Source organism: Meles meles, chromosome 1 (assembly GCF_922984935.1).
Source record: "Meles meles chromosome 1, mMelMel3.1 paternal haplotype, whole genome shotgun sequence".
NCBI lineage: Eukaryota > Metazoa > Chordata > Mammalia > Carnivora > Mustelidae > Meles > Meles meles.
In genome coordinates this window covers 53,899,142-54,043,320 of record NC_060066.1, presented here as the reverse complement: position 1 = coordinate 54,043,320, position 144,179 = coordinate 53,899,142, and the positions used below count along the sequence as shown (strand labels likewise).

Below are 144,179 nucleotides of genomic sequence, written 5' to 3'. Positions count from 1 at the left end.
AAAAAGAAGAAGAAGAAGAAGAAGAAGAAGAAAGGAAAGAAAGAAGAAAGGAAGGAAGGAAGAAAAGAAAGAAAAAGAGTGAAACTGTTCCATTAAAGATTTTTAAGGAACGTACTTGAAGTATGAAAATATTTTCCAAAATAGGACCATCGCTATCTTTGTCCTCTATAATCAGCTCAATCGTGGTTCCTGAGCGTAATATTTTTGTGGTCGCATTGATGCTTCCTGTGCCATATTTTATAAGGTGGTCCTTTTCTCATTTATAGATATCAGAGGAGAAACAAAGTTCTCAGAGATCCCGGGGCTCCAGGTCCTTCTCCAATCAACAGCAAAACTCTGCTTTCAGTTAGGAAGCAAAGGTCAGTCAGAGATAACAAGGAGCAGAGTGGTGGCTGACTTGGGTAGAATTCCAATGAAATGAGTTGAAGTAGATGAACAGACGATGGTGGGTCAGCTCTATCTGCAAAAAAACAAAAAAACAAAAAACTTGGAAGATAGGGACCCAGAGACAAGTTTTTCAGTCAAGAGGCAAATCCATAACATAGTTTTTTGGGTGGAGAAGTAAATGGAATCTGATGCAAATGCAAACTTCCAAAAGAACAAAGGGGGACAAGGATCCTACCTGGTTTAAGAATGGGCTGGGATTAAACTTTGTCTGATAGGGCAGATAAACTTGGACTTTGAATCCAAAATAATAGTAATAATAATAACTGAGCTTTCTTTTTATTGCAGTATGCATTTTCATGAATCATTCTACATTATCTTACTAATCTTTCCTATTTCATGATATAAGAACTAAACTTATTCTTACATTATAGCCAAGGAAATAAAGATTTAGGAAATCCAAGGTGCTTGAATGATGGAGCCAGGACCCAGGCTATGCCCTGCCTGACTCTAACACTCATGATCTATATAGTTCTCAAAGACGTAATGTGGTTTGGGATATATACTCAATTTGGAAAAATAGAGAAGCACATACAAAGAAATTAAAATTCACGATAATTTTACCATGTAAAAATAATGGAATGTATTTCTTCAGATCATCACTATTCCCAAAAGTCAGTTCTGTTAACGCTTTAGTTTATATGGTTCCTATATACATGTGTATGTATATATGTATGTGTACATATATGTGTATATATGTGTATAGATACGATATGTGTGTTTATGTATATTTTTTCATTGATACTGCCAATAAGAAGGGGTACCAATTTATATTTTTACCAGTGTACCATGTAAGATCTCCCCTCTTTTTACATCTTTGTGAAAACTAATTGTTATTAATTTTTAAAATTTTTATGATTCCAATAGTGGAGAAATATCTCTTGTCTTTGCTTATTTTTTAATTTGTTTTGAAGATTTTATGTATTTATTCATGAGAAACAGAGAGAGAGAGAGGCAGAAGGAGAAGCAGGCTCCCCACTGAGCAGGGAGCCCGATGCAGACTCGATCCTAGGACCCCAGGATCATGACCTGAGCTGAAGGCAGATGCTTAACCATCTCAGCCACCCAGGTGCCCTGCTTTTTCTAAAATTTTTTATTCAAGAGGAACATTTTTCACATATGTAATAACCTTAACATAAATAGGTTTCTTTAAAATATATTAATGTAGATATATTTTCTCTTAACTACTAAACTGTTCTGTATATCTGTAGTTTTACATATGGGCATAATATATAGTCTGGGAAGTAGGGATGGACAGTATCAAGAAAGAATGAATATTGGGGTTGGGACAGTGGTTAAGTGGACATTGAGATAGGATTATTTTAAATAGCTATCCCAGAAATATTTGATAGAAGGTAATGAAAAAATGTTTCAAAACACTGCTTCTGATCTTTGATCATTTAACTCTCTTATGAGGGCCTTTTCACACTGAGATCTAATTTCTAATTTGTAAAACGAGGAAAAAATTCTCTTTCCTTTTAAAAGGATATTTTGAGTATTGGAAAAGAAGACATGAAAACACTTTGAAATTAGTATTCGATAGCATGATAACTATCTTTATTTTCCTTTGTTTTATCAATGACATCCTCTCAAGTTTGATCTAAGCCATTTCAAATCCACCCACACACTGTTTTTTACCCTTCTTATAAAAACACTTACTTTTACAATAGTGAAAATAACACGCCTTTGCCATTTCCTTGGATTTCCATTCATTTGTCTTTCAGGCTTAAAGAAGGAGGTCTTATTCTAAAGTCAAGATGGAATTATCTGGGGTGCCTGGGTGGCTCAATGGGTTAAGCCTCTGCCTTCGGCTCAGGTCATGATCTCAGGGTCCTGGGATTGAGTCCTGCATCAGGCTCTCTGAGCCTGCTTCCTCCTCTCTCTCTCTGCCTGCCTCTCTGCCTACTTGTGATCTCTCTCTGTCAAATAAATAAATAAAATCTTAAAAAAAAATCTATTTAAAAAAAAAAAGATGGAATTATCTGAGTTGTCCTTTAGTTAAGCATGAGAGCAGGAGAGTTTTATGAAGAAATATAAGACTCTGGAATTTTGCTTTCCTTTGATTCAGAAAAAAAACTAAACCTATTGTCCTTTGGGGCATTACGCAAAATCCATCTGTTAAATCAGGATTTTCCTGATGAAATGGACACGGGCTCTCTTGAAAATTTGACCTATTTGTATTCTGTTGGGCAGCTATACATATGCCCGGACGGCCCACCAAAGAGTGGGCGTTATAAATTGAAATTAAAAAATCCCACTTGGCTGTATTAGAACCATGATCCATTAGAGACGATCCCCCGAATCTTCATCTAATCAAATGTGGTTTTATTAACAGCTATCCATTTTTAATAGGCAGCTTGCTCTATTCATTGTAATTCAAGGTTGTGCCTTTGCCACCATCGTAAATCACTTGTTATGCTCTCCTGCTTTATAATACCACTGTAACCTTTTGCTATATCTTGCTGTCAAAACATTCCAATCTGATCTGATGCAATTTCATTCCACATGCATCCTTCTCTAACCTACGGGACAGCAGAAAAAATTGAGCACAACTGAGAAATTTTTTTTTCTCCAAATACCTATCATAATTAGAATTCTAAATAAATGGGAAATTCTTGACAATAGGGTTTATCATTAAGAACTTCTTTTCAGAGGCATAGCAAACAAGATGTGGACTGTGTACAGTAGCTGGTCAAAGATGGATGGATAATAGAAGCTTTATTTGCTGAGCATTCCAAAGGGTCCCATTTATGAGACAGCGAAACATGATTCATTGGATCCATTAGTGGTTCCCACACTAGCGGCAGACTGGCAAGAAAGACCCCCATTTCCAGGCCTGAGGATATGGTAGTCCTTATATTGCCTCAAACAAAAATGGTTTCATACTACTGTCTGTATAGCTTCCAGAATTGCATTAGATTTTTTCCTACAAGTTTTGCAACTTCCCCAGATGCCTGGATCACACTTGCCAAATAGGTGTTCGGTCCAGCAGGTCTCTGGCATTCTGCACCAAGAGCTGTTAGGGAGACACTCTGAGGGCCATAAAAACTGAATGTGTAACAGAGATTTAACTAAGGGTATAGTCTTTTTTTCTCCTACCTCACACTTGAAACACAATATGATATATTTTTGGCTGAGAAGTGTTTTCTTCTTGTTTTCTATTTTTATGCACGTACTATCAGAGAGGGGCACAGGAAATCTATGACAGCCCAGCCCAAGCTGTTCTGAGATGAGACCAGGAATTAAGTTTCTAGCAGGAAACCACATGTATTTTGAAATCCGGTATAATATGCAACAAAATCATCTCTTCCTCTCTCTATCCCATAACAATAGTCATTATATTCTTTTACCAGAGAAACTGGCCCTTTGTTTCTTCTCTTGTCTGTGGGGGTACTTAAGGTATCTTTAGAATGACATGAACCTCTTGGCTGGTCCTCAAGTATGTGCTCTCTCGATGTACTTTCTCACTATTCAGGTTCTTTGAGAAAATCTTAATTTTCTTTTTAATATCCCTTCTATTAATATAGAGTCAGATTTCATTATTTTCCTTATCTATAGTTTCCTTAGCCATATCAAAAATGGCACCCGGTAACCAATTCTTTAAAAATAAGGAAGGGCTTAAAGTCTTTTATTGCTTCTCATATTGAAAAAAAACAAAACCAAACCACTAGAAGCACTGAAGAAGAAAGAGGTGTTGCTTTTGCTGATCTAGGAAAGCAGTGTAATGTCCCTGAAGAGAGCGACCTCCAATGCATCACCGTATTTCTGCAGAAAAATTGGACTTACCCCTGATGCGTGTGGCTGGGTACCAAGGAGGAAGATTAGAAATACCAAGTACACGATTTCTGGATCCATCCTACAGAGTGAGGAGGGAAGTGCTTGCTAGGGAGGCCAGAGAAGGCCCTATGGAGGTGACTCTGAAGCAATCGTGAGATCCTGAGAAGCAGGAAGCCAAGTGGAGAAGATGCAGGCAAAGAGAACCGCAAAGGCCAGGGAAGAGCAGGTCCCAGGCCCTGAGAAGGGAATGAGCTGGGCGTTTCTCAAGAGCTGGACAGGCCAGTGTGCCCAGAATGGATGGACAGAGCAAGAGGCGAAGGGGTGGGAGGTATCAGCTCACTCAGGACCCTGCGGGCCAAGGTAGGAAGTTGGCGTTTCGTCATGGTCTCAGGTGAAAAGGCACCTGAACATTTTAAGCCCGGGAATGACATGATGTGACTTGGGTTTTCGAAAGAACATCTGCAAAAGTTGTCTGTGGTCACCGTGCAGGAGGCTCAGGGAGGCTCAGGGAGGCTCAGGGAGGCTCCTGGTCCGGGAGTCTGTTACAAAGGCTAGGAAAGATGTGTTGGCAGGCAGGGTGAAGTTGTAGCAGTGATGTTGGCAAGAAGTGGTTGACGCTGGGGTATACGATGGAGTGGGGGGTGGGTGGGACTGGTTGAAGGGTTTAAGGAGGAGACTGAACAATGGAGTAAGTGAGTGGACAGCAGAAGATGACAAACAGATTGGTTTTAGTTAAGTGGAAAGTATAACCAGAACATTATAGGAGATAAGGTTGGATGGTGAGCTTCCTGATGTCTGTTCTTTGGAAGGCTGAGTCAGTGAACTAGGAAATAGGACTGATCTGGAGGTCACACAGCTAAAGGAGATTGGAATTTGATTATGAGGCTGAGATGGGCAGAGCAGAAAGGAGGAGGAGAAACTAGAACAAGAAGATAGGAGTCTTGCACTTGGGGGTGATAGAAAGATTCTGGAAAGAACGAAGGTGAGCGATGTGACAGGAAATTGGTAGCCCACCAGTTGTGTCCAGACACTTCCAAAACAGCTGCTCCATTTATCAGTGCAGAGAAAAATCCCTGGAACCTGACGGAGTATTGTGGAGACAGACAGCCAACAGACTGACTGCATTTCCCACACATTAGCTACTTGTTTTTATACTTCGGACATGAAACTTTTTTCAAGGATTGGATGGAATGGATGAAGTAAGGGAAAAAAAATCTGAATTTGATTTCAAACTTGGTTTCAAATTAGTGGGGACACAAATGCAAGGCTGCCTTCTATGACCACAAGAAACCTTGGAGAGAAAAAGAAAAGTGGAAGGTTGTCATTTCATCTAATAGTTAATGAAAACTTTTACCTTTGACTTTGGAAAGGTTTTTCTGTTTGCATTTAAAGCCAAGAAGTGCAGTTTTCTGGAAGTTAATTTAAATATAATAAGTAAGTGGAGCCCAAACCAGACTCAGGAGATGCTGGGAAGCTACTTCATTTCTCAGTATCAGCTCTGTCCTGAGAATAGATCACTCTCTCTTCTGGAAAGATGATCTTTCTTGAGCCTTCCCAGGAAGATTATGGGAAGAAGTTATGTGTTGTGTTAAATATGAAAAATGAGTTGAGAGGTCAACAAGCTATAATTAAACCCATTCATTTAGTCATTTGATGTTTATGAATTACAGTCAAATCCAAAAGTATGTGATAAATATTCAAACCTCTTTAAGGTCAGGAGCCATACCTGATGCATCTTCGTATCTCTCACAGCCCTTGGCAGCAGTTGGTGAGCTAAATGAATTAGACTGGCAAAAGGAAAAGTGACCGTGGTTGGACTGTTCAGAGGAGCCTCATGGACAAAGTAGAATTTTATCTTGTCCTTTAGCAGAGGGAGAGTCTACAGAGAAATTAAAAGAGGTAAGGAGCTAAAGCAATTAATTAATCTGTACGGAAGATTTGTCTCCTAATCCAAATGTGAGCGACTCACTTAAAATCATTCATTCATTCCTTCAACAATTCACTTTGTACCAACTCTGTTTTAGGCATTGTGTTATGTCCTAAGCAGGCACTAGAAAATAAAATAGTCACAGTCTATGCCCTAATGAGACTTAGAATAGATAAGAAACAAATTAGTAATTGAATTGAAAACAAAAACAAGCAAAAGAAATCCAATTTTTTCCTTGTGATGAAAACTAAGATCTACTCTCCTTGCAACTAGTGAATATACAATGCAATTATAAATATATTATACAGTGGTATTAACTATAGTCATCATGCTATACATGACATCACAAGGACTTCTTACTTTTATAACTGGAAGTTTGTGCCTTTTGTTACAAAAACTTTGTAACTAATATGGGGTGATGAATGTTAACTAGACTTACCATCGTTTTCGTTTCACAGTATGTGCAAATATTGAATCATCATGCTGTGCATCTGAAATTAATATGTTATATGAAAAAAGAAAAGAAAATCTATATTGTTCTGGTAGAAAATAACGAGGGATTGATTGACTGGGGTGATGAGGGGAGTCCTTTCCGGGGAATGACATTGCATTCAGATGAGAAGCAGCTAGCCAGCATAATGGCAAAGAATGTGGCAGGAGAAGGAGGGAGTTGAGATGGTTGATGTTCTAGACAGAGGAAACACCACGCAAAAGCTGTCAGATAGGCTATATCTTGGTTCTTTTAGGAAGCAAAAGGAGGGTTTGTAGCTCAATTTTTGACATTCAGTTTTGAATAAAAATGGAATATCAAAGCAGAGATCTCCTAGAATAAGGAGGAAATGAACAGCCTAAAAGGGGATAAAATGTCACTGATAATAGTCACTCATTTCATTACTATACACTGAGCCAAATCTGGGCATTGGGGAGATAGCAGTAAGAAGCTTGCACTCTAGAAGGGGATGACAAATCAGAAAACAAGTAACTCAATAAATAATTTAATTTCAGATCATGATAAGGTGTCATGAAGTTGACACCATGTCATGAAAGTGGTAACAACTGCTTTATTTTATTTTTGTTTTAAAGATTTTATTATTTATTTGACAGAGAGAGACACAGAGAGAGAGGGAACACAAGTAGGGTGAGTGGGAAAGGGAGAAGTAGGCTTCCTGCTGAGCAGGGAGTCCGATGCAGGGCTCGATGTGGGCCTTGATCCCAGGACCCTGGGACCATGGCCTGAGCTGAAGGCAGACACTTAACGACTGAGCCACCTAGGAGCCCCAGTAACGACTGCTTTAAATAGAAAAGTCAGAGAGGCTTTGGAGAAGACACCAGCTGCCTAGCCTGGAGTGAGAACATTTCAAAAGCGCATGTGCAAAGGTCCTGAGATGTGCAGGTCTGTGGGACTGTTTCCAGTGTCACAAAGGTTAGGCATGTTCTCATAGCATGTGCGTGCACCCCACTCCATTGTGTTCAGAGGAAGCCCCTCACCTCAGGGAAGCCTAGGTTGTCCCGGTGCACTGCACCTCCTCTCTCTCCTTGACTGTTGTCTCTCTTTCTGTCGCCCTGTGCAATGTATCTTCCCATTCCAGCTACACTTCCAGCAACACCATCTCCTTCTTGAATTGGGCACAGTGAAGTGCTGTGGGCTTGACGCTGGAAGGAGCTCCATGCAACCAAGAACAAGAACCCTGTGTGACCAAAGAGGCTGGAGCAGGAAATAAATGTGGGTAAATGTAATCACGGGCAGGCTCACTGACAACATGTCCCCGAGTTCCCACTGTGGGGGCTTGTGTTTCTTCTTCCTAACATATGTATGCACTTCTGGCTGAGAATGTGAGGTCTAAATGTGGAAGCAGATGCTTTGGTGTCTATGTGCGAGATAAGAGTAAAGTAGAAAATTATGTTCTCAAAGACATACTAAGACTTTATTAAGTCGCAGTTAAAGATGAACTGAGATGTTATCAAGCTGCTGTTTAATGAGAAGCTATATAAAATAGACTCATGTATTTTCCTGACAGAATTAAGCCACACGAGAGTCAGACTCAACAAACATTAATTGAGCACCTATTATATACCAAGTACTCTGCTTAGAAAATGGATTTGATTCTATCCTTTGCAGTAAGTCTAATTTCCCCATTTTATCAATCAGGGACAAGGAACAGCCTGACACACGGGTCATGTACTAAAAAGAGGCAGAACATCCTAGGATCACAGGTCTTCCGACGCCAGATTCTGGGGTCATCTGATGGGGTATCAACTGCCTGCTCAGTGTAATGACGGCAGACTGGGAGGGAGCCTGGGGAGAAGTGGAGAGTGATGGTGGGTATGCCTGAATTAGAACATGAGATAGAGTCTGTGTTACTTCTTTCTAGACATGTAAGACGGGGCCAGGAACGTTACCTTCCTAGGCCTCAGTCTCCTGATGGCTAACATGGGAATAATAATGAAATGATCTTGCAGGTTTGTTGAAAGATTAGTATCCAGAATCATGCCTGGGGCAGTTGGAACTCAATAAATGGCAGTTACCTATCACATCGGAGGAGAGAATTTAGCCCTTAGGGTGCTCTTTTTAAGCTGGATGATGTTTACCAGCTCACTGTGTCCTCCCAGAGTGGAGAGGGGGGCTCAAATGGAGCCCACTGATGGAGGGAGGGGACTCTAACTAACACTGTCCCGAAGACAGGTGCTCATGCTCTCCAGGGTTCTTCATGAAGGGTGAGCAGCCCAGTTGCCCTCATGAAAGCCTACACTTCCCACCACCCAGCCTCAGGGGGACAGATCCCTCCCAGAGACACGAATGGCAGGCATCTGTAACCTTCAGAGTCTCCGGGGCTATCTACAACCTGAACTCTGAGAACACTGAAGTTTCCAACAACTGAAAGGCTTCATGTTTGAATCAAAGCGCTGCTTTTCTAACATAATCACTGCTCCCCTGTACCTTTTAGATGTCTGAGAAGGATGATTTACATAAGTATCCCGTATACCACGTCAGAACATTTGAATGTGAGTTTTGAATCAGACTATTATGAAGAAGAAATTCATTGCTAATTTAACTTAATTTTTTTTGCATGTTAGGCCCATCAAATAGGCTGCCTGTTAAATTATGTAATAAAGAAGTTAAAAATAAGCGAGTCACGTGACCTTTGCAGTGAGAAAATAAATCAGAGGAGAAAAAAAGGGAAGTGAATTGTTCTAAGTATACCAGAAAGGCCTCATGTATTCAGAAACTCATTTACGCCAAATCAATATGCAGTGCTCAGCACAGAGACTATCAGAGAACTACTGAATATAAAGCACACAAGATAACAGCGGTGACTACAACACGCAATTGTGCAGCTGTGATACTAGCCCCTCCCCCCAAGGACGGTCCCCCTCCATCAGATCGGTTGCTATGTTAATATTTTAGGCTTAAAGGACCAGAATTAATGAATTCAGTTTTATCACTGATGTGTTGGTTTTCTGTCAAAAATTCCTGACAGAATTAACAGCTAATGAATCAGGATAATTAGACGGAGAGATGTACCCCATCCTGTAGTCCTTGGAATCACTGGGCACAGCATCATCTCCTGCCTGGTCACAGAGCCTTGGCACAAGATGATAGCCTCTCCCCATTTTTCTACAGGGCAACAATTTTCGGCTATAAATAGGCCACCATCTTTTATAATGAACATGGAGGATAATCTTCCTCTGTTTTGATGAACAACAGCAACTACAAAATCAGATGAAATCTGGGGAGGAAACTGGAAGAGGTGTTACGAAGTCCCTCACGCTAATGAAATTTAAATTAAGGAAAGTATATATAGTTTAAGGAGAATACATAAAAAGCCTGATCATTTTACTGCCATTTTTTAAAAAATGGTGATGAAGTCGTTGTCTATTAAGACAGATCCTGTGAAGTAGGCAAAGATCCTCCAGAGAATGTTCCAGTTCATTCAGCCTGACAGTAAAAATAGGGAAGTTTGTAGGGGACCACAACAGAAGCACAGGAAGCTGACAGGGGCAGACAATGTGAAACTCTAGCATTTTCACCCAGAGCGCTGGCCTCTGCCCCCCTCCCCGACTCCGTCTCCTTTTCTCTGGTGCCTTGGCCCTTGAACAGAAGTGTGGAGGAAGAAAGAAGGAGAAAGAATTATATAAGTATCTGGCGGCCAATGAAATGAACACCTACTTTATGGTCAGAAATGACTAATCTTTACGACCTTTCTTTTCACCATTTACTCAAGAAGAGTTGAGAATTCAGAGTTCGGCTGTTGTCAGTGGCTAAAATCTTCCCAGTGCAGACCTGCTTTTGGTTTCTGATCTCCAGTTGGTTTCTCCAAACCAGCTTTCTTTACTTCCCTCTGGGAAAGGCACTCAAATCCTGAAAAGACTTTCAGAGGGAGAACGAAGTACCACGGATCATTGCGTGTCTGAGTTTTGCGAACACTGTGTAGAGGAAGGTGTTTTTGAAGCTTGGTAGGGGAAGGTCAAGACCCCAGCGGCCTCAGACCGGCACCTCCAAGCGCATTAGGCTTTGCCAGGGACAGTTGGCTGAGGTTGCCTGCGGAAGTCAGCAGTGAGGTGCCTGCAAACAGCAGTCTTCGAACAGGAAGTAAGCTGGGGGAGCAAGAATCAGCTGAAACCCAGGAATGGAGATTGCCCTCTTGATCATCTCTTCTTAAATCGGCAGAGATGACTGAGCAACAAGGAAGGGAGATACTTCGTCCTTTAGAAACAAAGTTGGTGTAATAATTAGAAAACTAGCTGTACCAAGGGTCTGATGAAACAGACCATCCATGCTTAGAAAGATGGTTTCCCTTCCCCCCTGGCATGTTGCTTACCATAAGCAGTTGGGTAACACCTATGCTCTAAAGTGACCCATTCCAGATTTCCAAATGCTGGGTCACTGTCACAAAGCACCAGGCCCTATCTACTCTGATTTACAGCCCTAGGAGCCGCGATGGACATCAATAAATAAATAATTAAGGACCCACATAAATCTTTTCGCCAATCCCTCCTCTAAAATTTTCACTTTCTTTAAGAGTGGAGAAGATTAATTTTTAATGTTATTAAATTAGTTAGAATAAAACCTAAGAATAGGAACATTTGAACATTTGATAGAATGTACTTTCTTCCTCTCATTATGAGAGTAGCAGCTAAGGAAGGCCTCATCCTCATTTGGCTGTGGCTAAAACTTGAGAGGGAAGAGAATCCGTTAAATAAAAGGGGCTAAGCATTGAAAAATATTAATTGAATTGTCCTTAAGTATGACCAAATAAACTTAATCAGAAATATGGTCAAAAATAGAATACACCCCCGCTTTGTGCTATCCACAGAAAGCAAAGCAAATCTCATATGTGAATCACATTGTAATGACTCCCTGTTTCTAAAAGTTTTCATTTGATTTTTAAATATATTCATATAAATTTTCATTGCAGGAGTAGAGAGTACATCGTTGGACCATGTTTTGGGTTAAATCATATGTGACTGGAAGATCTCATTTCAATCTTCTGTACTTCCCAAGTTTACTCTGAACTGTAGGACCACCAAACTACTACAGGCTCTTAGGCTCTGGGAAAAAAGTCATGGGTGGTGTGTGTGTATATAGGTGTGTGTGTGTGTGTGTGTGTTGTGTGTTGTGTGTGTGTGTGTCTGAGATTACTCAGAATCATTTTGAAATATAATTTTCCCCATACCATTTCTTATTGTGGTAACAATATAACATCTATTTATTTAAACATTTTTCAGTGAATTTATTTTATTAAGCATAGTTTAAAGTATTTTAAATGACAACAACAACAACAAAAAGGTAGGAGGTTTCCAATTCTGGTCATTCTTAATCTCCATCTTAAAGAGTATTTTGGGAACTAGACACCAGTATCAATACCCTGGTGAGTCCTTTGATCTTTTTGTTTATTTAAAAAATCTAAAAGAAAGCGAAACTGGTAAGAATGAAAACAGATATTCCCAAGTATACCTTACTAAAGCAATATTGTGACCCAAATTTCTGAATAAAGAAATTTAAGTGTATAAAAATAGACCTCTCATTTTATATTAAAAAAAAATCTACAAAGTTTTTATCAGGAGAATTTGATTAACCCACTAAATTTCATTCAAATTGAATTTGACTAGATAGTAGTAGGAAAAACTGATCTCTACTGAGATAAAATTGCTGCAAACTGCATCATAATATGTTCAAAGTATAGAATCTCCCAGATGGGGCTCAGGGTAGCAACATAGGCATCTAAAAGCAATTTATGAAGTGATGAAAGCCCGAGGACATAGTGAAAACAGTAACAAATAATAAAGCAATGGCTGAATGGGATGTGTTATTCTTAAGTCCATCAAAGATAATTATAAAAAATGTCCTCGAAACAGAGTTAATTATCTCTTCATAAGATCAAATACTTTCATTAGAACATCTTTAAATTATCTATTTCTTAAATAAATGTTTTAATATAGATCAACTGGAGACATGCTCACTTTTTTTAAAAACTGATGGGAGACACAAAATATTTGCAGGCAAACTTTCCAAAAGAATTTAATATTAAAATTATTTAAACTGATGAGACATTTAAAAGCATACTTTTTCCTCTCAGAGCAGTAAACTCTGGAAGAAAAAAAATGCAGTTCCTAAAGAACAAATAAGACCATTAAAGCAAAAAATATTTTGGGGAAAATTTGGTTTATAATGTCATTTACTATCGTCTTGTGACTCCTGGAAACTATTTTTAAAATGCACAAGAATTTAGGTATTTTATTTTATTTTATTTTATTTTTTTAAAGATTTTATTTATTTATTTGACAGAGAGAGATCACAAGTAGACAGAGAGGCAGGCAGAGAGAGAGAGAGAGAGGGAAGCAGGCTCCTTGCTGAGCAGAGAGCCAGATGCGGAACTCGATCCCAGAACCCCGAGATCATGACCTGAGCCGAAGGCAGCGGCTTAACCCACTGAGCCACCCAGGCGCCCTGAAGTATTTTATTTTTTTAATTTATATCAGCTTTACATATCATTTTAAAACTGTTAGGTCTGGGGAATAAAGAGTAAGTCTATGGGGAAAAAATTGTTTTGCAGGTCACTTAGCTTACTACAACAAAATAATTTCATTTTATATCCCAAGTCTGACTCAAAGAAAGTCAGTGCATTCTTTTCAAGTTCCCAGAATAGAATTCCAAGTAAGCAAGGGGGATCTTAACTACAGTTTTAACTACGAGTACTCAAAAGTCCCCAGTGATATTGATTTGCTTTCCTTTCACCTTTCTTTTTTCTGTTCTGTGTTTTCTATGGTAAATTCCTTTATCGCAGGTAGACTAATCCCATCTTCCTTTGACTTAGTTCCAGAGCTGATGCATCTCAGTAGTCTCTGGGAAATCCAATCCCAGCAGGGAGAAATCCAGTTTTGGGGGGAAAAAAAAATCTAGTCCCAGAAAATAGATACACTTCCAATAATTAAAAAAGAAAATCAGGTTAAAAGATTTAATGAGGTTTTGTTCTCGAAATTAGTCAAGTTGTTTTATTAAAAGAAAAAAAAAACTCTGATGAGCCTTCTGTGCTCGGATTTGCATGTTGCTTTGCAGCTTACAAAGGTTTTTCACAGATTATTTTATTTTAGTTTATGTGGTGCTTGTTTATTTTTCTATCAGATTTTAGAACTCTGCTGTGATCAGTCATAATATGGAGTTCTTTAGCAGTTGAGTTGTCTTGGATAAAATACAACACAGACGGTAACAGGAGCCCCAGAAGGCACTCGTTCATATACCGTTCCATCTCTAACATGATCTCAGAGCCACGACTTTAGAGATAACGTCATCGTGAGACTCTACTATACTTAATTTGATTGTTTTATTATTCAAAATCATTTCTTGGGAGACCGTATTCTTACTTACATTCAGTTTTTAAAAACATTTCATCTTCACCACTATTTCTCTTAAGCTTTCCAGATTGAATTCTTACAGGAAAGCCTCTTTGTAGTCATCATCGAGAGAGATGCTTGACATACCGATAGATGAAGGCAAAGTCAAATGCTCCGTGTTGTGAAAAAGCTATCATTTTTATTTGTAAAATTCAAATAAGTATTTCCTAATCATTTGTGTAGATCCAGTTTCGATTCATAATTTCCAGACTGCCACCTGGATGCATTCAAGCTGTTCTGTGACACAGTTGAGCTAATTTTGCAGGTTCCTCCTTTGTCTCTGGGCTCCTTCTCTTTTATCCCCCTAAGACTCTCTGCTTCAAATTATTTTATCTGAAGCTATGTCTGAACATGAATAGACAAATGGAGGACTGAGGCAATTATACTACTAATTCAAGCAGAAAAAGGAACACACTTTGCCTGAGTTATCTGGAAATTCCTGGCAAACGTCTTTTTCTGTTTCATTGATCTGGAAGATTGCCTGACTTCTTTGGGTGGGGGTGGTGGTGGTAGTGGTGGTGTAGATCTGGTCTATGTCACATGGCTCGACCATTCAGTGTCTACACATGATTGCTTCATTTCCTGCTGCCACAGACCATATCTATTCTAGGAAGGCTAAGCCATGATAGAAAGGTTCAGTGGTTCCGAGGTACAGTTCTCATGAAGACATCCCTGTGAATTTTAAATTCTTAACTATCTTAGGGTCTGTTACACCAGTCATGGTGAGCTGGACTAACGGACATTTTTATTCATTCATTCACTCATTCGTCATTTATGAGTGTTCTGTGCCAGGTCCTAAGGATACATAAATGATGATGTCTTGCCACAAGCACTTGAAACCCTTCAAAGACATATTAAAAAGCAGGTATGATACAATGTAATAAGTTTGAACAATGAGTCCACTGTGAGGGAAAGCACACACCCTCTGCAAGTTTCAAAGAGACAGAAACAGAAGGCACAAAAGCAATTTCCCATGAAGATAATTTTCATGCTTATCTTGTTTTATTTTTCTCCTATAATCCCTTAAGAATGAGATAAACCAGTCTCCCTGGAGATTCGTTTGCTACTTCTCAATATTCAGTCTCCGAGAGTTCTGGGGGTAGATATTCTCAACACATGAGGGCTTGGCAGAAGCTTGTTAAGTATCTTTGCCAAGGGCTCTCCCTGGCAGATGGCAACAGCTGTTTGTGATCGAGTTAAAGAAAGTACAGGAGGAACCCCTGCAAAACGTCCTTTTTATTACACTAATGACTTCTTCCCTGAGAGTGGTCTTTCATTGTATCTGTGCATAATTGTTTTTGCTGATGCATTTGCTCCGATCACACAAAAATCTAATAACTCTGTGTAATGAATCATTAACAATTTCCTTAAATTCATTTCAGTGTTTGCATGCCGGTATTCAGTTTATGCTAATAAACCTAAAATATTCATGCCTTGAAGTCTGAGATTGCAGACTGTGTTGAAAAAATTTGTTTTAGTAAATGTACATTTTAAATCTGCATTTGGTAGAATAATGAAGTGTAAACTCTGCGGGATTATTCTTGAATACAATATTCTCATTTTCTATTCACTTTCTAAGCTGAGTTCTTTTATTTCCTTCACACCCAGTGATCACTTAGCTACAACAAAATGACACGTGGTCATGTTTAACTTCAGAGCATTAATTGGTGTTTGGTAATGGAAGAAGATCAAAAGTGTTTGATGCTGACCTTTTCTCTGATTTATTCACATCGAGACTCAGCCTCTGATTTATTTGCTGAAACAGATATTGGAATAAGTACCTTATTATCATTATTTTTCATCAAAAAAGGGGAAAATAAACTTTGAATTCTAGCCTTAAAAAGATACGACTCTGCAGTGCAGAGGTTTTCTACGTTATTATTATTATTCAACATAAACGATGTGCCAGGTACTCTGCTTAGTGCCATGGTTCCCCATCTCATTTCCTCCTCCCCCAAAGCCCATGAGGCCAGTGTTGTATTATCCTCCACTTACAGATAAGAGACTGAGATTTAGAGAAGTGAAGCAACTTGCCCAAGTTTGCAGTGTTGCGCACTGGTTCTCAACTGAAGACGGTGTTGCTTGCCTTCCTGAGGACATTTGGCAATGTCTGCAGGTGTTTTTTATTGTCACAACTGGACAGGGGTGCAACTGGCATTTCACGAGAAAAAGCCAGGGATACTAGAGAACATTCTACAGAGCACACGGCAGCCGCCATGATAAGCAATTATCTGGTCCAAAATGTCAACACTGCTGTGGCTGAGAACCCCTGGGCTAGCAGCTGTGTGATGACATGCAATGCCCAGGTCACAGCCATGCGAGCGGCTGGTTTCTGAGCAGCTGTGTGGGACAGCTGGGATGGACACAGCGCTCGACTGCCAGAATCTCGCCACTGCGTGAAGTAGCGGCTCCTTGCTTTTCTGCCTCAGGGCTTTCTCTGAAACACCTGTGTAGGCGCTGCTGTGGCTTATTCAGGCATTGACAGCTGGAGACAACTCTCCATCAGTATGCAACCTCCCTGTTCACGGCTGGGACAATTCTGGGGGTCTTCTCTACAGTTCCTCGGCATGTCCCCAGACGGACTCAGTCTTAACTTGTCTGCAGTGGTAACCCCTGGTACAGCAGGCCCTTGCCGACCCAGTGCCATCTCCCGCTGGTGGAGGTTTCCCCAGGGTTGTCAGCCCCGCTGCCAATTCCAGGCTGTGTCTGTTGCTAAACTGCAGAGAAAGCTCTGGGGCATGGGGACCCAGACAGCACCACCTGAGCCTGAAGTGGAACACTGATAAGGATGCTGAAGTGTTTGCCGTAGCTGGCTGAAATCAGGAGCATACACGTGATGGCTTTTATCACCTACCTATCTCACTTCCCATGCTCTTCTTCCTAAATGTGCCCTCACCCTCCAATAAACTACCTGTACCCCAGTCCTTATTTTAAAACTCTGCTTTCAAGGGAGCTCAGACTAAGACACAAAGCTAGTGAGTCTGCTATGTTATATCGCAGATCCAATCAAAACAGAGCCAAAAGCTGGCCGTCCCCGGAGAAGTAAGGCTGTTAGCAGCCTTTGGCTTACAAGTCCTTCTTCACTTTAAATTTCCTAGTTGGCAACTGAATATTGCACGGTACTTTATCTTTTCCCAAACCCAGTAACACATCCTCAGTGACAGAACCAATCTTTTTGTTGTTGTTGTCTGTGCAGAGGTCATATTAGCTTGAGGGAGGAAGCCAGAGACTTGATGGTTTGCAGGTTTATGCAGAAAACTTGCAGTGGGCCTTTGGTACTGTTTGGCAACCTTTCATGAATCTTTGAATAACTTTGTTGCAAACTTCTCCTTCCTTTTTAGGCCCTAACTTTTGTTAGCTCCTTTGTCCATGAGCTCTTGTACCATTTGACACCTTCTTCGTGAATTTTTTTTTCAACTGCTATTATTATACTATGTTTACTAGTCCTTGGATCTCTCTGACAGCTCTCTCTCTCTTTTTTCAATTCACTAGGTTCTTTTTTCACTCCTTCCTCCAAGCTGAACATAAGATTTATCATCTGCCTTTTTCTACACTCACTCTCTGGGTGAGCTCATTCACTTCTGGATGGGTGATTTCTAAATAGTTGTTTCCAGCTCTGATATTTCCCCCTAGGTCCCAGGGTCATTTCTCCTGTCCATTTGATTAACCTGTCAGCTCATCTTCACCTAGGTAGCCCATATGATTCAGAAGAGGTTAAATCCTCTCCCAAATTCAGGAATGTTCCAGAATAGTCTAAGGAGAAACTCCTTCTCTTGTCCTATTGGTTCAGCAATTGTCATGCAAACCAGTTCAGTTCCCTGAGATTCAAGGGAAGAATTATTGGAGGTTCTGGGAAAATTCTTCTTTTATCTTCTGAGAGAGATTTTAGAAGCAATTCTTCTTCCCTTGCTTTTCCTCAGGATATATTCCCACGTGGCTGGGACATCTGGAAGGAAGGTCATTATATTAATACCCCGTTGGGGTGAAGCCAACAAATGGAGGAGTGCTAAGTCAAATAAATCTCAAGAAAATGGAGCTCAGAAAACTGGATTAAGTCTGTCCCAAGGGGTGCACTACCTTTGTATATCCAGCAATGGGAGACAATATCTTTCCTGATTGTATAAATCAGTTTCTGTTACTTGAAGCCAGAGGCTCTTAGTGAGAAAATAGGTCTGCTGTGTTCTCTTTAGAAGTATCCTCACCTCTGTCCATTCTTCCCCATTATAATCGTCATCCGTTCAGTGCACATCCAATAATTGGCATTGTCCTAATGAATCTACATACTTTCATTCTCTCCTCTTTCTGATTCATCTTTCATATTGCTGCCAGGCCAGTTTTCCTACAAAACAGTTTTTAACATGTTACTTCCATTCTGTAAATTCCTGTAATGATTCCTTTTTGTTTTCAGCTTTTAGTCCAAACTCCCAAGATTTGTTTTTAAGGTTTTTCATAATCAAACATTTTTATATACTCAGCAAGGTTTCTCTGTGTTACCCAGTATTCAATGATAATCTTTTTTCCTTATATTCCCCCAACTGAGAAGTATTTCCCCAGTGAAATTCAATGTGTACTTTCAGTCTCTCTTCAAGTTCTAGATTCTTGATAAACTCATTTTGAATAGAGAGAGCCTCTATTTATTCGAACAGTCTTTATCAGGTACATACTTAATGTTCTAAGTACTCAATAAGGCAGTGGAGCTATAAAGACAAGTATTTGAAAATTCTTTCTAGGGGAGGGGAACAACAGTGGGAAAAAAAAGTTGAGAAGCACTGTTCTAGATACTGGGTAAATAGTACTGAATAACAAGAAAAAGAAATCTCTGGGTTATGGAGCTTATATACTGGAGGAGGACACACAGAAAACAACATGAATAAGTAAAATGCATAATACAGCAAAAAAAAAAAAAAGCAATAAGCAACAAGGCAAAAAGTAAAGGAAGGGGATAGGAAGTAGATGTATGGAAGGAAAGGACATTGACACTTGAGCAAAGGTGGCCAAGAACATTTGAGTCAAGGCCTTCTTGATAGAGGGAGTGAGTGAGAATGTCCCTCTGTAAATGGAACAGCAAAGGCCCTGAGGCATGAACAAAGCTGGCATATTGGAGGAGAGCCAAGCCAGTGTGGTGGGAGAGAAGTGGGGAAAGGGTATTAAAAAGCCTGTTCAAAGTGTTCGCAGGGCCCAAGACATGAAGGGCCAAGTGAGGACCTTGTTTTTAACTTTAATGACAAAAGAAGTCCTTAGAGTGTGCTGAAGAGGAAATGATAAAACCGATTTACACTTTTATTGGCTCACTGTCATTTCTGTGCTGAGAATGGACTGAAAAGGCAAACAGGGCACCAAGGAGATCAGTTGGGAGGTATCTCAGCCTACTACGCTGCTGTAACAAAATACCATGGGCTGGGTGGCTTCAACAACAGAAATTTATTTCTCACAGTTCTGGAAACTGGAAATCCAAAATCAGAGTGCTGGCAAGATTTTTATTCTGAGGCCTCTTCTCTTGGCTTGTAGACGACTGCCATCTTGCTGAGTGCTCATGTGGCCTTCCCTCAGTGTGTGCACACTGACAAAGAGAGTGCAGGCTCTTCCTTGAGACTTCCTACAAGGGCATGAATCGTCCTCGGGCTCCACCATCATGACCTTACCCAATCCTAATCACCCCCTTCCCAAAGGCCCCATCACCACATACCATCTCAACGGGGTTAGGGATTCAAAATATGAATGTTGGGGGGACACAAACACTCAGTCCCTAACAGGAGGTTACTGCAGTAACTCGATGAGAGATGGTGGGGAGCTCGTATGACATAGTGTGGTAGTGAAGGATAGAAGTGAATATAGTTTTAAAGGGAGAGCAGACACAATGTGTTGATTGATCTCATGTGGGAGGTGAGAGAAAGAGTAGTCAAAGATGCCGAAGGGTTTTGGAAATTCATGGTATTATTTCTTACTGAAGTTTTCAATATTAATAAGTTGAATAACACAAATCAAAGCAACTAAGACTCTTTGGAACACTGGAATTTGAAAACATTTGGTCTAATGAATCTCAATTTGTAAGTAAATGTGTGGAAACATTTTAAACTAAATTAAAGTAAATTTTTTTGACACAATAGTTGGGTAAAACTAGCATTTAGAAGACAGGGGCCAGTGATTTAAACCATCTTGCAATGCATGGGGCAGTCCTATATTACTGAAGAACTATTCTGCCACGAATCCCAACTTTGCTGTTAAGAAACACTGAGGCAGTTTCTTTTCTGTGTTTATTTTATTATTTTTAAAAATCTCCTATTGAAGTTCAAGCAACAGAAAAAGAGTATTTTACTGCCAATTATTTAGGCCCATTCTCTTCCCTCCCCACTAATAGAGCTTCTCAGTGCCTTGAGGGGGAGATGTGATGCCCTGTATTTCTGTCACATCCTCCTAGAGAGAATGGCATACAATGCCTTTATTTTGGTGTCTCCCTCTCTCTCTCTCTCTGTCTCTTCCTGCCTTCCTCTCTCTGTCTCTGTAGTTCCTTCTCTCTCTCTTCCCATATGCAGTATATACTCTTATTTTATCCATTTCTTACTGGAGTGCAAGGAATGATCTATTCCAAACTGATCCTAACCATGGTTAAGGACTGCCTTTTGCTCTAAGGACTTAGCACATAGCAGATGATAAAGAAAGATTAGCTCTTATTAGTGATAATAACAGGAGGCATCTAAGATGTCTTGACTGAAACAAACAAATGGCTTAGTTAAAAAGTCTTCTAGCTGCTATCACTTCACCTATTTTCTTAAATTCATATCTTAAAAACAGGATTTTAAAATTACTGTAAAGTTTAAGAAGTTTATTTTCTTAATCTTTTCATAATCTTAACATAGTCTCAACTCTTTAATATTTATTTCTTCATACCCTCTCACAAATTTTGTCCATGTGGAGTTGATTTTTTATGTTTTCTTTCTTTCTTTTTTTAAAAGATTTTATTTATTTATTTGTCAGACAGAGATCACAAGTAGGCAGAGAGGCAGGCAGAGAGAGAGGGGGAAGCAGGCTCCCTGCTGAGTAGAGAGCCCGATGCGGGGCTCAATCCCAGGACCCTGGGATCATGACCTGAGCCAAAGGCAGAGGCTTTAACCCACTGAGCCACCCAAGTGCCTGATATTTTCTTAGAAATAATAATATTGAACATGTATTCACTGAGAATCATTTTTTTCGTGGAATTTTTTTCTTTTCAGCATAACGGAATTCATTGTTTATGCACCACACCCAGTGCTCCACGCAATACGTGCCCTCCGTAATATCCACCACCTGGCTCCCCCAACCTCCCACCCGCCACCCCTTCAAAACCCTCAGATTGTTTTTCAGAGTCCATAGTCTCTCATGGTTCATCTCCCCTTCCAACTTCCCTCAACTCCCTTCTCCTCTCCATTTCCCTATGTCCTCCATGTTATTTGTTATGCTCCACAAATAAGTGAAACCATATGATAATTAACTCTCTCTGCTTGATTTATTTCACTCAGCATAATCTCTTCCAGTCCTGTCCATGTTGATACAAAAGTTGGGTATTCATCCTTTCTGAGGGAGGCATAATACTCCATAGTGTATATGGACCACATCTTCCTTATCCATTCGTCCGTTGAAGGGCATTTTGGTTCTTTACACAGTTTGGCGACCGTGGCCATTGCTGCTATAAACATTGGGGTACAGATGGCCCCTTTTTTCACTACATCTGTATCTTTGGGGTAAATACCCAGTAGTGCAATTGCAGGGTCATAGGGAAGCTCTATTTTTAACTTCTTAAGGAATCTCCACACTGTTCTCCAAAGTGGCTGCACAAACTTGCATTCTCACCAACAGTGCAAGAGGGTTCCCCTTTCTCCACATCAATGAAGACGTACAAATGGCTATCAGACACTTGAAAAAATGTTCATCATCACTAGCCATCAGGGAGATTAAAATTAAAACCACATTGAGATACCACCTGACACCAGTTAGAATGGCCAAAATTAGCAAGACAGTAAACACTGAGAATCATTTTGTAAATATATTTTAATGTTTCTACCTGATTATCACAGTTATCATTTTAACAGCTGCATTATAGCCCATCACATTTATTGATGGTTCCTTCCTTCTATGTTGGATAATTTGTTTCTCATCTTTAATGCGTTTTATCTGATGTTTCTGCCTAGTCTTTTTGTCATTGATTTTTCTTATCCTCTATTACATTCAACCCCTCCTCCATGGATTATTGTCTATTTGCTAGGTTTCTGACTATTGTGATTTATATGCGTACTAGCATCAGTTCACCTATCAGCTTTAGCTCTGATCAATGATAGTTGCTTGATCCTTCTAGCTTTTCTTCGATACTTATATCCCTGGCTCCCAATAGCTCGTGCTTCAGATCTCTGTGGCTCAGGAAGGATTTGTTATAGCTTGAGGCATGTGTGGGAAATCAGTTGGATGTTTCATGATAGGAGAGAACACATATCCCAGAATAATTCAAACTTTTTAAAGATAAAAGTCACACATTTTTTCTTTCAATATTATAAAATATATCTTTAGTAAATATTTATGTATTTACTAAATTAAAGCAAATATGTTCCCAGGGTACCCATGAATTATTTGATGATAACAAAAAATAACAGCTAAATATTTTTTCAATATTGAAGAAAAGTAAACAAATCCAAAGCAATCATAACATTACATCATATTTACATCATATGCCTTAATTAGGATGGAGTAACACTTTTGTAGAAGATGTGATCTGGGTTCAAATAACACTTATTGAATGCAAAGGATTTACTTCTGATTCAAGGCACATTAAATCCATCGAAGTTAAGATTCATTATAGGCACGATCAGATGTCATGACAAAAACTCAAAGAAACCTACCAAAGTAAGATAACTTCATAAGGTTCTAAGTAAAGAGTCCACCAAAGTCAATTTTATATATTTGATAAAAAGGAGGAAAACACTTTATTCAAGATGAAATATTTAGGAATAAGTGTGAGATCTATATAAGGATCTACATAAAGAACATTTTTACATGCTACTGAAACACACAAAGAAGATTAATATATAGAAGGATATTGCACTCCTTTAATAGGAAAAAATCTACATCATAAAGATGTGATTCTATAATAACAGCAGCAGCATTTTGGAATTATTTTGGAATCAGACAAGCTGGTATGTAAGGTCAAACGGAAAAATGAAAAACAAGAATAGTCAAGAAAAATCTGGAGCAATCGTGAGGAAGACTAGCATTTCCTCATATTTGAACATATTTTAAATCTTCAATAATGAAAACAATGGGGTACCTGAATAGAATGACAGATCAATGGAATTGAATAGAAAAAAAAATGAAAGGAGAATTTAGCATATTGAAAAAGGTGGAACCCCAAATCAGTAGGATGAAGGTAGATTTTTCAGTGAATGATGTTGGGTCCATTGGTGAGGTCTTAAGCAACGTGTAACTTGATAGCACATCTTTATATGAACCCTCCCTCCTGCTTCCCTTCTCCACCCCTCACTCATCCTCTAGACACACTCTTCAATAACATACTTGAACGAAAGCCTTTGTTACAGTTGTTTTCTAGGGAACATAGGCTAAGGCACTTACTTCTCTAACCTCTTCTTCCCTCTACCTACGTATACTCTTTTCTCATATCTTTTATAACTTTTCAGAGGTTATAATATTTCCCATTCATCACTCTATTGCCTGTCATTTTTTTAGTCTTGGTCTTAAAGTTATTTAGATGCAGTGCCCACTGTCAGTGGTTGACTGAAGTTTTTCCTCAAGTTGATTCCTTAGGAAGTATTTCTGGGAACAATATTCCCTGAATTCTTGAAGATTCTAAAGACAATTTGTCTATTGTCTTTACACCTGAAAATCAGCTAGACAGGGCATAAAATGTTTAAGTCACAATTTTTCTTTGAGGATTTTGTAGGTGTTTTTTTATTGTGTTTTGATGTTGGAAGGTTTAGAACAGTCTGAGAGCAATCTAAGGTCTTTTTTTTTGTCCTGAGTGCCTGAAGAGTTTTCTTTCTTTTAAAACTTTATTAACTTTATTAGAGTATTTCTTGATAAAGTACATTTTGGGTCATTCTGGGTCAGTTTACTCTGGGAAATGGTACATTGTCAGTATGTGTAAAGTCATTCATTTTGGAGAAGTTTTCTTGAATAAGCATTTTGTTTTCATTTTACTTATTTTTAAAATTTTTATCTCTGTGTCTGCTATGTTTAGTTCCCTCAAATCCCCTCCAAACTTTACCTTTAGTTCTGTTGTGATGATATTTTTCTACTTCATTCCTAAACTCCATTGGCTCATATTTCATCCTTTCTATTACCTTGCTGTCTCCCCCCCGCAGTTTATCTTCCTGTCACTTCAGATTCACTTCTCTGCACATCCCACTTCTATAAAGTGGTCACTTTTCTGTTCCTAGAATTGCTGCTCTTCTTTTTTTCTATCACCTGTTGAGTTTGTAGGTGTTCAGAATGGTTTGATTACTATCTAGCTGAATTCCTGGGATCTGATGATATTTCAGTCTCCCACTCCTCCATCTTATGCTGCCCCCTTCTTCCCTCCTTTTTAATTCGTTGCAAAATATTTGGTCTTTTTTTTTTTCTGTTCTACAGCAACTTATTTCTGGTGAGATTTTCATCTTTCATCTGTTTTCCTGCTTCTCTTATTTTTTTCTCCTCAGAAGAATTTTGGTGGGTGCCTGGGTGGCTTAGCCTGTGAAGCATCTGCCTTCACCTCAGGTCATGATCCTGGGGTCCTGTGATCAAACCTGCTTCTCCCTCTGCCCCTCCCCCATTCATGCTCTCTCTCTCTCTCTCTCTCACACAAAAATAAATTTATATATAAATAAATAAACAAATATAAATATAATATTTTATATATATATATATATATATATGTATATATATATATATATGAAACAATCCTAACAGTGTAGGAGGGTTCCCTTTTCTTCACATCCAAGTCATTTCCTGAATTGTTAATTTTAGCCATTCTGACTGGTGTGAGGTGGTATCTCACTGTGGTTTTGATTTGTATTTCCCTGATACTGAGAGATGTGGAACACTTTTTCATGTGTCTATTGGCCTTTTGGGTGTCTTTTTTGCAGAAATATCTGTTCATTATCTGTTCATGTCTTCTGTCCATTTCTTGATTGGATTATTTGTTCTTTGGGTGTTGAGTTTGGTAAGTTCTTTATAGATTTTGGATATTAGCCCTTTGCCTGATATGTTATTTGCAAATATCTTTTCCCATTCTGTTGGTTATCTTTTGGTTTTGTTGACTATTTCCTTTGCTGTGCAAAAACTTTTGATCTTGATGAAGTCCCAATAGTTCATTTTTGCCCTTGCTTCCCTTGCCTTTGGCGATGTTGGTGGGAATGCAAGCTGGTGCAGCCCACTCTGGAAAACAGGATGGAGCTTCCTCAAAAAGTTAAAAATAGAGCTACCCCACAACCCAACAATCTCACTCCTGGCTATTTACCCCAAAGATACAAATGTAGTGATCCAAAGGGGCACCTGTACCCCAATATTTACAGCAGCAATGTCCACAATAGCCAAACTATGGAAAGAACCTAGAAGTCCATCAACAGACGAATGGATAAAGAAGATGTGGTGTATATTTATATGCAATGAAATACTATGAGCCATCAAAAAAACCCCTGAAATCTTGCCATTTGCAATGACGTGGATGGAACTAGAGGATATTACACTAAGCGAAATAACTCAATCAGAGAAAGATAATAATCATATGATCTCTCTGATATGAGGAATTTGAGAGGCAGGGCAGGGGTTCATGGGGAAAGGGAAGGAAAAATGAAACAAGATGGGACCTGGGAGGGACACCAACCATAAGAGACTCTTAATCTTAGGAAACAGAGAGCTGCTGGGGAGGGGGTGGGGATAAGGATGAGGTGGATGGATGATGGACATTGGGGAAGGTATGTGCTATGATGAGTGCCGTGAATTGTGTAAGACTGATAATTCACAGACCTGTATACCTGAGACAGATAATAAATTATGTGTTAATAAAAAAATGAAAAATTAGAAAATAATTTTTAAAAACACTCCTAAAAAATGACTTTGTTATGGTTCCTGTTTTAGTGTCGTTTTAATTCCTCTTAAATAAAGTATGCAAATTTTCTCAGGTAAGTTATTTGTGGGAGTCTCATGATATGGATGAGTCAAGTTTGTGTATCCAGCTAGCTTGAATTTTTCTTGTGATCTAATACAATGAGGCCTTATTTCTCTCCAACTTGTGGAAATAAAGAACTATGGTATTTTTCTTTTTCTTTTTCTCTTTCTCTTTCCCTTCCTCTCTTCTTCATTCATTCAATACTTTCTTCCTTCCTTCCTTTCCATGAAAGATCTTTCTTTCCTTCTGCTGCCAAGGATATGGAATACTTCTTACAAACATGGCTAGCGTGTATGATTCCCCATTTTAATCTCATGTTCTCTGCCTCTTGGCTCTAAGGGAGGTCCAGGAAGCTCGTGCTGCCATTTGGTTGTACCTATTCTCATTACAGCGAAAGATTTACATTCAGTATCTCATCTAGTAACTCCCCACCTTCAGGACACTTATTTTGCCGGCTCTTTGAGAGATCTGCTGCTACCGTGCTCCTTCTGCCTCGTATTCTAAATCTGCTACTTCCTCCAGAGTCTCCTGCTTTGGGCAGTCTTCCCACTTCTACGGAGCCTCAAGTTTCAGCTCCTCTCCTTATTTTACTAAAAATGTCACAGAAATAGAATTTGAGGTGCTTTGCTTTCCTTCTCCTGTATTTCTTGTTGTCTTTTGGATAATTTTCAAAAAGAGAAGAGGTAAATGCTGACTTAACGTCACTGTGTTTCACAGGAAACCCTACATTTCTCTAGAAGTGATGGTGAATTTCCTCATTAATGCCATCAACAAATGTTTGATTCTACCTGAATGAAAATAAGCTCTGTTCAAGCATCAAAAGAGTTTCCTTTGCAAGATTCCATGATGACACTCTTTTATGCCACATGAGTACTATGTGCATAGACTATATGATCCACTCATGGCACGTTAACTCGGGTGATCCACTCACACATCCCAACCTTTGGTCTGTCCTGTTCTTTCACTTCATATTCCAACTAAAGTGTTCTTGCATCTAGCTGATATTCTTTTCCCTTCAACCTTAATTTTCTCCCAATTTATCACCACGCTCTTAGCTCACTTTCCTTCTGTATCCAGCCTAGATTCACATATGAAGTTCATTTTAACAATTTCTTGGTAGTATGTGATTTCTGTCACCATCTACTTTACCTACTATATCTACTACACCTGCCCAAGAAAAGCCCAATCCCAAATCAGTCTAAATGTCCATCTTCTCCAGTATTGAGTACTGATAGAAAACAAATACCACAGAACCAGTGAGATGTATTACCCGCACAGATAAATGGTTCCTAGTTTCAGTCAAGCAGTTTTATGGTGATAATAATCACTAACATTAATTTATTAGTTATTTCAAACTTCTGTTTAGGAAGGTGAGAGACTTTGGTGTCATTTTGCTTGTATTTGGTATCTGGCTCCCTAACTTACCAGCTCTATGACTTTAGATACTTTATTTAACCTCTTGATCTCAGTTTTCTCATCTATAAAAGGGGGGAAATAAGAGTACCTACCCCTTAGTGCTATTGGGAGGGTAGAATGAGATAATACGATTAAGGAGTAAGAATGGTGTCACACACATAGTTTACACTCACCAAGGGGTAGCTAGTGTCGGTATAATTGTCACACAGTTTTAAGATACATTTTCAGACAGACACTAAGTCATAGAATATATTCCAAGGACTATAAATTCCATAAAGGTGGTGTCTCTGTCTTCTTGGGCTGCTATAACAAAATACCGCAGACTGAGTAACTCATACACAGTAGCAATTTATCTCATAGTTCTGGAGGCTGGAATTCCAAAAAAGTGTGCCAGCAGGGACAAATTCTGATGAAGGATCTCTTCTGGCTTATAGACATGTCCCCTCACATGGCAGAAGGGTTTGGGGAGCTCTGTGGAATTTCTTCCATAACAGCACTAATTCCACTCATGAGGTTCTATCTTCATGACCTAAACATCCCCAACAGAGCCCTACCCCTAATACTATCACATTGGGCATTTGGATTTCAACATATAAATTGGGGGGGGGGGCATAAACATTCAAACCATAGTGGGCAGTGGCTATATTGCTACTTTTTGTCTTTCACCGCTGAATATAATATTTTGCATCATACCTGCCACATGTGAGAGTCTGTTATTCAACAAATAGTTGCTCAATGAAAAAATGAATGAATGAGCAAATACAATTCCCATGGGTCACACAGCTAAGAAGCAGCAGAGCCAGTATTTGAACTCAGATCTCTTAGACTTGCTGGTCACATTTACTTCAGCTGCATCTTATTGCTCAAAGCAAGTCATAAGACCAACTGGATTTCAATGGTTGGAGAAACAGACTCCAGGTCTTGTTAGGAACTACAAAGATTGTGTGGTCGTAAGTAAACAACCACAGATGTTCTCTCCCATCTTTACCACTCTCCTTGAGTCTCCTAGCTCTTCATATATGCTCACTTTTGGAAGGTACATGATCTCTAACTTTATGAAGAATATGGAGAATCTTAGGCAGAAATTACTTATGTTTCCTGCTCCTACCTGGCAATGAATTCACTATAGATTGTGCCTCCCCAGCACCCTATCTCCCCATCTCCCCTCTCCTTGGTCACATTCCCAGGAATTAGTCATTCTTATAGTTATAGTTATCTTTTTATTCTTAATTCCAGGATCAGAGTTATAAAAGTCTTTTTCCTGAAAAAGGCTTCTCTCTTTACCATTAGGTCTGTTCCCTATTCTATGTTTTCCTCAAGAAACTTCCATCATCACTAAAATCTTTTTAAGTTTCATGCCATTTTATAAACATGCAGATATCTGTTCCATCTTTTGGGGGAAAAAAAGCCCACTCCAACTTTACCTTATCTTTTGCTTTTAGTCACATGAATATATTGGCACAGAGATATCTTCACTTACCATCTCTTTTTCTTTACTTTTTCCTATCAAAGAGGCATCTTCACTTACTATCTCTTTTTCTGTACTTTCCATCACCAATAGGCTTTTACACCAACATGCCAAAAAACACAAGTTGTTTCCACCAAAGTTACCCATGACTTACTTCCTAGTTGCTTAATTTAATGGATCTGCTTGAATCATTACTGGATGTTTCTTTACAATTTTTTCACTAATTTCTTTTCTCTAATCATGTATTAAACATTGGTTTAAATTAAAAGTTTTAACACCTTTGCCCATGACTGAAACAATATGACCTCATGCGGGATGATCTCATACATTCCTTGGTATTGATCATCATAATGGTTATATTCTTTCTCCCGTGGGCTTGTAGACTCATATCTAACTCCCAAATGGATGTTTCCCCTTGGATATTCTATTAGCAGTAGATCAGTTCTCTATGGCTATATAGTAAATTATCCTAAAATATAGTATCTTTAAAAAAACAATAATTTCTTCACTCACGATTCTGGTAATTTGGTGCTTAGACAAGTTGTTCTTCTGTTGGTCTGGCCTGGGGTCTTGTAGGTGGCTGCAGTCAACGAATGAGTTGGCTGGGGATTGGTTGGTCCTGAAGGGCCCCTTCATCATGTATTTGGGAAATCAGCTCAAAATGCTGGAATGGCTGGAACAATCTTGCTCCACATTCTCTCTAGTCCTCAGAAGCGAGTTTCTTCTTCACAAGGTGATTACAACACTCCAAAAGAAAAAAATAGAAACTACAAGACGACTGTGGCTAAGAGTTGCCAGTCATGTGTTACTTCTGTCACATTCTCTAGGTCAAAGCAAATCATATGACCATATTTCAAAAGTGGGAAAATGGACTCCATGTCTTGTTAAAAAGACCTGCAAAGAATTTAGAACCCTATTTTAAACTATCACATACACCTGATGCCTAACATTTCCCTAACTGATATTTGTCATCTTCCTTAAATTTTCTGATACTCCTAAATTTTCTGTTTGAATTCACGTGGTCCCCCAGGCCAGAAATCTGAGAGCAGTTATTGACAACCCTCCTTTGTTTATCAAGTCCAATCACTCTCCAGGTTCTGTCAAATTTTTCACATCACTTTCTCTCAAATCCATTGTTTCTTTCCTTATCACCTTAGCTTCGAGTTGTATATGTGTCTTCAAACTCAAAGTTCAGCTTTGCCTCTGTAACCTACTCTCAATATCCCTGCTAGGGCTATTTATCTGAAGTGCAAAATGGTCAAAATGCATCAAAGTAGATGTATATCCACAAATAAGGTTATTTTTGTTGTCTGGCTTCTGAATCTCTTTCCTATGATTGGTTCGTTTTTACCTCTTCCTATGGAAACTGGAAAGAATGATCACTGTTTTCCCAGCCTCTGGCTGCTGGGGTGCATAACCATCACCCTGGCCAGCCCAATCAGACATGACTACTGCAGACTTTGAATCCAAAACAAAACATGGCAGCAACATCCAGTCTCCAGGGCGACAGTGCCAGGAGTAGCCTACAGAGTCTGGGGCTGAGGGAGCAATGGTGGTCATTCCAGTATCCAGTCATCAGATGTAGGGCATCAGTGTTTTTGTCCAAACAGTTTTATGTCATGGCCCTGCTGTCTTCTGTTGCTGCCTAGTTTCTGAGCCTGGTTCTCCAGTCTTCTACGTAAGGCTTTTCAATATTTTTTTTGTCTCTTAAAATTGGCCTGGGTTGATTTCAGTTGCTTGCAAATCAGAACTTTGTATGCTTCCTGTATTTTTGCTTCACATCTTTCAGTGAGGCATTCATGAACTAATTTTGAGTAAACATTTATTGAATGAATTATCGAACCTGTTTTTTTTTTTAAAGATTATATTTATTTATTTATTTGACAGACAGAGATCACAGAGAAACAGGCAGAGAGAGAGGAGGAAGCAGGCTCCCTGCTGAGCAGAGAGCCCGATGTGGGGCTTGATCCCAGGACCCTGGGATCATGACCTGGGCCGAAAGCAGAGGCTTTAACCCACTGAGCCACCCAGGCACCCCTCGAACCTGGTTTTTGACATCCAGAGGCAAGCTGTCTATGAAGGGAGAAGAGACTCAAAATCATGAAAAGTTCCACGATATTGTTGTCAGTATTTTGGAGTTGGAGAATTTATCAATGACTTTATGAAGTGCCTTCTGGGCTTTGGTAGATGTTCTTTTTGGTGCTATTAGAGAAAGACCATTATATGGGCTTGGCCCTTTAGGGCTAGAATTTAAGAGATTTTAAGGACATACAAAATTATTTTAATTTTAAGAGAACGAGAACAGTGCTCTTTTTTATTAATAAAGTATTGTGTAGAAAGTATAATTTAATCGATTAAGCATTACACTATTGCACAATGGTCAGAAAAACAAACAACCACACACAGTGCCACTTTCTTTCTGTTTTAAATTGTAACAAATTTACTCTGAGCCAATCATCTTGGCAAAATCTGGTTAATTAGTGACCAACATTCATTAATAATTCTAGATGGCATTATGAAAGGTCCAGAGATTTGAAGTCTGATTCCTGCTGAGCTAAATCTTCATTGGTAGGAAATACAAAGATACATGTTATTTGTCACTAAATAAATGCAACAAGTAGCAAGTATAATAGTAGTTCAGAGAACTTTTTATAAATAGTGTCATTCCCTTTTCATTCCAGGCTAATATTGCTTTTCTATTCATTGTGCTTTTGAATATATATGCTGGTAACGTTTTATGAACCAGAGAGATCAGAGAAAATCTATTAGAAATTCAAGACTTGAGCTGGGTTCTGACACATTACAAAGATTTAGGTATGGATAGGAGAGAGACAAAGGAGGTCGTTAGTGAGTGGGGAATGGACTGGGCAAGATATATGGAGGAGAATCTGTATTTGGCATGTGAGAGTGGAAATAAAATTCCAGCTCACTTGAGGAGTATTAAAATAATGCAGTATTTAGAGAAGGCAGTGAGGAAGGTAAAATTAAGGATAAGGAAGTGCCATCAACAATTTGTAAGTGGAAAAGGAATGGATGAAGTGTCTAGAAAGATTAATCTGGCAGTCTTGTGCATGATGGATGGAAGTGAAGAGATACTGGAGTCAAGAGTAGGTAAGGTGGTTAGTGAAATTATTACCTCATAGGGTTATTGTAATTATCAGCTCACAAAGATCTGGCAGTGAGTCACGTTATAGGAATGAAAAAAGCAGAGACTTTTAAAGATGTTATGAAGTATACATTTACAGAATTTAAAGATAGAACATTAGTCAAAGGACAAATGAATGAAGAGTTAGGGAATTAGTAGTTTGAGGGTTTCTCAATGTAGAGAAGCATGGCCCCACTAATTCAGGTGAACTCAGAAGAGGATAATTCTAAAGAAAAAAGACAAATCTGATTGTAGATACATTGGACTTTGAACATCTAGGTGGAAGTGTTCAAGTTCCATTTGCATATTGTAGTCTAGAAGAGGCACTGAAGGCTGTAAATTATCCTCATCGTAAAGATGGTTTGGTATGGGATGAATGAACTCATGAGAAAAGTATATCTCTGGGAAGTGGCCATGCAGTGGAGATAGGAGGAGAAAGAGGAAAGCAAAGAGGACTGAGAAGGAGCTATCTGAAAATCAACAAACAAATAAACAAACAGAAAATAATGTAAAAGTAAAAATGGAAGCTGGATTTGGAGGATTAAGCAAGAATGGAAACATTAATAGTGTCAAATGCTATTCCAGCATTTTCTAAACATCCTTGAAGTTATCACATTTATGCCTATATTAATTATCTATTGCTATATAACAACACTCCCTAAAACAAGAACAAACATTTGTTACATCAAATAATTTCTGTGGATTAGGAATTCAGGAGTAGCTTGGATGCAATGTTTTGGTTTGCGGTCTCTCATGAGGTTGCCAACAAGATGGCAGCTGAAGCTATAGTTTTGGAAGCCTGACCAGGGCTGGGAGGCTTTGCTTCTAAGATGGCTCACTCAAATGAGTAGAAAGTTGGCATCGGCTCTTGACAAGAAACCTCAGTTCTTCACATGGGTCTTTCCATAGGGTACTTGACTGTCCCTGAACCATGGCAGTGGCCTCCTCCTGAGTAAGTAATCCAAAAGAGAAAACAGGAGGAAAGCCACAACGTTATTTATGACAAAAGTTTATAAATCCCACTCCATCACTTTTTGCAATACCTTATGATTAGACATGTCAGCACTATTCAACACCAGCAAGAACTAGACAAAAGTATTAACAGCAGGAGGTGAGGATCATGGAGGGTGTCTTAGAGCTTGGCAACCACAACGTGCCGTGTCTTGTCACCAGTCAGAAACTTAGAAGTATTTGGTCTTTCCTATAAAACCACTGACTTCTAATGAATCAAGTTGATGAAAAAGTTCCTAAAATAATGAAAATATCATATCTTTTTACAATTAATTCTTTTCTTCTTTCTGATCCATTAAGTTTCATTTTCAATATATGCTCTGAACTTGTAACTTGGAATGCAGCATTATGAAATAGTTGGTGAGTCCATGGGGTCAGTAACCATAAGTGAACATTATCCTCCTTAATGAGACTTTTAATACAAAGCAGACGGATTAGTGATGTTTCCTGGCTCATTTGTTGATTATTAATGCTTGTGTTCCTCCTTGTCCTCCCAAAGCACGTAATCCATTTAAAGGCACGTTGATTTTTAAAATTTTATGTTTATTCTTTTATCATTTTAAAATGCTCTGCCAGTATGATAACTAAGCAAGGTCTCCATTAATTCATTAATCAATTAAATTAATATTTCTTAAAAACACAGATGGCATTTTCAAAATAGGCCATCCTTTTCAAATTTGAAGGTGTAGAAGAATCACCCAAGAAGCTTGTTGACAGATGCAGGTTTCAGGGCTTTACCAACAAAAATTAACTCATAAGGTCCGGAATAGGGCCCTGGAAAGAGAATTTTAAATGAGTAGCCAAGATGTTTCTGAAATAGATGGATGTATGAATGATAAAAACCTGTGTTCTTTTTTTTGAAGATTTTATTTATTTATTTGACAGACAGAGAAATCACAATAGGCAGAGAGGCAGGCAGAGAGAGAGGAGGAAGCACGCTCCCTCTTGAGCAGAGAGCCCGATGCGGGACTCGATCTCAAGACCCTGGGATCACGACCAGAGCCGAAGGCAGAGGCTTTAACCCACTGAGCCACCCAGGTGCCCCAAGACCTGTATTCTTATGAAAAACTTTCATTAGCTCATAACGTTTATATCCAGCATGTGGTAGGATAAGTTGCTGAGAAAAAGAGGCTTCTGAGAAAAGTTGCTACCAAACATCAGTTCTTAAAAGAATGTACTTTTGGCCCAATATCTAAGGGAAGAACATTCTATAGTTACCAGCCAAGGCCTGAAGAAAGAGGTACTGTGCAAAGCAGCAAGGTATGAAGCGAAAACCAGTGTTTCTCACCTAGGGTAATTGTGAGGATTAAATGATGTAACACGAGGTGCTTAGAACAGTAACTCACACAGTAAAACTTCCATAAAATGTTCTTGATGATGATGGTACTGTATATTTTATACATCTAGAAACAGTGGTTAAAGATGACTACCCAGGGCGCCTGGGTGGCTGAGTGGGTTAAGCCTCTGCCTTCAGCTCAGGTCATGATCTCAGGATCCTGGGATCGAGTCCTGTATCGGGCTCTCTGCTCGGCGGGGAGCCTGCTTCCTCCTCTCTCTCTCTCTGCCTGCCTCTCTGTCTACTTGTGATCTCTCTCTGTCAAATAAATAAATAAAATCTTAAAAAAAAATGACTACCCATTCATCAGTGAGTAGGAACTAAATATTGGTATCAGAGCCTTGTGTGAACATACTCTGAACAGTGTGCAACATAGAGATACGAGGAGTGAAGCATATGCAGTTCTTATCTCCATGAATTCAGACATCTTCAAAAAATACCTAGCTGCTTCAGGTTAAAAAACACAAAGAAGAAAAACAAACAGAAGAACTTCTGCATTAGTTTCCTAGGGCTGTTGTAACAAAACACCACAGACAGGATGGTCTGAAAAACAGAAATGGATCGCCTCACATTTCTGGAGACTATGAGTCTCAGGTCAGGGTGTCCGCAGTATGTATTCTTCCTGAGGGCCATGAGGAGAGGATCTGTTCCAGGCCTCTCTCCTTGGCTTGTAGAAGGCCGTCTACTCCCTGTGTGTGTCTGTGTTCAAATATCCTGTTCTTATAGAGCATCAATCATATTAGATATGGGTCCCCCCTAGTGACCTCATTTTTAACTTGATTACCTCTGTAAAAGTACTGGGGGTTAGGACTTCAACATATGAATTTTGGGAGGGACTTAATTCAACCCATAACAATCCCTCTCAACTCTCCTTGCAAAGCCTTATTTTATTTACAAGTTTTCAGATTGGGATTGAGGGTCCCTAATGAGTGGGCTTGGAATAGAACATACACACACACACACACACACACACATACACACACACACACACATAATGACAAAGATGGTCAAGGCCTGCTTTTCTCACATATTGCCTTAGTAATAAAGCTTTCTTTTTTTTTTTTTTTTTGAGTGGATGGGAGTGGTGACATTGGCAATATGGGCAATATAAAAGAGTAAATTATCTTGCCCTTACCCTAGAACCTTACCCTAGAAGGACTTATAATCACAGGGCACGCAAGGAATAAGTTGGGGGAGGGGAGAAAATAGTGTACAGAAATGTCCACTAGCTGAATTTAATTCAGCTTAGAGTGTGACTAAATTTAATGAGTAATGTTCTGGGTGTAGCACAGGGAAAGTGCTCAATAAATCATGCTCATTCCTATCTCACTGCTCCTAACCTGGCATCCTTCCAGAAAAGCTTCGTATGAAATAAGTAAGAATGGGCCACAAGTTGCGCCTGGGTGGCTCAGTGGGTTAAAGCCTCTGCCTTCGGCTCGGGTCATGATCTCAGGGTCCTGGGATCGAGCCCCACATCGGGTTCTCTGCTCAGCAGGGAGCCTGCTTCCCTTTCTCTCTCTGCCTGCCTCTCTGCCTACTTGTGACCTCTGTCAAATAAATAAATAAAATCTTAAAAAAAAAAAAAAGAATGGGCCACAAGCAGAGAGAACATCCAATAAAATAAAACTAATAGGACATATTTGTCTGGAGTCCGTTCTTTTGTTTATAATCTTAAATAATAGGTACAAAGTGGTCAATCATCTCCACTTTCATTAAGTCTTCCCTTTTGTTATTCTTATTTGCCTTGGCTCTTTTTGTCTTTTTTAATATTGTCATATAACTGTACATCATTTTGTAAGTCCTCTCAAATAGGGTTTGGAATATGATGAGATATAAATACAATAAAATGCTCTGAAGGAATTGTCTTGCTTTATTTTGTTCGCCGAAAGCAAAGTACTTTTACAAGTCAAGCCAGCTTTCAAAACCTTGAAACTATAAACAAGAAATATGAGCTAAGGAAAGGTCAAATAATGGATAAAACCAAATCATGTAATTTGGGTAAGATGTGTGTGCATGTGTGTGTTTGTGAGACAGTAGAATTGTGTCAATTGAGTCAACCGTACATTTAACAGGGGAAAAGGTCGCAGACCTAGAGCGGTATGCACTTCATGTAATAAACTGAGATACAGAAGAAAATAATAGTGATTTATGGGATTCTTCTTGATTCTGACATTTCATTATTTTTATACAGAAATAGCACTTCTAGTGCATGCTTTTGGCATTGTTTCCTCATCTTGCTCTGAAATAATATATACACTGCAATGAGCCATCTCATTTTACAGTATTCTGACTTCTATCAGGAAAATTGTATACTATTTTCAGCTGTGTTCCTGAAAGTATGGAAAGGAATGACATAAATATGAAATTTTAAGACTAAAAACTGACTTCTTACAAATTACCTACACACACGCACACACACAAATACACACAAACCATTTCCCTAATTGGTATGTGCAGTTTTAAAAGAAATAACAATATTAAAATGGTAAGGCTTTACTTTTCCTTTTTAGCTGATTTTTTAACATCAGACACTTAATTATGCTTTTGAACAGTATGATTACTCAAGAACTAGAGAACAGGGTTTCATTTGTAGAAAGATAATAATATGGTTCTCCTCATTACCTATCAATTTCTTGTTTAATATAGAACTTTGTCATAAGTGATATATGGCACAGAATTTAAGTAGGATGGAGAAAGTTTGTTGTATGTGGCAAAAGTCTGTGGCCAAAAATTATGATTTGGCTACAAACTCATCATATGGTTTTGGCTATGACTTCTAGCCTACCACTTCAGGATAGCAGTAGTGTAGTCATATTGGACCTGGGATTAAATCTTTACTTTGACACTCAATTGGAAGAGGTACTTTACCTTTCTAAGCCTCAGTCTCTCCATCTGTAAAATGAAGACGATGATACCCATTTTATAAGACCTTGAAGAGAAGAAAATGAGGTAATATATGTGACAAAAGTTAGGCCTTACCTCTCATAGTACTTCCCAAGAATAGCTCAAATGTTAATTGAATGAAATTATGGTGTTTAAAAATAAGAATTATTGAGGGGCGCCTGGGTGGCTCAGTGGGTTAAAGCCTCTCCCTTCGGCTCAGGTCATGATCCCAGGGTCCTGGGATCGAGCCCCGCATCGAACCCCGCATCGAGTCCCACATCGGGCTCTCTGCTCCGCAGGGAGTCTGCTTCCTCCTCTCTCTGCCTGCCTCTCTGCTTAGTTGTGATTTCTCTCTGTCAAATAAATAAAATATTAAAAAAAAAAGAATTATTGAAAATTAAACTTGGAGGGAAAAGTGGTGATTAGAATGGCCAATGTCTTCCCAAGTAAACATCTTTGACTTTAGGGCTTTTGCTTGAAGATTGTCAGTAAAGAAGTTTCACCATCTGCCAGTGTAGTTGGCTCTACACTGAACTGTTTTAATTACTACCACATTTGCTATGTCATTTTATGAATAAAATATTGACATGTTGCTTCTAAACTCATATTGGAAAAGGAGATCACGTTCTTGCAATACAAGGCTGTGGACTTTACACTTGCAATGACTATGGTTCACATGGCAGGGAAAATACGGCAACACCATGATATCTAAATGAAATATTGCATGCCTGGGAGTACATCCTTTATAAAACAGATGGTTCTTTGTTGAAAAACAAAATATGATTATGGTGTTTGCATGCAAGAAATTTTATGCTGTCTAATTATAGGAATCAAACTAGTTATAACTGTTTTAGAGTGCAAAGCTTCTTCCCATCGGAGGGAAATTTCCTACTCTTGAGTCTATACAATGGAGAAAAATGAGATAGAGGTAAAATAGCATTTTAATGAATACCATTAGGATGCCCAGGTCTATGAAACAAGACTGTGTGCAAGTTCAGACACATGATCCATTGTTAGTGTCGCCTGTTGATCTGGTTTCAATAAATACTGTTGAGCCAAAAAGTTAGCATGACTGATACTATGTTTACTAGGCCCTTCCTTTTTAAGAGCTCATCTTTACTAGTATTGCCTTGACACTGATCATTGCATTGTAACTGGACTTCAGTGCAGTGGAATGCTTCTTTAAACATTGACAGATATGAGGAAAGAATGACCATCTTGGTTTTAGAGAGGGTATGGAGATCAAGTAGATGAGTAAAATCATGGAGGAGAAAAGGGAAAATGGGGAAGTATCTGAGTGAGGTGTCTTTACTTGATAAATGAATATAAATATCCTATCTCTCAGTGACTTTCCACTGGGGTAATTTTGCAGAGGGGCATTTGGAAAGGTCTAGAGATACTTTGGGGTTGAAACAGCCTAGAGAGAGGAGAGATTGGCATGTAGTGAGTAGAGGCTAATGTTGCTTCTAAACATCCCACAATGCATGGTCAGCCTCTCACAGCAAAGAATTATCCGACCCAGAATATCAATAGTGTGGAAACTGGACACCCCCTGACTTGAAAGTCTGGTTTACATCCCCTTATATACATTTTATGAGTAGATGTATCTATAAAAGTTGGACTTGTAATAAACAATTTTTATATTGTATCGGCATCATTCCTATGGGATTCTACTCAGATTGTATAATTTTAAAAAATAGTTACTTTCTGAATGTTAAATGAAAATAAGATTTTCATGGTGGTAAAACCTATCCTCAACAAGTAGTAACCTCAGAACTGTCTTTCTCTAAATTTGGAACAAGAGCAAAATATGCAGACACCAAATTTGGAAATACCTTAAGCCTATTTACATCCCTGTGGACTCTATGACCGCTCTGAGCAATAGCAGAAAAACCCAATCAACGTGGGGCACAGAGGTAATGGTAATTTAAGTTGTAAATATTGGGACAGTAGTAAAGACAGCTAAACTGAGTGCAAAATTTGAGAAATGGCTGGGAGCTGGAACAAATCATCTTAGCCTAGGGGGATTAAAGCTCACGAGTTAAAAATAGAAAAAGTAACTCTGGAAACAGAACTGAAAGGAAATCAACCATCTTCAGCTCTTAGGTTATTGACCCCATAATTCTCATGTTTGCTGAGTTATTGCTATGCATATGCAACCATAAAATCCCAGTGCCATTCCACAATAAGGGCTTATTTTCCATGGGTCAGCTTGTTGGTGGCAGTTGGCTGATCTAGACCCTGCTGGATGGCTCTGTTTTAAACTTCAGTCTTGGCTGTGGTTGGCTCCACTTGTCTTTATGCTGAGCAAACAGATATGCTGAAGAATCTCTTTTCATGGCAATGGTGGAGACACAGGAAGGTAACCGCACAGGTGCATTTCAAGCTCTTGTCAATGGTCAAAGCAAATCCCATGGGCCCGCCCAAATTCTAAAGACAGGGAAGAATACTCCTATGGAGGTAGAAAGGGGAATGAATATTTTCAACAATTAATGTAGCTTTCTACGTCATCTATAAATGAGCCCATTGCTTTTTGGGAGCAATATAGCTTTTATTTATTCAACTGCACTATCCTGTTTTTAATTCTCAGAAGGAAAGGATGGTCCAGGTCATGAGTAATATAGTTGGATTCCCAGGTCTGAATATTATTCCCCCTTTCTACCACTGACTGAGAAGCTGAGCATATTGGTTTTTCTGCAGTCTCATCTCTCCCATCTGCTACATGTAGATAACATTTGCTGTTGATTTACTATTGTATGTCTTCCAGGAAACAAGGTAACTCAAATTCACTAGAACACCCTCAGTGGACGGTAGTAATAAAGGACTCATCCTTACTTAATAGTTTAGCCTTGATAGTTTTTCTGCATTTCCTTTGACATTATTTTGAATATTTTCAGGATGGAGAAAAAAATTTGTACAGACAAGCATTTGATGATTTCCTCATCTCTTCTCCAAAGGATACTATTGTGAATTTGTTTAGCATTTTAGTAAATCCATTAACTGTTCACCCTAGACTTAGCAAACAGGTCCAACCGTTTAATTCTGTTCCCTGCGAAATCTAAAACCACATCAGAAACTGCATCATGTTAGACCTTAATTATAATGTATTTTCACACCAAATTCAGAGTTCGGATGATGAAAGTATAGAAAATAGGTGCTGGAGAAAGCCAAAGAAATTTGTCAGTCTTGGCTCTTGCTAATTTTGGTGTAACTGGGTTAACTCCTGTTGATGGAAATGGTATATATCAACAAAGGGGCTAAAACAATAACTGGATTTTTAAAAAATATCCACTTAAAATAAGCTGGTTCTCTTTCCTGTGTGAGATTGCTGCCTATATTCTTTATTTAATCTGTGACAAGTCTTTGAAACTATTGGTTTCTCCGTATGCTATAATGTTCACAGCTTGGAATTAAAAGGAGTATCTCAGAAAGATGGATCTCCGTTTCTGGAAAAAAAAAACAAACAAAACTTGTTGTAAAAGTCAGTCTGCTTTTCTGATGCCTCGTTTCATTTCTTGAATCAATCCTGAAAAGCAAGAAACACATAAATGGCCTCAACAGGTTACTCTGAGGGGAGAAAAAAAAAGAGTTAGACTTTGTTTCTTTTACTCCCCATATAGGTGTGGTTATTGCTAGGAACGGGCATTACAAGAGAACAAGAGCTGCCTTGTGCCTGACTCTCTGTCTACCACCTGATAGCCTGCCTCACTTCCACACCTCCCACCACACACACCAAAGTGAAGATGGTGCCTACCTTGTGACTGACCTCATGTTCTGCCTGCTATCTACCTCCTGAACATCAAGGTCTTCTCAAGGGCTTTCATCGTCGTGAATATCCGTCTCACTGGAGATCCCAGTCACTTTGTTCTGTTACCTAACTGACCTTAGAAAGGTTTGCCTTACAACCAGGTCAATTTCCTCCATTTTCTTGTACTTGATCAAGGATTTCTTTCCAATTCAATATTTCTATCCAATTTCCAATATTGTTGAGGTAGCAGAGGTTAAGGCATTAAAGTTTCTGGTGAGCAATAATTTCAAGGAAAGGAAAAATGGAGATGCAAATCCCAACATTTCTCACAGTAGTTATTTGATGAAAACATCACTTTATTAGAAGTCTCAAATAAATCATGGACTAAGTGAGCCTTTATTATTTTGCGTGCTGGAAGTGAGGAGGGAACAGATAATGGGTAGTGATAATATGACATCCACTCTGTTGAATTACAGTGGCATGTCAATTGAAAGATATTACTTGGTATTTCTGTCTACTAAATGGGAGACCAGAAAAAGTTTGAGCAGAGAGCTATTAATTATATTTTCTAAAAAATTCTGAATTTCTGGTTTTCTATTTGAATTGGAGTAATGGTTTGTTATTTTACTAAACAATATTCACCAATAATATATTGTACATAGTACTCTCCTACTTTTCTAATTCCTTTAAGTATTTGTGGTTTTATTTTATTTTCATTTATAATGATATTTACTTCTGTTGACTGTCCACTTTTTCTTGATTTGACATACGGAGGGTTTCTCTTTTCATTCACTTCATTCTGTAAATATTTTGAGGACCTACATTAAGTGATTGATTCAAGAGTTTGTTGGTTTTCTAACTCATTAGTTTTTGCCTTTACCTTTATTCATCTTGCTTGCTGCTTTCCTTGAACTGCATCTCTTATTATTGTGTTTTGCTTTATATTACTTTGATTATGAATCCTTTTATGCTTTTTTTAATGAAAATGTTAATTTCTGTATTTCATTTTTTAAAAACAATAATAGCAGTTAATGTTATAAATTTATGTCTGAATATGTTTAAAGATGGAATCATCATATTGGTCACTTGGCCTTTATTACAGTTCCCCTTTTCTAATAGTGAGCCTGTACAACCTTTAATGAGTAGGAACTTAGAACCCTACAGTCCCAACTGATTAGACAAGAGTGGCCATCTTATTCGACTGGACCAATCATATTTTTTCTCACCTTGAAGGTCAGGTTTGGTAAAGTGACTCCAGTGAGTGTCTGCTAGACTCCAACTAGGATTTCAGAAAAACTCAGAATTGGAATGACCATGTTTAACCCATGAGCAACTGGAACAATAAAAGCTAGGCTGTTGGTAAGCCTATGCATGAAAACAGGAAGAACCAAGAGACTATGCAAGGTGAGACAGAGAAAGAGGTCACTTTGATTTTTGTATGATTTCCTTTTTCTTCTATAGTTTGGCTTCTCTTTTAGACTTTCATTTCCATTTTACTTAAGCTAGCCAATTAGTTTATTATCTTACAACAAAATGACTCTTAACACAGTAGTTCTTTCATTATATTTTAAAACAACATAGTCTTTTTTTTTTCATTACTTTAAACTTAAAAAAATTTCTTTAAATAGTGAGTTTGGTTCATGTTAACCTATGGGGAAATTAACTATCTGTGCCACAGTTCATCTGGTAACAGTAACTTGAGTTTTCAGTAAAGTTTCTGGATTTCTCAGTTCCTTTCAATAATATGATTATTTTAATGAAAAGAAGTAAGGTGTTTAGATGGAAAGAGTGTGTATTACTTTCCTATTGCCACTATAACAAGTTAATGTGACCCTCGTGGCTTAAAACAACATAAATTTATTGTCTTACATTTCTAGAAGTCAGAAATCTGAAATGGGTTTTATGAGCTAAAATCAAGATGATGGCAAAGTCTCATTTCTTCTGGAGGCTCTAGGGATAGTTACTTCCTTGCTTTTTCTAGCTTCCCAAGTCTACTTACATTTTTTGGTTGTGGTCCTTTCTTTCATCTTCAAAGCACATCTCTCTGAGCTTTGTTTTCATCAAATTGTCTCTTTTCCGCTTCTGAGCTGCCCTCTTTCTCTTACAAGGACCCTTGTGATTGCATTATACCCCCACAAATAACCAGAATAATCTCCTCATTTTATAATCCTTAACTTAATCACATCTGCAAAGTCTCTTTTAGTATTTAAGGTAACATATTCATAAATTCTAGAGATTATAATATGGATAGCTTAGGCCGTTACTCACCCTATCTAAGAGCATTAGATTAAGGGCAATTTATTCAATGTTAATGCTGTAACTTTAACTTATTAATCTTAAGCAAGTTAGTTAAATTCAGTGTGTTTCAGTTTCTATATCTGGAAAGCAAGGGACTTATATTAATCACTTTTTACAAAATCTCTTCTTAAGCTAGAATTCTTTTTCTAGGCTACCCTGAATAACACATAAAATAACACCAAATTGCCAGGATAATTTTGAAGATGTTTATTTTTTCTCAAGAATATTTTACTAACTTTAGCTACTAGGTTTCTTAATTTCAGGAAAGCATTTGAATATTCCTTCTCATTTAACAAGAACAGCATTCTCCTTCACTCTATATAATCATTTTGTGCTTTCTTAATGACAGTGCTCCTCATTCTTATTCAATACGTCCTTTCTTTTCTAATGCTTTTCCTGTTCCTTCCACTCATATTACCCCACCTCCTAATTCCTTTAGGGAAAGGGAAAAAAAAAAAAAAAACCAACCCAAAGCTTGTAAGACCAATTAATAGATGGCATCTTTTAAGGACGTTTATTTTAAATAAATATCCTATTGTTTTTTCCATTATCACCAGCTGTTCTCTAGTCTTACCCATCCATGGCACCAAGGGGACGTGAGTAAGATAATAACTTTTTATTTTTATTTTTTAAGTAATTAAAAATCCACTGGGTGAAAGCATAGATAGCAATGGTTAAAATGTAACATTAAGGAGTTCGTGTGCTAAGTTTTTATTAACGATTACAAGATTTTCTTATAGTGAGTCTACTAGTTTAGCCAGTCTACTTTCCAGTACGAAGGGATAAGGGAAATAGAAGCAGACGCATTTCAGTGTAGGCAGGTTGTAAAATATTCAGAGAAGCATCATTGAGAAAAAATGTTACAGTGGAAAAATTGAAGAGGGAGCTTTAGAATCAGAAGAGGGTCTGACTACCAAGAGGCTGATTGCGGTCTCTGAATAAATATCCTTCATTGTCCCATATTGCTTAGAGTTGCTAGGAACATTACATTTTCCATGGTTTCCCAGGGAATGTCTGTGAGAAAGGGCCATCATTTAAACCTTTGATTTTCCTACTTAAATTTTAAATATGAACTAGATAATCGCAACTAACAAATTAGATGACCTAGAAAAAAATGCATACATTTCTAGAAACACAAAATCTGCCAGGACTGAGTCATGAAGAAATAGAAAATCTGAGAAGACCAATTATTAGTAAGGAGATTGAGTCAGTAATCAAAAACATCCCAACAAACAAGGATCCAAAACTGAATAGTTTGTTAATTCTACCAAACACTTAAAAAATTAATATCAGTTCTTCTCAAACTCTTCAAAAAAAATTGAAAAGATCACTTCCAAACTAATTTTCCAAGACCAGTGTTATCCTGGCACTAAAATGAGACAAGGACATTATAAGAAAATAAAATTACAGGATGAAAATAGATACAAAAATTTTCAACAAAATATTACCAAATTAAATTCAACGGTACATTAAAGGAATAATATACCATGATCAAGGAATGCAAGGATGGTTTAACATCCACAAATTAATGTGATCCATTGTATTAACAAAACGAAAGATAAAAATCTGAACATCTAAATAGTTGCGGAAAAAGTATTTGACAAAATTCAACATTCTTTCAGGATAAAAACTCTCAACAAACTGCATATAAAGGCTCAACATAATAAAATCTATATACGACAAACCCACAGTTAACACCATATTCAATACTAAAAAACTGAAAGCCTTTCCTCTAAGATCAGCAATAAGACAAGGATGGCTACTCTCATAACTTTTATTTAATATACTACAGAAAGTCCTAACCAGAACCCTTAGGTAAGATAAAGAAATAAAAGTCATCCAACCTATTTCTATTTGCAGATGATGTGATATTGTATATAAGAAACTCTAAAAACTCCACCAAGGAAGTTTTAGAACTAATAAACTAAAACTAATAAATTCAATAAGTTGTAGGATAAAAAATCAATATATATTAAAAAGAAACCAATTGTACTTTTATATGCTAAAAACAAGCTATCAGAATGAGATACTAAGAAAACAATCCTATTTACAATTGTATCACAAAAAATAAATACCTAGGAGTAAGTTTACCCCAAGGAAGTGAAAGATCTGTGCACTAAAAACTATAAGACATTGATGAAAGAAATTAAAGAAGACACAAATCAATGGAAAGATACCCTATACTCATGGACCAGAAGAACTGATGTGAAAATATACTTACCATCCAAAGCAACGTACAGATTCAATGCAATTCCTGTCAAAATTCCAATGGCATTTTTCACAAAAATAGAAAAAATGATCCTAAAATTCGTGTGGAACCACAAAAGATCATGAATAGCCAAAGCAGTCTTGCAAAGAAGAACAAAGGTAGAGGTATCACACTTCCTAATTTCAAACTATATTTAGAAAGATATAGGGGCGCCTGGGTGGCTCAGTTGGTTAAGCATCTGCCTTCAGCTCAGGTCATGATCCTAGGGTCCTGGGATCGAGTCCCACACTGGGTTTCTTGCTCAGAGGGGAGCTTGCTTCTCCCTCTGTCTACTACTCCCCCTGCTTTTGCTCTCTCTCTTTCTTACAAATAAATAAATAAACTCTAAAAAAATTTAAAATGGCCACAGAAACTGAATAGACATTTTTTTCAAAGAAGACATAAAAATGCTGAAAAGATGTTCCACATCATTAATTATCAGGGAAATGAAAATCAAAACAACAATATTTACCTCACTCCTGTTAGAATGGCTATTATCAAAAGTCAAGAGATGACAAGAGTTAGAAAGATCTGCAGAAAAGGGAATCCTTGTATATTGTTGGTGGGAATGTAAGTTGGCACTGCCGCTATGGAAAACACTATAAAGGTTCCTGAAAAAGTTAACAAAATACAACTACCATATGATACAACAACCCCACCTCATATATCTAAAGGAAATGAAAATAGGATGTTGAAGAAATGGCTATACTCCCATATTCATTACAGCAGTATTTATAATAGCCAAGATATAGAAATAACCTAAATGCCCATCAATGGATGAATGAACAAAGAAAATAGTATATATACACATACACAAATAAGACGGCATATGTACATATTTATAGACCTAAAAAAGAAGGAAAGCCTACTGTTTTCAATAACTTGGATGAACTTTTAGGGCATACCGTGAAGTGGAATAAGCGAGACAGAAAAAGACTTATATGGTATCACATGTGGAATCCAAAAAAAAAATAAATAAAAGCCAAAAAAAAAAAAAAAAAGCAGTTAAACTCATAGACACAGCTTATAGAAAACTGTTTTCCAGGGTGGAGTGGAAATAGGGAGAGGTTGGTGAAAGTGTATAAACATTCAGCCATAAGATGAATAAAGTTTGAAGATTTAAGGTAAAACATGTTGACAATATTTGGTAACACTATACTGTATAAATGAAATTTGCCAACAGAGTAGAACCTAAATGTTCCTACTGTGGAAAAAAAAAGAGAATATGTGAGGGGATGGATTTATGAGTTAACTTGATTGGGGAATCCTTCCATAATGTATATGTATATCAAATCACTACAATGTATACTGTAAGTATCTTATAATTTTGTATGTCAGTTATTTTTCAATAAAGCTAAAATTAAAAAAAATATGAAGCTTATAAGAGTAGTTTGAACTTTTATGTATTTACTATTTTTGCTTAAGTGGTCTCTTAATTTAGCACTTTCCCAGCTCTGCCAAATCACAGTGACCTTTCATCAAAAGATATTACTTGGTAGAGCCAACATGTCTGGATACGTTATACCCTCTCAATCCTTTCTTTAGATTAGTCTTTTTTCCTTGCAAATCTTTGTTGAAAGTGACTGTCTTCAGCTGCTTGAAAATGTTACCATCATGAACATGTTAATATAGAATATATCATCTGGACTATGAACCAGGAAGGTTATATTTACTGTTGTTACTCAATATGGCTGCCCTGTTCACTGCTCTTTTAAAAAAAAGAGCACTGAGTGGTGCCTGGGTGGCTCAGTGGGTTAAAGCCTCTGCCTTCAGCTCAGGTCATGATCCTGGGACTGAGCCCCGCATCTGGCTTTCTGCTCAGCAAGGAGCCTGCTTCCCTTCCTCTTTCTGCCTGCCTCTCTGCTTATCTGTGATCTCTGTCTGTCAAATAAATAAATAAAATCTTAAAAAAAAAAAAAGAGCACGGAGAATATTCATCCTAAACCTCAAGAACTTATGGTTCAGTAAAAGGAAAGTATAATTAAGAAACTTAAGCATCAACATTCTGAAAATAAGCTAAAAAGTTTAAGTTAAATAGGCAGAGATATTTCAGCTGCTGTTTCTCCAGAAGTGTGTCTTTTCCTGAAAAGTGTCTGTAGCCCCCAAGAGACTGAGATGTTTGATCCTCATTGCCCAACTGCAGACAACTCACATGTGGCATTTTTGGGAAGAAACTCAAGCAATAATCCAGCTTGAGAAAACTATTCCCACTACTATCAAGATGCTACTTCACCGCTGTAATGGCCACAACTAATTCTTCCAAGGAAATTATGTTTTTGTGGAGAAATTAAGACAAAAAAAAAATTTTTTTTTAAGAAAATCATGAAGAACTTGACAGGATTTATGCAGCCAGTTAATTCTGAAATGTAGTTACAACCAGGTTCATTGTTCTCTCTCAACTACTTTTATGACCACAAGTTTCTACTGAGTCTAATTTTTAAGGCATGCAAATTACAGGAGCCTTCAGAATGCCAATAATAGCATGCTGGGGTTAATTATTGACTCAGAAGGGAGAATGTCAACTACTGAATCATCAACATATCTCTTGCCACACCTGGGGTTTTCTCTGGATGACTTCCATCCAAGTGTTGACAAAACTTGACCTTGGATAGTTACTAAGATTTGTTGGGACTATGGCCAAAGGTATTTACGTGCCAGTAGGACAGACTCCATATTCATTAGCCAGGTTATTCTGCTCCACATATGGCAAGAAAAGTACTTTCTGAGTTTTCCACATTAATGCTGATCGAAAGCTTCCAGACAAAAAGGCTCTTATTACCATAATCCCATGCAGTGACCTGGATTCCATCCTGGTGTAAACCTTAGTATGTAGCTAAGTCGAAAGACTGAAGCTCAATGATGGGTCACCTAGGAAGGATAAGCATGCTCATTTATTAAAGTTAGGATACAGGCCCACAACCGGGATACTACATTTATACCTTCTGAATGGTCCTGGCAGCAATTCTAGTGGGATGGGGGAGTGCGTTCTTTTCCAATTGAATTAAATGGAGCCAAAAGTACATTTCTGACCCCAGCTGTGCTCTTGATTTGTCTGGGGAAAGGCACTTAACCTAGAGTCTCCCAATTCTCCTTGGAACATAAAATCATTAAGTAACTGGTCTTGAAGGTTATTGTAAGGAATGATGACATTTTAAGAAGTCTTGTCATTGGGAGAAAGGTGCTTCATAGCCCTCTCAAAGGCCTTGGTGCTTCCACAAGGGGTGGTAAATAGAATGAAGAGAGTGGAATAACAGTCATAAAAAGGGCATTATAGAAAAAGACTAAATAATGTTGCCTAGCCTGTTAAAACCTTTTCTGCTGCTATTATCTATAATTTCCAGGTCAATTATGTTAATGTCAACTCAGGGCCTAACTGAGTTAAGGAAGGAATACAGGAAGATTTGTATTGACATGATGTCAAGAGAAGGGTGGGCATGGGATATGGAAATGGCTCATCATGCCTCCATTTGGATATAATAGCCTGTTTTGGTGCAAGCTTCTAATAGGGCCTGATGGTTAATCATATCCCTGTGGGGTGAAACTTGTGTCTCACTAGATCACAAATCCCAGAGACAACCAGTTTCACAAATGGTCAAGTTGATAGCAAACTTTGAACAATTTACTAGAAAGCATCCTTTGGAAGAATTTAGAAAATTGGTCAACAATAAAACAAAATTTATGCTTCCTGCAATGCCAAGTCAGGAGTAAGCTCTTTAGACTTAATCGTAAATTATTGTCAGGTCGTAAAGCAAATTCACCGAGATGAATAGAAAATTTCTAATATAAAATATGAGATGTATTAATTTTAAAAATTAACATATGAATAAATCATCCTGCCCCATTTTTCCTCCAGGAAGTCTTCATAACCCGGGAAAAAAGATTTACTCCTTAATTCTGCCCCTCCCTGACCCATGATGACACATTCTCTTAAACTCAGGTATAGAGGGTCTTGGTCCTGAGGTAAGCTCCCTAGCACAAATAAATTTCCCTCCATGTAGAAAACTATCTGGAGAGAGTAAAGAGTTTTTCCCCAATAACTGGAACTATGAGACTGGGATTGGACAATTAGGCCCTTCCTTTTGGAAGAGCTCTGTCTTCCTTTCTGTGGGGCCCAGCATTGGTAGAACTTTATCTGAGTAGATATAAGTCTTTGTTGAAACTTGTGTAAGGGAAGTGGGTGAGCAGCTTTCCTTGGTATGTCAGCACCATGTTGATTCAATTTTTTTTAAAGATTTTATTTATTTATTTGACAGAGAGAGAGATCACAAGTAGGCAGAGAAGCAGGCAGAGAGAGAGCGGGAAGTAGTCTCAAAATGTTAGTGGTATACTATAGAAAGTACACTGTACTGCAGAGTATACTATTCTACACAAAGTATATAATTATATTTCACTATTTGATAGCATATGGAAGTATACTATACCTTTAGAAAGTGTTCCAGGGTAAAAACAATTTAGAAAATGCTATGTTGCAGAAGCTACACATTTTTTAATTCAGGACTTCCTCATTATCTTTAATGTGATAATGAGATAATGAGCATTGTAGAACACAAGAGGAAATACAATATTCACTATTCACTATTTCCTAAACTATCTGATCAGAGAAAAAATTTTTTCATAGTATACATATTAACATCTCAGAGCAAAACTCTTCTTCTTAGGAGTTAGTTGGACAGTCAGGCAGTCAGGGTCACGGTCCCCAACAAGAAAATACAGAGTCAGGACAGTGAAAATAAAACAGCACTACATCCTGTTTTGCAGCTTCGACAGGAGTGCGCTAACATTCTGCTTTACAGCCTTTACAGAAATGACTTCTGCAAAATGTCCTAAAGCAAGGCAATTAACCACAAAGCATTTGTCCCTATCATGGGGAAGGGGGCAGTTAAGACATAAGCCTCCAGATGTCAGCAAAAAAGACCTTCAGCATGTTGACAGTAACCACAGAAGTAGACAGATAATGACCAAAGTCCTGACTGGCACGACTCAACATACTCTGATTCTTCAAGATAGTTCTGCAAAAGAGGTCATAAAAACCACTAAACTTAGGAACTCCAGGGGCAACCCACAACTCTGGTCCTACTCCCTCTCCTGGAGCTTTACACTATCACTCAATAAACTTTGCTTTGTTGCCCACCACTTTTAGTCTGTTATAGCTCTTCATTCTTGGAAGCAGTGTGACCAAGATGTATGGACACTAAAGGCAGAAAATTCCTTCAACATTCTGAGTAGTTTGGGAAACATAGAGCTGAGCATTCAATTTAAGAAGTGTTAAGAAAAAAGGAATAATAAGAGTAAAATAAATCAAAACCACAAACTGTTCAAATTAATAAATAAATTTGTAATCTGGTTCTCTAAAAACAAAATAAAATGAAATAAATTAAATTCAAAATAAAATAAAATAAAATGGGCTACACTTGACAAGCCTAAATGTAGAAAAATAACAAAACCATTTGATAATAAAATTAAAATACCAATGAAGCATTTTTGAGTAAGTTATACATTACTTAAATTAGCTTAAAAGGAACACAGGAAGTCAAGAAAATAAATATTGTGATAGAATTGAGGGGAAAATCACTTAAGTGCCTTTAATAAAAGCTCACAAATTACATGATTGGTTATTTTGGAACTGCAATGGATGTAAATGTTTCCAGAGAATAGAACATCATGGAAAACCCATCAGTTCTTTTCAAATATCTAGAGTAATATTTGTTCTGAAACAAAACCAGGATTGCACAAAATAGCAAAAAAAGTAAATTTGGGGGCAAACAGATCAAAAATTTCTAAATAGGGGCACCTGGGTGGCTCAGTAGGTTAAGTGTCCTTTTCTTACTTTCCGCTAAGGTCATGATCTCAGGGTTGTGAGATCAGACTGGGCTCTAGGTGTGGAGACTGCTTGAGATTCTCTCTGTCTCTCCCTCTACCCAACCCTCCCACCACTGCCACCTCTCTAAAAAACAAACAAAAAAAAAGTTTCTAAATAATTACCGATAACTAAATCTCTCATTTGAAATGGATATAAACATATATTCTATTTATATACTTATTTAAATATTTATTTTAGGGGCGCCTGGATGACTCAGTGGGTTAAAGCCTCTGCCTTGGGCTCGGGTCATGATCCCAGGGTCTTGGGATTGAGCCCCACATCGGGCTCTCTGCTCATCAGGGAAGCTGCTTCCTCCTCTCTCTCTGTCTGTCTCTCTGCCTACTTGTGATCTCTGCCTGTCAAATAAATAAATAAAATCTTTTCTAAAAAATAATAAATAAAATAATATTTATTTTATCAAACTATTTATATACTTTTATTAAGAAATGCAAGCATTATTGACAACTAGGGGATTATTAACATAATCCCTCAATATCAAAGACAAAAAAGGTGATAAATTTGATAGATGTTGAAAAGGCATTTGAAAGGGTTCAAAATCAATTTCTGACTAAAAGCATTTAGTTCTTTTAAAACAGAAGAATTCTTAACAGGACAAAGCATATTATCTCAAGTTCAGTGTAGAATTTTCTGATAGGCCAACTAGATATGCATGTAGAGAACTAAGTCATTCCATACTTAGTATTTGCAAAACATTCAGTGAAGTAGGCACCTTCAGAAGACAGAATTTCTCGACTGTAATTTACAAGTTAATGCTGGCCTGTTTATTTGTTTATTTATTTGAGAGAGAGAGAGAGGGAGATAGTGAGAGGGAGCATGAGCAGAGGGGAGAGGCAAAAGGAGAGGGAGAAGCAGAATCCCTGAGCAGGGAGCCTAAGGTGGGGCTCAATCCCAGGACCCTGAGATCATGGCCTGAGCCAAAGGCAGACGCTTAACCGACTGAGACACCTAGGCACCTCAGTTCTGGTTCTGTTTTGAACTGCATATTGAATCCAAATCTTTTCATACTTAAAGTGTCTATATGTCTTTAAAGGTTGTTTACTGCTTAAACAATTAGCATTCCTATTAAAGTAAATAACAAAACAATGATAGCCCTCAGCGTTTGTATTGAATAGGTCTGCCAGGATAGTAGGACAGGAATGATAAGATACAATTACAAGATTTAAGGAGGTAAGATTATCATTTTATGTTAACGATATGGCTGTTTACTTTACAAAGCAAGAAAGCAATAATAAAAAATTGTTAGATATAGTGAAAGACTTCATTAAGGTGATTGATTTTAAAATAAATGTACCAAGTCATTCAGTTTTCTATTTACCCATAAAAACAAGTTTGAAAATATAATGGGAATAAATCTCAATTACAATAACAAACAAAATTATAAAATCATCTTGGCATAAGTCTAATCAAAAGAAGGGCTTATCTAATTAAAATTATATATTTCCTTAGAAATGTAAAAGAAGATTGAATACATGAGGGTATATACCTTAATTTGGAGGGAATCTTCAAAATTTTATATATTGTCAATTATAACAAATTACTGGTACAAATTTCATGCTAATCAAATTAAAATATGGCTAATTCTTAGATGCATCTGAAAGAATAAAGTCTGTTTGGATTAAATATTTAAAATGATAAAAATTAAAATTGGGAGAAAATGAGAGGAGGTCTTTTTAAATAAGGTAAGAAATTGAGAAAAGCTATAAAGTAAGTATAAAACAGTTTGACTACACAAAAAAATTTTTTTTAATGTCTTATGGCAAATTATATATTAAAAACAACATGAAAGTTATAGAGAAAGGATATTTACAATGCATATTATTGATAAAGGGTTAACTATAATATACAAAGGGCTTCTATGCATTTATAAGGAGAAAAACCCAAATAATACAAATAGGTAAAACAAAGAAGTTTTAGGTGGACAATTCATAGAATTGTATTGTATTAGTATTAGGCACAAAATACTAATTCTTATGCATTATATTAGTAAAATTAAAGAAATAATAATACCTAATGCCTGCAAAGATGTGGACAAAACAATATCCCCAGACTTCTGGAAGAAAGGTGGATTATAACACCCTTTTTGGGAGGAAGCAATCTGGTAATATTTATTTCCAGATGTTACCCTTCAACCTAGAAATTCTATCCCTATGAACTTATCAACGTAGAAACAATGATTTGATACCTTAGAATATACGCTCAAAAAAATCCTTTTCTTATAGGATTGTTTGTAGAAGAAAAATGTCACCGGGGCGCCTGGGTGGCTCAGTGGTTTAAGCCGCTGCCTTCGGCTCAGGTCATGATCTCAGCGTCCTGGGATCGAGCCCTGCATCAGGCTCTCTGCTCGGCAGGGAGCCTGCTTCCCTCTCACTCTCTCTGCCTGCCTCTCTGCCTACTTGTGATCTCTCTCTGTCAACTAAATAAATAAAATCTTTAAAAAAAAATGTCACCAAGTTCAGTGATTGTCCATTCATGGGAAAGTAGTTGAATATATTGTGGCACATCCATGCATGGATTTTATGCAACCACAAGAAAAAATAACCGAAGTCTATACTGAACTAAATTTCTATTATTCAGTGAGAAAATCAAGATGCAGAAAAATGCTTAGAAGACTCTACTTGCATGGGACAGAATTTTTAAAAAGTCCTGTATGAGAGTGTGGGTACATACATATTTGCAACTTAAAGGAGCACAGATAAAGAGGAGGAAGGACATTCCTTCCTGTCCTGCTGGTGATCAAGGTGTAAGGGGAGGAAGAGAAGGAGAATGGTTTTAAAGAGTCTACAGTATACTGGAAAACACTTCTGTTTTAGAGCACATAAAATTCAATCTACATTTTTGGTTCACATTGTAAAAATTAAATCTATGCGTGAACTAGAAGATAACATGGGTGGATAAAACATTGATTTGCCCAGGACAGTTATTTCAAAATACTGAATTTTTAAATAAAGAAAGAAAAAAAATTCAGTGAAAACAGCCAGGAAAACTGAAATAGCAATAAAGAAGGGAAAATTGTCAGAGCCTGTGAATTAAAATAGGCTTAGGCTGGTTGGGCTTCTTCAGATGTTAGCTGATAGGGAAAGAAAGCAGAGGCCCAGGAAAGGAGAAAAGGAAATGATCCCTGAAGGCCTCATGAAGATCTAAAGTGTTGCTAACTGCTATTCAGGATAGAAAAGTGGCTTTGGCCCACTGAGAGCACAGAATCCTGGTGTCCTCCATGTAGAGCTACATCTCTACTCCTTTGTCCATTTTAGGGGAATACACCTTAGGGCTCATTTTCAGAGGTGGTAGGATCCATTATGCTTAGTGTATGGGTGGGAGCAAGCCAGAGGAAGAAGGAAATTCTTGTAGAAGTAGAGCCACACCCCCTGGAGATGCCAGGGACCAGCTGCTCTGCCTCCAACGTTTCCATAGCTGTCTATTCTTGATTCCAATTCATATGGTAACATAGAGGTTCTTGTACCCAGGCGAAGACCACCATGTGACTGCCTCTCTTGGAAGTATCCCTTGTCCCTTGCCATGTCCATATTCTTCTACCTTCATCTGCCTCAGAGTGCCCATTCATTGTACTATAGAAATAGGGCTGTGCCTTACAGTTGGTTTTAAGGCCTATTCTCTCACATTGTTTACAGGTTGTTTTCATCTGTTGCCCAGACAATGCAGTGACAGACATGGGCTCCCAAATCAGCTAGATCTTGAACTTTAGAGGGGCTCTGTAGACCATTAGGGATTGCTGGTCACTGATGACCATGTAGTTCTAGTATTTAGAGGTTCAGGATTTGGGGAGAAAAAAGAGGTAGGTGGTGAGTGTCTCTCTTTAGCTTAAACTTGAACCTGACCCACATAAATGAATGACTTGATAGATAGGTTGATAACATGTCTTCAAAAAACTCTTGTTCCTATAATTTATTATAGGAAAGTCTTCTCATAAGTAAAGCAGTATGTCTCAAATTTATCTTATTTCTGGAATTTCCTAAATGCTTTTACATATTTCATGCTTTGTGATATGCAGCTATGTCTTACAGGCGAATTTTATGCATTCCAAACTTTATACTCTTCATAAATATTTTAACTCAAATAAAGTAAATTTCAGAGTGTTATTTTTTCTAAGACCAAAAAATATAACTATTAATAATTTCTGACTTTATTAGTGTTCTCTAAATATCATAAACAAATTAATATTATAAATCTTGGGCTAGGTTGTTAATTCTTCAAATGGTTCTAGTTTATATGTGAGGAACTTTTGAAACTTTAAAAAAATATTTGGAAAAATAGTTCACTTTCTTTGAAAATTGCTTCTCCAATTGTGTATCTCTAACTGTTGTGTTTTATCTATCTGATATATTTTTTTACATTCTAACTGCTTAATTTATGATCTATGTCTTGTCACAACGGATTACTTCAAATATCACTCTTTTGTTCCACCAGTTAGAAATGCTTGTCTTGATTCTGAAGCCAACTATCCCCTGCAGAGAAAGGTACAAACAACAGAATTACAACAGTTTAAAAAAAAAAAAAAAGGTTTTTTTCCCTCTTTTTTCCACTTTGGCTGGGAGATATGTACACTTAATAAGGTTCATAAATTTTGGTTTTCCTCAGTAGGACTGAATCTAGAAGGGAACTTAAACATGAATAAAATCATTTCATGTGAAATCCTCCAAAGTTTGCAAGTCATCCTAAATTTATTCTCATTAGCAAGCAAATGAATAAGAAAACCTACCTATAGACCATTTTAAGTTCCTTGAAGAGGGTGTTTTTACTTATGTTTGTTTGTTTGTTTTGTGATGAAGCAACCAAAAAACTCTTTAGTAAAACAGAGGTACTGCAGATACAAGCCTGCTCTGGTTCATTCACTCAGAGATTTTAGAAACTGAATACAGGGGCCTGGATGGCTCTGTTAGTTAAATGTCTGCCTTTGGCTCAGGTCATGATCCTGGAGTCCCTTTCTGCACTGGGTTTCCTGCTTAGCGGAGAGTCTGCTTCTCTCTCTCTTCTGCCCCTCCCGCTGCTCCATCTCTCTTTCTCTCTCTCTCTCAAATAAATAAGTAAAACCTTAAAAACAACAACAACAACAACAACAACTGAATACAGAGGTTTTCTCTTTCTTCTGCATTCTCCCACCTCCTCATTTAGAACTTGGTTGTGTTTTGTGTTTTTTTGGTTTTTTTGTTTGTTTGTTTTTAAACTTAGTTTTGGAAGGAAATATTAAGAGACTGTGCTGAATGCTAAAGTTATAATTATTTTCCGAGTTCCACCCTATAATTTTCTTAACCAAAAAAAATATACAACTAAATTGAACCCACTTGAATTAATTCTCATATGTTAGTTCGTTAGGAAATGCATTTGCTGATCAAACAAACATCTTTAAACCTCTAAGTACTGTTGGATACCAAGCTATGTAATATTTCAGTTGTGGGGTTCCATAATGTGATGCTTAGCATTCGACTCAAATACTTTGGTACGTGTCACATTGTTACATTGACTGGTTCCTTAAGGGCACTAATTGACCTCTTTAATTGGATGCCCCAGAGACAGTTTAATTTGGAAGCAATCTGACTGGCTACCTCTCAGTATCACTGGCTTTTGGTTCCATACGCTTATTTTGTCTGCAGATGATCATAATTCCCTTTTCTCTTTCTTCAGCTTTTCCTCAAAATGAGTTCTTAGAGTTCAGGAGACCTCAGTGACTCAACACACCCACCTTTTTTTCTTGTTTGAATCATTCAGTTTTTTCTTACAAGTATTAATTGGACACCCACTGTTGGGTACCACTGTGTAGGGATTTAAGATAGTTTTAAGGATGTAAAGGTAATTTCTTCATGATTTTTCCCAACTCTCCTTGGGAAGAGTTATTATACTATTATACAATTATACAAGCAAGAAAATGACAAGGACATGAGAAAGGGAGGAGAGAAATCTTAGGAGTCAGAGGAGGGAGCACCTGCTGTCAGCAGGATTAGGGGTGGCTTCCTGGAGAAGGTGAAGGTCAGCTCTCTCCTCTACTGAAACAGAATACACATGCACATAGATTCACACACAAATCACAATGCTGCATTGCTTTTTAGTTACTACCCTAAATACCCTCTTCCCCATAACCAAGCTGCCTCATTTAAATCATGAACCCACTGCATCCGCTGTAGATGGGTTTGCCCTTCCCACTCTATGAATGGCTCCATCCAAATACTAACTGGTCCCCTAACTCTACCACTAGATTCTTTTCAACTTTTATTTCACTTGATCTTTCTCTCCCTTGCTTCTAACACTCTTGACCACTTCTTTCTTCTTTTGACTTCCTAAATAGCACCCTCTCTTGATTCTATCCGCACTCCAAGCATTGTTCCTCAGAATTCTTTCTAGCTTTTCTTCTCCTAACAACTTATTTAAGTATAGATAGACCACAGATTTCTCTGACTCTCCTAACCACTCACTCTGTATATCCTCCCTGAAGGAGCTCATTCAATCCAGTGGTCGCAGTTAATATCTTCACCTAAACTCGGTCTTATGTTCTGGGCTCAAAACTGCTATAGGACATTTCCACTTCAGTCAACCTAAAGCCCTGTTGTGGGTTGGAGTCCCTGAAAAAAAGCACACCAAGATTTTGTGTGGGGGTGTTTGTGAAGGAGTACTCTTGGGAACATCTTTAGAAGGGGAAAGAAAGAAGAATCTTGGACAGGAGAGGTTAAGTTGTAATACATTCACAAAGCTTTAAGTAACGTCATGAGAAGGCCCGAAGCTGGGATGCTCCTAGTTGTCCCTAGTTGGAACGAAGAGGCTGGGCCTTTGCACCCCTGCGCTGACCAGCAATGGATGCAGGCTGCCTCTAGAAAGGGCACTTGATGTGGGTGAGAAGCCTCGCATTCCTGGCAGCACAGAGAGTAAGTCCTTCCACCATGAAGGTGTATCTGACAGCCCAACACAACGTTTACTACAGGCACCTAGAGTATCCATAAAACTGTATCCGTTATCTTTTCCATGAATGTGTTACTTCTCTTGCATTTCTCTGTTTGTTGAATTGCTCTCCTAAATAGCAGCCCATAGCAGATGCTGGTGGATCACTGAGTCTCCTCACTTTGTTGTCACTAGTAGCTACTCCAAAATCCAAGTCTTAGGAAGGCTTTCCAACTTCTATCCTTAAGTTTTCACTTATATTCTCCCTCATCTCCCAGCTTGTTGGTAGGGGGCCAATGCAGATTTACCCTCTCTCTCACCTCGACATCCGTGGTAATCCTACCACAGGTTCACGTCTTGCATCCTTCCAAGATTGGAGTGAACTTCTTTCTATTGTCCTCTTCACCTCCACTGTAAAACTGACCATATCAGTCTTCCATTTAGTCGGTGGCTCTCCACTTTCTTCTGTATAATCAAATTTTGCATCATGGCCTGAAATTTCTCCAGCCTCATCTGAAGCCCATAATTCAGCCATTCAGAATTGCTTGTGGTCCTGCAAGTACAGCAGGCTGGCTCATATCTCCCCGCCTTTGATCATGACGTGCCTTCTGCCTGGACTATTCTTTCATCCCACTCCCTTGCCACTTGAGAATGTCTATTCATCTTTCAAGTCTTACTTCAAGCAGTAACCCTCTGTGAAACCTTTCCTGGCCTGTTTTATCCCCCTTGAATCATCCCATTCTTTATTTATGACCCTGCTATGTCCCCACATACTGCTATCTTTAAATCTATAATAAGTAATTGCCCTCTTTGTACCCACGACTATCTGTCCTACTCTTTGTATCCTCCCAGAAGGCAGAAATTATGTCTGATTTATTCCTGAGGAGCATGGAAGAAAGCACATTAATTAATGATGAATGAAAAGATTGTTAAGTAGAGGGGAGGGGCCCATTGCTAACAGGATGAATCTGAAAAAAATGAAAAACCCAACAAACAAGCTTGGTTCTGTGACTTTGTTCAATTATGCCCCAAAGCTTCATGAGGGGAAGGGAGGAGATAATGTGAAGTGCTCACAGTAAAGACCTGAAAAGTTGGGTCCACTGGAAGGACGCAGTATAGAAGAGATCAAGGTCTCTAGTGAGAGCTATACAGAAATGGCGACCCATAGGGAGTGGTCTGTATCAGAGACAAAAGAACCTGCAGTCTTTTCTGGAAGGGCTGTGTGCGTTGTGTCCCCAAAGCTAGAGGACAGAAGAGGCAGAATCGGCAGAAGAGAGGCCATGGGAAGGGGAGGGGGAAATAAAAATTTTGGAGCTCAAAATTTTGGAGATGAAGCAGTTTGGGTGATGACAAGGTTCAAGGTTCAGCCTTTAATTTAGATTGCTTAAAGGGGAGTGTAATGAAGATAAAGGTTTTTATCACTAAGGAAACTGAAAATCTTTGAAATCAGGAACCTATATGAGTTTTTATTTGAGTGACCATATATCCTGGGCTCTTGGCCCCTTTCTGAGTTATGCCTGCTGTTTTTGCGTAATTATCAATGGTATTTCTCTCATTCTCAAGTGTTCTTGTTTGGATGATAAATTATAGTCACTCTAGTTATTAATTTCTCCCAAACACCATAATAATATGTAGTATAGCTAAGATAGCTTTCTGGATTTTTGGAGAAAAGTTAGGCTTTCAAAATTAGAATTTTCACAATTAGAATTAAAATATAGTAGGGGATTTGAGGAATATTTATTGCAATTTGCCATGGGAAGATAATAATAAATGTATGTTTAATTAAAACAAATGTCACAATTAGGACTTTTTAATTTTGCATTTACACACAAAATCTTAAGTTTTCTATAGTATGGGTCCTACATTTTGTGTTTTTTAGAATAGAGTGCATTAAAACAAATAAGTAAAGTTTAACATGTGGCTTTATAAGTTACACTTAAAGAGGAGTCTGCCAACTTAGTGATGTTTCAAATATAATTGCTCCATTGTATAGAGGAAAGAACACAGGATGAAAATCAGAGGAAGTAGTTCAGCTTCTTACCAGCTAATGTGAAAATATCTAAGCCCATTTCCTCACTGGTAAAAGAGGATAATAATAGTCATCTGACCTCTCAAAGGAGTTGTGGTGAGGACTAACTGAAATAATGGAAAATTCTGTTAAAAACTATACAAATGTAAGTATACCAAATGTCCTTTCTAAAAACAAAACAGAAACAAAAATAAAACAAGACGAGGAAAAAGAGAGATTCCAGGTGAGTTATTAGTATTTTTGTTTTTAATGAACTTGAATATTTTTACGTAAATAGAGAGTTAACAAGTTTGCCACTGTTAATATATAAGAAGATGAGTTGTTCAGGATTTAAAAATTCATTTTATAAAATAAAATATAGGACGAACACTGGGAATAACTGGAAACCATAGTTATCTTGTTAGAAATGTGTCTTCTCCTTTTATGTGAAAGACAGAATCATTAGGGAACAGAAGGCTTGATGAGAAAATGAGATAATTTTTGGAGACAGAAATATCTAATTCATTCCTTTATAAGTGTTTTGCCTATTAAAAGCCCTCAACCGAACCACCAGAAGGTCAACCATTTTATAGATTAATTCACTCAACCTCTGTCAGAGGTTAGGAACTCTCTGGTGAGAACAGCTGTTTGTCATTTGTCTTTCCACATCAAAGACCCAGGGAGATTCTTTAGGAAATTAGGGAGGTATTGAGTAGATGGGATTAGTTCCTGGTATTAAGAAAGTGCATACTACAATACTTGTTTCCCTATCATGAAGGTAGGAAATAATAAACGTTAACTGGACCAGTGAAGCTTCTTGGTCTAGGACATTTTATTCTAGGACAAACTTACTCTAAGTTTGCAAATATGAAAAACATTTTAGGTAAAACACGACATGTAAGTTCATAAGGGAAAATTATTTTTCATGCAGAATATAGGTTTTTCTGAGAGTAAACTTAACTTTAATTATTAAAAAGAGGCAAGTTTATTCTTGTACTCTGCTTGCAGTCAGTTCATAGAATAATAGGAAAAGAATGTAAATATTTGTGAAAATGGATATACTTTGGTAAGAAAATGAATATATTTAAAATTCCAGCTATGGTCTGGGAGCTGCGCTAGGCATATTACATGAATAATGGCATTTAATTCCCATAGCAATAAATGAAGTAGGGGTAATTCCCACCCTCACTTTTCATAAAGGGAAAATAAGATAGAGTAGCTAGGTTAAGTTAGAAGCTTTTAGGCAGAAATCTAAAGGTTTGCCCCACCCTACCCCAGGATTCCCTGGTTATTTAATCAGACACTAATCTAGGTAGTGCTGTGAAGAGATTTTGCAGTTGTAATTAACGTCCCAAGTCAGCTGACCTTAGGACATGGAGATTATCCAAATAGGCCTGCTCTAATCCCATGAGCCTTTAAAAGGCAGATTCAGAAATCTAGAGAGAATTAAAGTGTGAGAAGGACTCAGACTTGCTCTTGTAGCTTTGAAGATCCAGGGGCCATGCAAGTGTGGGCAGCCCGACAAGCAGAGACTGGACCCTGGATGATGGCCAGCAAGTGAACGGGGACTTCAGTCCAATAACCACAAGGAAATGAATTCTCTCTAGCCTCATTAGGTAAGAGTCCACGCTAGCCAACACCTGGATTTGGCCTGGTGAGACCGGAAGCAGAGAACCCAACTGAGCCATGCCAGACTTCCAAACTGCAGACTGTGAGGTAATAAGTAGGTGTCCATTTAAGTTGCTAAGTTTGTGGTAATTTGTTACAGCTGCAGTAGAAATCGAATACAGAAATTCAGATTTAACCCATTTGGCATAAAATTATAGTGATGAAAATAGAAGTAAGACCAATGCATTGATTTGAAGAAATTTCATTCATTCATTTGTTAATTCATTCATTCATTCATTCAGCAACTACCAAATATTTTTGGACTATCTTTTATACAACAGGCTTAGCTCTATGGAGGCTACAGAGATTTAAAAAAAATCTAGTCCCTCTCCTCAAAGAGTTTATAATTTAAGGGTTGGGAGCAGATAAGCAAATGAGTTGGCACAGTACAATATGACTCTTAAGTACTATAAAAAGATAGGCTAGAGGTTATGGTAGCCCAGATTCATTTAGTCTGATTTCTTACCATGTTGCCAATGGCAGGGAGGATAATGGACCCCAAAGATGTCTCTGTTCTAATCCCCAGAACCCATAATTCTATAGCATATAGAATATACTGTGTTATAGGGCAAGAGGAAACTGAAGATGTAAGTGGAATTAAGGTTGTTAAATCAGCTGACCTTAAGACAGGGAAATAATTCAGGATTCTTCAGGTGGGACCAATTAATCTGTTAGGGTCCCTAACAGCGGAAAAGACAGCGGTATCTGGGTGGCTCTAGTTTGAGCATCTGATTCTTGGTTTCGGCTTAGGTCATGATCTCACAGTTTGTGGGATTGAGCACCTTCACCCCACCCCACCCCACACCATGGGCTCAGGGTGGAGTCTGCTTGAATATTCTCTTCCTCTACCCCTCCTCCCACTCTCTTTCTCAAATCAATCAATCAATCAATCAATCTTTTTTAAAAAAGTGGAAGAGAAAGGCAGAAGAATAGGTCAAAATGAGTCGATATGGAAAGGACTAGACAGGTCAGTGCTGGCTTTGAAGATGAAGGAAGAGACCATAATCCAAGGCATGTGGGGAGCCTCCAGAAGCTGGAAAAGACAATGAAATGGATTTTTCCCAAGAGTTGCAAAAGAGAAACATCTCTTCAAATGTTAACCCAATAAGACTTATATTTGGACTAATAGCCTCCAGAATTATCAAATAATAAATTTGTGTCATTATAAGCCAACAATTTTATGGGAATATGTTACAGCAACAATAGGAAGCTAATACATTGCCTGAATTTCCCTAACATGAGATGAATTAAAATAGGAATAGAAGAGAGAGAATGCATTAGGTTTGTTTTATTTTAGCTAATAGTCAAGAGATAGTCTCTAAACATTGAGAGCATTTGAAAAAAAGAAAATGAGTGCAAAAATCTAAATCATTAGAGAAAAATTATTTCATCAAATTAAAAAATTCTGTTCTTATAAGAACAGAATTATAATTATTATAATTGTAATTATTATAAGTATAATGTAAAATAGAAGCTATTAACATTCTTCTTTAAAAAAAGCTCAGACTGGGAGCAAATATTTACAAACATAAGTCAGATAAAGGACTTGTATCTAGAATATGTAGAACTCTTACAGATCAACAATAAAAAGACAGACAATACACTTTAAAAATAGGAAAAATATTTTAAGACACATTCCAGCAGAGAAGATATACAAAGGACTAATAAATACATGAAAATATGCTTAGTATCATTAGTCATCAGGGAAATGCAATTTAATATCATAAGGAGATACTACTATCTGCCTAGAATGACTAAAGTGAAAAAAACCAACAATGTTAAGTGTGAGTGTGAGCAAGGATGTGGAGCAACCTCGAGTCTCCTACATTGGTGATGCAAATACAAAATGGTATAAATACTTTGGATGATGGTTTGTCAGTTTCATATACATGAAACATGCACTTAGCACCAGACCCAGCAATTCCACTTCTAAATATTTATCTAAGAAAAATTAATGTATAGATGTCTGAACTAAGATCTGGATATAAATATTTATGGCAATTTTATTCTTAACCCCCAAACAGTCCATCGGTTAGTGCATGGATAAATAAAGTGTGGTACATCTATACAATAGAACACCATTTGCTAATGAAAAGGAATGAACTGATCTGTGCAACAATATGGGTGAATCTCAAAGACCTTATGCTATGTGAAGAAGGTAGATTTGAATGACCATGTATTGTATGATTCTATATGATATTTTAGAAAAGGCAAAATGTAATAATGGAAAGCAAATCAGTGCTTGCCAGGAGTGGGGATTGGAGAAGTAATTGCAAAGGGACATGAAGGAAATTTTAGGATGACAAAAACATTACATAACTTGTTTGTGGTGTTGGTAAAATAAACACATATACATTTATAAAAATTCATTGATCTGGGGGCATCTGGGTGGCTCGGTTGGTTAAGCATCTGCCTTTTTTTTTTTTTAAACATATAATGTATTATTTGCTTCAGGGGTACAGGTCTGTGAATCATCAGTCTTACACAATTCATAGCACTCACCATAGCACATACCCTCCCCAATGTCCATCACCCAGCCACCCTATTCCTCCCCTCCACCCCCCAGAAACCCTCTGTTTTGTGAGATTAAGAGTCTCTTATGGTTGGTCTCCCTCCCTGGTCCCATCTTGTTTCATTTTTTCCCTCCCAACGCCCCACGACCCCCATACTGCCTCTCGAATTCCTTATATCAGAGAGATCATATTTTGCATAGCATAATACCCTCTAGTTCCATCCACATCATTGCAAATGGCAGGATTTCATTTTTTGATGGCTGCATTATATATATAGCCATCCAAAAAATGGATAAAGAAGATGTGGATAAAGAAGATGTGAGATATATATATATATATATAGGATGTATATATGTATATGTATATATAAAGGATATATATATATATATAAAGGATACACATATATATGTATATATCCTTTATATATACATATATATATATACATCCTATATATATATATATATATCTCACATCTTCTTTATCCATTCATCTATTGATGGACATCTAGATTCTTTCCATAGCTCAGCTATCGTGGACATTGCTGCTATAAACATTCGCATGCATGTATCCCTTTGGATCCCTACATTTCTATCTTTAGGGTAAATACCTAGTAGTGTGATTCCTAGGTCATAGGGAAGCTCTATTTTCAACTATCTGAGGAACCTCCATACTGTTTTCCAGAGTGGCTGCACCAGCTTGCATTCCCACCAACAGTGTAGGATGGTTCCCATTTCTCTGCATCCTTGCCAATATCAGTCATTTCCTCACTTGTTAATTTTAGCCATTCTGACTGGTGTGAAGTGGTATCTCACTGTGGTTTTGATATGTATTTCCCCGATACCGAGTAATGTAGAGCACCTTTTCATGTGTCCTTTGGCCATTTGGATGCCTTCTTTACAGAAATGTCTGTTCATGTCTTCTGCCCATTTCTTGATTGGCCATTTTTTTTCTTTGGGTGTTGAGCTTGATAAGTTCTTTGTAGATTTTGGATGCTAGCCCTTTATCTGATATGTCATTTGCAAATATCTTTTTCCATCCTGTCAGTTGTCTTTGGTTTTATTGACTGTTTCCTTTGCTGTGCAAAAGCTTTTGATATTGATGAAATCCTAATAGTTCATTTTTGCCCTTGCTTCCCTTGCCTTTGGTGATGTTTTAGGAAGAAATTGCTGCAGCTAAGGTTGAGGAGGTTGCTGCCATGTTCTCCTCAAGGATTTTGATGGATTCCTATCTCACATTGAGGTCTTTCATCCATTTTGAGTCTATTTTGTGTATGGTGTAAGGAAATGGTCCAGTTTCATTCTTCTACATGTGGCTGTCCAATTTTCCCAATACCATTTGTTGAATACTGTCTTTTTTCCATTGGACAATCTTTCCTGCTTTGTCAATCTTTCCTGCTTTGTCAAATGTTAGTTGATCATAGAGTTGAGGGTCCATTTCTGGGCTCTCTATTCTGTTCCATGGATCTATGTGTCTGTTTTTGTGCCAGTACCATATGGTCTTGATAATTACCACTTTGTAATAAAGCTTGAAGTCTGGAATTGTGATGCGACCAACTTTGGTTTTCTTTGTCAACATTCCTCTAGTTATTTGGAGTCCTTTCTGGTTCCATATAAATTTTAGGATTATTTGTTCCATTTTTTTGAAAAACATTAATGGCATTTTGATATGGATTGCATTACATGTGTAGATTGCTTTAGGTAGCATAGACGTTTTCATCAGATTTGTTCTTCCAATCCATGAGCACGGAACATTTTTCCATTTCTTTGTGTCTTCCTCAATTGCTTTCGTGAGTACTTTATAGTTTCCTGAGTACAGATTCTTTTCCTTTTTGGTTAGGTTTATTCCTAGGTATCTTATGGTTTTGGGTGCAATTGTAAATGGAATCGACTCCTTAATTTCTCTTTCCTCTGACTTGCTGTTGGTGTATAGAAATGCAACGGATTTCTGTGCATTGATTTTATGTCTTGACACTTTACTGAATTCCTGCATGAGTTCTAACAGTTTTAGAATAGAGTCTTTTGGATCTTTCACAAAAAGTATCGTATCATCTGCAAAGAGTGAGAGTTTGACTTCTTTGCTGATTTGGATGCCTTTTATTTCTTTTTGTCATCTGACTGCTGAGGCTAGGGCTTCTAGTACTATGTTGAATAGCAGTGGTGATAATGGACACCCCTGCCGTATCCCTGACCTTAGGAAAAAAGCTCTCAGTTTTTCCCCATTGAGAATTATATTTGTGGTGGGTTTTTCATAGATGGCTTTGATGATATTGAGGTATGTACCCTCTATCCCTACACTGTGAAGAGTTTTGATCAAGAAAGGATGCTATACTTTGTCAAATGCTTTTTCAGCATCTGTTGGGAGTATCATATGGTTCTTGTTCTTTTATTAATGTGTTGTATCACATTGATTGATTTGCAGATGTTGAACTAACCTTGCAGCCCAGGAATAAATTCCATTTGGTTGTGGTGAATAATCCTTTTCATGTACTGTTGGATTCTATTGGCTAGTATTTTGGTTAAAAATTTTACACCTGTGTTCATCATGGATATTGGTCTCTAATTCTCCTTTTTGATGGGGTCTTTGTCTCGTTTTGGGATCAAGGTAATAATGGCCTCATAAAATGAGTCTGGAATTTTCCTTCCATTTCTATTTTTTTGGAACAGTTTCAGGAGAATAGGTATTAATTCTTTAAATGTTTGGTAGAATGCCCCTGGGAAGCCGACTGGCCCTGGGCTCTTGTTTGTTGGGAGATTTTTGATGAGTGCCTCAATCTCCTTACGTGTTATGGGTCTGTTCAGGGTTTCTATTTCATCCTGGTTCAGTTTTAGTAGTTTATACGTCTCTAGGAATGCATCCATTTCTTCCAGATTGTGTATTTGTTGGCGTAGAGTTGCTCATAATATGATCTTATAATTGTTTGTATTTCTTTGGTGTTGGTTGTGATCTTTCCTCTTTCATTCAGGATTTTATTAATTTGGGTCTTTTTTCTTTTTGATAAGTCTGGTAAGGAGTTTATCAATTTTATTAATTCTTTCAAAGAGCCAGCTCCCAGTTTCGTTGATTTGTTCTACTGTTCTTTTGCTTTTTGTTTCATTGATTTCTGCTCTACTCTTTATTATTTCTTCTGCTAGGTTTAGGCTTTCTTTGCTGTTCCTTCTCCAGCTCCTTTAGATGTAGGTTGTGTACTTGAGACCTTTCTTGTTTCTTGAGAAAGACTTGTATTGCTATATACTTTCCTCTCAGGAACCACCTTTGTTGTGTCCCAAAGATTTTGAATAGTTGTGTTTTCATTTTCAATTGTTTCTATGAATTTTTAAAATTCTTCTTTAACTTCCTGGTTGACCAATTCATTCTTTAATAGGATACTTTTTAGCCTCCATGTATTTGAGTTCTTTCCACCTTTCCTCTAGTGGTTGAGTTCTAGTTTCAAAGCACTGTGTTCTGGAAATAGGCAGGGAATGATCCCAATCTTTTGGTACCATTTGAGACCTGATTTGTGACCAGGATGTGATCTATTCTGGAGAATGTTCCATGTGCACTAGAGAAGAATGTGTATTCTGTTGCTTTGGGATGGAATGTTCTGAATATATCTATGATGTCCATCTGGTCCAGTGTGTCCTTTAAAGCCTTTATTTCTTGGGCACCTGGGTGGCTCAGTGGGTTAAAGCCTCTGCCTTCGGCTCAGGTCATGATCCCAAGGTCCTAGGATCGAGCCCCGCATCGGGCTCTCTGCTCAGAGGGGAGCCTACTTCCGTTCCTCTCTCTCTGCCTGCTGCTCTGCCTACTTGTGATCTCTCTCTGTGTCAAATAAATAAATTCAAATCTTAAAAAAAAAATAAAGTCTTTATTTCCTTGTGATCTTTTGCTTAGATGATCTGTCCATTTCAGTGATGAGGGTGTTAAAGTCCCCTACTATTATTGTATTATTGTTCATGTGTTTCTTTGCTTTTGGTATTAACTGGTTTATATAATTGGCTGCTCCCATGTTAGGGGCATAGGTATTTAAAATTGTTTCATCTTCTTGTTGGGTAGACACTTTAAGTATGATATATTGTCCTTTCTCATCTCTTATTATGGTCTTTGGCTTAAAATCTAATTTATCTTGCATAAGGATTGCAACCTCAGCTTTCTTTTGATGTCCATTAGCATGGTAAATTTGTTTCACCCCCTCACTTTAAATCTGGAGGTGTCTTTGGGTCTAAATGGAGTTTCTTGCAGAAAGCATATTGATGGGTCTTGTTTTTTGTTTTTTTTTTTAAAGATTTTATTTATTTATTTGACAGAGAGAGATCACAAGTAGACAGAGAGGTAGGCAGAGAGAGAGAGAGGGAAGCAGGCTCCCTGCTGAGCAGAGAGCCTGATGCGGGACTCGATCCCAGGACCCTGAGATCATGACCTGAGCCGAAGGCAGCAGCTTCACCCACTGAGCCACCCAGGTGCCCCGGGTCTTTTTTTTTTTAATCCATTTTGATACGCTGTGCCTTTTGATTGGAGTATTTAGCCCAATTAAATCCAGGATAATTATTGAAAGATATGAATTTGGAGCCATTGGATTGCCTATATGGTGACTGTTACTGTACATTGTCTGTTTCTTTCCAGTCTGTTCTTTCAGGCTCTCTCTTTGCTTAGAGAGAGACCCTCTTTTAGTATTTCCTGTAGTGCTGGTTCAGTGTTTGCAAATTGTTTTAGTTTTTGTTTGTCTTGGAAGCTTTTTATCTCTCCTTCTATTTTCAATGACAGCTTAGCTGGATATAGTATTCTTGGCTGCATATTTTTCTCATTTAGTGCTCTGAATATATCATGCCAGTCCTTTCTGGCCTGCCAGGTCTCTGTGAATAGGTCTGCTGACAATCTAATATTTCTACCATGTGTGTTACAGACCTCTTGTCCAGAGCTGCTTTCAGGGTTTTCTCTTTGTCACTGAGACTTGTAAGTTTTACTATTAGATGATGGGGTTGGGGCCTATTTTTATGGATTTTGAGGGAAGTTCTTTGTGCCTCCTGGATTTTGATGCTTGTTCCCCTTGCCAAATTAGAGAAATTCTCTGCTATAGTTTGCTATACATTTTGCCCCCCCCTTTCTTCTTCTGGGATCCCAATTATTCTAATATTTTTTCATCTTATGGTATCATTTATCTCTTGAATTCTTCCCTCGTGGTCCAGTAGTTGTTTGTCTTTCTTTTGCTCTGCTTCTTTATTCTCCATTATTTGGTTTTCTATTTCACTAATTCTATCTTCTGCCTCATTTAACCTAGTAGTAAGAGCCTCCATTTTTTATTGCACCTTATTAATACCTTTTTTTATTTCAACTTGGGTAGATTTTAGTTCTTTTATTTCTCCAGAAAGAGATTCTCTAGTGTCTTCCATGCTTTTTTCAAGCCCAGCTTACACCTTGATAATTGTCATTCTGAACTTCTTGCATATTACTAATGTCCATATTGATTAGGTCTCTAGCCATTGGTACTGCTTCTTGTTATTTATTTATTTATTTATTTTTGGTGGTGAGTTTTTCTGCCTTGTCATTTTATCTAGATAGGAATAGATAAATGAGAGAACTAAATACTAAAAGGGTAGCAAGGACCCCAGAAAAATATACACTAACTAAATCAGAAGAGACTGGAAACCAGGGAGAGAAGAAAGGAAGGGGAGGGAGAATACACACACACACATACACACACACACACACACACACACACACACACACACACTGGGCAGGTGAGTAGAACAGAGTCACGCACTTGATTTTGGGTGTATTTTGGACTGTTAGAAGAAAGTGCCTCCCAAAATTTTAAAGGAAGAAAAACTTATATATACACAAGCATAAGGGTAAACACAATGAAGGGATGTAATATGACTGTAAAGATGAAAATTTAAAAAGATTCAAAAAAAGGAATTGATAAGTTGGTTGAAAAAAGAAAAAAAAGAAAAGAAGAAGGAATGTGATCAGACTGAAGACTAGAACAAAGCCATGTGTTAGATTTAGGGTATATTTTGATCTATTAGAAGAAACTGTATCTCAAAATTTTAAAGGAACAAAAACCTATATGCATACAAAATAATAAGATTAAATACAATGAATGGATAGAATATGAGTATAACAATGAAAATTTAAAAAGATTTTTAAAAAGGTATTGATAACATAACATAGTTTAAAAAGTTAAAATAGGAAAGGGGAAAAATAGAGTAAGATAAAAAAATAAAATTAAAAAAACTTAACTTTGAAAGACTAAAGAATCTTGGGGAAAAAGCCATGAATTCTATTTGCTATATTCCCATAGCTCTGAAGTTTTGCAGTTTTCATTGATTGGTGAACTTGATCTTGGCTGGTTGTTCTTGCTGATTTTCTTGGGGGGGGGGATGCTGTTGCAGTGATTCTCAAATGTTTTTGCCTGAGGTGGGATTGCGCTGCCCTTGCTGGGGGCCAACCTAAGTAATCTGTTCAGTTTTGCTCTTGGTAGCTTTTGTTCCCTGAATGTTTTCTATACACCTTTGGAGGATGAGAATGAAAAATGGTGGCTTCCCAATCTCTGGCCCTGTAGGAGCCAAGAGCTTGGGTCTCCACTCCTCAGTGTGTCCTCAGAGAGAATCAGTCTATCACTCCCATCTCCCTCATCTCCCACTGCACTCAATGCTCAACTGGCCTGTGACTGAGCATTTCTATATCTGGCACATGGCCGCCTTTGGAGTTTCCAAACCCAGCAGATTCCTGCAGCACACTGCCTGCTCCTCCTCCTGGAAGAGGAAGAAGGGGATCTCCCCAGATCTTCCATCTGTGGGGTCCCTCCTTAAAAAGCAGTGGCCCAACTGTGTCTCAGATCATGGTTTAAGGTAAACTTGAGCCGAGCCCCCTCCTCAGCTCTGTCTCTGCTGCCAGCTTCCTGCTCTGATACCTGGGAGCTCTGATACACTCAGACACCCGCAGTCTTTTTCTGACCCAGCAGTTCCTGAGACCACATTGTCTCTGCAAGAGCTCCACCCCCTGCTTAGCCTCTGGAGTGACGTCCCTCAGTGAAGCAGGCTCCTAAAAGTTCTGATTTTGTGCTCTGCTGCTCTCTCACTTGCTGGGAGATAGCCCTTCTCCCCGCAGTCTCTCTTCCCATATATCACCTAGGATTCACTCCTACCTTCCAGAAAGTGGTCACTTTTCTGTTCCTAGAATTACTGCTCTTCTCTTTTATCTCCTATTGAGTTTATAGGTGTTCAGAATGGTTTGATTACTATCTAGCTGAACTCCTGGGACCCCATGATATTTAGGTCTCCTACTCTTCCACCATCTTGCTCTTTCCCCAAGAATCTGCCTTTGGCTCAGGTTATGATCTCAGGGTCCTAGGATTGAGCCCTGCATAGGGTTCCCTGCTTAGCAGGGAGTCTGCTTCTCCCTCTCCCTTTGCCTCTGTTCTGAACTTGTGCTCACTCGTTCTCTCTCTCAAATAAAATCTTTTAAAAAAATCCATTGATCTGTATACTTAAAAGGAAATATATTATTGTGTATAAAATGTACATTAGCAAACCTGATTAAAAATTCTACCTCCCTTGCAGAGAGGCTAGGTGGCAATTTGGTTAAGCACCCACTTGAATTTGGCTCAGATCATGATCTCAGGGTTGTGAGATCAAACCCGGGCTCAGGCTCATACTGGTTGTGGAGTCTGCTTAAGATTCTCTTTCTCTCTTTGCCCTTTACCCCTCAAAATTAATCAATCAATCAATTAATTAATTAATTCTCCTCCCCCCAAAATAAGGAGATGACCAAGCTTGCAAATGTAAGTTTTTTCAAGGAAAGATAGCTTTTTAAATATGTCAGGGCAGAACAAGCATATAAGTGCAAAGATTTATAATTACTGCTTATGCATTAAAATTTAACTGTAATGTATATTTCCTTTTCTGGCCTTTGAATCAGTGTAAACCTTAAAAAGGGATATTTTTATTAAATACAAATCTCCAGAGATGAATTAAGATAGCCAGAAAGAAAAACAAGAAAGACAGAAAATATGCTCATATCATCTTCATTTTAAAAAATGCACTAGGATAAACAGTTTGATGTACAGTGAATAGCACATTGAGAATTACACAATCATTTGCTGAAATGAGTCTCATTTATCTAACTCAATATTCAGGAATAGACTTTTTTTAAAAAAAACCCTCTTTTACTAAAAAGAGAAACATTTCTGTGCTTATATAGTACACTGAGCTCCTCAGAGAAGAATACTAAGTAGAGGGTGATATTATTTCATGAGCATTGGGCTTACTTTGACAGTCATTATAGTTGTTCCATTTATAATTGCTGGGATTTTCTACACAAAGTACATCTTTTATACATGTATTTGTAATTCATTAAAAGCATACCCTCATTTTGGGAAATGCCATTTTAGAGATCTGGGCATTGAACTTGTGAGAAGGCAACCATTTTGCCTAAATTACTGTGGCCTAGAGGCCTAGAAGGGATGAATAGCAACAGAGACTCCTGGTATGATGCCTTCTGTACCACACTGGGGCTCAGCGACTATCCATGGATTATTTACATGAGAGAGATTTTTTTTTTAATGGGCTTTATTTTTTTTAATTTAAATTCAATTAATTAACATATAATATATTATTGGTTTCAGAGGTATAGTTCAGTGATTCATCAGTCTTGTTAATACCCAGTGCTCATTATATCCCCTGTCCTCCTTAATGTCCATCACCCAGTTACCCCTCCTTCCCTCCCCTCCAGCAGCCCTGTTTGTTTCCTATGGTTAAGAATCTCTTATGGTTTATTTCCCTTTCTGATTTCATCTTGTTTTATTTTTTCCTCTCTTCCTCTATGATCTTCTGTTTTGTTTCTCAAATTCCACATATGAATGAGATCATATGATAATTGTCCTTACATGAGAGAGATTTTTAAGATTTTTATTTTGTGAACAGTTCTTTTGAGGAGGTCCTTCTACATGGGGGCCTGAAGATTATAATAGAAAAATCATTAGGTTAGAAAAACATAATTTTATTTTACTATGAATTTTATAATCTCAAGGGGAAAAAAAAGGCCCAATGCAGTTCTTTGTTAATATCCTTCAACTGCAACATATTGTCTTCATAAATGCAGTGCTTCTCACTGTTTTAATAAGCATTTCTGCCTCTTCCCTTGGGGTTTGTGGTGGTCGTCAATAGCTATAAACTGTAAAGATGTGATGGGATGTTTCATCTCATTAAGATGCCATGCAACCAGGATTTCTTCATCCTCCTTCCATCTGATTTGTGCTCCTCAAATATGACCTTTAAGGCCTTCGTTGCTTTGCACACACACATCGTATGTCCCAAGGGTACATAATTAAGTAGGTCACATGTCTCATATTGCATATTAGTACTCGCCTTTCAATATGCATTTCCTCTGTGGTACTGTGGGAAAATTCCCTTTTTTATAAGCCATTCTTGCATAAGTTCTTGGTGTTTTGCACAGAAGAAATGTCCTTGATATACTGTGGGAACACTTAAGGTCATTTGGGATTTTATCTGTCATGAGAATAATTGGCCCCATGTTTTCTAAAGAGTAGAGTCCACTCTACTAATTGCAGCATTGCAGGGGTATAAAAGAGCTCTCAAGGATTATAGTTATGGTTATAACCTTTGCCAGCTGAAGTATGTCAATAATGTTTGAATAATGCTATCCATAAAATGTCACAACAAAAATAAAAAAAAACATTGAAAATACAACTTGATAATCTTTGACATTAATAAATTGGCTTACATCAATGCATATGTACCTGGTAGGGTTTCTATTAATTCCTCTTGGAAATGGTATTTACTATGCATGCTGTTCGACTTTCCAATCAAATGAGTAAATAAATACACATGCATAAGCATGTGTATTTATTTAATAATTTAATATTTATTTAAATTAAATTTATTTAATAATTTATTTATTAAATAAATTCTATTATAAATTTTATTATAAATTATTTATTAAATAAATAATATAAATTATTAAATTTATTTAATAATTTAATATTTAATAATAATTTTGCTTTCATAACTTGAATAACTGAATGTAAGCTTTAGCAACAAGATAAAATTTCATTTTGCTGACTATAATTTTTGAATAGTAAAAGATTTAAAATATTTAGTGCAAGTAGATTTTGACAAAAATCAGGATTCCTGGCTTTGCTTTTCCACTCCAGCATCACAATCCTTTATCCTTTGAAAATCAAGTAAGTTTCCTCCATCTAAGAAATAAACTGGCATAATCCTAGATGAAGCACTTGTGTCCTAATGAATAGGCCTATTTAATTGAGTTGGATTGCATAACTAGTGACTTGCTCCTTTTAGTGGTGCTAATAAAGAGACAGCCACAAAACGCAATTGAGTTTTCGCATGATGATCATATTAAGAAATTCATAGGAGATGAAACAGCAGCAAAGAAGACACAAAACCTTACAGAACAGTGATTTTCAGATTCAGTGTGCATACAAATCACCTGGCGAATGTGTCAAAACATGGATTCTGATTCTGTCACTCTGGGGTGGAGCCAGAGATTTTTCATTTCTAACAAGCTCTCAGGAGATGCCCATGCTGTTTGGTGGGAAGGATCATGTTTTGAATTGCAAGTTTATAGACCATCACAAAATGACAGTTCACCATTTGTCTAGGTAGTGTGGTTTGGCCTATAGCTCTATGGTGCCACTCAGGGCTGAGCTGCCTCCTTTTGTTGTCCCTGAGGAAATTAGAGCAATGCATTGGGATACAAAGTGGGCCTTCTGGATTAAAACATACCAGTTTCCCTTCTGGATTAAAACATACCAGTTTGCCTTGTCTCTCTTTTATTCCCCTGCTGGAACTGAACTACAGCTATTGACTTTAGGAAGAATGATGTGGATTCTATACTGAGATATGTTGATGGGTGACAGTGATGGGAATGTGTGGGACTCGGTGTCCTAGTGATTGCAGTCGAAAAGGGTGATTCACGTGGGAGAGTGTAGGGGATGTGCAGAGTCTGTGTGTGTTTGTGTGCGGGTTTTTGAGTGCCCATGTATGGACTTCTTGTGGTTGAGTAGAATCATATTCCGTGGGCTTCTTACTTTCATTTTCCCTCAAGTATGTGGACTGATGTGTTCATTTCCAATCTTATTGAATACAAAGACCTCCTTTTTATTTTAAATTGAAGTGTAGCTGACACAGGTGTTTCAGGTGTACAACATAGTGACGGGACAACTCTATACTGTACTCTATGCCTACTTAGTATAGCTACCAAGACCTCCTTTGTGATAGAAAACTTATTACAGAGTTTTATCATTCAGCTGAAAATTCATTATCAAAACCTTTGAATCAAATTTGTCCTTAATTAATATTAAGACTATCTACATACATTTTTGGGGGGAGAATCCTCCCCAAACCAAAATGAAACTAGTATACCTATGAGAGGCATAGTATTCATTCAACCCGGACAGGAGTTTCTCTTTGCAGCCATGGTTTGGGAGACAATTAAGATGATCTGGCTGATGAACCTCTCACTTCACTTTACCACACTAGTCTCCTTCTGTTTTGTTCTCCAGGATGACTAATTTCCTATGAGGGACGGAGAGCATGGAAAGACTGGAGATAATGAGCTTACACAAAATCTGAAAGAATTTGTGGGCCCTAGGTTTATATATATTTTTTCCTTTCTCTAAAAAAAACTTTTTTGAGTATAGTGACATCCATGTGACATTAGTTTCTAGTGTACAATGTAGTGATTCAACTTTTCTCTGCTCGCCACAAGCGTAGCTACCGTCTGTCACTATACAATGTTATTAGAATATCATTGACTATATTCCCTATGCTGTGCCTTTTATTCCCATGACTTATTCATGCCAGTTCTCTGTACAGAAAATTAGTATGCAAAAGTAAGATATAAGGAATGTTTAGCTCTTCTTTAACATGACAAATGATGAGGGACTGACAAAAAAAATCAACAATTCTGTTTCAAATGTTCTTACGAATAGTTCCAGATTTTTTTTTTTGCTTCTTTATATTTGTCTGGGTGATGTTTCCTTATAAATAAATCAACAAAGCCAAGCAGCAGTATGTAAAGGCTTATTATCAATATTCCGCTAACAACAGAAGAGATTTCCATGCTTTGAAATAGAACGAATCCGTTTTCAATCTGTGATGTGTGCTCCTTAACCAATTTCTGTGTCCTCATAGTGACTTGCCTACTGTTTTCACCCTCCATTGTTACTAATGGCCATGAGTTCTCACTAATGGAATGTGGGAAGAAATGCGTTCCTTTCCTGAGACTATCATCAGTAACTCCCCACATGTCTGCATGTGCTCTTTCCCCTATTTTGATTGGCTACAGAGGGAAGGAGCCATGGATGGAAAGAATCTTTATCCATGATTGACAATTTAGAAGGTGATCTGAGAAACAAACTCAATACTGAACTGTAAAGTTAGAGAAAATTAAACTTCTATTGTATGGAGGGATTATACATTTTGGATTTATTTATAAAGCAATAAGACTACCCTAAGAAACACAGTGAAAAATAGGAAATCAATTCTTGTTTTGATGTCCGTCTTGGGGAAAGGGACTGGGCCTTCATCTTTGAGTATTTGGCAGATTGCCTTATATTATCAGGTGCTCCATAAACATTTGCTGAAAAGGCTTGAATTTGATACTACTTTCCAGATCCTGCTCCTTCTCCCAAGTCAGTGACCCAGAGGTGAGAGTCTAAGAGCCCACATTCCATACAGACCTGTGTCCAGAAGCAGTTCAGGCCTATTCCACTTTTAAATCTCTTTTCAGGTGTACTTTGCCTAAATGTGTTACAAAGGAACTTTTGCATGAATGAATTCACCTGTCAATATTTTTTTTTAATGACTTCCTTTCATCTTAATCTAAAAGACACTTTTATTTAGCAGTAAACAAAGGCTAACATCATTTATTTGGGAATAATGTCTGTTTATTGGCTAGGAAGGAGGAGAAATCGATTCCTTGTATTGTAAAATATATATTGGGCTTGGTTTTAGTCTCCGAGGACTTTGTGCTTTCTAAGGAGAGAGGGGAAATTATCTTCTGTGATAATTTCTAGAATCTTCTCTTCATACTGAAGAAGTCATGAGAGGCTGCTGAATCCTTCTGTTTCTTAGGGAACCACCCTCTGGCCTTGGTAGGCTAACTATAGAAGATATTTTACTTTGAAGATTTTTTTTTATACATCAAAATGTGATATTTCAAAAAAATATTTAAGTTTGTAATTAGTTATATTAGGTACCTAAGTATATTATATTAGGTACCTAAATGTTTAAGTTCCTAATTGTATTGAATACCTAAGTACTGTCTGCTTAGTAGAAATGGTTTCCACTTTTTGTAAACCTGTTCTTTAGACGTAAACAGAAACCACAAATGTGGACTCAAAAATGCCACAATTGAGGGGCCTGGGTGGTTCAGTCAGTTAAGCAGCCAAATCTTGATTTTGGCTCAGGTCATGAGATCTGAGCTCTGTGTCAGGCTCCATACTGGGCGTGGAGCCTGCTTGAGATTCTCCTTCTCTCTCTCCCTCTCACTCTCAAAAAAATAAAAATAAGTAAATAAATAAATAAATAACAGTAAAGTCATATAAATGTCAAACATATAAGAGATGGCAACATTTAAAAGGAAAGTCTTTTGTATTGGATGATGAAAGCATGCTCGGAAATCATGCCAGAGAAGAGAGAGTACATACCTTGTTTTGCCTGCTTTTTGCTCTTAAAGGATTCTTAAGCCAGATGTCTCTAGAACTGTGAGAAAGTACATCTCTAGTGGTGTGAGCCCTCACGTGTGTGATAATTGGTTAGGAGAGTCATGTGAACTATTGTATCTCCCCTACCGTAATGTAAGCTCCTGGAGATTACGAGATTGTGTTTTGTTTACTGCAGTAGTTTCCCAGGCATAGACCAGTGCCTGGTGTGAAGCAAGTGCTAAATAAAGACTTGTTGATGGATCAGAAGAAATAAGGAAATGTATCTCCAGCTTACTCAGAAGGTGTAATTTCCTTTTTTTTTTTGTTTTTAGTCTTCTTTTTTTTTTTTTTTTAATTTATTTACAGCATAACAGTGTTCATTGTTTTGGCATCACACCCAGTGCTCCATGCAGTACGTGCCCTCCCTATTACCCACCACCTGGTTCCTCAACCTCCCACTCCCCCCACCCCCCCCCACCCCCCGCCGCCCCTTCAAAACCCTCTGGTTGTTTTTCAGAGTCCATAGTCTCTCATGGTTCATCTCCCCTTCCAGTTTCCCTCAACTCCCTCTCCTCTCCATCTCCCCATGTCCTCCATGTTATTTGTTATGCTCTACAAATAAGTGAGACCATATGATACTTGACTCTCTCTGCTTGACTTATTTCGCTCAGCATAATTTCTTCCAGTCCCGTCCATGTTGCTACAAAAGTTGGGTATTCATCCTTTCTGATGGAGGCATAATACTCCATTGTGTATATGTAATTTCCTTTTTAAACAACATTCATAGTCATTATGAAATTGCACCACCAAACTGTTCTCTGATTTGTCCTCACTCTGAGACAGTAGTGTGTGGAGGTTGAGAGCTGAGGCTCTGAATTTTGACAGACTTGGATTAAAACTCTGGCCACGGAATCACTGGCAAGTGTCATAGTGGACAAATTAATTAATATTCCTAAGCCTCAAGGAATTTCTTCATAAGACTGTTGGAAGGATTCAATTAATCATGTATATAATTATATATATATATGCATAGATATAATTCCTAACTTAGTGCTTGACCATGTAAGTATATAGTATATCACTATTATAATAACAATCATTAGTTGACATTAATAGGGAATAAACTGAAATTTTATAGTCTCCAGTATCTTATAATTTTAAGTAGCTTTAAAATGAGATCCATCTGGGATAACATTTCTTTCCTAAGAATTTCATTCAAGGAAACCCTTTGAAACCAGAAAATTCCCTACTCTGGTATTTGCAAATCTATCTCTCTGTACCATGTATAAACCATGAGAATGCTGTATTGACTACCTGCAGATTTCCGGGAGCTCCAAGTTATAAAATAAATTCAGCCCCATCTGATTGGCCTACCTCACCCACAGCGTCAAGGTGACTAGGCAAGCAACTGGCCTCTTGGTTCTTAGCCCTTCAGCTTACTGTGCCCTGATCTATCAGTTTTACTGCCTCAGGAAAAGAAATTCTCTCTGTGCTCTTTATGTTGTGATTCAGTGCCTAGATATCACATTGGTTATTGTGTGTCACTCAAGGAACATTTCAAAAACATAATTATTCATTTGCATAAATTAGTATAACATGGAAGCACAGATGAAAGATCTTGAGCTACTCCATCACCACTGCATACAAAATAATACGAAATAAAAGTGAAGGAAGATCTTTACGAATATGAGGCCATGGTTAGATAATAAAACTGGGGAACTGTGACAAAGAAGGAGGCAAGAAAGGTATGTCTTTAGAAGGCAAGACAAGTATTCTTATCTGTTTTATTATTTTGTTCACTGAACATAAAATATTTATTAGACTTCAATCAATAGATGCATTCCTAACCTCAATCCCTTTAATTTTCTTCTAAGCTATTATATTTCTCAACTGTGAGGTAAAACAGTTTTGGGGTTTGGAGACAGAATATGTACTATATATTGTATTAAAATCTCGGCTTCTTACTCTGGTGGAGAAAATCTTGCCTCTTCTAACTTTCCACTCCAGGCTCTGCCCCTACGGATTCTTTTCTGTTCCTCAAAAATAAAGCCGAGGAGCATAGCTGCTCCTTTGGCTTGGGAAAGCACTTTCCCTCATCTGTTGATGGCTGGTTTCTTTGTGGAGGCTTTCCTAAATCCCTGCTCACCGGTCAGTCTGGCTTTATTCTTTGCCCAGCATGGATATTTTGTGTGTGTGTGTGTGTGTGTGTGACCATTCACTGATGAACTGGCCATCTCCTATCCCATTAAAAAATGAGCTCAGGGGATGCCTGGGTGGCTCAGTGGGTTAAGCTTTGCCTTCGGCCCAGGTCATGATCTCAAGGTCCTGGGATCGAGCTCTGCATCACACTCTCTGCTCAGAAGGAGCCTGCTTCCCCCCCACCCCCACCCCCGCCGCCTGCCACTCTGCCTCGTGATCTCTCTGTGTCCAAAAAAAAAAAAAAAATATATATATATATGTATTATATATATGTGTATATATATGTGTATATATAAAAAAAATAAGCTCTGTGAAAACAAGACCCTGTTTATTTTGTTTGCTGCTGTATACTCAGTGCCTAACACAGTTCTTAGTATAACCAACTGGATGCTAGTAAATATACAGGAAATGTAATCAAGGCAATTCCAATCAAGGCAATATATTAATTTTATTGTTAGTATCCCTTCTCAGTCTTGGATGATCCAAGTTCTGATTTCCAAATTTTCACTTGAGTCTGAGATATTACAAATTCCGACTTCCGCAATTACAGAATGATATCTAACCTTAACGTGTAATATTAGACACTGAGTACTAATACATACTGATGTTGACCACTAAGGTCCATGAGGGACTCCATGGGAGAGCACTGGGCTAGGAGACTCAGGAATGGGAATATCGTCTTATTACTAGAAGTTCTTCTACTTTGGTGTTCTTGGGGAAAGTACACACAGAGAGACCCCGACAAAAAAAGGCAAGGACAGTTTTATTGGTGGAGTGGTTCTGGCACCTCAGATCCCAGTGTGGAGCTGCTAAGAAAATGCACTAGAGCAAGAGATGTGTGAGCGGGAGGAAGCACCATTTGACAGTTTTATCTCTTCCGGCTCAGATGAAAATCTTAGAATCTCATCACTGTGGCCAACAAGAAGATACAAATGGTGGTAAATGCCTACAACATCACAGATGGACATTGACTCAGCTCCTTCTGTATGAGAGAGGCCCTTTGCTCTTTTACTCTTCGAGACACATGGATTTAGAAAGAACTGCACACAGTAGATATATCCCCATCTAAATCGTGGTGCAGATTCTTAAACAGTTACACATTTATTTACCAGATGACCTAGCAATCCCACTTCTAGGAATTTACCCCAGATAAATGAAAACATGTGTTACCACAAAGACTTGTATTTGAGTGCTCCTCACAGATTTATTCATAATGGCTAAAAACTGAAATCAAGAAAATATTTGGTGTTGGGGAATAAACAAATCATAGTGTATCTATATAATGAGACATTACTTAGCCATAAAAAAAATCCACTGATACATGTAATATCACAGATGAATCTTCTTCTTCTCCTTCTTTTTTTACAGATGAATCTTAAAAACATGCTTTGGGTAGAAGAAGCCAGGCCAAAAAAAGATGACATGTTGTATGATTTCATTTTATGATATTCTAGGGAAAAAAAAACACTATAGTGACAGAAAGTAGAGGATTTGTTGTCAGGAGCTGAGGATCTTGGAGAGAGGGTTGGGAGGAAGGAGAATATTTGCACAAAGGAATGTATCATTTTTGGAGTCGTGGGAAATGTTCACAACAATGGTCATGGGTACATAAAATATACGTTTGTCAAAGCTCATGGAACTATACACTTCAAACTGGTGAATCTTATTTTATATTAATCATACCTCAACAAAACTGGTTAAGTAAACACTATATATGTGTATATATATGTCCCTATAAATACTCTGGAATCTGATAAAAGATATTAGTATTTCTTCCTTTTGAAGAAGAGGGAGGAAGGGAAGAAGGTAGATTTTTTTTGTTCCTATTTAAAAGAACAGCCTCTGGGGCTTGTTCTAGCAAAATTACAATGGATGACATACTTTCTGTTTCACTCAACATGGTTCTGAATGGTCCTTCTCATTTCACATTTTGTAATGACAAATTCTTCTTTGTGTTCTTCAGTGACATGTTTTCTGACTAGGAATTTTTTTTCCCAATAGTACTGGGGGATGCGGAGGGGGCATGAGAGGGGGAGTCAGTTGCTGCAGGGTTCCGTTCTTCCTATGAAATAGGAAGTGGATAGTCAAGGATTTTCATGGTTTGTTCATGTGTGGTAAGTTGTCATCCAAACTTGTGGTTTGACCTGATGTGTCTCTTACACTTTTGAGTGTCTCCAACAGGAACCCTACATTTGAACAAAAGTCCAAATATATGGCGATCTGGGTAATGCCTGTGTGAATAAGCCTGTGTATTGTTGGTCCCTTTGACTTATAACTCTAAGCTGGGCACTTCCATTAGTGAGTTTCATTAACGTCATGCTATTCATAGGTATGGTGATTTTAGGTCTTTGAGCAAACTTTGCTTCAGTTGACCTCAACCTGACTTAATAAGAATTTAATAATAGATAACAAAGGACAAAATCTGTTCTGCTTCTTAAATTTATGCTTTATGCTCAGTTTCTCTTTGATTGTCCCTGTTAAGTATTTGTATTGATCTAACTTAAATAGTTGAAAATCTGATGGGGTCAAGGAATAAGTAAAAGTCAACCCACAGCAGATGTGCGGTAACTTCAGTCAGACCTTCTCTGGGGTATTAAGTACCTCTCTCAGCGCCTGGTAAGAATTCATTCCCCAGAACAAGGGATGCCACTCTAGATTTACTGTAGTAGAGAAAGGTATGGCCATTTGAAACTGAAGATATCTTCAACTAATAATCCAGGCTTATTTATCATCCCCCTCCTTGTTGAAGGAAGGAATGTGGAGATTCATATCGTCTTCCATTTTCTTTTATGGATTATGAAATTCCAAATGTGTGGGAAATTATTTTCATTATGTTGTGGGTCTCGATTTTGAAAAATGAAAAGTTTTCCTCTTCAGGATTAACTTCGTAGGGAAGAAGATTATTCCTAGTCCCAATCTTCTTAATTTAAAGGGAAACAGCTATTTCTGACCATTGCTAAATCCCATAAACGCTGCCAAGATTCGACCACACCCAGTCCAAACTCTATCCAAACTGGGCCGCTTCTGCCATCTAGTGACCATCTTTCTGAACTACATGCGTAGGGCATTACCTAGTCTGGTCGGCTCAAGTGTCAAGATTTTTAATTTAATGTGTCATGTAATTAGTTTTGGCCTTCACGTCCTTTCATTCCTACCTCCTGTCTGTGTGACCTTGGGAAAATTATGTGATATTTCTGTGACTTAGTTTATTCATCTGTAGAATGGGAAGAAGGACCTGTCTCTTACAGTTTTCATGAGGTTCCTATGAGATAATATATGGAAAATGCAGAGCAGAGTGCATGGCATAGGGAAATCCTGAAGAAAGATGTGATAGTATTGTATTTATAATTATGCAAGTCCAGAGCTAAAAAAAAATAGGCCAAAGCATGGAAAATCAAGTTACGATATATGGAGTATTTCAGAATAAATTAAGTATATAATATTTAAAGCTTGGAAGAAAATCAACTTTATTTAGGCTTTTCGTGTAGGCTGCCAACAAATGCATTATTGCACTTGCCTCATTCCAAGTCTTTCCCCACCTCATGCTGAATGTTCCCATCACAGCAGACAACTCATTACTCTGCATACATTTTAATGCCTTTCTTCCTCTTTCTGAAATAGTCTCCCTCACATTTTTACATTTCACAGCCCTAAACCTTCAACTCAAATGCCAGCTTCCCATATACACTCCTCTAGTGCTGTTAGGTGGAGTTAACGGCCATGTAGCCTTTAATCTCGTCTTCATTAGAGCATCTGACAGAGATAGGCTCTACTGGAGAGAAGCGGGAATCCGGTGTGTGAGGCCATGTAACTAGGCGGTGACCTGCCCACTGTGGGAAACTGTGTATTGTCTTTGTATCTTCTCCCCCTCAAGCCAATGCCTCACACAAAGACTTCACACAATCATTCTCCATAGAAGCTTGCTAAGTTGAAATATGAGTTTAGCAAATGTCTTAGAACGCCTTTTTAAGAAGGCTGAATGGAGACTTAGAAGACTAAGTCTGAATGGAGAATTAGAAGACTCGTGGAGGCTTCTAATGTACGTTGAAGTAAATCGGCCTACTGGTTTGAGTTGGCAGGGTTAGTCCCATCAAAACATGCTTTTGGCATACAGAATAAGTAATATCTATTTTTTAAAAAAGATTTTTATTTATTTATTTGACAGAGAGAGAGAGAGAGAGAGCGAGCTCAAGCAGGGGAAGCAGCAGGGGGAGAGGGAGAAGCAGGCTTCCTGCTGAGCAGGGAGCCTGATACATGGCTCAATCCCAGGATCCTGGATCATGACCTGAGCCAAGGGCAGACACTTAATGGACTGAGCCATCCAGGCATCACCAAAATAAGTAATATCTTAATAATAATAGTAATAATAGAGTTCATTAAAGAACATTTGGAAATTACTAAAAATGTAAAAAAAAAAAAATCATGGCTCCCCTACCCAAATAGTCATATTTGATCTTTTTTCAGTATTTTTTCTATACATTGTTTTTATTATGGTTGTGATCCTTATCTGTTTGCAGTTATATACCCTGATTTTTAAGCTTAACATACTGGAAGTATTTCCCTCTCATGCTATATACACATCAAAAACAATTTGAAGAACCAGAAGCCCACTGAATAAATGTACCAAAGTGTCCTTAACATCACTGTAGTTTAGACAGTTAGCTTGTTTGTATTTTTTTTCTTTTTTTTTTGCTCTTATATGTAACAACACAAAGTAAATCTTTGGGCATAAAGGTTTCCTTTGCCCGAGATTATTTGCTTTTATGAGTCCCAGAAGTATAATCCCCCACTGACTGAATACCTTATTATAGCAAGCCCTGAGGGACACAGAATTGGTTTTAATCAATGGGTTTTGGCTTCTGATGGCTCCAGGCCACCATTATGAACTTCAACTGCCTAGACTTAACTGAAGATGTGAAGAAAGTCTTTAGAAGATTGGGCTGAGCAAGCACAGAAGACGTACTGTTTTCTAAAACCATTTGCGGATATTAAGTTGCTTGCTTTATTTTTTATTGCTTGTTTGTGTGTGTGCATTTGTGTGTGTATTTTGTCATTTCATTTTATAAGTGAAAGTCTCCAGCCCACGATGTGTTAGCTGATTTTATGTCTTTCTTTTGCAAAGAATGATTTCTTCGACTTCCGGATTTACTCATTTTACATTTACTAATGCATTTTACAAATATTTACGGACATTTACTCCATGCCAGACACTTCTACTAGGTGTTACCAGACATTAATAAGACACATTCTTAAAAGCAGTGACAATGTAGGACAAAACTTAACTTTGACAGAAGTAAGAATAGTACGGCTTTGGGAGAAAAATGGGGAATTTTTCTGTCTGGGGTAATAGGAAGACTTTACAGAGGAGCTTCTACTTGCATCTTGAGTGATGTAGGTGTTCAACTGTTGGGCGTCAGGTGGATTCCAGTCAGAGAGACCAACCTCTTCATGATGAAATGATACGGAAAAATTGAAAAATTCTTTGTGGCTAATGCGGAGGCTTATATGGAAGGAAAGAGCAGGAAATCATGTTGTAAAGATAGAATGAGGCTAGATAATGAAGAGTTTCTTATATGTTTATATATATATAAATAGATATGTATTTAATTTATATCTCTACATATACACAGATATATTTAATTTACATTGCAAGCCAAGAAGTTAATGTTTTATATTATAACCCATTAGGAATCATTTAAAGTTTTTTTCCTCTTCTTCATCCTCCTCTTCTTTTCCTTTTTCTTCTAAAGTGAAGGAATGGCATTAAAATGATAGTATTTAGGAAATGGGACTTTATGCCAGGCATGTTACTTGGACATTTTACATAAGAAGTTTTCACAACAATGCTATGAGACAGTAGAGTTGTTTTCTTGAATGATATGGGAGAGGAAAATAAGACTTATAAGAAGTTAAGTAATTTGTCCAAAGCCCCACAGCTGGTAAATGGTCAAAGGCATCCCGAGAGCCCATGGGGAGGGGACAGAATTTCTGGTTGTGGCATATGGGCAAAATCTACCAACAGTCTGTGGAGAGAGTCTGCATTTAAGCTGGACAAGAAGGATTTGGGGAGGGGGGGGGAGTGAGAGGTGGTGAACCCCAGGTAGAAAAAAAACCCAAAACCAGACTCATCACAGGAGGAGAAGGTGGCAAGAATTGGGCGGCTTCTGTGGGGAGAGCAGAGTCAAGTTTAGTTTGGTGGTTGCAGAAGGTGCGTGTCAGCAAAGGGAGGGAGGTAAGGCCAAGAGGTACGAGGCGAGCAGAATGCCAAAGCAAGCTGTCACATACAGTAGACCGGGGCAATATGGCTGACACTAAGTAAACACTATGGATGGAGGAAAAGCTTTTTTATTGCGAATTACTGGGTTAGAAATCCTTCCGGGTGCTCACACCTCAAATATCCACAACAGTCTTCACGGTGCCTGGCAGATGTGATGCAGTTGTGAACGAATGACTTTTGTTCTTCCTGCTATAGGTACGATAGAGAAGGAGACCTACTTTCCAGCAAGCACACATCTTCTGAAAAAAAATAGCCAAAATTAATGGCTACCAGTGGATTCTGGAGTCAGGAATGGCTCCAAGTCTCACTGAGGACAAATGATCAAACCTCTTGCTTCAAGCCCTCTTTCTTGATTTTCAACTGGGAACAAAATTAGAACCTACCTAGGAAGGTTGTGACATTTTAAAAGCCTGGCATACAAAGCACCACAGTAGGCTATTATTCGGGAGCTGTTAGAATTCTAATGTAGCAACCAGAGTTCTTTTCTTAGGCTTCTGGCAACCTTCTATCAAGACGTTATTCTACCTTATCCTCACATCTGTCCTCCTGACATTTTATTTCACTCTTCAGAATGCATAAAGCAAAGAATCATAAACATAAAAATCATCACTTTTCCTTGCCCTGATTGAAACCCTTTTCACGTGACAGGCTTCAGCGGGCATTCTCACTAGCTGCCTGCTGGACCCTGTCAGCTCTTCCCGCATGCTGCCCGGGCCATCTGCTACGCGCCACGGCGAGCCATATGGAACCTAGCCCCCACTTCTCTGGAAATGCCTGGCTTTTTCCTTCTGTGGGTTCTTTGCTTAGCTGTGCTTCCTAGGTCGATGGAATGCCATGGTTTAGATAACAGTTCTCTTATCTTCCATCCTTGCTAGGGCAGTCAATGACTTCCATTTTATCAGGAGAACCTTTAGATGGCGCATCAACACTCATGCTAAGTAGTGACCAAACACTTCACTAAAAGCCCTGTGACATTTGTGACACAAGATAAATAATTCAGAAATCACGGTCCTGTTATTCTGTCCTACAACCCTCCCTCTTCTCTACAAAGGGAGTAATATTATATTTGCTTTCCTTCTTTCCTCTGATAATTTTAGCTGCAATTATCTTCCTCCAAGCTTAGAACAGCAGGTACAGCCATGCTGAGATGATTAGTTCTTAACTGTTGCAGGTTATTAGCTGTGCAGAAAATTATATGCAAACCAAGATATGGTTTGGCTCCTACTGTGATAATCTCCATGAGATTTACAAATATCAAGGAGATTTCTAAGCTCTCCTTAAAATCCTAGCAAAAACGCTTGTCTCTTCAAAGTAGGCGCTTAAATTAAACCTTAATCAGTTTTCAAAAATAACTTTTAAGGATTTTGTCTAAATAAATAAAAGTGTCGGGTTGCTTACTTAAATATACTTTTTAATGAAACAGAAAAAAATGTCTTAATGGAACAGAGGTAAAAGGAAGCAATTTTTGCTGATTTTCAGCAAAACCATGAAGTGAGACAAGCAAGTTTTTAGCTGTCATAACATCTTTTCCACGCTTCTCAGTTTTTCTTCCCACCATGGCCCCAAGCCACTTATAAATCATATTTTTTCTACCATAAGAAAAAATGTATTAAAACACTAGGATGTGAGTATAAATTAATTAAAAAATGTCAGAACCCTGAAGATAAACGAAGGACATGTTTTAACAAAAGCAATTCCGAGGAAGAAATAAGCAATTCACCTTCATTTTCATGGGGGAATAATTTCGCTCTTCTATTCATTTTCTCTTAGGCAGCGATTCTACTTCCATAAAAAAACAGCTCTTTTCCTTCCAGTTCTTTCCAGAACAGAGTCAACATCCTTAAATTCCTGTTAACTTTGTCTTTCCCAAAGCACTTACCATATATTGCCTCATAATGTAGTTATTCGGGTCCGACTTAATGAGCTCAGATAGAAAGCTCAGTTAACTGTCTATTTTTCTTTGTAGGAACAATTGCAGACCCGATGCCTGGACCTACTAGGTGTGTATAAATGAATCAGTGCCGAATGATCTTGAAAAGTCCAACATTTACCACGGAACAGAGAACTTGGCATGGACCGAAGGGATCTCCGGAGTCAATTGCGTCAAAGGTAGATCCTACATTTGAACACAAAAGGGTTTCCTTATATTTTTGTGGTTCTCAACCTTTTATGTTTATACATGCTTTAAATTTTTAAGTTTTTGGTGACCACTTTCAAAGGATTAATAAAATAAATCTAGCTAAACATTTCAGCACTGAATACAACCTTAGCTAGTATTTGGTAGTCAAGGACCCAGGGCAAGCTCCCTGGGATGGCATTGGCACAGGAGTACTTGACTTCGCCCCTTGCCCCGTAATCTTCATCAGGGTCCCCTTTTGCTGCAAGCCACCCCAAACAACACACAGTTGAAATAAAAGATGGATCCTGCTAAGCAAAGTCCGTTTGCTTGTCTACTATCTCTTCTAGCAGATAGCCAACTTACTTAAGAAATTCAGTAGTCACTACTGGTTAATTTAATTTAATTATTATTATTTTATTATTATAATTTTATTATTCAAATTTAATTTTTTAGTATTTTAATTTTATTATTATAATTATTTATTATTAATTATTTTAATATTATTATTTATAATATTTATTATTTTTATTATTATGTTCAATGTACATTACTAGTTTTTTTTTGATATTTTATTTATTTGACAGAGAGAAATCACAACTAGGCAGAGAGGCATGCAGAGAGAGAGGAGGAGCCAGGCTCCCCGCGGAGCAGAGAGCCCAATGTGGGGCTCGATCCCAGGACCCTGGGATCATGACCCGAGCCGAAGGCAGAGGCTTTAACCCACTTAGCCACCCAGGCGCCCCTACATCACTAGTTTTTGATGTAGTGGTCAATGATTCACTAGTTGTGTATAATACCCAGTGCTCACCACAATACATGCCCTCCTTAATGCCCATCATCTGGTTACCCCATCTCCCCGGCCCCTCTCCTCTACAACCCTCAATTTGTTTCCCGGAGTCCAGAGTCTCTCATGGTTTGTCTCCCTGTCTGATTTCTTCCCATTCAGTTTTCCCTCCCTTCCCCTGTGGTCCTTCATGTTATTCCTTATGTTTCACATATGAGTGAAACCATATGGTAATTGTCTTTCTCTGTCTGACTTATTTCACTCAGCATAATCCCTCCAGTTCCATCCATGTTAATGTAAATGGTAAGATTTCATCCTTTTGATCCCTGAGTAACATTCTATTGTATATGTGAATCACATCTTCTTTATCCTTTCATCTACTGAAGGGCATCTCGGTTCATTCCACTGTTTGGCTCTTGTGGACAATGCTTTTATGAACATGGGGGTGCAGGTGCCCCTTCTTTTCACTATGTCTGTATCTTTGGGGTAAATATCACTGGTTAATCTTAGATACACTGCTGCCTATTTAATAATGCTTTATCTGCCCTGCCCAAGCTCTTCTATATATTGAAAAGGCAATATGCTCTCACATTCCACTAAACATTCTTTCATGGCACTGATGATCATGCCTGCCTTTTACTTTCAGCCAAGTATCCCTATTCTACCCATGTTACACACTCAGTGCGGGGTTCTGGTGGACAGCATTGCTCTAACAACATTTCTAGTTATAGCAAAAATGCAAGAAAAGCAGGGAGCCCATGAAAGGTCCACAGTTCTCCACTGACCCAGTGGGCTGCAGAAGCTGGGTCAGTCACTGTGAAGAGGAGTCAGCTGGCATCTGAGACTCCCCTCAGAATGGAATCCCTTTGATTTCCTTGTCTTGATTCTTCATACTGCCCTACTCAGGGGCAGACCCAGATTCTGTGGGCTTGAACCTTAAATAATTTGGGAGTTCTTTATGAAAAACAATAAAATAACAAGTACAGAATTAGTTACAAAATAAATACTGATTTCCACTGAAAAAAATCACAACAAATGACACACTCTAAAAAGCTCACATATACCCCAAACATCACAAAACCTACAAAAATAATAAAAGTTTTCAAATTAATTAAGTTTGAATGCAACTTTGTGATAATACTTTCCTACTATTTTGGGCTGCCTACTCTCTGGTTACTTCTTTTTTTTTTTTTTTTTAAGATTTTATTTATTTGACAGATAGAGATTACAAGTAGGCAGAGAGGCAGGCAGAGAGAGAGAGAGAGAGGAGGAAGCAGGCTCCCCACTGAGCAGAGAGCCCGATGCGGGACTCGATCCCAGGACCCTGGGATCATGACCCGAGCTGAAGGCAGAGGCTTTAACTCACTGAGCCACCCAGGCGCCCCATCTGGTTACTTCTTTATATGACATATGGCGAGGTTTCTGGGCATTTCCACTTTACTCAATCAGGGCCAACTTCAAATACTCATGCATTGACAATACTCATTACCCAGTTAGCTGTCACTATCAGCCTTAAAGTAGCATATTATGAGTCTCAGTGTTAGTTATTCCCCATCAAATCAGCAAGAAAGTTATCTTTTATTGGTGTGTTGATATAATTTACTACTCTTTAATTTGCTGATCAAATAATTGAAAAACTTACTCATTTCTTTTCAAAATTGATCTCTTTATTTTAGTTAATTGTGGCTTTTGATATGATCTGAAATTTTATCCACTTTTTAATAAATTAATTTAGTTGAAATTTTTTTCTGTCTTTGAACACATACTATAGATTCTTTTCTTTCTTCTTCTTTTTTTTTTGACAGAGATAGAGAGAGCACAAGTAGGCAGAAGGCAGGCAGAGGGAGAGGGAGAAGCAGACTCTTCGCTGAGCAGGGAGCCTGGATGTGGGGCTCGATCCCAGAACCCTGGGATCACGACCTGATCCAAAGGCTGAGCCACCCAGGCACCCCCATACTGTAGATTCTTAAAGTATTATTGTTCCCATGCTCTATGTCTTGAATAGCTTTCTAATGAACATATTATCCCACATCCAGGGTTGTTAAAGAAAGTCACAAACTGTTAAAGAAAAATCCAAGTTACTTGCATTTTCACAATGCTTCATCTACAAAACAAAAATGTGTTGCAAAATTTGAAGTAGTCAACAATCCCAGGTACTGCAGATGGAGGGTTTTTTCCCCTCTATCAATGAGATTAAGTGAAAGAGCTACATACCACACATATTCTGCTATTAATTCATCTCTTAAAGAGCACTTACAGCCATTTGTCTTCACCAATGTCATATGCTAATCTCCATATGAAGTATTTTACGTGCAGTACTTCTTTTTATGTCCACCGCTATCCTATTAGTTGTGAATATAATAACTATTATCATCTCCACTTTACAGGTGAAACTGTGAGGTTTGAATGTATAGCTAGCAAATGATTGAGCCAGAAGTCATGCTCGGAAACTGAATCCAGGACTCAAGCTCTTACCTACTTGCGATCGGATTTCTTTCTTGCTTTCTTCGATTGCTGTATTGATAGAAGTGAGAAGATTTGGAAGGAGGAAATGTGTGCCCTGAAATACCTGAAATATTAGCATCGCCTTAGGTTAAGGCTATGTATGGCAAGAAAAACACACTTAGCAAAGCTAAAAGGGTGCATATTTTTCCCTCTCCTTGTTCTAACAATTTATTGGATCGTGGCAGCCATTTTTAGCCTCTGAGACCTGCAGAGGGAGCAAGGAGGCTTTAAGTTCTTACCACTTTTGCTAGCTATACAAGACTAGCCTAGTGCAAGGAAGGCAGAATCTTGGATCTTTCCCCTGGCTGTGACCTCTGTTAAACTCTGTCACCAGACTAGGGTACGCTTCCTTCTCTATAAAATTACAGAGAACTACACTAAGTGGTCTCGTAGGTCTTTCCAGCTCTAAAATTCCATGAAGCTCAAATGCAGTGCCAGTTTAAGTGGGAACAGCAGGTGTACCTAGTACCAAAGACATTTATTTTTTCATTAATTTTTTTGAGAGAAAGAGTGTGTGTACAAGCACGGGGAGGAGCAGAGGGAGAAAGAGAAGCAAACTCCTGGCTGAGCAAGGGAGTCCAATGTGGGACTCAATCCCAGGACCCCAGGATCATGACATGAGGCAAAGGCAGATGCTTAACTAACTGAGCCAACCAGGTGCCCCTATTTTTTTGTCTTTAGTTGCTAAACTCATACTATTTAGATACGGAGTCATATACTGAAATACAAACCAAACTATTCTCTCTTCTCAAATATTATGATTTATCAATTACCCACAAAATTAAAATGAAGGGGCTTTGATATTAATAAGCTGTATTGTGCATAAGTAAGGATATTATGGGAGGTGAGCCACTGATAAAACAACAATAATAATAATAATAATGATAATGATGATGGCCTCACTTGAGTTCATAATGGTTTATGGCAATCTGTAAATCCAATTTGGAAAATCAGTCATATTGAGGCATGTTTACAAATAAATGCTCCTGACAAAAATTATAAATGAATGGGGCGCCTGGGTGGCTCAGTGGGTTAAAGCCTCTGCCTTCGGCTCAGGTCATGATCCTGGGGTCCTGGGATCGAGCCCCACATTGGGCTCTCTGCGAAGTGGGGAGCCTGCTTCCCTTCCTCTCCCTCTGCCTGCCTCTCTGCCTACTTGTGTCTCTGTCTGTCAAATAAATAAATAAAATCTTTAAAAAAAATTATAAATGATCAATAAGCTCATGAAAAACTATCAATATCACTGAGAATCAAGGAAGTGAAAATTAAATCAAAGAAAATATAATTTTCTTTTTTTTTTAATTTTATTTGTTTATTTGACAGAGATCACAAGCAGGCAGAGAGGCAGGCAGAGAGAGAGGGGGAAACAGGCTCCCTGCTGAGCAGAGCGCCCGATGCGGGGCTCGATCCCAGGACCCTGAGATCATGACCTGAGCTGAAGGCAGAGGCTTTAACCCACTGAGTCACCCAGGAGCCCCAAGAAATATAATTTTCTATCTCCCAAATGGATAAAGATGGAATGGAAATGTAATTTGACTTTCCTAAGGGAAAATTTGATAATATATTTGGAATTCTTTTTAATAAAAAAAAAAAAAACTTTATGAAAGCAGCTAAACTGACCCCAACAACACTTTTCCCCCCAATGGTACACCTGAAGCAAGAGTTAAATGTAAGAGGAGTCTAATTTTGTGCATTTCTGGTTAACTATGACAATTCTAAGTTGTCCACTTTTTTTCCACTCATAATTCAAAGAGACAAGCCCTTGTCGTGTTTTGTGGCTCTCACTCCTTACTTGACATCAAGCGGACCCTGCCTCCGGCACCAGGCGGGAGGACCCCAGCTGAAGGTGCTCTCAGCTCTAGGTCTGCAGACCTTCCTACTGACTGAGGGCTCTGACTGGAGTCCCAGACTCTCTCTCCTCCCACAGCGGGACATGTGCAGGCTTGTATCCAGTCAGCATCAACCATCCTTTCAGATCTTCTTCCCACCTGGAACAGGCTGGGAATCTAGTGTTGCTTGGTCTGAACAGATTTAAGGAGATTTTCTCAGGAGGACCTGAAAACTACCAGAGCCTGCCCTCATCCTACAGAATCCTTTCAGTTGAGGGCCATGGTCACCCAGAAAAGGCAGAGGCTTCCTTAGTTTCTCTTACCTCCTGGAGCAAGGAGCTTCCCTGGGTGGGTGTGGGTCAGCGTGGACACTACTCGGGATTCCAGCTTTGCTCCATCCAGGGGCAAAGGGGTTGGGGGGATGAGGAGAAACTACTTAATGGGTGAGATGTTTTACTTCGGAGGGATGGAAATGTTTTGGAATGAAATAGAGGTGGTTGTTACGTAACATTGGGGATGTACTAAATGCCACTGAATTGTTCACTTTAAAACAGTTAATTTTATGTTACCTAAATTTCACCTCAAAAACATTTTTTTTTGTTTGAGTAGAGACTATCTTTGAGTAGCAGCATATGCATGATTTCTCTTATCTTATCTGCATTTAAAAATTGTCAATTGGGAATGACATTGTTTTAGTAATTAGGAAAGAATTGTAAAAAAATAAATTAACCTCCAAGAAACTTAAATTTAAAACTATACTTGAAAGCAGCTGAAGAAAGGCTAAGAAAAATCTAGACATCATTCCACACACTTTGGGAAAAATACGTCTTCAAAAAATATATGAAAAACATAATATGTATCATTTTCATCTCTGTTAATTAACAAATTTCTTCCCATGTATGGCTTCCCAGAACTCTTTTAAGCAAAGAAGAATGGCAGCAGGAAAGTTCATAGACTTAATTTAGAGCAAGTGTCTTTTGGGAAAAGGAGAGGTGGTGAGAAGGGATGGGATTATTGGGATAAAAAGGTTAATTCAAATCTACTTTTAAGAAAGAAACAACTAGCCATTTGGAGGATGAGAACAAAGTTCACTTTACAGCTGTGTTTGTTTTCCCTCTCTTTCTCTGCCAGATAGAGGATTCAGAGAAAGTAAATGCACGATACTTTTTTGCTTGCTTGTTTTAATCATAAAACTATTCCCTGAAGACTTTAGCTAGAGCAGTTGAGTTTGGTTTGGAAAAATTAGAGAAGCAATAAAGGAGAAGGAACTGCACTTCTCGCTGCCTCTAATTTTCTTCTGTAATGAGTTTCCTGCTTAAATGTGCATGCAATTTGTCCTTTTTCCTTACGGGAAAATATGTGCAGTAGCAAGTCTTCCAGGGGGCTACTTTCCTTGTAGAGCTCATTTTGTCCCATTGGGGGAAAACCCTTACGATTAGTGCCAGTCCAGCCCTACTGTGGGAAACATTTGGAAGAACATGGAAGGTGTTGTTGAAAAGAATAATAGATCAAGGGCTTTTATTTTTCTATGAGCATTTATAAGAAAACCATAGATGTCTAACATGTAAAGAAAAATAATGGCTGAAAGTGTTTCTCAAAGTGTTTGTGGACTGCCTGAATCAAAATGTCCTCATTATTGCCCAAAATACAAATAGTTGATTTAATCCTAGAACTACTGAAACAGAAACTATTGGAGGTGAGACTACATTTAAAAAAAAAAAAATACACGTAGGGACATCTTGGTGGCTCAGTCTGTTAACTGTCTGTCTTTGGCTCAGGTCATGATCCTGGAGTCCTAGGATCAAGCCCACATAAGGCTCTCTGCTCAGCCAGGAGTCTGCTTCTCCTTCTCTCTTTGTGCTCTCCCACCCCTCCTCAGGCTCTTGTTCTCTCCCTTTCACATTCTCCTTCTCTCTCTCTCTCAATAAATGAATAAAATCTTTTTAACAAATACATGTAAACACATTCTAAGTCAGAGGTCGATGAAGCATGAGCAGAGGACCAAGTCCAGCCCACTGCCTGTTTTTATAAATAAAGTTTTATTAGCACACAGCTGCACTCTGTTGCTAATTTTGTACGAAGATGGCAGAGATAAGCAGTTGTGGCAGAAGCTCTATGGGCCTGTAAATCTTAACTGATTACTGTCTAGCCCTTTGGTGAAAAAGTTCACCACTCCTGCTCTAAGCTACTGCCTCTCAAACTTTCATGTGCATAGGAATCACTCAGAAATCATTTGAGAAAGATTTTGACTCAGTCTGTCAGGGGGCCTGAGATTATTTTTCTCTCAAATCTCCTATGTGATGCTAATGTTGCTGCTTTGTAGATCACGTTTAGTACCATGGTCTAGAGTAGTATTTCCCAGAATATGACAAATGTAAATTCTTAACTCCAACATAAGTCTACCAGGTCAGAAATGCTATGGGTTGGACTCAGCAATCCATGTTTTATCAAGCCTTCCAGGGGATTTCTGATGCATTCCAAAGCTTGAGAACCACTTGTCCAGATTATCCTTATGTAAACTAAAACTATCTTCAAAGAGCCTGAAATTATATGTTTATGTTAGACTCCATTATCATTGATTTTCCTAAACATAGTATATGTTTGTTGATCATAATAACCAGCAGGGAAGGAGACATGCTGTATGAAATTGCCGCTTAATAATCTGATTTATTTCTTCCTTGTGTATCCAGAATGGCAGCCTCAAGTAACTAAAATTTTAAGTATGTCTTCTTTGGTTTATTCTAGTTTAATTAATATTTGCTTTCAGAGGGGTTTTCTATTTTTGTGTCTGCTCAAAAAGAGCTTCAAATGGCATGTCATTTCTAAACTGAACAACAGAGGGAGCTGGTGTTATAATACTAATCCATGAGGATTAGGGGCATTTTCCTCTTTATTGGCGGAATCAAAGGAAGAACAGCCTCTTGACTCATTCTTGAATAAAATGTTCTTGTGTAGATGCATAGGGCCTGTCATAGACAGCCCTTTCTAATGCGGAAACAGCTATATGGTATGTTCGAAATGAGTGTAGCGTGTAAGCAATTCTATATGATTACTTTGTTCTTTTTTAAGATTTTATTATTTATTTATTTATTTATTTATTTGACAGAGAGAGAGAGAGAGACAGTGAGCAAGGGACCACAAGCAGGGGGAGTGGGAAAGGGAAAAGCAGGCTTCCAGCCAAGCAGGGTGCCTGACGCAGGGCTTGATCATAGAACCCTGGGATCATGACCTGAGCTGAAGGCAGACGCTTAACAACTGAGCCACCCAGATGCCCCTCTATTCAATTACTTTCAACATACACAGACCTTCTAATAAATTCAAACAGTATTGAAGGTACAAGAGATTACTAGAACACAGATCCTGTTCTCATTAAACATAAAGTTCTGGGGAGAAGGAGTATTAATAGAGACATGTGAATAAATTTAATAATATAGAATACAACCCCTTACTAAGATCAGAGATGAACAGAGAGCTGCTTTGGCTAGAAGTGTCTTTTGGGTTCATGACATGAGTGGTCACAGGAAAAGCTGAGCCAGTTGGCACTGTGCTGAATGAACCCTCCCCACAGCACTAGAAGTACAAATGGTCATCATAATCGTCCAGTTTGTCGACAGGAGAGAAATGTTTACAAAATGCAATGGAACTTATTCCCTGGGGTGAGGGACCAGAACAGAGGAGACAAATGGACTATATTAGGTCCTTGCCTTCAGCCCCAGAAAGATTTAAATGGGTTTTGACCGGCATGGATTCAAGATTTGGCTTTGCTTATCCAGTAAAACAAATTACTGTTAATACAGCTAAAGGATTGAAATGAACGATACTGTGTCAGTTTGTCCTACCAAGTGACTTTTTGTCTGATCAAGAAAACCATTTTATGGAACATTTTGTATAATACTTAGAGGTACTTAGTGGATTAGAGACTAAGTAAATATTTGCTGATATATGAAGAGGTAGATGGAGAACAAAATGGCGGATTAGATTGACAGAATAAAGAGATGGTTGAAGTCTGATGAGGGTGTTGTCAGTGAGAATGAAAGAGAAAGGAAAACTGGAGAAATGTTGTTTAGGTAGACTCTCAGGGTTTGATAATTATTTGGATACAGAGACATAGAAGTCAGTGCATATGAAAATGACTGGTGACCAAGTGATGATAAGGTCTTGAGCATTAATCAAAAATTGGAAAGCTATTTGAGTTTGGAAGGTGTGTGTCTGGGGATGAGTTTAGTGTTAAACTCTTTGAACTGGAGGGACTACAGTGCCGAGGGTGTGATAAGAGGCTGTTGGCATCACAACTTTGAGGTCTGGAAGAAAGTTTTGACATAGAAGTAGGGGTTGCAGTTATCTTTATAGAGATTTTAGGATAGCTTAAGTTATGATAAAAAGAAAATATATCTAGTTGCAAGTGTACTGATCCATCTGATAACATTTATCAAAGACGTAGCATGTTCTATGCTCTGGGCTACAGGCTGATGTGTATACCGGCCCACGTTTTTGGAGTACTGATTATAGCATAGGTACTGCCTGGTGATAAGACAGGGGCAGCAAACAGAGATGAAATTTACATCCTAGGGGCGCCTGGGTGGCTCAGTGAATTAAGCCGCTGCCTTCGGCTCAGGTCATGATCTCAGGGTCCTGGGATCGAGCCCCGCATCGGGCTCTCTGCTCTGCAGGGAGACTGCTTCCTCCTCTCTCTCTGCCTGCCTCTCTGCCTACTTGTGATCTCTCTCTCTGTCAAATAAATAAATAAAAAAAAAAAAAAAAAGAAATTTACATCCTAGTGGGAAAAGATAGAAAATAAAATGAAGAAGGAAAATATATACTGTTAGACATGATATGGAGAAAAGTAAGGCCTGAAAGCAAGATGGAGACTGCTAGAGCTAGGGGCTTTCGCTTTTGAGCAGGGTGATCAGGGGAGGCCTTGCTGAAAAAATAGCATTTGCACAAAGACCAGATGTGGGTAAAGGGGCAAGGATGCATGAGAAACACATGCTCCAGGCAGAGCAGCATGTAGCAAGAAGAACACTGGGTATGAATGCAATTCTGCAGCGGAGTAGATTAATAGGAGATAAGGTCAAGGAGGTGACAGGGAACAGTTCATGTGGGAAGGACTTGTAGGCTGCTGAAATGACTTTGGCTTTCGCTAAGAAAGAGAGGAGAGGGTGCCTGGGTGGTTCAGTGGGTTAAGCCTCTGCCTTCGGTTCGGGTCATGATCTCAGGGTCCTGGGATCGAGCCCCACATCGGGCTCTCTGCTTATCAGGGAGCCGGATTCCCCCCGACCAACACTTGCCTGCCTCTCTGCCTACTTGTGATCTCTCTCTGTCAAATAAATAAATAAAATCTTTAAAAGAAAAAAAAAAAAAGAAGGAGAGGAGAACCTAGCAGAGGGATTTTCATGGAGGAGTGACAGGATCAGGCTTTTATTCCATAGTACCACTCGGGCTTTCACTGGGAAAAATAACTAAGGAGGCAAGAACAGAAGCAGTTAGAAGACTAATTTAGGTAAGAAATGACGGTGGCTTAGACCAGGTTAACAGCAGCAGAAGTGGAGAGGGGCTGCATTCTGGATATATTTTGAAAGGAGAGCTGATAGGACTTGACTGGATGATTATGGGGTAGGAGAGAAAAGGGGGGAATAAAAGATCACTCCACCATGTTTTTCCCTGAGCAATTAGAAGTGGGGCATTATCATTGTCTAGGATGGAGAACTCTGAGATGAAGTTTGTGTTAGGAAGGAAAGATCGGGAATTTTGTCTGAACACATAAATGGTGAGATACCCCTTAGACAACCTGGTAAAGTCACGGAAGAGGCTGTTTTCTATATGACCCTGGAGTTTGGGACAGAATTGTAAGCAGGAGATATGAATGTGGCAGTTGTCCTGTCCAGATGGCGTTTGCAACCTGAAGCAGATGAAGTCCCCAAGAGAATGAGTGCAGACATAGAGAAAAAGAGCTCAAAGGCTAAATTAAAAACGAAAATCCTGGAACATTCAATATTTAGAGTCAGAGAAAACTACAAGAACGAGTCAAAGAGAGGCAATCAAGGAGTTTACACTAAAGAAAGACAGAAATAAGTGTAAGTATTTTTGTACTTACTACAGAGAGGGTTCAAAGGAGGAAAAACATTGAGTCTATCAAACTAGTGAAGGATCAAAAAAGATTTGATAGACAAGGACCTGGAAGGGGGTGAGGATGTTCCAGGCACAGGATCAAGAAAGATTTAATAGACAAGGACCTGCAAGTGGGTGAGGATATTCCAGGCACAGAGAAACAAGGTTCACCAATCAGCTCATTGTGGTAGGGTGTGGTCAATGAAAATGACTTTGAAGCCAGACTGCCTGGATTTGAATCCTCGCTCTGCATTTACTAGCTGTGTGACATTGACCAAATTACTTCAACTCTGTGGGCCTCAGTTTCCTCATCTATAAAGTGAAGTAATAATAGTACATACATCATAGGGTTGTTATGAGGATTAAATAATTTAATATTTGTAAAATTCTTCAGTTACATAGCATGCTATGTGCTATATAGAAGTATGAGTTAAATAAATCAACACATGGAGATTTGCAGTTCTGTGGAACAATTTGGGACTTGTAATGATCAGAGTACAGAGAGGGTGGGTGGGGAGGAGAAACAGTGAGTCATAAGTCTGGAGAGAGCAGTGGGGGCTTCTCATTGGAGCTCTTCATATGGTAGTAAGGTATTTGGGCTTTTCCTCTAAGCAACTGATCAGAATCACGTTTTTGAAATGCCATCCTAGAATCAGGGTGAAGGTTCCTGAGTGATGAAATAAGGTTAGAGGCAAAACATGAGGAAGGAGAAAGAAGTGAGATGATGTGAGGAGAAAGAGGAGGAGTGAGTGAACTGGAGAGCATTAAGAGGTCAAAATCGGCAGCAATTGGTCACGACTTGGATGTGAAGAGTAAGACAAAAGGGAAGAACTCGAATGACTCCCAGGTTCTCTACTGTGTTACTGATTAGTTGAGAAGGAATATAAGAGGAAGAACACGTGTCTTTAAGGGAAGATAATTCTTCTGTTTTGTAGGTGCTGGAATTGAGTACTTCTGAGACTCAGGCTAAGAGGATCAGACCCTCTGGGCAGCAGAAGCATGGGATACAATCTGATGCATGGCCATGACCTCAAGAGAAGAGTCTAGGCTGGACATGCAGATTCAGAAGTCAACATTGTGTAAGTTGTTGCGGGAGTCATAGAATTAGAAGAGATGCCTAAGGAATCGCGTGCACATGAGAAATCCTAAGCAGAGCCCTGTGCAGCATCAGCACTTGGAGAAGAGACAGCTTCTTCACACAGAGGTGGAAGAAGCAAGGAAGAGTGGAAGCCGAGAAAAGGAAAATATCTAGGAGGATGATGACTGAAGCCCCAAATATTGCCTATAGTGAGGGCAAGGACGAGAACAAAAGAAATTTCATTAGGTTTGACAATTATGAGGTCATTATTTCCTCACCATAAAATGAAGTGGTAAAAACTGGAGGCTAATTACTACAGTGGGCGTAGTAGACACAATTTGTGCTACTCCCATATCTTTCAGCATTCGCCATTCCCATACCTGCTCATGGGCTCTTACTGCAAACACCTGTCACCTTCTGCCCTTGTGGCCAGCAGGAGCCCAGCTTTGTCTTGGAGGTGGCCAGAAGGGCTAGAGAGTCAATGTCACCAGGAGCAGTCCTCCGTGATCTGAGATGAGAGTTGATGGGTAAGTACCCCAGGATTCCCACCTCCAAAGAGGGAAAACTCTCCAACATGTTCTGCAAAATGTCTCAAATGTCCTCAATGAGAGTCAAATCTCAGTAGCACCCTATCCATTGACACACCCTATCTTGACTCTTTTCCTTCTCTAAGTCACCTCCCCCTGGCTGGGATTACCTCCCAAATAAGCCACTCCTATCCAATTCTCATCAGAGCCCAACATGGAGTTGCCCAACCTAAGATATTAGGTAATAAAAGTTACAAAGAGACAAAGACTAAAATAAGTCAGAATATTTAAGTGAGATTGTGGATGAAAAAAACATACAGGGCTGTGGCTAAAGGGTGGCATAAGGTCAAGAGATTTTTTCTCTTTATATCATAGGAGAAAATCAAGCAGGTCTACATTCTGAGAGGAAAGGGCCTCTAGGAAGGGGCTGAGGGTGTAGGACAAAGAACAGTGTCCCTGGGATAGTTGGAAGGCAGGTGATTGCACAAGGAGGGATTGCTAATTGAGGAAAAAGGGCACATGTTTCTTGAGTAGGAGGAAAGGAGAGTGTAGTTGAGTGTTTATGTTTTGGTAGCTAGAAAGCAGAAAAAGAGCTCATTCTCTTAGGGTGAAGAAGATTAAGGTCCAACTATAAATCCATGAGCAAGAAAAAGGATAAAAGTTGAGACTAATAGAATGCCTCCATTTAGGCGTCGAATGGAAAAGAGAAAAATTTAGAAAGGTAAGTCACAAAACGAGTAATACAGTGACATGGACATGAAAGAAGAAACACTTTGAAAGGAGAAAATGATCAAATTGGCCAAGACTGTAGACAGGCTGAGGTGATAGGAAAAGGTTTTTGGATTTTGCCATTTCCTAAATAATTATCAGTGATTTTGGAGAGAGGAGTCGCAATTGGGATGATAGAATAGAAGCTGTTTGCTTAAAATAAAAAGGAGTAAATGGAAAGGGAAATGATAGGGAATAGTAAACAGAAGAGCCCTTGATCAAATAATAATTCCAAAATATATATTCACATCAGTTTAATGGAGAATGATATTTCCAGGGACACCAAGGGCTTATATTCAAAACTCATCAGCTATTTGGTTCTATTATATGAAATTGCCTAGATTTGACAATTTTTACTACAAATAGGATAATTTAATATGACTCAACCCAATACCCCAAAATGTCACGGGTTAGGTTTCTTACTGACAAGAAGTCAGATTCTTGGGTCCTGTGGGCTAAGTTTACACTGAATACCTGAGCCATAAAATTGCCAAGAATCCTTTATAGCTCATGAGACACATGGATGGGGGATAATGAAAATTGACAAATTATAATTTCATTGTTACTCTTTGCTAATAATGTATACTCTACAATAAAGAATAATAACTTCTACAACAGAATCCCTTAAATCTACAACAGAATCTACAACAGTATTAGAAATAAGCAGCTTGCTTCTTGCTATATTTTCACAAATATCCTGAAAATAAAAATCTTTCTCTAGATTCCTCAGCTTTTTTTCTAAGTATTTTTGAGAGTAAAAAAGCTATAGTAGAATGAAACTATGAATGGTAATTTATCTGCTAGAGACACTATTAAATGAAAGCAACTTTAGTGAACTTGATTATTTTGGACCTTACTCCTTGCTTCAATAATTTTTCTCAAATTTAATTGCTTGAAGGCCAATGATGAAGGGCATGTAAAATGCAATTAACAGATGAAAAATCTCTCTTGTGATTTGATATTAAGCAGAAGTGATGGAGTGTGACATTAAAAAAATGGTATCAGAGGTGTACACTTTGCATTTCATTTTAATTATATCAATTTCAGATTCTGGAACACTGCAGTTTCACACATGCTTAATTAAATTATGTCAGTACCAAGACTTCTAGGTTAAAAAAAATTTTTTTTGGGGGAAGTTTCAAAGACAGATAAGGTGAAGACAGTCATTCTTTCCCTTTCTGGCTACTGGGTCAGAATAAGCTCTTGATTATCTCTTTTTACCTGTAATGATCTATGGTTGTAGTAGAAAATGATTTGAATAGAATTCAAAGCCCCAAAGACAACTGATATGATTTTAAGTAGACTTTGAGCTCACAAGAAGGAGAGTGGTCTATATTAATTTCACTCATTTGCTCCCTTTTATGAGTAGTTTCAGACTGATCTAATTTTTGCAGATGTAAAAACAAACAACAGAGAGACTAATAAAAGCCTTTTTTTTAAACAATTAAAGAATTAAATCATTAATTTTGCTTCAAAGAAGAATTTAAAAGGTTGGGCTCCTGGGTGGCTCAGTCGGTTAAGTGGTTGCCTTTGACTCAGGTCATGATCCCAGGGTCCTGGGATTGAGCCCCCTGTGCGGATTCTGCTTCTCCTTCTCCCCACTGCTCATGCTCTCTTTTTCTCTCGCTATCTCTCTCCCTCAAATAAATAAATAAATTTTTTTTTTAAATTAAAAGCTCTAATTTAGATTCATTTTATAAACCAGAAACTAAAACTTTAAGATATTACTGTTTAGGTTGTGTCCTGCTGGTTGTACTGTTGATGTACAAGTTTCCCTGTGACATATCATGTACCGCCTTCCTAATCTACATGTACCTTTCAAGGGATTCTGTGAATATGCAGGAATTACATATTTTCTTCACTTGCCCCTGTTTATGTTGGTAATGATGTTCTTTTTGCCCTTCCAGTGCTCATGTCCTATCTTCTTTTCCATTCTACCCTTTCCCTAGAAGCATTCCACGATAAAAGTTCAAGTGAAAGTCGTTGATGGAGGCCTGAAGTCCTCATGCGGGGGACACTAGCTAAACCGTAATACCAAGTAAGTCTTAGGGGCACACTCGTTAGCTTAGATTCTGAAGAACGTATCTGGAGCCACAGAAAATACCCGCTCCAGCGCTCCAGACATTTTGAGATAGACCAGTTATTTTCTGGGGCCAGGATTGTACTTTTGGAATGTTTTTTTTTTTTTTTTTTTTTTTTTTTTTTTTTTAAAGATTTTATTTATTTATTTGGCAGAGAGAGATCACAAGTTGGCAGAGAGGCAGGCAGAGAGAGAGAGAGAGAGAGAGGGAAGCAGGCTCCCCACTGAGCAGAGAGCCCGATGTGGGACTCGATCCCAGGACCCTGAGATCATGACCTGAGCCGAAGGCAGCGGCTTAACCCACTGAGCCACCCAGGTGCCCTGGAATGTTTTATTTATTTATTTACTTACTTATTTATTTAGAGAGTGAGAGTAAGATCACAGAGGAAGAGGGAGATTGGAGAAGGAGAAGCAAACTCACCACTGAGCAAGAAGCCCACCACAGGGTTCAATCCCAGGACCCTGGGATCATGACCTGAGCTGAAGGCAGTTTCCTAACCAACTGAGACACCCAGGCATCCAGGAACATTTTAACATGCAAAGAAAACCTTGAGAACTTCCTTTTTTTTTTTTAAATCAGTTTAGTTTATTTAATTTGTTAGCAAATAAGTTAGTTTGTTCTATTCATGATAATAGTTACCATTAACTAAATAATACGTGTTATTTAAAAATACATACATACATACATACGTAATCTAGTTCCCATTTAAATGGATATTATGATTCTGCTTTAAGGATGAGGGAACAGAGAAAATAAGAGACTTGCTCAACATCACACAACTTGTCTCCAAAAGGAGCCTGTGGATATTTCTTTTTTTTTCTTTTTAAAGATTTTATTTATTTATTTGACAGAGAGAGATCACAAGCAGGCAGAGAGGCAGGCAGAGAGAGTGAGAAGGAAGCAGGCTCCCCGCCGAGCAGAGAGCTCGATGTGGGACTCGATCCCAGGACCCCGAGATCACGAGCCAAAGGCAGCGGCCCAAACCACTGAGCCACCCAGGCGCCCCGAGCCTGTGGATATTTCTTAGTTACATCTCACCTTTGTGGTCATTAGTGTGACCTTGTCGTGTAGGAGATCAGAAGTTATTGTGTGACCCCCTCAAAATCTACTTCCTTAACTGCCAACTTTAACCAACTCTAGCTGTACTCAGCTGACAGGTTAAAATTGACAGAGTGAAAACCTCCAAGTTAGGTATCCCCTAACTAATTAAAATAATTTAAGAGACTCTTTTATAAGCTAAGATTAATAATACATGTAGAATTTTATTGAACCATTGATAGTTTTTTCCCTGAGACATTTAAGATATTTCAAAGATATTTCACTAACACTTATATCTTCCTTTTAAAACTAAACATCTCTAGTTAAAGTCTAACAATAGATAGGGACAAGTACACAAATCCTATGTGTACAGGTTGATAAAATATCACAACATGAACTCACCCATGTAACTGTCTTCCAGCCCTCTCATGCCCTTCCCAATGGCTCCTCCTTCTCTCCTTCCTAAAAGAAACCATTGTCTTGACTTCTAACACCACAGATAATTTTTACACATTTTTTAGTGTTTTTATAAGGAGAATATTCAGGTTTTTAATCTATGCAGATTCTTTCAGTCAACATTATATTTAACAAATGTCATCCAAGTGGTTGCAAGTAACTGTAATTTTATTTCCATCACTGATTGCTGCTCCATTGTATGAATACACCGCCCTAAAAAAATCACTCTGCTGTTCATGAAAATCTGAGTTATTTCCATATGGGGGCTCTTACAAATATCACTACCATGAACAGTTTTGCACTTGTCTCTTGGTATAAATGTTCGACTTCAGTAGGTAATTACAAACAAATTTCCAAAGTGGTTGTACTAATTTACAATCTTACCAGCTGTGAAAGAGGAATCCTACTTTACATTTTAGTCCTAATTTTTAATGTTTGTTAATAAGGTTGGGATGCTTCCCAGAGGAAGCATCATCCTTGTCCAAACGCAGCATTGGGATTTTATATATTTTACCCCAGGTAAGTAAGCTGTCATCTTTGGTCTCTTGTCATTGTGACCTACTCCTAAGCTGTAACTGTTCACACTCTAACTGAAAGTGTATCCTGTGAACCGAGACAATTTAATAGCATATGGCAGGGTACCAGTATGATGATCTCATGTATGAGTAACCATTTTAAAATCATCTTAGTAAATTGTTGATTCATTGGCCTGAAAAGAACAATGTCAAATTAAGCCCATTCAGAGGGTGAGGCATTAAGCCTGGACATTGTGCTAAGATGAACACTGAGGTCTTCTTAATGTATCTTATGCTTATCACAATGTTTGAATGAAAGTTCTGAAGATACCAGAACTTTTGCAATATACTACTCTAGAAGGTGGTGTTAATTAAACTGACAACAGACACCTAAAACTTCTGACCCATTCCTTTTAAGTAGGTCAAAACCTTCTCTTAAAGTTCCTTATAAATCCGGGCGCCTGGGTGGCTCAGTGGGTTAAGCCGCTGCCTTCGGCTCAGGTCATGATCCCAGGGTGCTGGGATCGAGTCCCACATCAGGCTCTCTGCTCAGCAGGGAACCTGCTTCCCTCTCTCTCTCTCTCTCTCTGTCTGCCTCTCTGCCTACTTGTGATCTCTCTCTCTGTCAAATAAATAAAATCTTAAAAAAAAAAAAAAAAGTTCCTTATAAATCCTAACAGTCTTATTTCAGAAAGTCTTAGAAACTATACCTAGTTTTTACTCAGTTAAGAGAAATTTTGTAAGAGAGAGATGATCATTTACCTTAAATGATCCTGGGGCTGGAAACAATTTGAGAAATTCATTTGCAAAATGAAATGTCTATTATTTAGCTTGTCTTTGAAAAGCTGAGTGAGACTTTGGAGTTGCTGTGGAGAAGAAAAGAGAATCACATTCCTAAATTTATTTGTAAGTAATGTATATGCATCCATGATTTTTCTTCTTGCTGATGGTAAAGAGAAACTGAACTAGCAGGTTAAACTTGTAGCCTTCAAAGAGAACCTCCTCTCCTTGCTTCATACACCTTAAGTAGATGAAGAAGAAAAGATGTCATCTCTGAATAATAAATGGAAGATTAAGAGAGGCTTAATCTCTGTGGTATTTCCAGTACCCAAAGTTTCTTTAACTACAAAGTCCATTTCCAATGTCTTGCCTTTTTTTTTTTAATTGCATGAATTGTCACCAATTTCCAATACATCATCAATGTTCTTCATTACCTTTTCTTCAGCCCATGGAGTCATGTGAAGAATGATGCAATCATGGAGTGTCTGGTGAAAGTAAAAAAACAAAAAAACAACTAAACACACCTAGTAACATAGAAGTGAGGTATTCACGTTCAAACCTACCCCCCACCCCTGCCTTCTTCGTGCCATTTGCTTCCAGTGACATCCAGTTGACTTAATTGGTTTAGATAAAAGATTTAGCATAGACCCTAGCAATTTTTTCAAGAAATAGCAGAAGTCCTTTGTAGATGATAATAAAAAAGAAAAACAAAACAAGAGTGGGGTTAAGGAAGGAGGAGGAAATGTGGGGCAAAAGAGAGTGCGTTGGATACATTTTCACAGGCCTAGGTCAGTAAGGGTGTGGCTGATAAGTTTCAAAAGGGGCAGCCTTCTTGTTAAGGCAGAGAGCAGCTTCCTCCTGTCCCTCAGCTTCTCTGCAGATTGAAAAACCTCCATCAGGGAAGGGTGGAGACTTCTCAGCCCTCCTCCTGCCTCCGAGAGGCTACTCTGACTGCTCTAGAGTTGGGGAAGAAAGAAAAAAGAAGGGGTAGACAAAATCTTATTTGACTGGAGAGGTTCGATCTGAAACTTATTTACATCTGAATAGTAAAGTGAAATATACCTGAAACTTATTTTGCACTCAGTAGATATTTAAAGCTGACTCCTGTGTGTGTGTGTGTGTGTGTGTGTGTGTGTGTGTGTGTGTGTGAGAGAGAGAGAGAGAGAGAGGTTACTATGGATCTCATGTGTGAATAACCACCCCTTCTCTGCCCTCCCAGTCACTGAAAATTTCTCCTTGGCTGTTACCGCCACTGCAGGAACTCTTCCATCTCTCTACTTACAAACACTCCCTTCAGCAAGATCTTGCTGGGCAGAAGGGGGCTGGGCAGTAAGAATAAAGGTTATATTATGAAATTTGCTCAGGAGTCTAAGTCTGAGAATAGTCACTAGCATAAATTCAATTTGCAACCATTATATTATACCCTTAAATTAGATGACAAATGATTAAAAGACACAATGAGGATTTTTTATTGTTGTTGTCAAAGCTGTTTTCTTTCTAGATTGCTAAAGTTATGCAATTAATATATATATATATATATATATATATATGTCCTTGAAACTTGATTTACTCTCTTCTCATTTTACAGTGAAAAAAAAATCTAAGTTTATCCAGTTATTTTGTAGCAGAGTAAATTCTAGAAAGAGAGTCTCCTACATTCTATGCCACTATTATTTCAACCTTGTGCCTTTAGGGTGAATACTTAATAAAATGATTATTTTAGGAGAGATGCTAGTGTTCCTTTGCCTGGCATATCTTAAAGTATTGAAGGGTGCTTATGATAGAGACTGAAGCTACTGTAACTCAATTCTTAAATAATCTTTTTAAGATAATCTTTTTTCAGTTTAAGTGAAGACAAATGACAATTGAGGCTACAGAGATCATGACATTTTGGGGAAGAAGTTTAACTAAAGAACCTAAAAGTCCCTGTTACAGTTTAGATAGTAAGCAAATTGTGCCCATCTATTTATATGACATGTATAGTCATGATATATGGTTTTCCTGAGGCACAAAAGTCGAGGCCAAGCAATTGCATATTAATTATAGTGTTAAATTCTCCATAGCTGCCTAAAATCTATATACTAACAATACTGTAATCATCAATTCATAGGCCAAATATGACTGATAGAAATAATTTTTTAGGCCCATCTTCTTGCCTTACTTTTCACTTTAATATTTATTCCTATAAGGTATTTTTAAATGCTTAAATAGCTATAGAATATATTTGACATTCTTGGTAAACCTTTTATTTGGGATTATGTTATTTCTTACTCTGGAAAGACTTTATTCAGGCACCAATTGCAATTAGATTATACAAATACTCTAATTATGTTGAGTGGAAATGATTCTTTTTCAGAATGTTTTATAATAGTCCTGCTAAACAACTTCAAATCATTATTTGGTCCTTCCTAGCCTCTAAGATTATTCAAAATTGAAAATGAAATTATTCTTCTTTTTCACTCTTATTTTTGCTATAATGCATACCTCTCTCCCTCTCTCCCTTTCTCTCCCTCTATGTCTCTTTCTCTCCTTCTCTCTTTCTCTATCTCTCTCTCTCTCCACACACACACACATGTACACATATACATATAAGTATACATATACATACATGCTTTATACATAGACATATACATATACATACATACTTTATAGAGTTCTATTTTATAGTTCTCTCAGATCTTTTATATATAGTACATTTGGGTATACAGATGAAAAATCATCATCAAATATTTCTAGGCCTTATAAACCTATGGAAGAATAAATGAGCCACCATTCTGTTATTTCAGAGGGTCGAGCTAAGACCAATAGCTAGAAATTACTGGAAGCAGATTTCAGCCCAATAGAGATTATGGCTTTCTCCCAATCAGAAGTATTAGAACATAGAAAGGGCTTCTTGGGGAGGAAGTGAGGCCTCTATCATCAGAATGATTTAAGTAGAGACTGGTTTTATTTATACTGAGAGAAACTTAATGGGCTTTAGTTGAAGTAGAATACCTCCAAACTCTAGGATTTTAAGATTCCTCTTTAGTTTTGAATCCAAGTCACAAATGCATATTCAGAAATGAAACTATATAACTTTAAAGGATTTGCTAATAATATGTATGCTCAAGTGACAACCAATTGGGCCAAGATCAGGTCTGACCAGGAATTACTGCCAAGGTGTGCAATTAAAAATTATACAACTTGGGTGTGGGCACCAGACATCAAGTTTTACTTCTGAATAAGTACGTGCTAGTGACTTGAACTACCTAGGTTCCCTAGGAGCACTGAGGACTTAAGGCTTTGGGCTGAGAAAGATCAGTGTGTGAGAAAGAACAAGAGCCTTGCCTTTTGAAATGAGAGGCTGCAGCCACTAGCTCAGGAAAGCTTAAAGGGAAACCTGGTAACATTTTTCACAAGACTTAGTATCACCGTTCATGTTTATTGGAAAGTGATAAATGAAAGGGGTTTGTTGAATTCTTACGTGATTTTTTTTTAAGATTTTTATTTATTTATTTATTCGACAGACAGAGATCACAAGTAGGCAGAGAGGCAGAGAGAGGAGGAAGCAGGTTCCCTGCTGAGCAGAGAGCCCGATGTGGGGCTCGATCCCAGGACCCTGGGATCATGATCTGAGCCGAAAGCAGAGGCTTTAACCCACTGAGCCACCCAGGTGCCCCTCTTACGTGATTTTTAAATTTTAATTATGATTTATACCCCCACCTGCTTTCAAGTGAAATAATAAATAGTTATGATCTTCTGTTCCATAATGGAACCGAACTTCCGTTTTGGTAAATATACATTAGGAATGGTTATGCCAACCAAAATGCAAAACTACAATACAATGGAAAGGCAATTAAAACAACACTTTCTAAAAATATAGTAAATGACATAAATAACTTTCATAAAGTAAGTAATGTTCAAAGGGACACTAGTAAGTGACACGCTTTCCTGTTTCGAGAAGCTGGTATTATTCTAGAGTAGTAGAAGAAAAGAGACTTTCAGGATCTATTTCAGTGTAAGGCATTCTTTGCAAGACTAGTTTGGGTCTGCAGCTTCTAAGGGGAATCATTATGATTCCTCTATCAGGTTTGTTGTTGTTGTTGTTGTTGTTGTTTGGACCCACTAGAGTTTTAACTAATGCGCATGATATATTGATAACATAGCTGCAGACGTGATACTATTTTATACCATGCAACAAATACAATTGAACTTATCACCACAGAGTCACATGCCTCCCCCAGGAACCACCTATAGTTTCTGACGAAGGATAAGGGCATCAGAGCATGTGTGGTAAAATCATTAAACTTTGCTCTGAGCCTCTTCTCTCCAAAGACCATACCAATGACATGAGAAAGGGAGCACAGCAGCATCTTCGGGTCCTTACTCATCTGGCCAGGGTGGTGCAGAATCCCTGTTTTGACTTGTACACTGGCAGATTTTATTTTGCAAGTGTATATCTCAGCATGAGCCACAACCTTGGGGACAGCCAAGTGTCAGTTTATTCCCAAGTTCATGGGGGAGGAACTCACTTGAAAACACAGGGCGAGCTGGGTAGCGATGTGGGTTGCATCATGGTCTCTAACCCAGTATTTCTCAGACAAGATCTTTCTAATCTGCTGATTAGATGGTGGCTTTGTGGCATTTGGCACATTCGTTTTAAACAGGATGTATCCATTTTGTACACCCACCTGGTTCCTGCCAAAGAGATGACCTGTTGAGACAAACAAACAAAACTCTAGAGTTTCCAGGATACAACTGAAAGCAGTCCGACTATGTATCCCCTCCCCACCCAAAAGACTGTGGAATCTTCCTGGAAAATTCACTGAACATTATAAAGATAAAATGAGTTTTTCTGACATTTTCAGAGACATTTAATACCTGAGAATTTCCAGAATGTGATGAACTAAAACAGCCTTTTTAATAAGTGTTGGTTAAATGGCGGGGGTGGGGGTGGGGAGCAGTTCCTTAGCTGGTATAAACTTAGGTTAACAAACTCCTTGAAGACCAAGGCTAAAAGTCATTCCACATAATTATTAGGTGATCTAAAATTGCAGTCTGACTTGAATCAAAGCAATCTGTCTTGTGTCAACAGCTCCACTGGCCCTTCATTTGTGGGTAAGCAGAGTAGTCCACACATGACATATTTGTATAATGCCAGGAGAGTAGGGACGCACTGACTATGGCCCTATAGCACCTTTTCCCTCTTGTAGAGCAAATGTCAGTCTTTTTCATTAGATGATACTAGAGTGCCATGATAATGCTGTACTTGCAATTTAGGCTTTGGAGCCGCCTGATAGATAAGAATTCAATCTCACCGCTCTTCACCCAACATCATTCAATCTGAGACACTTGGAGTGAAAGAGAGAGCTATTCATAATGACACCAGGACAACACCATGTCTTGGCTATGCAAAAACCAGAGAGTTCAGTCCTGCTAGCCTACCACTGCAGAAAGGAATGCAGGAATAGATGGGGCAGGACAGCATGCGGAGGTACATGGGAGCAAAATTAACCTTTCACTACACACTGTTGAACTTGTATCTTTCAGTGAGGTCAATGCAGAAGTGAGACAGTGAATAAAAGGTGTCCTATGGTGCTTGCAGGTGGATGAGCAAAGGGATCCGTCCTGCCTCTTGGCTCCTTTAGAGGAGTGCACAGAATCAGCTTGATGCTGTTTTTTATAATACCGTGCATGTCTCTGAGGGATTTAGAGTAGTTCTTTCCACCACCAGGTAAAGAGGATGAGGGTTAGGATTGAGAAAGTGTCCTCGGCCAGATTTAGGTAGGTTATTAAATTCTGATGATTCCTCTTAAGAGCTCATTCAGACAAAAGGAAGCGATGAGCCTGACCTATCAGGATAAACAACTTAGAAAGAAGCAACCCTGTAATTTTCTAGATTTGACTTTAAAAATCTAGTCTTATGGGTAAATATTAATGAAGAGAACTGATCAAGTGGTGTTAAGAGTCTGGAGGGAGAGACCTTAAATCACAAAATAACACAGGGAAAGTGAGACTGAAAAATGGGAAAGTATAATCTGCAAGAAAAGAATTTGGCCTCTTCCAATAGGAAAAAAATCAAATTTGGAGGATTTTTGCTTTTGCAATTTTTAAAGGGCAGAAGTACCCTTTATGAATTTGTCTGTGTGCTTGGAGCTGGGCTAGCCCCAGACTTTGTATACAATATAATGTATATTGGGAGAGGCAGTTTTATTGGAGGTGGGCTTGAGGAAATTGAGGTTGCTAGGGGATTTGTTCTTAGACAGATCTGGCTGTCTGGTAAGCACAGTGTTTTTACTAACATTTTGTGCTTATTGGGGGCGGCTTGACAAGTCTCTTCCTGTTCTATTTCGAGATGCCCCCTTACATCTTGTTTCAGACCTGGAACACTTTGAATACCACCCACATGAGGCACAAAATGGCTACATATTTCTGCAATCTGTTGCCATGAGCTAATGACAAATGTAATACTGAATAATATATAAGTGTGAATTGTAGGAAGATCTATGTAGGCAAGAGAAATGGATTGATCTTATAATGAGATGAACCATTTTACCCTCTGCCTTATTTAAAGTCAAAAACCTTTATCGTAACATTTTAAAACTATAACTTTTATTGTCACTTTTGCAATGTCTCATTTTCTCTCTATTCTCACATCCAGTTAATTTATCAAGCACATACTTACGATGAATTATTTATGCAACAGGAAAGATTTTTTGGTTTGTTTGTTTGTTTTAAGATTTTAGTTATTTATTTGAGAGAGAGAGATGAGATAGCAAGCACAGAAAAGAGGGAGAAGTAGGCTCCCTGTTGAGCAAGGAGCCCAATGCTGGGCTCAATCCCAGTACCCCAAGATCATGACCTGAGCCAAAGGCAGCCAATTAACTGACTGAGCCACCCAGGTGCCCCAGCAACTAGAAAGTTTTAATGGCTATCCATTTGCAGACATGTTGGGGAGGAATCAAACTGTTTGAAGTAAAAGGACAAAATGCATAAAATAACTCCATTTTTATAAATGCTTTAATGAGAAATAATATTATTACCAAAACCAGAAGAAAACCACCTTCCATTAATGAATGGTAGCCTGTTGTGGCTGGATACATTGAAGGATTTAAAACTTCAGGGTGCGGCAGAAGCTGCTTAGCTTCCTGACTTCTCATCTGGGAAGTTTTGAGGCTACAGACAACTGACAAGATGCAGAACAGTGTTCTATCCACTTACTAGGATTTTCTTTGGGAACGGATTCCAAATGGGATTTTCTCAAGGAAGATGTGGTTTTAAGGGGTGTACACAGCATGAGTGAGCAAGACATGGAAGAACCAGGGTCAAGAAACCTGGTTATAAAATTTGAGAAACTGGTTTCAAAATAAAGGAATATCCACCTTCCTTACCCCATTTGAAGTCTTCTTTCACACTTTCTGGTGAACAGACAGAAAAAGAGCTGCCTCGGGTTAATTAGAAAGTAGTCCAAAGTTTGAATAAGGTAAATTTTGGAGTGAGTTTGTTCAGTTTCCTGTCTTTTCTATATATTTTTTTTACGTTTTTATGGGGATATAATGAGACATCCTTATGCAGGGAAGCGAAAGTCCCCCTGATGTGTCAAAGCCATATGCAAGTTCTTACTTCACAACTTTGCTATTCAAAGCATGGTTCCCAAACCAGCAGCACTGGCTTCACCTGGGAGTTCCTTAGAAATGCTTGGTCTTTTTTTTTTTTTTTTTTTAAGATTTTATTTATTTATTTGACAGAGAGAGAGAGAGAGATCACAAGTAGGCAGAGAGGCAGGCAGAGAGAGGTGGGTGTCGGGGAAGCAGGCTCCCTGCTGAGCCTGATGTGGGGCTCGATCCCAGGACCCTGAGATCATGACCTGAGCCAAAGGCAGAGGCTTAACCCACTGAGCCACCCAGGTGCCCCAGAAATGCTTGGTCTTATGCCTGCTACGGAAACTACTGAATCTGCATTTTAAAAAGATCCCCAGGTAATTGTTTGCACACTAAACTTTGAGAGGTATTGCTTTACAGTGTTCACTTTGTCCCTCCCCGCCTGTTTTTGCTTAATCTGCACATGTACTAAGAAAAGACTCCATTGTTTGAACATGGATTGCTTTGTGTATTCTCTCCAATGATTGATTTAATGTGGTGCTCTTTCTCTACCAGCTGCTTACTTCCCGGCCACCAATGCTCAAGGTCCTTAGGAAATGATTATGTACTATGGTCAACTTTGTGGAAGACACATTTATCTACACAAACTGTAATGAGGAAGTTGTCTTTAAATAAAATCACACCATACACGCCAAACTTATGTGTGAGTTTGTGGGATATGAAGCCTACCAAGTACTAACATTCATCAAAGGAAAGTGAAGAGAAATATTCCGCTTTACCACTAGGTGGAAATAGAGTAATTTTGAGTATACTTTCAGAGTCATGAACTACTACCACAGGAGATAAGCTGAAAAGGACCTAAGAAATCATTTGCTGTAATTCTTATCTCCTTAATTTCATTGATGAGCAAACTGAGTTTCTGGAGATGTGAAGTAAAATTGCATCTGTCTTACAGATGGTGGTCTTCTAGAGCTATGGTGGGGGAGAGTTACTGGTAAGTTTTGATCTTCAACCATTTTCATCTATACGAATAACATGTCATTATCCTCCAGCATGAAGGGAAGACAGGATGTAACACCTACATTGCCTCTGTGTTACTGCTAAAACTAATGACGAGCACAGTCCCTTAAATTTGTGAGGATAGGTTTAGAATAAAATGATTTTTCCTCATCCCTGTATTAAATTAATCTCAATCAAGTAATAATTCTCCCTTTTTGTAATAAAGAGATATTCAACCAGCCCATAAAGTCACACAAGATTTTAATCAGATTTGTTTTTACAAACATTTTTGGTTTTTACATTTCATATTGAGTTCAAATTAAGTACCCTAGAACACAGCTTCTAGTTAGCGGGTTAAGGAAGTACTTTATGTTTTTCAGAACTTGAAATCTATTCCCAATATTTTAAAGAAAGGAAGGGAATCTGAATTCAGGCCTTGAGGGACATTAGGAAGAATCTACTCTAATCTCTTTCCATATCTATGTATCTTACAGATGAGAAGTACCAGAGAACCAGGGATGAAGTGTGCTGCCCACAGTAGCAAAGCCATCACCATGCTCTTCTTTGTTCTAGGACAGACTCTAGCACATATTTTGGCCTATAACTTTCTGTTGTTCATTGGTGTGTGTTAACCACAAAAGGATTATTTCCATTCATTACATCAAAGAGTGTATTTAAAAGTTAACTTTTAGTTAACTATTCCTAAGTACTATTTCCTAAGTACTTATGTATTTAATACCATAGTGTCATTTTCCTTTTGATATTTCTGTGACATGGTTGATTATGATCATCTAAAAATTAGCATTCCAGTCCAGAGTCCTGGCTATCATTACCATGTTCCATATGAACATGGATAAAGCATGTTGAAGCAGCATATTAAGTATCCAAGTCCAAACACATAGGAGGAACTGCCTCTCTAGGAGGCAGGGGCAGCAGCCTGTCCTAAGTGTTTAGAAGCCAGCACTTGCATCACTGAGCAAATGACATACTTAGCTGCCTTCAGAACTTGAGTATTTTCTCAGCAGTAGAGCCTCAAGTGTGGGACATCCATGCTCTTAATGGCACAGCTACATGGTCCGAGTCCCTTGGTATTAAAATGGTACCACAAGAAAAAACAAAACAAAACAAAAAACCCACAAAAAACCTGGAGTGACCCTAAAATTAGGGCAGGAATTTGAAATAAAAAAAGATATAGTGCAGGGGAATAAATGTTCTGAGGTATGATGGGAAATGACATGGTTCCCAGATTTTCAGTTTGTAGAGGATGGAACATGAACCCATGTCTGCTATGGTTCAGGAGACTGTAGCCTCTACTCTTAGCTCCTTGAGTGCAGCGAGCTAGAGGCAACCAGGTGTGGTCCTGTTTCACAAGGTCTGAAGTGAGGACTGGACAGGGATTCTGGTTCTACCACTTTGCAAATGTTCTCTGCCTCATGTCCTCTTTCAGAAAATGGGGACAACACTAGCAAAAATCTAGTGGAGCTCAGAGTTAATGGATAGAAAGTGCACGGGAAGCAAGGCACCTAGCACGATAAATGGGGCTCCTCTCCATCCAGGCAGCTGGCCTCTCTGTGTGGCAACTTTCTCACCTCGTCCCAGCTCACTTCCACAGGGACCTAGGATCACCTGGTAAGATACTGTGACAAGTACACTTTGAAAAGTATGATACTCTACACAACAAACAGAGGATATCATTATCATTAAAGGCAAAGAGGAAAGCTCTGGAGTCTAAATACTTGGGAGTCTGAGAAGAAACTATGAAGCAAAGAACATAAACGAGTAACACATTCTTGATGGGTACATTTTATAGCAACGGCGGTCACTTAAACTGAAACTTAAGGGGTTTTAGTTCGGAAACTGCCTACACTGTACCTTCCGATAACTCAAACCAGGTATAGGCTGGCTCTGAGGCCCTAACTGGGCAGGGGTGGAGGAGGGAGTTGAGGAGAGAGGTGGGGTCGTCCTGAAGGTGGGGAGAACAGGTTCTCTCAGGAAGGGTCCACTGACCAGGAGCGGGGATGAGGGAGGCGAAGAAGTTTATCCATCAATCAGCCAAACCACCACAGATAAATCAAGTCCTGCGCCCAAGCCCTAGAAGGGCTAGTGGATTCATCGCGGGTATTTCGAGGGAAAGAGAGTGGCGGCGGGGCGGTAAAACCGTGGGGCGCTGGAGAGGTGGGGCGGGGCTCCTCACCGGCCCCTCCGGCTTCCCTGCTTGGCGGAGGCGCTGGAACGTGCAGGCGCTGGCGTCCGGGGCGGCGTGGGGCGCGCCGGGCAAGTCCCCGCTTGCAGGAAGCGCGGGGGGAGCCCCTCAACCTTCCTCCGTCCCCCGGCAGGTGAACCGGGTTAGCGCCTCGCGACCGGGGGAGAGAGGCCCTGGGGGCGTGCGGGGGGGCGGGGCGGGGGGCCGGGCGCGACGCGTCTCTCATTGGCCTCTCGGAGCCGCCCCGGCGCGCGCCGCTTTTATAAAGCAGCCAAGCGAGCCGGCTGGTCCTAAGCCACGCTTCCCAACGCCCCGGTTCTGCTCTGCTAGCTCAGCCCGCCCGCACCCACCATGGCCACCATTCAGCAGCTGGTAGGAAGATGGCGCTTAGTGGAGAGCAAAGGCTTTGACGAATACATGAAGGAAGTAGGTGAGGCTCCCGGCCAGGCGGCGCCTGTAACGTGACGAGTGTGTGTCTGTTCCTGGGTCCCCTTCAGCGTGCCGAGCTCCGCGGCGGGGCATGCCCGGCTGTCTGCCGCAAACCCCTGTACCCCCATCCATCTCCCATCCCCCCACCAGCACGTGGGCAGGCAGCCGGTAGAGCAGCGTGCGCCTGCCGCCCGCCTGCGGATTCTGAGACGTTCGGTCTCCGGGGCCCTGCAGCTCTCTTCCACTTTCCCCTAGCCCACGCGGCAGCCATCCGCACTGCTTCCTGTCTTTTAGCGCGCTCCACTTCCTCCCGCCCCCAGCTTCACTCCTTTCGATCCCCTCAGACAGCCCCCATAACTCTCCCTCTTTTTCTTTTCCCACTGCTCGTCTTCCCTCCTCGTGCCGCCGTCCTGCCGTCCCGCCGTCCTGCCACTCCCACTCGCCCCATCGTGGCCGCACCCACTCCCTCTTTCCCACCTTGCTCCCGCCTTGCCTCGGCTTTTGTTCCTGGATGGCGCACGGGTCCCCTTCTCCACAGGGCGCGGTTTCCAGCAGAAACCCTTCCGAAGGTCCGAATGGGGCGACAGCTTCGGCCCTCGTTGTGCGGCTCGGCCGCCTCTGCCCCAACCCGCAGGCGCTCTGCCCCCCTCACCGGGTGAACCCCGGCCCTTTGGTTTGGAGCGGCTCCCGGCGGAGCGTCGGGTTATCCTCGCCTCCTTGCCTCAGAACGGCGCTCCGAGGCGTGGCGCTGGCGGCTCCGACTGTCTGGCACTGCCCGCCCTGAGCCCTGAGCGCCGCGGTGCCAAGGGCATCGGGCAGTGCCCGCTGTGCCCACGGAGGGCCACGCGCTACTGCCCTGCCCTCTGCGCCTGCAGGGTGGGGGGCGTAAAGGCCGGGAGTGGGTTTATTGGAAAGCAGCGGTCAGAAACTGCGGAGCCCTCCAGAGGCTGCTTTACAGCTCTATGTAAGATGGGTGTGGCCCTGCAGGAGGTCGTCCCCCCCCACCCCCCTTAAAGCCTTTCAAGGCAATATGAGTCTTTGTAGGAAGATTCCAGTTCTTTCTCAAAATAGTACTTGATTCTCTGTTATTGTCCTTTTCTAAGGCAGTGACAACGATTGTATGCTGGTTGACCCATTGGGTGGATTAGCAAACAAAAGTGGACCTTTGTCACAGGCCACTAGGAATTGGGATGGAGGACTATAGCATGGATCTTCTCAGAAAAGGGGCGTCCAGCCCTAAGACAACTGCTGTAACCCTGAGGGTGCTTTAGAAGCTGCCCATCCACAAATGTTAGCATGACTGCTTTCTGGGGCAGACTTTACTACAATAACCCTCTGCAGAAACCTAGTCCCTGTGGCACTTCAGAACCCACCTTCATTGGCCTTTATCCAAGACAATGACAGGTGAAGGCTGGTTCTGTGGTGAATCTTGAGCGTATTTATGATTCTCTGAGTAAAAGTAGAATTCAATCTTTTTCTTTTTTGCACTATAAGTCTAGATCAAGGTAACTCTAGAAGAAGCTAATTATTGCACTCATAACCAAGAATTGTCAGTGTGTGTTCACTTGTGTGAGGATCAAATAAGGAACGCTGTTTCTCTGCCCTTTGAAAATGAATGTGCTCATTGGGTGGTTTGTTTCCAGGGTTCTAGAATCATGAAAGTTGTGCTCGCTTCGGCAGCACATATACTAAAATTAGAATCATGAAAGTTGTCGGGGCTCAATTCATTAGAGAGCAATCAAGGTGTGGGAAGAGCAGAGCCCTATATTTGTCCAAAGTGAGAATTAATAATGACTCATCTAACAACACGAGGCACCAGTCCCCACACTAGCAAAAGAGAAGGCACCCAGGGGACATTGCAAGCCTAGCTGAGTTTTTATTATCAAGCTAGTTACTCAGCTTAGGTTTAGTCTCCTCTGTGAAGACAGGATTTGGCCTAGATCTGTTTCCTTATAAATGTTAACATTAGGGAGAAGTAGATTATAAATTAAATATGGTATCAATATAGTAAATGAGTTACACAGCTCTGAATTGCTTACTGGTTTTGAGGATAAAATTTCCCCAATTTATCTGCATCACGATTGTGCAGTTAACTCTTAAAATAACCATGCTCTCTGAACAGAATTGATTTGGATCGTATGTAGCTGTTAATCAGATATTTATCAAAAGCTTTGCATGTGTCAGACTGTGTACTAGAGTCATATAATACAGTGTTTGGCAGAATTGAGTAAATCCATTTTGGAAGTCCAGATTTCTTCCCTAACTTTCTGAAGGCCAACATACCATGGTGGCCAAGAGCTTAAGATTCGGAGCCAAACTGCCTGCTCTGTTGGTTCCAGCTCCTTCATTTCCTAGCTGAATGAGCTTGGGTAAGTTACTTCAGTGCCTCATTTTCTCATCTTATAAAATGGAGACAGTACTGTCTACCTCTCACACAGTTGTTGCAAGACTTCCATTAATTCATATATATTAAGTGCTGGCTCCTTGTGGTAAACTCTGGATATGTACACTTAATAACAAATTACACTTGTTATTGAGAAGTGAATAAGTGGAAATATGTACCACACAGTAACTGCAATTAAATTACTGCATTTATTATGTAAACCAAAGCCCTGGTCTTCCTGTTATTTAACATGATAAAACATTCTACAGGAGTGGGAATGGCTCTACGAAAAGTGGGTGCAATGGCCAAACCAGATTGTATCATCTCTTCTGATGGCAAAAACCTCACCATAAAAACTGAGAGCACTTTGAAAACAACCCAGTTTTCATGTAACCTGGGAGAGAAGTTTGAAGAAACTACAGCTGATGGCAGAAAAACTCAGGTCAGTCATTATTCAACAAAATCACAGGGACTTGTCGAATGATAGATTGTATTAATAATAGTCTTACTGTTTAGAGACAAAACTTAATGAAAAAGTTATAGTATTTTATGAGTTGAGTTTGACCAATTAGTGAAAGTACCAGCTTCATATCTTAGTCAATTTTGGAAAAATAGTTTAAGGAATATGAGAGAGAATAAGTGTCTCTTACAGGGGTCTACAATTGAAAAGCATAAACTGTATTATTAATAATATTGGTATGGCTTAGTGAAGTGGGCCCAGAAAGAAAAAGCTGAAAAATGTCGATTAAGGAAGTTATGAGCATCTCTCTGATAACATACTTTGGAAGATTAAAAAGCGTATTTTTGCAGACGGTCTGCAACTTCACAGACGGCGCATTGGTTCAACATCAGGAATGGGATGGGAAGGAAAGCACAATCACAAGAAAATTGGAAAATGGGAAATTAGTGGTGGTAAGTGCCAAAATTCTTGTGTCTTATTAGGCTTCTTGTTTGCATTCAAATTTCATATAACTGTTTAATACTGATCATGAACATGAGAACTAGGTTTGGGTAGGAAAAAATAGCGAAATAACAAGGTAGACACTAATTACCTAAGAGAGCCCTTTGTGGGAGTAGAAGACATAAGATGACAGCAGAGGATGTACCTGGAGCTGGGTTTAGTCTATGCTCATTGTGGCATTACAGTAAAATCTTGGGCAAGCCATCAAACTCCCCTCCTGGGCATACATCTTTCCACTTCTTTAAAATAAGGAACAACATTTGCCAAGATCATATGAATACTTTAGACTTTGCAAATCAATACTTCAGTTTGTAGTAAAGCATACACATGTCATAAACAAAATAACAGGTTCTAGCTTTTCAAACTCAGGAATTCTAAAATTCAGTTTCTCCATCTATGAAGTAAATTACAAAGTTTTGTAGGATGTCAATCCTTCTTTTTAACTACCATTGCTCTGTGAGGCAAGACTGACCTAATTCTTTAATATCGTTCTTTCTTCTAGGAATGCGTCATGAACAATGTCACCTGTACTCGGGTCTATGAAAAAGTAGAGTAAAAATTCCATCATCATTTTGGATAGGAATTAGCTGTGAGGATGAACAAGCTCAGTTCAATGAGCAAATCTCCATACTGCTTTTTTTTTTTTCCATTACTGTGTTCAGTTATCTTTATCACAAACATTTTACATGCAACTATTTCAAAGTGTTGATTTAATTAGGATCATCCCTTTGGTTAGTAAATAAATGTGTTTGTGCTATGCCAGTGTTGTATGCTTTTTTAAAAAACATCATATGAAATTAGTGGTGAATTTAAGTATGAATTGATTAAATTCTCAGGTAGTCTTGAGAGTACTATATTGAGATCATATTTTATTTTTATTTTTTTAAGATTTTTTATTTATTTATTTGAGAATGAGAGAGAGTGAACATGAGAGGAGGAAGGTCAGAGGGAGAAGCAGACCCTCTGCTGAGCAGGGAACCTGATGTGGGACTTGATCCCAGGACTCCAGGTTCATGACCTGAGCTGAAGGCAGTCGCTCAACCAACTGAGCCACCCAGGCGCCAGAGATCATATTTTAGTAATTTATGTGTAGAGTTACTTCTATGGAAAATACAGTACCAATCATTTCAATTTCCCCTACACTATTTGAACTCTGTATCAGCTGAAGAATCTTAAATTTCTGGCGAAAGACTATTCTCATTAAAAAAGAGCTACATAAACATTATAATGTAAATAATTAGAATAAAAATTAAATGACCATGATTGACCAATGATCATACTTTAATAGTGCACTTAGAACTATTATTCATGAATTCTGCAACCCCAAATTCCTTTAATTAACTTTCTGAGGACCTACCATGTACCAGGCAGTGTTCTAGAGGTTGAGGCATATCTGGACACAAGGTCAAATCATTGCCCTTGCCATGAGAAGAAACATCAGCTTTAGAAGAACACATCGGATTCCTTAACAAAAGCCATAGAAATAATACAGTTCTGAAATACTTCCTGTGTGCATATATAAAGAATAACTAGGATTCTAGTGAACACCTGTTCTGCTTCTCAAACCCAAATACAAACATTTGCAGTTCACATTTGGAGAAATAGCTTGTAGACACTGGGCTCAAGACTTGTGTGCATGATCACCAGAGCAGTGCTTAGGGGATCCATTATCTCTATTCAGCAAGTAAGAAAACAGGTTTGGCTAGCTAACCCGTTGAAGGTCACAGGAATGAGAAGAGCTGGATTGGGAACCTACATCTTCCAGAGTCCACTCAATGACTATTCGTCGTTCTACAACACTGCCTCTCATCAACTTGTATTAAGATCTTGAGTTTATAATGTTCCTCAGCTCAATCTCAGTTCCTCAATCTCAATAATTGAGATTTTTGTGAAACCACTCTGAAATGTTAGCTGGTAAGACTCTTAAGGATTACTGAAAGCTTGGGGCGCCTGAGTGGCTCAGTGGGTTAAAGCCTCTGCCTTCGGCTCAGGTCATGATACCAGGGTCCTGGGATGGAGCCCCGCATTGGGCTCTCTGCTCAGCAGGGAGCCTGCTTCCTTCTCTCTCTCTCTGTCTGCCTTTCTGCCTACTTGTGATCTCTGTCTGGCAAATAAATAAATAAAATCTTTAAGAAAAAAAAAAAAGAATTACTGAAAGCTAGCAGTCAGGGAAAGAGCTCAGGTCACTGACACCCTACGCCTGTGTTGTCCAGTATGTAGCTATGAGCCCCAGGTGGCTACTGAACACTTGAAACATGGCTTGTTGATTTAGATGTGTTGAAAGCAAAATACACACGGAATTTCAAAAATGGGCAAAATGTCTCTTTTTAAAAATATTGATTACATGTTGGGATGCCTGGTGGCTCAGTCGGTTAGGTGGTTGCCTTCGGCTCAGGCCATGATACTAGGTCCTGGGATCGCGTACCACATTGGGCTCCTTGCTCAGCAGGGAGCCTACTTCTCTCTCTGCCTCTGCCTACCACTCTGCCTACTTGTTCTCTCTCTCTCTGACAAAAAAATAAATAAAATCTTTTATTAAAAAGTGGAAAAAAATGGGGTGCCTGGGTGGCTCAGTGGGTTAAAACCTCTGCCTTCAGCTCAGGTCATGATCTCAGGGTCCTGGGATTGAGCCCCGCATGGGGCTCTCTGCTCAGCAGGGAGCCTGCTTCCCTCTCGCTCTCTCTGTCTGCCTCTCTAACTACTTGTGATCTCTGCCTGTTAAATAAACAAAAATAAAATCTTAAAAAAAAAAAGTGGAAAAAATACTGATTACGTGTTGAAATAACATTTCTGGATATAGTTGGTTACCTAAATTCTATATATTAAAAATAATTTTACCTGTTTTTCTTTCTTTTCTTTTTTTTGATGTGGCTAGGGAAAATTTTTAAATAACATGGGTCACCATTTTTGTGTTCATGTCTTTTATTGGACGGTGCTGCTCTAAACTTCCTTTTCTGTTTGGATTTCCATCTTATTTTAGTCTTCATGCTAGAGTTCTTCTTTCATCCTCTTTTTTCACTTCTAATAATACTGTACACTGAAAACAATGTTCCTTGGACAAAACACTGGGCCAAGTATTTCAAGAGTTTTGTAATCCTCAGAACCACCCTGGACTATGTGCATTAACTATTGTTTTCTGCCTTGTTTAGATGAGGAAACTAAGGCTCAGAGTCTAGGTAATGGGGTTGCAAGCCATACAGTGACTGTAAGTCAGAGAACAGATTGGAATACAAGTTCATCTAATGTTCAGGCCTGTGCTACTAATAACTATTATTCAGGATTTCTGCCACCTTGTTCTAATGCCTGTACTGCCTCAGTTTATGGACTGCAAGTGTTGCTTAGGGAATAGTAGGCTCGTGTTTCTCATATGGGAACCGTTGATATTTTGGGTAAGAGAATTTTTCACTGTGCTGGAGTATGGCAAGCATTGTAAGACTTTTTGCATTCTAAGATCATGGCCACACAATGCACATGGTTCCCATCAGTCTACCTCCAATACCTCCTATATTTCCATATGTCCTATAAAGATATGGTATCATACCCATTTGAGAACCTTGGGTAGAGCAAATGTATCTCAACTCTGTTACCTGGTGTCAGATAAGCCCTTCTTTCTGCTAAGTGATCTTTTAATGTCAATTGACCTCTATAGAAGATATAATGAAGTCCCTTCATTGAATATTTTTGTTTTCTCTGGGGGTATGGTGGAATGTATTCTGTTTAGTTCTACAACACACAGGATCTCTTGAGAGATTCACTTTGACCCCAGATCTAGCAGATCTCCTATTTTCTTTTCTATGCTTCAACACTATGTTGCCAGTAACCCACTGGACATTTCCCTATAGATGCCATGTTTAATTTCAAACTAGTTAAATCTTCCTAAAATACAATGTGCTTATGTAAGTGCTTGGGCTTTGGAAGCTGACAGTCCTGTAATCCAGTTCTGGCTCTCTACCCTTTAAGAACTCTGTAACTCAGGGCAAGTTACCTGACTTCTGATCCCCAGCTACCTCCTTTGTAAAAAGATACTACATTACCTGATTCATAGAATTGTTTTAAATATTAAATGAGATAATGCATGGAAAGCACTTAGCCCAGGGCAGAGCACATAGTAAAGGCCCAAATGTCTCTCCAGTACTGCTCAATAGAACTTTCTGCAATGAAACAGACTAGAATATCTACACAATCCAATACAGTGGCCACTAGCCCCGTGTTTGTGGGTATTGAGCACTTGAAATGTAGCAAGTGTTGTTGAGGAATTAAATTTATTGTTAAAATTTAATCAATTAAAATGTAAATTTAAGTTACCTATGATGCTAAACTCCTGTTTTCCAAAATCAAGTTTCTTATTTTTGATCCCAAACCTACTCCTCTTAACAGTATTCTCCATTTTAATACATGGGAATGGTGTTTTCCAATTCCAACCTAAAAGCCTGAGAGTAATCTTTAATTCCTCTCTTTTTGATACCGTATGTAATCCTTTAGCAAATTATTTTAGCTTTACCTTCAGAATATATATATATATATATTTTAAAGATTTTATTTATTTATTTGACAGAGATCACAAGTAGGCAGAGAGACAGGCAGAGAGAGAGAGGAGGAAGCAGGCTCCCCACTGAGCAGAGAGCCCGATGCGGGGCTCGATCCCAGGACCATGGGATCATGACCTAAGCCAAAGGCAGAGGCTTTAACCCACTGAGCCACCCAGGCGCCCCACCTTCAGAATATATTTAGAACTCAGTTACTTTTCACCTCTTCCGCAAAACCACCCTGATTCAAACACCACCATCTCTCCTCTGCTCTCCTGTAGGCATTTTTATTCTCCTAGACTATCATTTTAAAAAACAGTTTTAAAACATATACTACTTTGTTAAGAAGCTTAAGTCTTTACAGAGGTCCTATCCAGTCTTGTCTGTGTCTCCCAGCTTCCCAACATCCCCTCCTGATTTCTTTTCCTACCACTCTCCTCTCCCAACATTTCCCTTTAGCCACTGACTCTTGTTGGCACAAGTGTGCTGCCACAGGATGTTTGCACTTGTTGCCTCTGCCTGTAACCATCTTTTGTGAGGAATCTGCAGCCCAGGCCTCTCAGCTTTCTCACTTCCTTCAGGTTTCTTCTCAAATGTCATCCTAGCAATGAGTCATTCCCAGATCACACTGTAAGAGCCGTCACCCCTCCCCCGGACTATTCCTTCACACTGTCTCTGCCCTTACCACCAGTGCTGACTAACAATATACTTACTTAAAAAAATGGGGCGGAATTATTATCCATCTCGCCCACTGGAAAGTAAGCTCCATGAAGAAAGGGACTTTGTTTTTACAGTGTTCTCTTTAGTACTCAATTAGGAAGCAACTTGGCACACAGAAGGTACTCAATAAATATTTGTCGAATGATTAAACTATTTTTTTAAAAAAACTTTATTTATTTATTTGTCAGAGAGAGAAAGAGGGACAGAGCACAATCTGGGGGAGTGGTAGCCACAGGGAGAAAGCAGGCTCCCTGCTGAGCAAAGAGCCTGAGCCTTAGGACCCTGGGATCATGATCTGAGCTGAAGGCAGATGCGTAACTCATTAACCTACCCAGGTGTCCCTAAATTCTTTAATTAATGACTTCTTTGTACCTGGTTATGTATTTTAATATTACTTAAGACCCTTTATGATTTTGCTTTAATTTATTTTTGAAAACTATATTTCTTAACCTTCATACACCTCATTCAAATTTCCTCAGGTCTTTTACTTACCCAAGAAGTAATGTGCTTGAAGACTATAGAATATGAGTGAAGTAGAGAAAAAGGAATTCATGCCCTCATTTTCCTGAACTGTTGTGTCATGACATTCTGCTCGACCAGGAAATAGGCTGCCTAATTTTGGTCAACATTTATTTTACTACAGCTGAGTACTGCCGGTAGTAGGCAATGTGTGTCAGAGAACTTCACCTGAGTTGTTTGTGGAACACAGTACAAATTAGGTACAATTTACTACAAATAAAATGGCTTCACATAAATCAAACGCTCATCAAAGAAAAGTGTACAGGCAAGAGATGACTTTGCTTTTGGATTATGTCCTTGAGTGCTACAAGGCCTACAATGTTCATACGTTTCCTTCAAACAGAATTTGAGTGCCTAAGGATGAATGGTTATGTGAATCATGACCGTGTGATCTTTGCAGGCAATGTGAGGCTTTGTTATATGCAAGCCTAATTATGTTGCATTTATTAACTTATTCTGTGGTTTCTTGAGTCTTAATCTCAGCTGTTTTCTCAAAATCTGGTGTTCGTGCTATAATCAAAAAAAGGTTGGAAACCATGTGTTTAGTGCCTAGATTTTAATGCTGCCTACGCAACTTATGTTATCACTCAATTCTTGCTGCTTATTGATCCATGATTATTAGTGTTTGTTGTATTTTATTTTATTTTATTTATTTTTATTTATTTATTTTTAAGATTTTATTTATTTATTTATTTGACAGACACATATCACAAGTAGGCTGAGAGGTAGGCGGAGAGAGAGGGGGAAGCAGGCTCCCCACTGAGCAGAGAGCCTGATGCAGGGCTCCATCCCAGGACCCTGGGATCATGACCTGAGCTGAAGGCAGAGGCTTAACCCACTGAGCCACCCAGGTGCCCCATTTTATTTTATTTTTTAAAGATCTTATTTATTTATTTGACAGACAGATATCACAATTAGGCAGAGAGGCAGGCAGAGAGAGAGGAGGAAGCAGGCTCCCCACTGAGCAGAGAGCCTGATGTGGGCCTTGATCCCAGGACCCTGAGATCATGACCTGAACTGAAGGCAGAGGCTTTAACCCACTGAGCCACCCAGGCACCCCTGTTTGTTGTATTTTAAATGCATTTTAAAGTTTATGGGAATGATGGTGCTTTTCCCTGGGTTTCATGTACTCACTGTTCTCCTTTCTTAATGTTACCCTCTTAGAATTCACTGCCGTTTGGTGGGTCACGTGCGCTGTGGGTTTGTAGGAAGAAATGATGAAACAGACAGACAGGTTTAAAAAGCTGGGTGACACATATTTTGAAATATTGTGAAAGACAGGGTGGTATGACTCCTCACTAGTCCCACAGCCATTGGAAAGTAACTTGAGTCTTATGACAACTGATCTGTCAGGACCAGTCACCAGATCACATGTGAATATTTACTTAGGATCAAGTCCATCTCCTCCTCCCATACCTCCTTCTTCCACTCTGTACACTTTGAAAATGTCTGAGAAGAGAATAATAATGTTGAAAAGAGTATTTACTATGGTGTTGGTGCCACATGATATGGCAAAGAAGATAGACAGGGTCAGAGTCCTTTTTCATGGAACTGATATTCTAGTGTGAGAAGATAGAACACAGACAATTATAACAAATGGCAGAGAGTGATGAATGTAGCAAGAAAAAATATGAAAACAGTAAGCACTGAGTAGGGTTGAAGCTATTTTATTTGGGATGGTCAGGGAAGGTAATGTTTGAACTGAGATGTGAATAAGGAGCAGAAAGTAAGCAAGTAAGTATCTGGGTACATAGCATTCAGGCAGAGAGGTTAGCATTTACAATAGCCCTGAGTGGGGACTAACCAAGTGGGAGAGTGACAAAAGTTTATTGAAAGAGAAGAAGTGATGGATAAAATGTAGTCTAATATTTAGGTGGGAGACAGAGCATGTGGGATCTGGTAGCTGCTGGTGAGGGATCTGGGATTATCTGAGGATCACAAGAAACCATTGAGGGTCTTGAGTAGGAAATGACAAAAGACCTAAAACAAAAACCAAAAAACCAAGTTTCACTTTCAGTAATGGAAAACCTGATATTTAGCAATAACTCTCCTATGAGAAACAACTGAAAATACTGGGCAAGATATTTTTTAAAATTTTCTTACAGTGACAAAGAAATAATAAAACAGGAATTATTTGACATAGATCTGGGAATCAAGAGACAAGTTCAACTGACAAGGCTGGTTTCGCCATGGATCATTTATTTGTGGATCCAGCACTGGCTGAGCGTCTGAACTATACTTTTGGCAACAAGGAAATAATCGGTCTTTGTCTGATGGTAGATGAGCTAACTTCATCTACTACTGAATTAGAAAAGAGTTCCTAATACTTGAAGATTTAGATATGCGGATGTTCATCAGAGTGTTGTTTACTCTAGCAGAGGACTGAAAAGCACAGAACTTTCTAGAAATGGGTGATTGCTTAAATAATAATGGTATGAGTATATGAAAAGTAATAATAGGCATTAAAAAAATTACTAAGATCTTGGAAAAAAGTCTCATAATACACTGTAAAGTGAAAAAAATTCTGACTATATTATGTGCATATCTCATTTGTATAACAATACGTGCATATTATGTAGAAAAGTATAGAAAAATTACAACAGTGGGAATCTCTTGGGATTGGGTGATGTTTACTTTCTTATTTACTTGCTTATCTGTTATAAGAAAAATGTGATAGCATTTTAATAAAATAGCTTTATTCATATTTTTAATGATAAATACTTTACTAGAAAATATTACAGAGAATAGTACAGAAGAGTATGAAGAAGAAAATAAAGAGCCCTGGAAGTCTCACTTTCATAGAATATCAATGTTCATATTTGCTTATGAATATTCAAATAATTCTTTATACATTTATGTGCATATCGACCCAAAACCTTTTATACATGGGATCATACAAACCAATATTCTATTGGCAATACTTGTTTTTTAACTCAAATATTTACTTTTTTAAGTAATTATAATTGACATACATTAGTTTCAGTTGTACCGTGTAATGATTTGATATTTGTATGCATCAGGAAGTGATCATCACAATAAGCCTAGTTACCATCCGTCCTCATACAAGGTCACAAAAAAAAAAATCAAGTGTTTTTTCCCTTATGATGAGAACTTCCAACATCTCTTAACAACTTTTAAATATATAATACAATGTTATTGACTATAGTCATCACACTGTACATTACATCCTCATGACTTATTTGTTTTATAACTGGAAGTTAGTACTTCTTGATCCCCTTCATCCATTTCACCTACTCCCCAACATCTCTCCCCACTAGCAACCACCATTCTATTCTCCGTATCTTTGAGTTTTGTTTTATTTGTTCATTTGTTGGTTTTTTAAAAATTCCATATATAAGTGAAATCATACAATATTTGCCTTTCTTGTTTTGTTTCATTTAGCATAATGCCCTCCAGGACCAACCATGTTGTTACAAATGTCAAGATTTCATTCTTTTTATGGCTGAATAGTATTCCACTTTATATGCATATCACATCTTCTATAGCCATTCATCCATTGATAAACATGTAGGTTGTTTCCCTGTCTTGGCTATTGTAAATAATGCTTCAGTGAACATGGAGATGCATAAGTCTTTTCAAATTAATGTTCTTGTTTTCTTCAGAGAACTATCTGGAAGTGGAATTGCTGGATCATATGATAGTTCTATTTTTAATTTTTGAGGAATAATCTCCATAGTGGTTTCACCATAGTGTCCATAGTGGTTACACCAATTTACATTTCTATCAACAGGATACAAGGGTTCCCTATAATTACAATCCATGCCAGCATTTGTTATTTTTTATATTTTTGATAATATTCATTCTGACAGATATGAAATTATATGTCAAAAGTGGTTTTGATTTGTATCCCCCTGATGATGAGTGATGATGAGTATATTTTCATGTGCCTATTTAGCCATATGCATGTCTTCCTTGGAAAAAATCTGTATTCAGATCCGTTGTCTATCTTTAATTGGATTATGTATTTTTTTTAGTTATTGAGTTGAATGAATTCTTTATATACTTTGGATATTAACCACTTCTAAGATATATGACTTGCAAATATGTTCTCCCATTCAGTAGGTAGCATTTTCATTTTGTTAATTGTTTCCTTTACCATGCAGAAGCTTTATAGTTTGATATATAGTTCCACCTGTATATTTTTGTTTTTGTCACCATTGCCTCTGGAGTAGAGCTGAAAAAAATATAACCAAGAGCAATGTTAAGGAAATTACCCTCAGTGATTTCTTTTAGGAGTCTTATGGTTTCTGTTCTTACAAGTAAGTCTAATCCATTTCGAGTTGATTTTTGTGTCTGGTAAGAAGATAATGGTACAGTTTCATTCTTTTGCATGTGGCTCTTCAGTTTTCCCACCACCATTTATTGAAAAGACTGTCCTTTCTCCACTGTATATTCTTGCCTCCTTTGTTGTAAATCAATTGATTGTATATGCAGGAGTTTATTTGTGGATTCTATTCTGTTCTATTGATCTATGAGTGTATTTTTATGCAAGTACCACACTCTTTAGGATTACTATAGTTTTGTAATATAGTTTGAAATCTAGGAGTGTGATGTCTCCAGCTCTGTTCTTTCTCAGGATCCTGAGAGACTACTCAGGATCTTTTGTGGTTCCATACAAATTTTAGAGCTGTTTGTTCTATTTCTGTGAAAAATACCTTTGGAATCTTGATAGGGTTTGTATTAAACCTACCAATTGCATTGGTTAATATGGGCATCTTAATGATATTAAGTTTTCCAGTCCACGAGGACAAAATATCTTTGCAATTTCTTTCATCAATGTCTTAACAGCTTTCAGAGTACAGATCTTTTACCTCCTTGCTTAATTTATTCCTAAATATCTTATACAGTTTGATACAATTGTAAGTGGGGTTGTTTTCTTAAATTCTCTTTCTGAGAGTTCAGTTAGTACATAAAAATGCGGAAGTGGCATAGAGGTTGGAGTGCCCACCTGCTGACCCTAGAGCGAGAATTCAAAAATGGCGCCGGCCACGCCTGCACCCGCAAGGCAGAGGGAGAATGCAAAGATGGTGTCTGCCCATGCGGGTGCTGCACAGGAGAGAAAATGCAAAAACGGTGCCTGCCTGTGCTTCCAGTCCGAGAGAGTCCCAACAAGCTTCTGCAACCCCCCACAGATTACTTAAGTTTAGTAAATGAATTTCCCTTACATATATATGATCTAGGCGCTTTTCAATCTGCTGCTTTTGCGCTCTGCGTCCCGGAGCAACTAAGTCTGTGTGTGAGTGGACTCTAAGAGTGGATGCTTTGTTCCCTACCATCCTATGTTTCTCCTGGAATGCAAGCGGCCCTAGTTTTCAAAACCAGTATTTTGAGGCTCATCTCTCTGGTGCAAGGCTGAAGAGTTGGGGTGCCAGGCGTGGGCACATACCCTCAGGGAGAAGCTCAGTATTTGTGAGGTTCCTCCTGGCTTCTCCCGATTGTGGGTTGCTGCGCTGGGGGTGGGGTTTTGGAGAAACATGTCTTTGCTTCCCCTGTTAGTATTGATGTGGCCTTTTTAATCTGTTCAGCTGGTTTTCAAGGTTGGTTGGTTGGTTGGTTTCAGAGAGAATTGCTGCATATGTGGCTCTATTTGTTGTGTCCCTGGGTGGAGGGTAGTTTAGGGTCATTCCTGGACTGCTGTCTTTTACCACCCTATCCCACATTGTTTTTTTAACTTCATACTATTTAACTTTACTTCAACTCTATTATTTATTTTATTAATTTCTTATTGATAACTGTTCAAGCTTTTGAAAAATTTTCAGTTATTAACTGGTTCAATAAATATTTTTATACATTAATGTAATAAAATCTTTTTAAAATATTTAAAAAGTATTTACCCTTCAGCTAGGTCCCCAGAGCACTTACTCAGCCTTCTTCATAACATAGGCCAAGTATTGCCGGGTTGCAACACAGCTGACCTCAAAAAGTTGTAGAATGTACCTGATTAAGGAGACTTCTACCCGGCAAAATAGTTCTCCTCCCGGAGGCACTTAAACTACTTTAACAAGGAACGTGGTTTTCCCTTATACAATTAAATATCTAAAGGTAGAAAAATTTTTAGTCTAAAGTCAACCCTCGTGGACAAGTTGAAGGACAAGTGTTTTATTTATGATGGGACAATATTATTCTTTCTCATTTGATGGACTTTATGCAAGACTGTGGTATTTACTTGGGCACAACTCGAACGGCCTGTCTTCTCATTCGTGTCTGTGTGGATGGCCACGCTGGGTCATGTGAAATCTGTGTGGCTATGCCACTGATGTCCTGGTGTTTGGTGTAGTTTGTTTCTTGCTTGGCTGGTTCGTTGGTTTATTACTTTCCTAAGAGACATACTAGGGAGAAAATCCCAGTGATATGTTTCAGAATTTCAGAATAGTAGTAATGATGATAATGTTCACACAGAAGTTTGGAGAAGTTACATATAAGAGAACAAAGACTTCTTCCCTGATTTAGGCAGAGTTGGTTTGACAAAAGTTTTCTGTAAATCATACCACTAAATATAGAAACTAAGCTTGCTGACTCAGTCTATTGCACTGACCACTAAATTCAGCTTCCTTCCTTAGCCATGCAGGGCAGAAACAAGGGAAAGAACTATGCCACCCTTTCTGGAGCAGGCAGACTCTGGAAAACTGCCAGTTCTGGAGGTTGACCTGTATAATGCATCATCATTTTACAAAATGCTTACCACACCCAGAAACTTTGGAGAAACCATAGATGAGATAATCTCAAAACTTTGATTTCATGTTGAAATGACTAACATGTCAGTGAAAGGTTCTTAAATTCTTCAGAAGGAACTTAAATTCTTTATTTTGGAAATAGGCAGTAATTTTAGGATCCCAGAACATTTAAATCAGTGTTGATTCTGTATGTTTGGGCAGTTGATGGGGAAATAGTGCTATTTCAATTCCACAAATCGGGCACAAAGACACATTAAAATAAGAAATAAGACACCAGACCAGAATGAGGCAAAACAATGTTAATGAAGGCAATAAATCCAAGAGATGATTTTGTAAAAATATCATCAGCGTATTTGCCAAGTAGAGAATCACATTATCTCTATCATGTCTCTTATTTCATTATACTTAAATTCTATATACACATTCTTTCTTGATCTAGGAGAAATACTCTATACCAAAGACAAACTTATATATTGTTATCTCATATATAAGTCAAGTCTTCCTTATTGTATTAGCTTTGATTAGTTAGCTGATGAGGTCTTTGTGTCCCACCCCAACGTCAGCATGTTTGAGATGGATTAATTGATTGATTCATTGAGTCATTCAATTCGATGAATGTGTGTTGAGCCCCCACGATGTACCAGGCATCATGCTAGGCTGGGCGTACAAAACTGAATAAAGGTGAAAAGTTCTTGACTTTATGGAGTTTAGAGTCTGGAGGGAGAGATGGACAAAAAACTAGAAAAACTAGAACTCCTGTAATAATTATAGGTTGACATGATTGCTGGGAAGGACTAAACAGGATGCTTGATGGAGAATAACAGCCGGGAACCCATAGTGGGCAGGATGGGGATAGCCTCTCTGAGGAGGAGAAATTTAAGTTGAAACCTGAAAGAAGAAAAGGAGCCAGGCAGGAGATGAACAGGAGAGAGCTTTTGCAGCAGAAGGAGTCAATGGCCAGAGGATGGAAGGAACTTAGTGTGGAGCCGGGTGCACGTGAGGAGGAAGAACTGCTGGGCGCTGGGGAGGGTGGACAGGGATGGACAGGGACTGGGTCCAGCTCTGCTGGAAAGTTACTTGGAGGATTTAAAATGAGGTAGAACCATAGTAAAAGGTGGACACACAAATCTCAAACCCTAGGGCCAGATATATTTTTGAATTCAGAATTTGTTTTGCATTTTAGAAAGTCAATATAATGCACACATGAAACCATATAGTAACACATCTGTTATGTAACTGCCGGAGGCACCTGGGGGCGGGACCCTGTAATCAAACACTTTATTATACGTGCAGTGACATATGAATATTCACATAAAGTGAGACCAATAAAGACTATACACAGCCCTGCCTCAGTTTATATCAGGCTCGGCTGCCAAATGAGTTCAGTTCCAATTAGATTTTTTTTTTTTTTTAAATCAGTTTTCAGGCTTTTGGATTTTTGGACTGGGGGATGACAGATTATAGCTCTGTAATTATCATCCCCTTCCCCAATCATTTGACTAATACTCCATAATTCATTAATTTGAAAAATTATTTATTGAAGGCTTTCTAGCTGTCAGGTAGTGTTTGGATTGTCCAGAAATGTATTAAACATGAAAAATTCATATATTTTTATGTAGGGAAAATTCTTTTAAAAATTAGCCATGTAAAAAATATATATATAGCTTTTTAAGTTTTTAATGTTAATTTTCTATGGTGAAATATTGCTAACGACCACAGAGGCAACAAACCCGAATCAGCTAGCACAAAGCCTCTTGGTGTGGAGGCTAACTTAGAAGAGCCTGGTGCCAAGTTCTTGGTCAGAGTGGAGTGAAGTACTGAAATCTAAAGCTGGCTTCCCTGAAATTCCTCTAATGTGTCCAGAGGAATTTCAGAAGTTCCTCAGACTCAGATTTGCCTTTGATAATTAACAGAGGGTATCTGCCTGTGATGAAATATTTGTGATAGAGAATTTAGAGAAAACGTAGAACGCAAGAGTATATTTTGGATAATTTTTGTTCCAAATAATGAATTTCAATACTGTTCTTGCAATAGTGCCAGATACTGAGGTAAGAACTTTGCGTGGTTTCATTTAGTCCTAAAAAATGAGGTAGATATAAATATTATTTCCTTTTTAAGAATCAAAGAAGGGAGGTTTAAAAGTATGTGAAGTGCGTACTCGAGTTGCACCTACAGAGAGCAAGACAGGCCTGGAGTTTAACCCCCACCCAGTACCCACCCTGCTTCAGAGGTGGCGAATAAACAACAACTGACAGGTGTGAGAGTGTGAAAGCTCAGGTCCCTTGCATCAGGTGAGGACAACTGTGAGATGTAGGTGACCCTGGGAGGCTGCACTGTTGAAGGGGAGCCAACCCTCTGCAGCACTTGCCTGAGATCACATGCTGTCTTGGTTCCCTTTTACTGCTCCTGCTTCCCCTCCACTCTTTCCCTCACCCTTACAGGTCTCTCCTAAGCACTTCTTTTAACAAATTGCTTGCACATTGAGGCGCCTGGGTGGCTCAGTCGGTTAAGCCTCTGCCTTCAGCTCAGGTCATGATCCCAGAGTCCTGGGATCAAGCCCCGCATCGGGCTCTCTGCTCAGCAGGGAGCCTGCTTCCCCCTCTCTCTCTGCCTGCCTCTCTGCCTACTTGTGATCTTTCTCTCTGTCAAATAAATAAATAAGATCTTGGGGCACCTGGGTGGCTCAGTGGGTTAAAGCCTCTGCCTTTGGCTCAGGTAATGATCCTAGGGTCCTGGGATCAAACCCTGCATCAGGCTCTCTGCTCAGCAGGGAGCCGGCTTCCTCCTCTCTCTCTGCCTGCTTCTCTGTGATCTCAGTCTGTCAAATAAACAAATAAAATCTTAAAAAAAAAAAAATAAGACCTTTAAAACCAAAACCAAAAAAACAAATTGCTTGTACAAAGATTCTTGCCTCTGGGTCTGCTTCTGGAGAACTCAGAGCAGCCTTGCTGAGCCATGAGGAATTCCTGACCCATGGAAACCATGAGAGATTAAAAAAATGCTTGTTGTTTAAGCCATGATTTGATAATGCAGCAATGAATAGTTAGGACTCCTTGCTATGGTGTAGCAGTGTGTAAAGCAGGGAGCTTTCCAGCTCTTTCTCAGAGGGATCTATGGCTAAATTCATCACGACCAGGCAGACATATATTCCAGATAGAGGCTTTCCCTTCTTGCTAAAGGGTCTCTGCTAACACCACTATCTAAGGGCCCACAGAGTGTCTGGTCTGTGAAACAACATCGCCATGGGTCAGGGCACTCACTTTCTGGTAAATGAGGTGTGACAAAGCGTAATGACCATAGAATTCACTGATCCTACCACGAACTACCTCACGCAGAAGATTTTAGCCTGATAGAGCACAGGACATTCTCTTGAAGGCACAGCTACAAGTGGGATATATGACCCCTCAGGATGTGGTTTGTCCCACAGAGCTATGGCTATCACATACTGCTGGCTACCCAACAGGAAGCAGGTAGAGGTTCAGGAACCAGAGGCAGGAATAGGAGTGGCCCTGCTCACCATTACTCCCAGTGACCTATCTCTTGTACCTTTGGATATGTTTTTATACCTTCTTTTGGCTCGCCCAGCTTGGGTGTACTTCCAGAGCCACAGACGTGGTCCCTCTTGGCCAGGCGGTCTGCACACTGCTGGGCGCTTCTACTTAACAAAGAGCTGAAGGTGACTGAGAATTTATGCTCCCCTCCTTTCCCCACCAGTGCTGGCAGTCTGGGTGTGAGGCACACAAGCATAGCTTCCTTGCCACAGACTGGGACAACTCTGAGGCTGAGCTTTCCCTCTGGACCACCCCTGGGGGCCAGTCTCTGCGTAAGGTCTCATCCTTGCTTGCCTTCTTCTACTTCCTTCTGCTTCAGAGGACCCACACCTAACTCACTTTCTAGGGGCACAAACAAAATTGTGGAATCAGGACCTAGAGTTTATTTTATTCATTCTTTGTCTGAATTTCAAATTTAACAGGCTGTCCTGTATTATATCTGGTAACTGTATCAGGACACTAGCCCAAGTCTGTCTTATTCCAGTACCTATGCAATTTTTTAAAATTAATAATTTTGAATCTGCAAATAAATTCAGTACACATATTATAGAATTCAAAATATACTACTATGGAATTATATATAGTACGCAGTAAGTCTGCCTACTACCCCAGTGCCCTGCCTCTCAGGTCTCCTTTTTAGAGGCAATCATGGTAAACAGTTTCTTGTTTATCTTTCTAGAAAGGTTCTTTGTAAATACAGACATAATTTTGTATGTATGTATCTCTGTAATTTGCTTTATTAGTTTAACAAACTGTCTTGGAGATAGGTCCTTATCAGAACATATAGAGCTGCCTTATTCTCTTTAATAATTACATATTTACTTTAAAAAAGACTCATCTAATAGTCATGTGGATTGTTTTCAGTTTTTTGCTCTTGTAGATAACCAAAGGCCGGGCTATGTTGTTTTATTCAATTTAAAGAGACCCCAGGGTCTAAGAATTAAAGTACAGATCAACAGATTTAACTGCTAAATAGTCCTAATAGGACTAAGGAGCGATGGGGTTTACTTGATAATAAGGTAGAACAAATTTCAGTGGATGCTTTCTATGCTATCTGACATTTAAATTTATTCTGCCCCCAATTACTGTGCTAGAATTTTTTGGTGGATATGAATACATGTCTGCTCCTGAACCTTTATAATAACTCCCCAAGAAAACTAATAACTATTTACCAATATAAATATCATTATCACTCACAATAGGAGAGGGGATTCATGGCATTGTATTTAATTTCATCTGGGAGTCAGGGCATTTTCTAAGATTAACATACAGTGAGTGGAATGCCTACTGCTAAAATCCAGTAAGACAAGAGTATGTTTTAAAAGCCCTGTTTTGGGGCACCTGGGTGGCTCAGTGGGTTAAGCCTCTGCCTTCGGCTCAGGTCATGATCTCAGGGTACTGGGATTGAGCCCCACATCGGGCTCTGCTCAGCAGGGAGCCTGCTTCCTCCTCTCTCTCTTCCTTTCTCTTTGCCTACTTGTGATCTCTGTCTGTCAAATAAATAAATAAAATCTTCGAAAATAAATAAATAGAAGCCCTGTTTCTGGGATAAGCAGAAGGTTCTATAAATCAGTTGTTCTCCTTTCTAGTAAAGCACCATCAGAGAAAGTGGAATAGATGTCAGGTAGGTTCCTAGAAGGTGGTTTTGCCAATATGTGACAATGGAAGGGAAGATACATTTCAGGGCAAGAAGTCACAGGCCCAGTTTGCTCAGGGTAGAGCCAAATGATGAGTTTAGAGGTTACGGGAAACTGACAAGGGCGCGTGGTCTGGTATATTATCGAACAGGGAAGTTCTTGCTGGCTGAGAAGATGGTGGGGGAAAATGGGGTGATGGTGGAATGAATATGGATAGTATGCAGGAAATTATTATTATGGACTGATATTTATTCGGGACAATTCGCATTGAGTTAGAAATACTCCGAGGCGCCCGGGCGGCTCAGTTGGTTAAGCATCAGACTCTTGATTTCGGCTCACGTCATAATCTCAGAGTCATGAGATCGAGTCCCATGTAGGACTCCATGCTGGGTGTGGAGCCTGCTTGAGTTTCTCTCTCTCCTTCTCCTTCTGCCCCTCCCAACTCAGGGGGCCGGAGGGGGAACCAAAAAAACAAAGCAAAACCAAGAAGAAATGCTCCTGTCCTCAGTAGGTTTACAGTATGGTAGCCTGACATGGAAACAAAGATGCTATCTTAACACAGGAGTTGTTCTGAATAGAATTCCTAGGTTACAGTATAGTAAAAGAAGTAATATGCAGAGCTTCGATTTCCTTAAATTCCACAATTCTTTGCTAGTCAAGCATATGCAACTATGCCCTGATAAACCTCCATAAGGCAGGCTAACGAGTAGGAATTTAGTGTAAAGGGGAAGATAAAGGTTCTGCAATCACTATGTATCCTGCGTTTCCCTCCCTCCACAATTAATCTTTTCACTACCTTTAAAAACATGTTTATTACTTAAGGAAGAAACAGCTTTGAAATGTTAGATGAGTGTGTGGAGTTTTCAGCCTGGCTCTATGGTAAACTTAGTATTTGGGAAAGAAGCATTAGCAGATTTGACCCCATCATTTTGCCTTTTTTTTTTTTTTTAAACATTCTTACATTGGAATGTCCACTGGTTCAGGGTAGTGGGTAAACCCTGAGGGATGGGCATATGTGTTCGCTCACACTTTATACGTTAAATAAATATCACAGGAACTGAAACAACCCATGTTTCTCAAGTATAGGGATCCTCTCAGCCACAGGATTTACTTCAGCACTTCCCGAGAAGTGCTATTGTAAAGCTTTTTTTTTTTTTTTTAAATATTTTATTTATTTATTTGACAGAGAGAGAGATCACAAGTAGGCAGAGAGACAGGCAGAGAGAGAGGGAGAAACAGGCTCCCCACTGAGCAGAGAGCCCGATGCGGGGCTCGATCCCAGGATTCTGAGATCATGACCTGAGCCCAAGGCAGAGTTTTAAACCACTGAGCCACCCAGGCGCCCCGAGAAGTGCTATTGTAAATACAAGAGCTGTGCCACCCACTTGCAATTTGCACTTGACCGCCACGTGAATGCGTCTCTTGAAAGAACACGAAGGGACTAGGTTGCAAGAAACAGCGTTCCAAAAACAAACGTGAAACACTTATTTCCCACCCACCCCCATCCCCCACGCATTGCCTGGTAATACCACTCTGTCTACTCCCCTCTTTCTTATTTCTTATTCTTTCTAAGCTACCTATATTTCATTATTTCTTTACCAGGTAAATTTGAAAATGGTAAAAACAGTGAAAATGATCTTTATTCTAAAGCACCTTCCCTTCCTGTCTTTACTAGTCCACTAACTGGCTTTCCTGTTCTTATGGATTGGCAATGGAGGGGCTGGGGGAGGTTTTCCTTGTTCCTTTTAGGGTTTTTGGCTGGGTCTGAACATGAAACTGACAAAGACAGAAGAACAGGCAAAAAGCATGTGCGTTTTATTGAATTTTTTACACGCATGTGGAGCCTATCCAAGATAATGTGGACCAGAAGTGACTAGAGCAGGAAGCCTTGGTATCTCTTACATAAAGAAATAATAAATTTGTGGAGAATTGACAAAACAAAGGGGTTCGGGCTTAAGGTTGTAAGTGGTGAAGAAGTTACTAGGAAGATAAAGGTTTAGTTTAGGAAGGTTTGTTTGCAGATTCTTCTGGTGCTTTCTCTGGGCTGATAAGAGTTTATCTCCAGGAAGCGAGACTTATGTCCTGTGTTTAGGCAGAAAAGGGGCAGCTTTGTGTGCAATTACTGCCTAATTGTTTTCAGCCCCAAATAATTTCTATGGCAAAGAGGCATTTTTTTAGGGTGACATACTCTGGTTTTCTTCAGCAAATAAGAGTCATGGAATCAAATGACTCCAAGCCCAGGGGCACTTGGAAGGGACATCTGGTAGAAAAATCCAGGAGAGATAAATATAGAATCTTAGATTTTCAGGGCTGGAAGGAACCTTAAAGAGAATTCAACCCAGTACCAGATATTTGAATCTCTCTGGAAATGTGCAGAGTGTTTAAAAAACAATTTCTAGTTTGTGAACGTGCATCCTGAAGTCTACTTCCTTCCCACTCTTGAACAGTAAATTACCAGTTTCTAATTTTCCAACCAGTAATGTTTAAAACTGTCATAAATTATTGTATAAATCACGTAAAACTAATATCATGTCATTGCCTAAAGTAAGTTTCTATTTATTTTTCTTTCTTCTTCTAGATAATCTTCTGATACATTTTTCTATTTTCTCATAGCAGTGAGAATACAGATATTATCACTGTTTTCCTATTCTCGGTTCAAATCTCAAAGAGCATTGAACTGGGAACTTGAGGAGCATAATTTGCAGAGATAATAAAACAAGAAAAGGTAGATACAATAAACTATTTAAAAAATCAAATTCTGAAGCCAAACGGCACTTTAGTTAGATTTCATTTAGCCAAATATCTTCATTTTAGAAGATGAAGAAAGGAAGACCAAGCATGTTTGTATGACTTGTCTAGTAACACAGAGATGGTTATGGGGAAGCCTCTGCCAGGTCCCATTCTCTTGAATTCCAGAAGGGCTGTAAGGCAGATCTCAAGAGAAACTTCAATGCATGAAAGGTATTCTGGCTTCTCCTTCCGAAAAACTTGTTTACTAGACCTTTGGATTCTGAGAACGTGATTTCTGTTCTCTCTCTCTCACTCTCTTTTTATTTTTTTGCACATCAGCTAACTGCAATTTAAACTTTCAGCCTCAGAGTAATGAGAAATGTGTATCTACTGAGCTGATTAAATTCTCAGAAAATTCTGGGTCTGGAAAATGTTCCAGAGACTCTCAGTTTGGGCTATTTATAATAATGAAGGGGAGCAGTAATATACATGATCTAAAATATAAATAATTCTCAAGAACTCTTAAATTAATTTAAATACCAGAATTAACCAGGCTAACATATTGAAGGGAAATATCCTTCTTAGGCAAAGCATACATATGCAGAATATTTAGAGCGTTGCTTTCAAAAAAAGGAGGACTTAACATAACTCCATCTACCACCATCCCTACGAACTTGTAAGAGAAACTTTGATAAAAGCAGGGATATTCTGGAATATATTTCAGGTAGGAGAGGTCTAAGCAATAGGTTATGGCTTGTTTTCAAGGATGGAATATATTTAATTTATGTGGAGAGGTGGATGGTAGAGCTAATACGTTTTCTATGATAAAATTCCTAGGATGGGTCTCATTGAGAAATGCCATAAAGTTGAGGGAACAACCAAAAGAAGTGGTGACTTGCAATCACTTCTAGGAATATTATTAACAGGACTGTCTGTGTAAACAGTTGCGCTCATTCCCACCTGCACTCTTGCAAGAAACTCTTTTTTTAAATCCATTCTATCTCTGTGTATGTTTTCTTTTATTATCATCTTTCTGATTCTCAGTTTTTGTTTTTTTTGTTTTACTAGAAGAGATAATCTACTATTTTTCTTGGAAAGGAACTCCAGCTTTACATCTCTTCTTGGAGGTTTTGCAAGCTTGATTTAACATGAATAATTGAGAGTTTACTTTTGTTAGAAATACTTTTTTATGACTGCATCGATATATGGAAAATAAGAAGAAGCTGACACAAAGTTAAAAAGATATTGACCTGCCGATTCACCAGTCCTAAAAACCAGTGTGTAACCATATGTGCTTGGACTGAGCCATGGCACACCGCAGATGTTCTCGAATGATTGTTTTTCATAATGCTGAGTAAGCAGAACACAAATGAATGAAGTTCTTCAATCTCTATAAATATATTTCCAGATTCTTTAGACTTTCTCTTTTTAAGAATTATTTCATGCCTTGTGTTTTCTGTTTTCTTCACATTGTTTTTCTTCTTAAATATGAGACCTCAGAATTAGACCCCCTAGGGATAAGTGTTTTTGCTAAAACAGTGTTTCCTTTAATCTATAGCCTTTCTCCTTCAGGCTATTTCTACTTCCTCTTCCTTAAAGAGTCCATTTCCCAGTTTTTGACCACTAGGTGTCATGAGTATTCACACAAATGCCTCAAAGGTGTAAAAATAAACTTTCTCTTAAAACAAGCCTCTGGATATCTTGACTTTCCATATAAGATCTTGTATCACTTGGGCTCACATAGTAGTTCAGATTTGTAAATGATTCAAACTAATACCAGAAAGTTCAGAAAAACTGCCAAACCCAAGGAGAACAAAACGGAAATCTCTGTGGCTCA

General features: G+C 38.7%; 1 protein-coding gene and 1 long non-coding RNA gene across 6 annotated transcripts; one reads left to right on the top strand and one right to left on the bottom strand.

Annotated features, from left to right (window-relative positions):
- Positions 1-42,434: 42,434 nt before the first annotated feature.
- Positions 42,435-122,723, top strand: FABP5 (fatty acid binding protein 5). 5 transcript variants are annotated; one of them, XM_046025477.1, is made up of 8 exons: positions 42,442-42,582; positions 44,034-44,072; positions 88,788-88,930; positions 107,460-107,535; positions 115,945-115,983; positions 121,273-121,445; positions 121,814-121,915; positions 122,467-122,723. In XM_046025477.1, the coding sequence occupies exons 3-8, from the start codon at positions 88,832-88,834 to the stop codon at positions 122,518-122,520; spliced, it is 543 nt and encodes a 180-aa protein (XP_045881433.1). In that variant the 5' UTR covers positions 42,442-42,582; positions 44,034-44,072; positions 88,788-88,831; the 3' UTR covers positions 122,521-122,723. The 5 variants fall into 5 exon arrangements, with proteins under 5 accessions (XP_045881429.1, XP_045881433.1, XP_045881453.1 ...); XM_046025473.1 differs by lacking the exon at positions 44,034-44,072 and having other exon boundaries at positions 42,435-42,582; XM_046025497.1 differs by lacking the exons at positions 42,442-42,582; positions 44,034-44,072; positions 88,788-88,930; positions 107,460-107,535 and adding an exon at positions 101,753-101,771.
- LOC123954376 lies at positions 107,550-121,266 on the bottom strand. The gene is made up of 3 exons (XR_006821072.1): positions 119,098-121,266; positions 111,921-112,102; positions 107,550-107,894 (listed from the first exon to the last, which is right to left on the bottom strand). It is a non-coding gene; the product is annotated as an uncharacterized LOC123954376 (long non-coding RNA).
- Positions 122,724-144,179: the final 21,456 nt, after the last annotated feature.

Coding starts and splice junctions, on each gene's coding strand:
- FABP5 (XM_046025473.1), top strand. CDS start 88,832: ATGAATCAGTGCCGAATGATCTTGAAAAGTCCAACATTTACCACGGAA. Junction 107,536..115,944: donor TCACATTCCTAAATTTATTT/GTAAGTAATGTA, acceptor TCTGTCTTACAG/ATGGTGGTCTTCTAGAGCTA. Junction 115,984..121,272: donor ATGGTGGGGGAGAGTTACTG/GTAAGTTTTGAT, acceptor AACATTCTACAG/GAGTGGGAATGGCTCTACGA.